This window comes from Quercus lobata, chromosome 11 (genome assembly GCF_001633185.2).
Source record: "Quercus lobata isolate SW786 chromosome 11, ValleyOak3.0 Primary Assembly, whole genome shotgun sequence".
Taxonomy (NCBI): domain Eukaryota; kingdom Viridiplantae; phylum Streptophyta; class Magnoliopsida; order Fagales; family Fagaceae; genus Quercus; species Quercus lobata.
The window spans coordinates 3,197,571-3,328,323 of record NC_044914.1 but is presented as its reverse complement, the minus strand read 5'-3'; the positions used below and the strand labels follow the sequence as shown (position 1 = coordinate 3,328,323).

Here is a 130,753-nt window from a genome sequence, read left to right as displayed (position 1 = left end):
TTTAGGAGGAGACCAAGAGATCTTGGGAGGAAACCAAGAGATATTGGGAGGACACCAAGCCATCTAGAGTACAAGCAGCATCAAAGAAGATTCAGAAGTACTGAAGCTCTGCTGGAATCAAGCCCTAAAGCCTCCAGCAACTTTAAGAACTTCGACTTCGAATACAAAGAACATTCGAAGCAAAATCATCCAAATCATCTTCCTAGATTTTAAAGGTTACTGGAATCAAGCTCAAAAGCCTCTAGAAACTCCTAAAAACCACAAATTGGTGAAGCTCTACGGATTCAAGCCTCCAAAACCCCGAAGAACTTCCACTACAAACCCTCAAATACGAAGAACATTCGAAGAGGAATCATCCAAATCATCTTCTTAAATCCCAAAGTTCACTGGAATCAAGCTCAAAAGCCTCCAGAAACCTCAAGAAATCACAAATCAGTAAAGCTCAACAAATTCAAACCTCTAAAGCCCCGAAGAACTTCCACCACAAACCTTCAAAGACGAAGAACACATGAAGAACACAAAGAACGTGAAGAACAAAGGATTTCCAACAAGCTCATAGCTAAAGATTCATTGTAATTCTGTTCCAAAGATCTTCAATCCATTCTTTAGCCAAATTGAAGTACATTGGGTGTTCGAATCAAAATCACATTACTACAAATCCAATCAACAAGTCTTTTAAGGAGATCAAATCAGAGGATAACTCTTTTGTAATTATAGAGAATTGTACCACACAATCATCAATACAAATTCGCATTTGTGAAACTATTTTACTTGTTTGACTCATTTCAAACAGAGAAATTTAGTCGTCCACAATTGCCTCTAGAAATCCGTATGGCGTGCTTAAACAGATAAGGCTTTACAAATTGTTTAGGTACATCACTAAACACAAACTTGCCCAACCAATAGTGAACAGAGTATGAGTGCAAGTTTGTGTTTAGTGAAGTACTATGAATGCATCCCAATGAATGTATCATTATTTGCAACAATCTGTGAAGTACTACATGATTAGTGATTCACATAATGTCAGAAGATACGGTTCCTAAAAAATCAGATGATTCTGACTTAAACATTGATTTCATTAAAATAAATATTTAAATTTAAAAAAAAAAAAAAAAAAAAAAAAAAAAAACCCTCAGACAAAGTTTTGAAAATTGAATGTCTTTATGATTAAGTTCAAGATCATAATTCGGTCCAAGACCAAGATAGTCATTCTTGCTGAAATGCAAATTTATAACAATGTCAAAGATGCAAGTAATTAAGCTGACAACTTGAAATTCAACACCTTAAAAGAGGGAGATCAATGCCAGGTAATGCAGATCAAGCAAAACAAAATAGTGGCCAATACTAATTATGCCAATACCATCTTGTTCACTCTACCTTCCATTTAAAATCTCATGTGTTGGGTCACACCTATTAAAAGAGAGTTTGGGCCCACATATGAGAGAGAGTGCTAAAAGTATATGGTTAAATGATTAAATTTATCATATCCGCTTTTAAAACCATCAGTAATTTAGCAATAATCCCAAGTTAGGCCTTTCAGAAATTTTTGGTTTTAAAAAACTCAACTAAACCTGTACATGCCCTATTTGAAATTTACAGCTTCTCAAAACATTCTAAATTTGCGCATTCTGATTTAGTTATGACAAATATCAAAGTAAATGTACAAAGTTACCTCCAAGATGTCTTCCCCTACTCCTAGACCAACATCAGAATTAGAAAGAGACCTTTAAGATGTTCTTCTCCCTTTCCCTGTTTGGCTCCATCAAGTCAAGGCCTGCTCAAACAAAGTGAAAACCTTCTGATTAAGCTCAATGATGAACTTCAGAGGTGATGGCCACACAAGAGGCCCTGCAAATTAAGGGTTAAACCTGTACATTTTCCGTGCTTGTGCTTCAAAGCATCTATATATGTTATTCTTCTGCATATACATGTCAATGTAGTTGTCAATTCTTCAATTCGAAATCAAGTTGAGAGAAAATGTAACAAGTTCAAATTTTCCAAAACAAGCCCAACATGGAAATATACTCTAAAAATGAAGAATCATGGGGCATACCAAGTTCTCCCAAGGAAATTGAATGGCTCTGTTGGGACAAAAGTAACATTAGTTTGTGTAAATTCAACAGAATAAGCTACTAAAAATTGGATATATTTATCAATTTAAGGATTTTTTGTACACGTCATCTTTTCAAATTTTAATTATTGTGCTGATAGGAATTGTTTTCAAATTTAGAAGAAGATTACGCCATACCCAGATGCCTAATTTGCTCATGATATTATCATTCAACTGAAACTGGGAATATATGCATGTTATTCAGCTTTCAGCAAATATGATTGTAAATCTATTTTAAGTGTTGGTTTTAAATTAAGAAGAAACTTATATCATACTTAGATGCATGTCTTTGAAGCCAATCTGCTTTCTTTTTTATCTTTTTTTTCATGAATCAAACCAAACACACATGCACGCACACAAAAAAGGGGGTAGGGATGGAGTAAAAAAAACCAGTGAAGTTGTTGTGTTTGATTTTGGCCTGTGCGCATTCCGCAAAGAGATGTGAAGAACAGAGAAGAGGGATGATAGATGAAAAATGTAATTTCATGTATTTGGTTACAAGTCTTTGCTATGCATGTAGATTTGCTGGGATTATTTTTGTTGAGTTAGCAAATGTCAACTCATAATGTGTACATTGTGCGCTAATCACCATCCGTGTCAGTTATAGCTTAATACCAATCACACATATATGAAGGAACAAAGCTTCTTTAGTTTTGTAACAACAAGTTTGATGAAGAAGAAAAAGATGATGATGAGGATGAAACTGTTTAGTTAAATAGTTTGGCTCTTGGGAAATAAGGGTAATTAGGTGAATATAAAGGTGGTGAAGTGGAGAGGATGTCGCGGGAAAAGCAGTTGGAAAGGACATATATGGCTCCAAAGCCCCTTAACTACCTCTTAAATATAGAATACCTTAAAACCCTCCTAACTAGATTTAGTTTTGTCACCTTTTAATTGAAATTTTCAATATCAAACAGGGAGAGGAAGAAGAAAAGGAAAAGGAAGAGGAAAGGCTTTCGAACGAATAAACTTTTGTGATATCATTTTCATCTCTCTATTTCTCTCTTTGCCTCGGCACAAAATCTAAGGCAGAGGTCTCTCTCTGCACCTCTGCCTTAGTGATCATTTTTAACAATGGCATTTCAGGATTTTGATCACATATCTGAACGCAGAAAAGCTGAGAAGCAACGTAAGCTGAAGAAGAAGATTATCATTGGGGCAATATTTTTTCTTGTCATTGCTCTTCTAGTTGCTGCCGCAGCATTTGTGGTGGTTACTCATAAATCTTGGTTTGGTATTGGTGGCTCCAAACCATCTGATCAACCTCAACAATCACAAAAGCAGGTTTCGCGTACTGTTAAGATCATAAAGATGATGTGTAACTCCACAGATTACAGGGACAGGTGTGAAAATACCCTTAACAAGGCAGTGAAGGCCAATCCTGATTTGTCTCAACCAAAAGACCTTCTCAAGAGTGCTGTCTCGGCCGTGGGGGATGAGGTTATCAAGGCCATGAAAACATCCACAGCATTCAAATTTAACGACCCAAAAGAGAAAGCAGCATTTGAAGATTGTAAGACATTGATGCAGGATGCCAAGGAAGAATTAGATGATTCAGTTTCCAAAATCAGCAAAAATGACTTGGGAAAGTTGATCTCTAGCACCCCTGATTTGAACAATTGGCTAAGTGCGGTTATGTCTTACCAACAAACATGCATTGATGGTTTTCCTGAAGGAAAATTGAAGAGTGACATGGAAAAGACTCTTAAGGCTGTCAAGGAACTCACCAGCAATTCCCTCGCCATTATCTCAGAGGTGGCTTCGTTCCTGTCCACGTTTAAAACACTAGGATTTAGCCGGCACCTTCAGGCGGAAAATGAATCTAATTTCTTGGAAAAAGACGGACTTCCTACCTGGATGCCATATGAGGACCGGAGGATGTTGAAGGCAAATATTGATAAACCAACACCCAATGTGATTGTGGCCAAAGATGGTAGCGGAGACCATAAAACAATTTCTGAGGCACTGGCAGCCATGCCAGAAAAACACAAAGGACGGTACGTGTGCCCCATTTGACGGTTAAGATTTTAATGATACGAAATTGAATATACCTTTAGATTTGTAATATTTAATCTAAATCTTGAAATTGATCCATTTTAAATGTAGAGAATCCTAATATGTCAATGCTAATATTTATCTTTGATCTTTACCAAGTCATGGTTTTTTTCCTACAAACTTATAGTGCCCATTAACATAAATATTTCTCTTTAATTCATCATTTGTTTATTTTTCCTTTTCTTTGCTCTAATGAAAATGCAGATATGTCATCTACGTTAAGCAAGGAGAATATGAGGAGACAGTGACTGTGACAAAGAAAATGGTGAATGTCACTATGTATGGTGATGGATCACAAAAGAGCATCATCACCGGCAGCAAAAATTTTGTAGATGGAGTTAGGACTTTCCAAACTGCAACTTTTGGTATGACAGTATCCAAGTTAATTAGCAACCAGCTTCCCTCACACACTCTGTTTAGGCAGAGATATATTGCAATTGCACTTGATTTATATGATACATATATGTATTTAGAAGCCATCTAATGGATTTCAATGAGGTCAGTCATACACATTTGGCTGCTCAATAACATAAAATTGTGAAGAAAAGAGAATTTTGGAAACTAATTAATGACTGATTGTGTAAAGAGGTTCAGCAGAAATGAAATGACACAAAATTGGTTTTAAATATCTATTGCAGCGGCTCTAGGAGAAGGATTTATAGCCAAAGCCATGGGATTCAGAAATACTGCTGGTCCAGAAAAGCATCAAGCAGTGGCTGCTAGAGTCCAAGCAGATCGTGCAATTTTCCTTAACTGCCGCTTTGAGGGGTACCAAGACACCTTGTATGCACAAACCCATCGGCAATTCTACCGAAGCTGTGTTATTGCTGGCACCGTCGACTTCATTTTCGGTGATGCAGCTGCTGTGCTCCAAAACTGCATGATTGTAGTGAGGAAACCATTAGATAACCAACAAAACATCGTGACAGCACAGGGAAGGGTTGACAAGCGTGAAACCACAGGAATAGTACTGCAGAACTGTCGAATTGTGCCAGACAAGAAACTTATACCTGCAAAGTCACAAATCAGAAGTTACCTCGGAAGGCCATGGAAGGAATACTCAAGAACCATTATCATGGAATCATCAATTGAGGACATTATTCACCCTGATGGATGGTTACCATGGGAAGGAGAGTTTGCACTCAAGACTCTGTCTTATGCAGAGTATAACAACAAAGGACCTGGTGCTAAGGTTAATGCAAGGGTCAAATGGCCTGGCCACAAGATCATTAGGAGGGAAGAGGCCACCAAGTATACCGCAGGGCCTTTCTTACAAGGGAATTGGATCACTGCCGCAGGCGTTCCTGTTCATTTTGGCTTATTTAGTTAAGGCTAGCTTCCACCAAAACCATCCTTGGGTGGTTGATTTATATTTTTTTAACTTTGTATGTGAAACCAAAGGCGGGAAATATAAATATAGATATATATAAATATATATATATATATTTTTTTTTCATGCTAAGTACGTAATGTTCTTGTACTAATATAATATATACTTAATCTTACAAAGGAAATATATTAACATACATACATTTATTAATTTCTTTAACTCGATTCTCCCTTGTTTGAAAGTAGAATTGCGTATAATCATAAGAACCAAAAGTAATAATGCTGTCAAGAGCATTGTAATTCAACCGGTTAGTACTGTAGTGTTTCCGCGAGAGACATAAGAGGTCCTCTACTATCGAATTATCAACAACAAAAAAATTATAATGTGATCAACACTTAGAATTAGAATCGATACTTTGACTCAAGTTTTCAGATTTTCACTTAGAATGCTCAAGACAAGAAATGTACCACATGTGTAGGATAATTCCAACATATATAATTATGTTTTTTTTTAATGAAATAATTATGTTTTTTTTATATAATTCATTGATTCTCATAAAAAATAAATTGATTAATCAAAATTTAAAATTCTTAAAAATTTAGTACTATATAACCTTAAAGTGGTTGAAAAATCAAGTCTACAAATCCTAATTATCCCAAATTTATCAAAAACAAATCAAGCCAAAATCAAGAAAATCTAAAACCTAAGTCAATAATAGTGCCAAAATTTACTTTTCAGCTATTTCTTTGATTTTTTTTTTTTTTAATAAGAATGCTTATCAAATCAACATGCATAAGAGATATTTATGAGTTGAGATAGCTCTTGAAACATACTTTGAATAATTTCAATAGATAATTAATTGATTATCTTGAAAAATAAGATGATGAATTGAAATTGAGGTAGGTAACCAATTAGATATAAGTAACCAATCACACCTAGAAAAATCAATGGTTGGTGGCGACTCTAAAAAATAGAAAAAAAAAATGAATGTATTCAAAAAATCACTAAAGCACATACATCATTTAAGTATCCACAACTCACACACATTAATTTCACAACGTGACTCACCTAGAAAGCTTTTAGAAACCCAAGTGTTTTGGGAAGGGTCAGCCATTGAAAACCGGCATTGACACCCCCAAATGGTTTTTTCCCTTAAATAGTTTTCCTAAGGTTTTCCACTTTTGAACATTTGTTTTGAAGTAAAATATTTTCAAACGTAAAATATTTTTAGGCGTTTGGTAAGACAAATAAAATTTCTCAAGCAAACCATCAAAATCGATGGCTCAACATTGAAGCCACTGGTGCTAGGAGTTTGATGACCAAACTGTTAGAACTAGCAATAAGAGCAATGGCTCCAACGACCGAAACTACCAACAATCACAATTGAAGTGGTATCTCTAGTGACCAAATCGCCAACATCGATAAACAAAACAACATCTTTAGTTACCAGACCTCCAACACTGTTGCAGTGTAATGTCTCTAGCCACTGAACCTTTAGCACTGGTCACTAGAGCAGAGTTTTCAAACACCAAACCACTAGCACCAATTGTCAAAGCAAAGTCTTTGAACACTAGATTGCTAGCACTAGTAGCAGAGCAAAAGTCACTAGACACCAGACCAATGACACAGGTCATCGAAGCGGAGTCTTTGGACACTAGAACGCTATCACTTGTCATAGAAGCAATGTCTCCAGCCATTGTCCCCAGACACCAAAGCAACATCTTTGGCCACCAAACCGATGACCTAGTGACCAGATGGGGGAGGAGAAATCACTTTGTGTTATTGGAAAACTTTACAACTTTTTATAAAGTATTTTACAGTTAATGAAAAATATTTTGCAAGTTTGACTATATTTTACTTGCAAATGAACACTTGAAAATGAAAAAACATTTTTCAGAAAATATTTTACATTCAAAACAAGCCAAGCGTTCGTCACCATATCAACGTCTCTATTGTCATTGATTTTGTGCCGAGTGGTAACACCATATTTGATATGCCATATATGTTCTAACTATTATTTGTATAATCGATAAATTGGCTTAACCGGTTTAATTAATAATATTAACATCAACTGCATAATATACAACCGGATTCTAAGTAATCCAACACAAAAAGTCCCCGATTTTTATTTATTGACAACTTGCCCAAACATCTATTATAAGTATCCGTTCTGTTAATCAAGGTATGCATAACTGAGCTCTTTACCTTACAAAATAAAATTAGGCTGTCTGCGTAGATGAGGTGTGTGATATTATGTCCACACCTTGCTACTAGCACATCCTTGAGATTCTCTATGTCCACCTCTCTTCTGAACAGACTCAAAAGAACCCTTTTTTTTTTTTTTTTTTTGATGAGTGAAAGAACTTAGATACAAAAGGATGAATAGATATAAAGATGGGGAATCTCCTTGACATAATCCCCTTATGGAAAACTTTGTCCAACTTTACTACCATTTATCAATAATGTGAAAGAATCTGCCTTGAAACACTAGTCGACGCATCTAATAAAGCAATCGACAAACCCAAAAGCTTTCAAGGCTGTAATGAAAATTCGATTAATTCAAACTTGTCATTTGCATGTCGATCTTTATTCCCATCATTCCTTTTTTAAGCTACCTTTCTTTAAAACCGTGCAAAAAAAAAAAAAGGTATCATTTGAAATGCCTTTACTTGGATTCATGTCAGCCACATAGTGATACTCATATAATCCATTATATCTGTGCTCTAACAAGCGCATGCCTCAGATAAGTTGCAATAGAAAGGGCCCATTTCCACGTTAGAAATACATAATTAATCAACCAACTAAAAGCATCTAAGAGGTTCATCAAACAACAGGAACAAAGTATCTGAATTAATTAGATGGGACGCTAAGCTCAACTATAGAAATGTACCTAGTTTCCTCTTTTGTCTATTATGATGTACCGCACCCTCTTTTGTTTATGCTTGTGATGGCTTTGAAGAACCATTATTCTTGGTTGAGTTCTTATATTCAACTACGTACTCTTTAACTCTATTGATTATAAATTTGAAGATGGAAGGATTTGAACTCTCGCTACGACATACAAGGCCTTAATATTTCCATTAAAAAATGCATTAGATGCTACTTGAGCTACAAAACTCGACTGGGTTACAAATTTCAAGTGCTTCTCACAGAGAAAGTGTTAAAAATATACTGCATAGAACATGCAACATCAATTAATGCTCAAACAAGTTATAATAAAAAAATAAAAAATAAAAAAACTAATATTAAAAGGAAATTGGGTGGTAATTAACTAATTATATGCTAACATATATGTTACTAGAGATTAATAGTGTTGGATAGGATATTATGAGTATGACGGAAAATGATATGTTGAATTTTTATTGCCTCCCATTCGATTGTGCCATGTTAATTAATATTTGGAATATACGCGGGCTTCAATGTTGCATCTTTACAAAGTTGCATGAATCCTGAAATTTCACAAGAGGCGACCGACACTGTCGATTCACAACTAACACTTTTGTTTGCATTCTCCGTAACACCTTTTCCTATTGAACTTTCATCATCCAATTAAATAGATCAAAGTACTTCTGTCACTTCAGACCTTTTTTAGTCTCCCTATTCTGTCAAGTTTTTTTTTTTTTTTTTTTTAGGATCTGTCAAGTTTATTATTAGTGACAAAAGTGACCCATTTCACTTTTTTTTTTTAATTGGCTTACCATTATGAAAGATTATTAATGATTTGAGATTAAATTAATCTTTATAACTTAATCTTTTTAATTTAATTGGGTTGGGCTTAGAAGTCAGTTGTAATCTTTACCTAGTAAATTGGGTAGATTTCTTTGACTAAGATTATAAAGAAACCTTTGGATTATATTTTCGTTAAAAAAATCATTAGATGCTACTTGAGCTACAAAAATCGATTGGGTTACAAATTTCACGTGCTTCTCACAAAGAAATTGTTAAAAATATACTGCGTGGAACATGCAACATCAATTAATGCTCAAACAAGTTATAATAAAAAAATAAAAAAACTAATATTAAAAGGAAATGGGGTGGTAATTATATGCTAATATATATGTCACTAGAGACTAATAGTGTTGGATAGGATATTATGAGTATGACGGAAAATGATATGTTGAATTTTTATTGCCTCCCATTCGATTGTGCCATGTTAATTAATATTTGGAATATGCGTGGGCTTCAATGTTGCATCTTTACAAAGTTGCATGAATCCCGAAATTTCATAGGAGGCGACCGACACTGTCGATTCACAACTAACACTTTTGTTTGCATTCTCCGTAACACCTTTTCCTATTGAACTTTCATCATCCAATTAAATAGATCAAAGTACTTCTGTCACTTCAGACCTTTTTTAGGGTCCATTTAGATACAGCTGAAAACTGAAAACTGAAACTGAAAACTGAAAAATATTGTAGCGAAATAATTTTTAAATGTGTAAATAATACCGTGGGACCCATTTGTAATAAAAAAGTTGCTGAAAAATGAAATTTGTGGGTCCATAAACAGTACACGATGTGCACTGATTGATAAAAAAATTTGAAAAATCAAAGTTTGCGGCTACTGTTCATTAAACAGTGCATGAACAGTAGCCGCAACACTCAAAAAGCTCAAAAACGCGTGAAAAAAAAAAAAAAAAAAAAAAAAAAAAAAAAAAAAACGCAGACGCAGAAGTTTTCATCCCAATCCAAACGCAACCTTAGTCTCCCTCTTCTGTCAAGTTTTTTTTTTTTTTTTTTTTTTTTTTTTTTTTAGGATCTGTCAAGTTTATTATTAGTGACAAAAGTGACCCATTTCACTTTTTTTTTATTGGCTTACCATTATGAAAGATTATTACTGATTTGAGATTAAATTAATCTTTATAACTTAATCTTTTTAATTTAATTGGGTTGGGCTTAGAAGTCAGTTGAAATCTTTACCTAGTAAATTGGGTAGATTTCTTTGACTAAGATTATAAAGAAACCTTTGGATTATATTGATTAAATTAAGTTTCAATCACGCCTTAAACAAGGGTTTCATGAGAGATATGAAGTGAATTCAAAACTTATAACTAGTATCTTGAATACCATCCACAAATAATTTCATTATCTCTACAATGTGGGGCATAAGAGGACTATTCACACTCAAAAGAATAGTAAGATGCTTGAAAAATGCTGGAAAACTAAGTTAGAAAAAATAATAATAATAAAAATAAAATTTTGTAATTATCGTTATTCATAATACAGTTTACATTTAAACTATATTTGGTATGACAATTAAATTTTAGTTTGATATTTATATATTTTGTTACATATATTAATTAATATTCTCTAAAGAAATTTTTACTTTCAATCTCTTCTTTTCATCTTGTCTCCAACACTAAAATCCTTATTCCCTTTTTTAAGTAAGCTTATTCAGTGCTAACTTCTTCTTCTTCTTTTTTTGGCCTACTATTTGTTGCTAACTTAACTGTTTAAAAGTGAGAGAAAAAAAAGTTTTTAAGCAAATTAATTAAGCTAGTTCTCTCACAAAAAAAAAAAAAAGAGTCATTGTCCCACATTGCTTAAAAGAGTGTGTTGTGTATAGTATAACTTACTTTACCCTCCCTTAAAAGTTATCATGGCTTTTGAATGAAGTTATGGTGTACCTTTGTGTTAAAACCCTTTTCCCTCTCCCCTATGTGTGTGTGTTTGTTTGTTTCTAAAAAGAATGGTAATTGTTTCACATTGCTTAAGAGAATGTGTTGTGTGTAATATAACTTGTCTCGCCCTCCCTTAAAAGTTACCAAAGTTTTTTAGTGAAGTTGTGGTATGCCTTTATGTTAAAACCCCTTTCCCTCTCCCCTATGTGTGTTTGCTTCTCAAAAAATAAATAAATAAATAAATAAGCTAGTTCCACTTTCTCAAAAAATAATAATAATAAGCTAGTTCTTTTTCAAATAACCCAATTACTTATTAGCTTGATAATTTTGCATGAACAACTTTTCAAATCCTCGAATTTATCAAGTACAATTGTACTTATGTCTCACATTTTCTAAGCTTATTTGAAGTTCCCTTCTTTGTACAAAACATTCCTATTATAGATCTCTGAATATTAGTGGCCTTGGAAAATACTAAGTTTTGAACAAACTGAAAGAACTGGCCGTCTGGATCATTCGCATCTGCTTTGCGTTTTAAATTTGTTAGTACACAACATTTGGTTAGATTCTCCAATCGATGGTTAACAAAAGAATTTATGACCTACATATATACATCACTCTGTTCTCTTTCATTTGGGTAAAACTACACACACGCTGTTACACACCTTTTTAAATTGAAAATCGTGAGTTAAAGACACGATCGTGTCTTTTTGTGTAAATCCTATAAGAATATCTCAACTATATTTTCCTCTTGTAATTTTCTTGTTTGGAATGTTCAGAGCACTGGATAAGATAAAAGCAAGCACCATCAAATGCTTTAAGAAAGATTGATTAATAATAAAGGAGGTAAGGCAATGGCATCGTCGTGTGTGTCCCGGACCTACAAAGTACTCTAAAATGTTCCGTATGAGCAGTATGTACAACATATACGGCCAGCAAAGCAATAGAGATAATCATTGTCATGACTAGTGGATTACAAAACAAGGCCCACTGCCACTGAATGGATTAGGAAATTAAATTTGGATGAGACGTATCACCGAGCACCACCTATGAGAATTAAGCCATCATAACAAGTGCTAATAAGACTGATTTGGAATTATATGTGAGTTCATTACAGTTGGCTGAGACTTGTTGTAACTTAAATTGTTCAATCCTTTGGTATGAGGATGGGACTTCTAGTGTTTTTTCTAGTGTTTTGGGTGTTGGGATTATGTGCATTAGGTCTAGGAGGGGCTTCCATTTCATGGGATGCCATGGATGATAATCAAAATTATGTAAAGGAATGCGGCTTTACTAGATATCCTAGCCTCTGCGTTGAAACCTTGACCAGATTGGGCTCAGCCAATCAACCTGTTGACATTGTGTTGGCTCTTGTTAACAAGACCATCTCTGAGACGAAGCTGACCACTTCAAATTTTGCAAAATTCAGCTCCCAATTTGAAGCCCAAGAATTAGCTGAACGTGCCCATTATGTCACTGGTGGGGGTAATAACCAACAGCTTCACTTGCATGTTGTTGACAGAGACTCCAATTTCCAATTACAATATTACATGTTTGTTTATGTGTTACTCTGTCTCTGTGTTTTTTTTTTTTTTTATATTCTTAATTGATTAAGCCTCAATTTTTGTTTTTGATATGGTAGGCTATTGTGAAGAGCTCATGAACATGTCTCTCAAATGGCTTGAGCAGTCCATGTTAGCCCTAAAAGATTCTCCGGAGAAAAACAAGCATGACATTCAAACATGGCTAAGTGCTGCCTTGACTTTCCAACAAGCTTGTAAAGACTCAGCCGACAGCCTCAGTCTCTCCGAAGAGTACTTGAATATAGTTCAGAACCAGATATCTAAGAAGATGGATTATCTATCTCAATTGGGAAGTAATCCATTAGCTCTTGTCAACAGGATCACCAAAACTGGTACTGGTAAGTCAAAGAAGAGCACAACCTCTCCAAAGTGGGTATTTACTCGAGATAGAAAGCTCGTTGAGGCAAAGGCAAATGTCATAGTTGCCAAAGATGGTTCAGGCAACTATAAAACTGTGTCGGAAGCCATCAAAGCTGCTTCTGGGAAACAGTTTGTGATTTACGTGAAGTCAGGGGTTTATAAGGAGAAGATTCACACTAAGAAAGATGGCATTACCTTGATAGGAGACGGCAAATATTCCACTATTATAATTGGCGACGATTGTGTTGCTAAAGGCTCTTCCCTGGCTGCCTCTGCCACATTCAGTCAGTACTTTTGGCACTCTCTCTTTCACTCTGTCTCTCTCTTGCTAGCTTGTATGTATTGTGTCTTAATTAGGCAACCATACGAAGCTAAGGTAGTAAAAAAAGGCGTTAAAAAAACGAGTTTGGTTTCTTTTCCGTGCATTTGAGTGCTTTTATTTAATGCATTAATTGGAGCATAAGAGGTGATATAAACATGACAAATTAATGTCCAAAATTAATCACATGTTAATCTTATGTTCCTAATCCGATGACCTATTGTAGCAGACGGAAGCCTCACCCAAAAAAACAATTAGGGTGAGTTTGGGAAGTGATGAAAACTGAAATTTATTAAAATTTTTAACTTATTTTTTTACTATTCATGGATCTAATTGCACTATTTGTAGACTCATGAATTGTGTAAAAAGTCAGTTTGTTTTTTGAGTGTGCATTGGCTTGTGTGCAAATGGCTTATGCAAATGGCTTTTTCTACTGTACTCTTAACCTTTTCATTTTTTTTTTCTGCAATACTTAATTTCAGCAAAAAAAAAAAAACAATTAATTAGTTTTTAGCTTTTTTTCCTAAAGTATTTTCAGTAAAAAGTTTTCAATTTTAACTAAATAAACTATAACCAAACGGACCCTAGTCTAAAGACAACATTTCCACAATTATATATGTTCTACGGTTCCTACATGTATAAAAATATGTAAGTATTCACCAATATATATATATTTATATATGTGTGTGTGACTATGGATATGTACACTAATTAATATATGTGTGTTAGTATTCATAAGGATTTAGCATCTATTTAGAAAATTAAGAATAAAATATATTAGACTTATTAGTTTGTAAGAATTATATAATAAAATTTATACTATTTAATATAATATAGTATAAAATTTATACTATATTCTGGCTGCGCAGCAATCACAGGTAACGGATTCATTGCTCGTGACATTGGATTTCATAACACAGCCGGTCCTCAAGGAGAACAAGCCCTGGCTGTGTATGTTGCTTCAGACCATTCAGTCTTCTTCAGGTGTAGCATTGCAGGCTACCAGGACAGTTTATATGCGCTTGCACTCCGTCAATTCTATAGAGAATGTGACATCTATGGCACCATAGACTTCATTTTTGGAAACGCTGTGGCTGTTTTTCAGAGCTGCAATTTAATACTTCGTAGACCACAACGTGGTTATTACAATGTGATCCTAGCAAATGGGAGGAATGACCCTGGTCAAAATACTGGCTTCTCGGTTCAAAAGTGTAAGATCATGGTGAGCTCAGACTTCTCTGCTGTCAAACATTCATACAATTCCTATCTAGGGAGGCCATGGAGGGAGTACTCTAGAGCAGTAATAATGGAATCAACCTTAGATGATGCTATAGCGCCTAGAGGTTGGATTGAATGGCCTGGAGCCGAAAGTTCTACCCTCAAGAATCTGTATTTTGCAGAGTACTCAAATGTAGGGCCTGGAGCTGGACTTTCCAAGAGGGTGCAGTGGCCTGGATATCATGTTATTGGAGCCGATGAAGCAGTCAAATTTACTGTCTCTAAGTTTATCGCTGGGACTTCATGGCTGCCTTTCACCGGCATACCTTTCATCTCCGGTCTGGACTGAGCGAAGAAAAATCTTTAATTTTATTATGAGTGTTTCACTTTATAATCCATAAATAATGTTATGTAATGTCAGTTTTATCTTTTTTTTATTATTATTAAATACATACTAGTATTGTTAATAGAGTATAAAGCAAAACATTAAGAAGGAAAAATAAGATTTTTATTTGCAGTAAGCAAGTAGATCTTAGGATTGCTCACACATAATAATATTTGTTTTAAGATATATATATATATATATATATATATATGTGTGTGTGTGTGTATATAGTTTGTAACTCTAGATCAATTACCCAAGAAAAGAAACAAAAAGGTCATATTGTTCTGCCGTCTTTTTCATCTTGGAATGGTAATGATTATAAATATCTGTTCCTTAATTTGGTTGCTGTTTTATAGTTGACTTCTATGCTTTATCTGGACACTGGAGGCACCTCTTGTACTTGTCATTCTCTATTGTTCAAAAAAGAACATTTCCAAAATAAGTAGTAACATTATTACTTACTAATGATATAGCTGATATATGGAAAAAAAAGTGAGGACTCCTAACTGAAGGCAAAAGACATTAATTACTTTAACATGGTATTTCTTTTTGTGAGTGCTTCATGCGACATGGGAACATTCATCATGAAAATTTATGCTAATAAGAATGACAATGTTGAATATAAACTATTCATCTTTCACAGTTACGAAATTATCAGTTAGGTCAAATGGCATTCTTTTAGTGCCGTCAAGTCAACAAATATGTTCACAATCAAAACAACCTAATAAGCAACAAAATTACCGAATAAGAAAAATTAACATTTTACTTTCTTTTTTCTTTTTCTTTTTTTTGAGAAACAGCATTTTACCTATTTCATTTGGAAAATGAGCCAACAGCTGATTACTGTCACATTTATACCAAACTGAATGAGGTGGTTTGGGCACTGTTTGATGCCTAGTTTGAAGGCTTGTTTTGCATATCATTGTGTTACACTTAGAGCATCCACTCAAAACATCATTGTGTTACACTTAGAGCATCCACATCAGTGGATGCAAACTTATCATCTATTTTGCATTTAAAAAATTACTTTTTTTCTATTCAACACATCCATTTTTATAAAACACTCACATCAGTCCATCTATTATACACAATATTTTATATAAATAATATTTTTATATTCTTTTTTTAATATTATTGTATCTACCATTTCTTTTTCCTATACTTCCTCTACTTTCTTCTTCTTTCTTTTTCCTTATCTCTCTGCCATTTCCTCTTTCTTTTCTTCCTCTTCTTTCTTCTTCTTTCTCTCACGGTCAAAACCCAAAAGCACCAGAGCAAGCACTCCATCAACACCACAACCATCACAAGCACCACAACGCCTCTCCAATCCACCAATCTCTGTCAACCCAGAAGCACCATCACAAGCACTCCATCAACACCGATCTCTGTCAACCCACAAAACCGATCTCCATCAACACCAATCTCCATCAACCCATCACCGATCTCCATCAACACCGATCTCCATCAAAACCGATCCCATCAACACCGATCTCTGTTAACCCATAAAACCAATCTCCATCAACACCAATCTCCATCAACCCATCACCGATCTCCATCAACACCGATCTCCATCAACACCAATCCCCAGCAACACCAATCCACATCTCCGATTCAAATCACCTCTCCAATCCACGATCATCGATCCAACGATTTTGCTCCAGTTGTTGATTTTGTGGTTGATTTTTTATTTTTGTAGTTGATTTTTGATTTTGTGTCTATGGGAGTGTGTGTGTATCAGAGGAAGAAAGAACATGATGAGGGACAAAATGCATTAGTTTTGTAAATGGAGAAGAGAGAAAAAAAAAACCAATCTCCATCAACCCATCACCGATCTCCATCAACACCGATCTCCATCAAAACCGATCTCCATCAACACCGATCCCCATCAACACCAATCCACATCTTCAATCCAAATCACCTCTCCAATCCACGATCACCGATCCAACGATTTTGTTCCAGTTGTTGATTTTGTGGTTGATTTTTTTATTTTTGTAGTTGATTTTTGATTTTGTGTCTATGGGAGTGTGTGTGTGTGTGTATCAGAGGAAGAAAGAACATGATAAGGGACAAAATGCATTAGTTTTGTAAATGGAGAAGAGAGAGAAAAAAAGGAGCGAATAAGAAATTATTAAAATATTAAATGTAAGAGCCACAATAATCGTGTATATTTGCATGGTTAGCTCTTATACATTTATGCATAATTTTACATCCATTGATGTGGGTGTTTTTTGCTCAAAATGTGTAAAATCAATTATTTTTTCTATTTTGCAAGACTTTACACATACTTATGGGATGCTCTTACGTGTCAAAGACTTTGCAAATGACTCGTGCATATAATAGCACTCGGTAGGAAACGCCAAATTGTATTAACATTGTTGGTGGAGAATTCAAATTCCATTGTCGGTGGGCTTGAAATGGTCATAGATAAAGTTCACTCTCCAACAGCTGGAAGTGAGCTTAATTTCTAATGAGTCAAGCCCTAAATAGTTCGTATTGAAGTCGTATATCAATGCGGGGTCCATTAGGGTTACATTTTCTATTCCGCCTTAAATTTAAATAGAGAATTAGATTCTTTTCACTAGCTTAATTTCTACAGAGAATATTAAAGTTTGAACTATATATATATATTAACACCACTATTATTCATCCAAAAAGAAATAAATTTTATAGTATATAGACTTTATCTACTATATAGATAAAGTCTCTTGTGTTAGTGTCTTTGGCTCTCTTAAAATGGTAAGCTTGGGTTGGATCCATCGATTTCTTGTGTGGCGGTGAGCTTGACTATTTTTCTTTGTTAAAAAAAAAAAAAAAAAAAAATACAGACTACAATATAGAAAAGTTGTGATTAATTATAAAACTTTGAGAGAGAGTTATGAGTATAATTTATTTTAAAGTTTTACTAACGTGTGCCCATAAGACATACATTAGTAAATTATTTTAAGAAAATTTTTATGAAAAAATGAAAAAAATACCAACTTTTTTTTTACAGCTTTTTCAATTCACATAAAACGTTTCCAAAAATGAATAATTAATGTGTGCCCTTAAGGCACACATTAACCGACACTCTTTATTTTATAAAAGAATGTGATATCTTTAGGCTCCTGGAATTTTCCTTGAACAAGCACCTCTCATTTGGAGCCATACTTTTTTTTTTCTTTTCTTTTTTTTGCGAGAAAGGGGCAGGTTGCAACCTAAATGGATTAGAACACAATTAAAGTTGATTGAAAATAAGACTAGACTTGATTGGTAATCACCAGAATTGTAGCTTCTAGCAGCTAGTCCTCTTTATTCACATGGCTGTCCCACTTTTAAACTAATTATTGTCCTTTCCGAAGTCTTTATCGACTTAGCATCACTAAAAGTTACAGCCTCACAGGATTTCTTATCGTGGAACACATTTCCGATCAAAGTATCAATCTTTAACTTTGGTTTTGGACCATCTAACATGGAATTCAATTGTTATAATGACGATAGAGAAGATAGTTAGTCGTCGCAGGTAGTAGTCACAAGTCTCATCCCTTCGATGAGCTGATTTTTAATTAGAAGTGGTTATGGAAGGGGATACATAATCATCGTATTATACTCACAACATTGAAAACATATATATATATATATATATATATATATATATATATATAAGAGAGCCTTACTTATGACTAATTAATTATCGTATTACATTCACAGCATAGAAAACGTTCTTACATAAAAGAACCTTACCTATGACGGTTAAATGAGATAATTAATATCATTTTTTTTTCTTTACTAATCACAGTTATACATTGTAGGGCACAAAAGTTATCCACAAACTTTCTCATAAATAGAGAACTATAACTCCATGTTTCTAATTCTATGGGCTCGATTTAACTTATCGGTAAGGTCTTTTTTATCAAATAAAAGATTTGGATTCAAACTCGTTTAAACTAAAAATCTGGCGAAAGATGGATGATATTAAAGCTAAAAAACATCGCATCAAAGTAGTTAGCAAGTCCATATTTTTTGTCAAAACTAGTAGTACGCCAGAAAGGAATAATTAAAATTTTCATATAAAAGAATATAAATATTATTGAAACTATCAAAATGATTAGTAAACTACTTTAAAGTCTAAATTAACTATCATAACACATATTGATATTGAGTCACTTGATGTAGAAATAGTATGTATTGTGCATGTTGTTTTATATTGAAATATACAATTATGAAAGACAATTAATATAATTAAAATAAATAATAAATTTTATTTTAAATTTTCTTGAAATTTTTTGGTAAGAGAATTTAAGTTGGAGTATAATATTAAATTTTTTAAAGCCTAGATAATAGAGTTTTATCTAAATTAAAATATCATAACAAGACAAATAAAATTCTAGTTGGAGTCCATTAAAAACAAATTAGTTGGAGTAGAATTTTGAACTATTAAAACCTATAAAGTTTTAGATAGTTTAAACCATCCTAACAAGTATAAGATATAAACTACTTTTCTCAAAAAAAAAAAAAAAAGAAAAAAAGGGAAAGAAAGATATAAACTACTTTAAAAATTAATGCAAGTGTAACCAATTAATTGTCACATAGAACCACTTGTTACAACTACAATTTTAAGGGATTCATATCCCATGCAATACCTAGGGTATTACACGGGGTGCAATACCTAAATTCTTAGCCATAGATTTAATCTAATGGCTTAAATTTTTGACACCTCACCAAATAACAAAAAGACTATTTTACCCTTAAAAAATTTCACAGCCCGCCCACTATTTCTAGTAAGTCTGAGTAAACTTTCATAAAATCAAATTTTTTCTCTCTCTCTCCCCTGCACAACTGCCGCTCTCTGCCTCTCCTTCAACCCATTTTTTGCCTCTCCTTCAATCCATTGTCACAGTAGCCCCAGCTCATACCCAAACACTAAAACTTAGCATTTGAAACCAAACCCCCAAACACTCACACTCCCTCTTTCTCGTGTGTGAAGCTGTCCTAAGTCCCAACTCTCATAGAGTGAAGGTCTCTATGAAGCAATGAAGTCATTGGCCAAATTGGTGGTTCCAACAGTACTTGGCTATTGTATTGTCAGAAGATCCCCAAAATCCCCTTTGTGATAGTCACTGCGGGTCCATCTTTGATTGGTTGCTTCCGACATCAACCGACTCAAGGAGGTGAGTTCTCTCTTTTGTATACATTGAATCAAAATATATATATATATATATATTTTTTTTTTTTTTTTTTTTGGGGTAAAAGGAGACTTGGGTCAGGGGTCAAGATAGTTGGGCCTATTGAAACCAAGCTCTTGAAATTTTGATTTTTATTTCCAATCACCTTATAAGGCTATTGCACCTCTACACTTCAATAGCCCTGACCTTTTCTTTCACTTCCTCCATAAAAATCTTTAACCTATCAGGTTTTGTCTGATTAATTTTATTTCAATAATGGTATAATACTTAGCCATCACAAGTTCACAACAAAAGAAAACAGAGACATATATGTTCATTCTTGTTTGCATTGGATTCTTCGTGTTGTTTCAAGTTCCTTATACAGAATAATATTAATAAAAAAGAAAGTGTTTTCATAAAATGATAGGAACCTTCTTACAAGAACAAAATGGACAATAAGGAATAAACCAAATAAGATGATTGAATCAATAAATTGGCTTGCTAAAGCTCGTATGGATAAAACCCAGATGTATAAAATCCCTATTTTACTATTACATTGCTTGAATTCTATGCTTTTAGGTCCTCATTGTATTTAAACTGTAGTGTTTTAATCTTTGCCTTTCAAGTTTGCAGTCAGAATTTAGTGACAAAAATTTATTCTCATATGGATAGAAAATTTTGATAATTTTTTTAGAGATAAAATTTTGATAATTGAAAGTTTGTCTTTGTATAGGTATGATACACTTTAACAGTTTCTTAAAAAAATTTAGCTTAAAACTGCCCTTTATCAATTAGGTCATCATCTCTCATGATCATATATTGGTTTGTTGTAATTCTTATATATGATAAGCACAATATTGGTACACAAATTTTCAGCCTTTACTTTTAATGAAAAACATTCATTCTTCTATATTTATAATAGCTGATATTTTGTACATTTGTTTGTTAATTACAAGAGTATTCTTTAATTCATTACATAGTGTGACGAAAGAATTCTCTCAAAACATGGATGCCAATGAAGATTTGAGTCCTAGATTCATGGATGTCAATGAAGATTTGAGTCCTAGAGTTGGTATGGAATTCGATACATTAGAAGATGCATGGGAATTTTGGCTAAAATATGGAAGGCAAATGGGCTTTGATGTTAGAAAACATTACATAAATAAAAGTAAGAAGGATGGAAAGATAACATCAAGGGGATTTGTATGTGCAAAGTAGGGCATTCGAAGTCCAAAAAAAGAAGATATGATTCGCACTCGTAACTGAGATGATACAAGGACTAATTGTCTTGTAAAGCTACACGTTTCATTAGTGCGAGAAACTGAAAAGTATAAAGTGACTGATATTATTGAAGAACATAACCACACTCTTCATCTATCAGAAACAGTTTATATGATGAGATCTCAACAAAAAATCTTAGAAGTTCATACAGGATTGATTAAGTTAGCATGCTCTTTTAGAATCAAGCCAAAAGTAGCACATGAGTTAATGAGTAGAGAGGCTAGTGGGAGAGCTAATCTTGGATTCACTGAGCTTGATCAGCATAATTATATCTTAGAACAAGATGGCAAAAAAAAATTGATATATGGTCAAGTGCATGCTTATTAGGATACTTTTAGGAACAATTAACTGCAAATCCATCCTTTCAATATGCAGTACAATTAGATAATGTTAAGCATATTACAAACATTTTTTGGGCTAGAATGATTATTGATTATGCTAATTTTGGTGATGTGGTGACATTTGACACTACATATGGTACTAATAAAGAGTTAAGACTATTAGGGGTGTTTACTAATTTCAATCACTATAGAGAGTTAACGGTTTTTGGGGCTGCTCTTTTATATGATGAAATGGTGGATTCATTTAAGTGGTTTTTTGAAAGCTTTCTAGTTACACATGCAGGTAAAAGACCTAAAACAATTGTTACATATCAAGATCCTGCAATGGCAAAGGCATTGAATGAGGTAATCCCTAACACTTATCGTGGATTATATACTTGGCACATAATGCAAAATGGGATAAAACATTTGGAGAATTTGATGAAAGATGGTTCTTCTTTTCTTCAAGTTTTTAAAACTTGTATATTTGTGTTTAATGATGAAATTGAGTTTGAAAAAACATGGGAGGACATGATTGACACTTATGCTATTCATGATCGTAGTTGGTTGGATAGTATCTAAAAATTGAAAGGAAAATGGGTAAAGTGTTACATGAAGAATGAATTTACATTGGGAATACAAAGTACCCAACTCAATGAAAGTTTGAATGGAGATTTGAAATATTACTTGAAATCTGATTTGGATGTAGCAGATTTTTTTGCACATTTTCATTGGGTGATTGAGCAAAAATGAGAAAAAGAGTTACAAGCTGAATTTAATACTAGGCAAAAATTTCCCCAGTTGGGCTTGAAAAATTCTCCCTTGTTGAAGCAAGTAATACAAGTGTACACACCTACAATATTTCGAATGCTTCATGATCAGTAAGACTTGGCATCAGCAGCAAGGATAAAAAATCGCAAAGATGACTTGTTAGTGCATACATACACTGTTGAGTTTCCGCATAAGCCTAGTGAGTACATAGTATCTTATGACACTGTAGATAAGACATTGTCATATAGTTGTAGAAAGTTTGAAATAGTTGGGATTTTATGTTGCTATGTTCTAAAAGTTTTTGATTCCCTTAATGAAAAAACAATTCTTGATATGTAGATTTTGAAAAGATGGACAAGAGAGACAAAAAGTGGATGTATCTTGGACAATAGGAGAATAAATGTGGAAGAGGATGTCACCTTGATTGCTACACAGCGGTATAGAAGATTATGTCCCAAGTTGGTTCGGTTAGCTTCTCGAGCAGCAGACAATGAAGTGGCATTTGCTTTAATAGAGAAGATGATAGAGGAATATGAAAAAAAGATTGAAGATATTGCGACAAAAAATGTGGCTAGTCATCAGTTGCCCCATCAAATGCCATTGTGTAGTGGTAATGAAAATCTTGATCCTAACCAACATTTGGAAAATTTGGTCGAAAGGGTTAAAGGTCTTAAGAAAAAAGAAGGTCACAAGGGTGGAAAATAAAAAGAAAAGTTGGGTCGAGAAGCAAAAAATTAAAAAAATTAAAAAATGTAAAACTGAATTAAATGATGAGGTTAGTCAACAGTTTTCCAAAGCAAATATTATTTATTTATTTTTATCCTCTACTAAGCTTCCATTGTTTGTAAAACTTTTATATTATTTTGACTAATAATAATATTTGTCTTTCATATAGGAACTTGGTTTTGCTCCTAGCATGTAATATAATGATTATGGCTCACAAGGAGAACATTATTCACATCAAGTAAGAGTTTTTTTTTTTTTTTTTTTTTTTTTTTTTTTTTTTTTTTTTTTTTTTAATTTCGTAGTGGAATAACTTATAGATAATTCTTGTAATTGGAAGTTGTACTACACTTGCCTTTTCATTTGTGAATTTATTAATAAGGTTTTCATTTTTTTGATATAACAAACTTATCATGTCAGCCTTTCCACATCAATGATGACCTCTAAATTGGGATCAATTCATAGTTATCAAACTAGTTTCACGTCATTCTTAAAGGTAAACTTACTTGTTAACATGTTTTGCACTTACAAGTAATTAGATGATTTCTTAAACTCTCTTATAATCATTATGATTACTTAGGCACCATTAACTCCATTATTGTCTCAAGTATCAAATCATGCGGATGTTGGTCAGGTAAAATGTAAACGTTGTCTTTTCATTTGTGAATTTATTAATAAGGTTTTCATTTTTTTGATATAGCAGACTTATCTTGTCAGCCTTTCTACACCAATGATGACCTTTGAATTGGGATCAATTCATAGTTATCAAATTAGTTTCACGTCATTCTTAAATGTAAACTTACTTGTTAACATATTTTGCACTTACAAGTAATTAGATGATTTCTTAAACTCTCTTATAATCATTATGATTACTTAGATACCATTAACTCCATTATTGTCTCAAGTATCAAATTATGCGAATGTTGGTCAGGTAAAATGTAAACGTTGTCATATTTTGAATAAACTTACCTTTTTACTTGTTTTGCAATCATAATTTATAAGTAATTAGATGATTTTGTAAATTTTCTCTCTTATAATCACTGTGATTACATAGGCACCATTAACTCTATCATTGTCTCAAGTATCAAGTCATGGGGATGTTGGTCAGGTAAAATTAATGTAAACATTGTCATATTTTGAATAAACTTACCTTTTTACTTGTTTTGCAATTATAATTTATATAAGTAATTAGATAATTTTGTAAATTGTCTCTCTTATAATCATTGTGATTACATAAGTACCATTAACTCCATCATTGTCTCAAGTATCAAATGATGCGAATGTCTGTCAGGTAACATGTAAACGATTTCATACATGAAATTTTAAATAAACTTATTTGTTTATAATTTTTATGTTTTATAGTTGTAAGTAGCTAGAATATTTCTTAGAATTTTACTCTTATAATCATTGTGATTACATTGGCAGCATTCATTACTACCACCTTCACTCCATTGTCACCTCAAGTATCAAATCTTGTGAATATTGGTCAAGTAAAAAATAAATGTTTTCTTACATGTTTATCAAATAAATTTATTTGTTTATATATATATATATATATATATATATATATACACAGGAAATGAAGTTAGGTTCAATTATGCACTAACTTCATGTGTTGAAAATACAAATGCTTGCCTGCAAACACAAAACTTTTTTGGTATGTAAAAAAGTAATAAATGGTAAGGTCATTTATAGTGAAATTTTCTCATATTTGTTTAAGTTCAAAATGTAACTTGATTTTGTTGACATTTTTTCAGGCTAATATTGATTTTATAGTATGAAGGACAACATTTTTTGGTAGTTTGTTTGAGAGTATATTGCACATTGGACATGACTAATATTGCATAGTGGACAATATTTTTTGGACAATTTTTTGAACAACGTATCTAACAACTTAGATAACTGATTGCACATGAAGCAAATTTTTTTTGATAATTTTTTGTAACTAAAGAAGCTACTCAAACATGTTAAACATGTTAGATTGTACAAGTGCATGTTTGAGTAACTTCTAGTTAGACATTAATTATATATACAAGTGATTAATATTTTTAAATGCAATGACATGTACTAAACTATTATTAATTTTTTGAATGCAAGTGATTAATATTTTTAATGGTTCATCACATATACATGCTTGCTTCATCGCAACAACAAAAATAATTTGTTTGTCTTTCATGTCATGTTTGGGTGTGATTTATATAATTTATGAGGTTTGGTGCTAGTTCTGTTGTATTTACTAATGTGTATAGGGCTTTAAGTCATGTTTTGATGACAATAGAATTTGCTTACTCACCAATTAAAAGTGAATTGTGAGATAATTGATCAATTGCTTTCCTAAATTTGGGAATGAGTGGCTACATATGTATTATCATAAATGTTTTTCTTCCTCTATTTTTAGGGGATGTTTTGGCATTAACATTGCTGATTTTCTACGTAGACCACTGTTTCCAGAACTCTATATGCCAATTAACTTTGCTGATTTTGGTGTTAACTTTTGGCTACAGAAGGATCGGTCATATAGCAAAAAAATTGAAGCATGACCATTCTCAATTAAAGAGCATCCTTGACCACTAGACTAGAGGAACGACATCCTTGATTCACAGTCACCATAGAATAACATCCAAGTCAGAGTCTCAAATTAAAGCTATTAGAACACAAAAGAAGTCTAAATACTAAAACATTACACAACTTCCAGCCAAATATCATCTACTGTCTGTCATATAGTAAAATTAAAATAATTTAAAAAATTCCTTACCTATTTCTAATGTGTAAATGTGCTTTGCTTCTTGCCATCCACAAAATATGTTCAAAAATTCTAACCAAAAATAAAGAAAAATACATCCATTCATAGACAAAATATATATATTCTTCCAAATCAACTACCAAGGACAACTTCATATTCCAAATACAACAAATTTCTAGAGTCACATAATAAAACTGCTATCTAATAACAAGGAAGACACACAATTTCTAATCCATAAAAGCCCCTAACCATCTTCCAATCCAAAAACACAACAAAACTACTAAAAATCCAACATAATTCCTTTTTTTTTTTTTTTTCTGTTTGATTTTTTTTTCCTTAAATAAAAATTACAATATGCCTAGCAGAACCAAGGAAGCCATTATTTCATTTTGTTGATTTTCACTCAGACCTGTTGGCATACCTCTCAACCTTATCATCTTTGAGTCAGTTGATGTCGAAAGCAACCAATCAAAGATCGACCCAAGGTGACTATCACAAAGGGGATTTTGGGGATTTTCCAACAATACAATGGCCAAGTACCATCGGAACCACCGATCCAGCCAGTGGCTTCGTTGCTTCAGAGAGACCTTCACTCCATGAGAGTTAGGATTTGGGACAGCTTCACACACGAGAAAGACGGAGTGTGAGTGTTTGGGGGTTTGGTTTCAAATGCTAAGTTTCAGTGTTTGGGTATGAGCTGGGGCTACTGTGACAATGGATTGAAGGAGAGGCAGAGAATGGGTTGAAGGAGAGGCAGAGAGCGACAGCTGTGCAAGGGAGAGAGAGAATTTTTTTTGATTATTTGAAAGTTTACTCAGACTTACCAGAAACAGTGGGCAGGCTATGAAATTTTTTAACGGTAAAATAGTCTTTTTGTTATTTGGTGAGGTGTCAATGATTTAAGCCATTAGATTAAATCTATAATTGAGAATTTAGGTATTGCACGAGATATGAATCCAATTTTAAGGACCCAAATTTTGTTGTAATAGAATCGAAAATTAATTGTTTTTAAATCCAAATCATATTCATCCAAATCATCATTAGAGGGATCAATATCCTCTTCTTTGATGATTTTTAAATCCATTGATTTGTTCCTAATAGTCTGAAGTAGGGATAGTTCAAAATTTTGTAAGGAGCCAACAAATGCATCAACTTTGTGTCAAGGTCCTTACTCTCCCCTATGATAATAACCTTAGTACAGAATCTCTTAGGCAAATATCTCATCATTTTCCTAAAAATTTTAGGTTCAAGGAATTTTCTCTGCCTTAAACATAGATGTTTGATATAAAATTCATCAAATGACTCCTCTCTTATCTTAATTTCTTCAAACATAGATGTTTGACATTTAAAATTCTGGAAGTCATAACAGCTTTAATACCTTCATGCGTGTGTGGTCATTGGTATAGCCCAAGCCTCTTTAGTAATTTCAACATTAGATTTCCTCCTAAAATCTTCTTAAGATACAACCATAAATATCATATTCAAAACTTTATTATTATAGTATGCCTTCACAAATAGATCTTTGGTCCATTAATCAGTGGGGTTTTAGGTTTGGTCTAACATTTCTCAATAGATTACCACACTTTTTCTTCAATAGATTCTAGAAATGCTCTTATGAACACCTTTCAATAAGCATAGTTATTGTCGTCGAAGTGAAGTGAGATACTCAAGGATTGACCACGATCCATTGGATCCAAAGTTCACACTCAAGAAACTAATCATGGAATCGACTAAACCTAATACTCTAATGCCAATTGAAAAGACTTGTTTGACCCCTTAAAATTAATAAGGGGTGGATTAATCAAGTTAAGCCAATTAACCATAATGAACCAAATTAAAAGGCCGTTGACTTATCTAAATTAAATTATCTTAAAAATTGATGATAGATAGAATTTTAGTTGGAGTAGAATTTTTATTTCTTGAATTTTAGTAATAGAGTTTTGGCTAAAATACAAATCCTAACAACTAATAAGCTAAAATAATTTAATAATTAATTAGAGTATAGCCAATTTCTAGTAGAGTGAAAATAACCACTTAGTGCAAACATAGTTCTTAAGGAGTCCAAATCTTCTTTATCACTTTTTGTGTACCACTCTATGTTCCACCAATCAGTATTTGCCAACTTTTCATTTTACTTTCCTTATAAAATAACTGAAGTTTAAAATGGAAAGCAATCATACACATAGTAAGTAGTGATTGGTGGAACATAAAGTGATACACAAAAAGTGGTACTGAGGATTTGCATTTGTTCTCAAGACCCAACTTTTATTATATTATTAGTATATGATTTTATTAATGTCACTACAAAATCTCCCGCATCAAACTAGCCATCAAACACTCTAAATTTCAAATTGCATTGCTATAGTAACTCGCTGAGTTTTAGAAAATTATCTTGTAAGAAAATGGTCTCATGCTACCATTTCCTGAAATACCACCATCTATGTTTGGGAGATACCATTGCAATATAAATATTAGTTATTTTATCCACATCTCTCTCTCTCATGTGGTACTTTCCACTTGGGTCCAATTTTTTAAAATTTGTTTGTGATTTGTTGGCTGAGCCGAATTTGCTATTCAAATGGTAGAGCTTTAATGGGGAAGCTTGAGGGGGGTGGGGGGATATTTATATTGGAGAATAATAACAATAATAATAAAAGAGAGTAAAAGATTATTTAAATGGATATGAAGAAGAAACAAAGAGCCTACATGCTACATGTGAGAAATGGGTCAACTAATATTTTTACTTTTTTTTAAGGTGACCTTTTAGCTAGAATTTAACTTAAAATTTAGATAAGTTGATATGAATGCATGTTTTGTTGATCAAAGTTCAACTAATAGCTTATTTCCAACATATTCAAATGCCCTCCCGAACTATTACAAACAAAAGCAGCAGCAATAACAACAACTACAACCAAAAAAAAAAAACAAAACTAGAAGTGAACAAATAAATATTGGGCTTTAGCCCAACAATGTAGTCATGTAGGTTTGGGCAAAAATAACAAGGCCCAAGTAGTCAAAATGGAAAGCTTCCTCAACAAGCTGAATTGAAAATGTGTAATCTCCCTCCAAAAATTCCAATAAATCTCCATACCATTAAGCCCGCTCATTTCCATATCATCGCTTCTTTCCTTTACCATATTATCGTGTTTTTGCTTCTCTCTCTCTGTGTGATTGTGTGAGTGTGAAGTTAAACAGAAGAGAGAAAAGTAATGGAGCAACAAAGAAAGCAGAAGATGGCAGTTGAGGAACAACAACATGAACAAGTCGAAGAGATGCAACAAGGCCCTACCCCAGTCGAACAACTTCAGGTCAGTTTCTCATTCTCTCTCTCTCTCTCTCTCTCTCTCTCTCTTACTCCCAATTTTCCTTTTTGGGATTTCGTTTTCTTAAGAAAAAAGAACAAAAGATTTCTCTTTTTAGCTTCAATCCCTGTAGAATGTTGTTCAAGATTCAAGATCTCATCTGGGTTTTCTCTATTTCATCACTCATTCACGATGTTATTTGATTGGCTCCAAAGTCTAAACCCTAACCCACCTTTCTTTCTTGTCAATTGTCATATGGGTTTTCGATTAAATTTGATATCTTTGATTGCAAATGGAAAACCCCTTTAAAAAAAATTAGTTATTTATTGAGAACCAAACTCTGTGCTAGCTCTACCAATTAGTAAAATTTGTTATGGAATGAATTGTGTCTTGCTTGTAATTAAGTAGCTTAGTTAATTGTGTATTTTGATACATTTGTTTGTGAATCTTCAACTCAAGGCGGCGGGCATTGCTTCCATTGACGTTAAGAAGCTAAAAGATGCGGGTCTCTGCACTGTTGAATCAGTTGCTTTCTCTCCCAGGAAGGAACTCCTTCAAATCAAAGGAATTAGTGACGCTAAAGTCGACAAGATCATCGAAGCAGGCATGTCTTTTGTCATCATTATACTCTCACACCCTTCAATATTGCTTTTGTTGTTTGTTTGTTTTGCAATATTATGCAATTAGCCTTTGCCTTTTATTCATTGCCAGCTTCCAAGCTAGTGCCTTTGGGTTTTACTAGTGCTAGCCAACTCCATGCCCAGAGGCTTGAGATCATTCAGATAACATCCGGGTCAAGAGAGCTTGACAAGGTATTGGAAGGTGAGTACTCCTGCACCAATCACCATGGTCTACAAGCTTTTCTTATTCAATGTTAAGCTGACTACTTGTTTTCGCTAGTTCAAATTCCCTTTACATAAGATCAAATGATCATTCATTTTGTTTTTCATTTTTAAGATAGTTTAATTGCGGGTTCTAAATCCGTGACCTCAACCTCCTCCCAAACTTGTGAGGTGAGGAAGTATGATTTGTGCCAAGAATCATTGGTGTGATGTTTCGTATTTGTAACTTGGCAATTGACATGGCTGGCTTATGACAGGAGGAATCGAAACAGGATCTATTACCGAGATATATGGTGAGTTTCGCTCTGGAAAGACTCAGCTGTGTCACACACTCTGTGTCACTTGCCAGGTATGCTTCTTTTTTTTCTTCTTCTTCTTCTTATTTTACCCCGCATTTTATTACATGTTGCACCTTTACTTTGCAATAGAAAGCAGCTTCATCAAATGCCACATGACATAGATGCATACTTTCTTTTCCGCTTTACAAAGTAAAATTAGAATTTCAGTGCACTTTTACTTATCAAAATAATAATAATAATAATAATAATAATAATAATAATAATAATAATAATAATTCAGTGCACTTGTTAGGATTCTGTGAATGATTGTGCTTGGCTGCTATGCTTAATTGAGCTGTAAGCTTAGCTGCAATAAGCCTAGCTGCTGTGATGCGATGTGCACCTGACCTTGCTGTTACCAGATGATACTATTGTATTGGATAGCTTAAGTAATGCTATTCCATGTTATGTACTGTATAGTGGAGCAGAAGTTATGCACTGTTTGGTAGCATAGAGAATCTGGTTGTAACTTCCTGCTCAATATACATGTGGATAATTGTAAATAGTCATGTGGTTAAATAGGCAGGTAGTTAGGTGGTTAGTTGCTAAGGAGTAGTTAGAGTAACTAACTGATTCTTGTAGTTAGTGCTCGAGTAGTTTAGATAAAAGGAGGATTTGATTTGTAAAGGATTCATAACAGAAATAACATTCATCTTTCTCTCTTACCTCTAGAATTCTCTATATCTTGTAGGCCTGGCTCCCTTTAAGAAGCCATTTCTTAATCACATAAGCAAAGATAAGAACAAGGTTCTTATCAGCGCTTCTATGATATTTCATTACTAATCTGAAAGGTCAGTTCATTGAGTAGGTACAGCATTAATCAATCTCTACTCTTTACATGCTACTGCCCGTCTGCTACATATGATGCCAATTTATTCAATGCATACACTTTGACATTTCAGCTTCCATTAGATCAAGGAGGTGGAGAGGGAAAAGCAATGTACATCGATGCAGAGGGCACATTTAGGCCACAGAGACTCTTACAGATAGCAGAAAGGTGTCATACAGCTACCTTAAATTGAATATGCTTCTCTGCTGTGTGAGTTATTTATAGCCAATGGTTTTGAATGCTGCAGGTTTGGACTGGATGGTCCTGATGTCTTGGATAATGTGGCTTATGCTAGAGCTTATAACACTGATCATCAGTCAAGACTTCTGCTTGAAGCAGCTTCAATGATGGTGGAAACAAGGTGCAGTACTGTTTTTTTTTTCTTTATCATGCTAATGAATCTATTCTTCAATATTGTCACTATCAACCAAAGTCAAGAAAAATAAAATGTAATCTTGTTTGTTGTGTCTTATATTATTTAGAAATAACAAATTCATTCATTGCATAGGAGCTTGTCATGTGTTACAACTTGATTTGGTGAAAGACTTACTCCCCTGCTAACAGTCAATGAATTGACAATGAAATATGTTTTATCCATAATCCCAAAAGCACTGAACAGACTTGACCTAGACACAAACAGATATTTTAATTTGGAAACACAATTTTGTAAGACAGGAGAATTTTATATTTGTCCTAAACTGATGTTTGATTTTATTTTATTTTATTTTTTTTTTGGAACAGAAGATTTTTGAAAACGCCATAGCCTGTTGCACTATATTTGGTGATTTTTGTTCAATTATGGATTGTCAGTAATTGTTAGGTGAAGGGTAATTAATTTGACATTTTCTCACAACATATCAATAAATGAAGAATTTCTAGTTGTGTGCCTGCAGCATATTTGAGTCATCTTGGGTTGCTTTGATATGCTTTGCCAGTGTAGGCAATACTAATTTTCTTCAATGGATTTGTTTCTGTAGGTTTGCTCTTATGATAGTAGACAGTGCTACTGCTCTCTACAGAACAGATTTCTCTGGAAGGGGAGAACTCTCAGCCCGGCAAATGCATCTTGCGAAGTTTCTCCGGAGCCTTCAGAAATTAGCAGATGAGGTAAGGCCTCCTACATTTTGATCTCATATTACCAACAATCTATTGTTTACAAAACCTTCTCGTTGTTAGGCTTTAGGAACCCTTTTTTTATTATTATTATTAAAGTGTTGGTCTTTAGGAACTTAGAATCATTCAACTGAGAATTCAGCGTAGAGATAATTTCTTAATGTTTTCTGTTTTTGATAATGCCAATCAGCATTTGCAGTTTTGCACATTGTTTATCTTTGGCATTTATTATTCAACATTTTCCTTCGCTATTCGGTGTTCGTAGTTTGGTGTCGCTGTTGTTATTACAAACCAAGTAGTCGCACAAGTCGATGGTTCTGCAATCTTTGCTGGCCCTCAAATCAAGCCTATTGGTGGTAACATTATGGCTCATGCTTCCACAACAAGGTTCGTAAAACAAACTTTATTCTTCAGAACCCTCCCCCAAAAGAAATGGCTCCTTGTCTGAGTGTCACTGAATGTATACTCCTATTTTATCCTTTTTACAGGCTAGCTCTGCGTAAGGGAAGAGGAGATGAGCGCATCTGTAAAGTAATAAGCTCTCCTTGTTTAGCTGAAGCTGAAGCACGGTTTCAAATTGCTGTAGAAGGTGTAACTGATGTCAAGGACTGATCCATTTCGGGCCATCATTTTCCAAGACTTTTGCAAATTCTTGTTGATCTTGTGTTGTATCTTCTAACGGATCTGCATGCCAGCAAAGTCTTTGTAATTTTGTTTACAGTTAGGTGCTTCCAAATTTTATTAGATGTTATGAAGCTTTGCGGGTCTTTTTTGTTTAGGGGCTGCTCCTCTCTCTCTCTCTCTCTATCTCTCTCTCTCTCTCTGCTTAAATTTGTGTGATATCATTAAAATAAAAGTAGAAGTATTGCATGGATTTTATAGTTTTTCCAACCTTTCAAGTGACTGTACTACTTTGAGAAACTTTTCTTTGTAAAGTAAATTATGAAGATATTCTAAGCATATGTTTATGTAGATGTGCAATGTGATGCATGAGAGGAGAGATATATAAATCTTCAAAATGCCTAAGACTCTTGTAGCTCAATGGCATTGTCTGATTCTCCTAATGAGAATTGAGTTTTAATACCCCCTCCCTCACCCCCACTTATTGTAAGTAAAAAAGACAAAGTAAAAAATAAATTAGTGTTGATACTCATTTTTGCGACACATTTCGTACAAGCCTAATTCAAACAAGCCCGACTTTCTTGTGAGCTTAATTTATGTATTATATTATATTATATTTTTTTAAGCATGGCCTAAGCCCATGCAAGTTATGGGGAAATTGAGGAAATGTGGTTTGGAGGGTATGAGTTAGTTTCTTTCAAATCTTTTACATGAGCCTAGCCCATGCATGCTACCAAGTGGGCAAGGGACACTGGTAGTACCTCAGGCTCATAGAGGAGGTCTTGTATCCAAAATTTCCACCCCAAAACAGTTTTTATGCTTTGTGTGACTGTGGCCCAAAGTTTCTGTCTGAACCTTTTTTTTCCTTTAAACATAGTTGGCTCCCATTGGCTAACTCCATTTGCTAGCCCTCACTTAGGTGAGCCTCCCAATGGTCTGAAATTTCTAACCAAAGGCAACCAATTAAGAGCAAACCCACTTTATTTCCAAAATCATGCTAAAAGCATACTAAGCTCTTTCCTAAACAAAAGCAACCCAAGCCAAAACACCAAATTAGTATCATGGGGGATAAAAGCCTCCTCCACTACTTAAAAACCAGTCATTAGCAACACCCTAAACTCTATATAAAACTCTCTCTTCAGCTCAAAAAGAGAGGCAGCCACGTTTTACTCACAAAACCTGAAACTTCAGAGCAAAACTCCATTCATCTAGTCAACAATCTCACAATTCTAGAGCTTGGGGGTGGAAATATAGGTACAGGGGAACCTTTCCTCTCTTCCTCACGACCTCCCTCAATTTCCTCTTCTGTGTGACTGTGGGTCGAAGTTTCAGACCTGTTGAACCACGTTTTCTCCATAAAGTTGAAACTTGAGAGCAAAAACCTACGGAGCCAGGAAATATTTTCACAATTCTGAACCTTAGGGGTGGAAATATGGGTACAGGAGAACCTTCCCTCTTTTCCTTATGACCTCCCTCAATTTCCTCTTCTGTGTGACTGTGGGTCGAAGTTTCTGACATGTTATGTTTTTTATGCTTTTTCTGCACTTACATTATTAGCATTTTGATTCTCTCTTGTCAAAACACCATTAGCCTTTATTTCATTATACATTTGGAATTTTGGGCTTGATTCTCCATAAATAAACACTTCTAAAGAACCCAAGGGGAGATTTGGGCTGTTCTCGCATTTTCGGCTTTTGTCGCAAAAATGTCCCCGACAATAAGTAAATAAAATCTGATGATCTTGGGAATTTATCTGGAACACACGATCTGCAAGCATATGATAATCTCCTGTGAGGTCTTCAAGAAGTCCATTAGTTATTTGATGCCTACTCTTTCCATCAATCTGATAATCTTTGAGAATTTAGCTGGAAAAAAAAAATAAAAAAAAATAAAAAATAAAAATAATTCACGTGATCTTGAGAACACAGGGGCTTTAGGTCTTCTACTTAGGTCTTTGTGGCTTGGCTGTTGCTGAATTCCTACCTCATTAATTCCCACGTATTAGCATCAATATACTTATGGGGTTGCAGATGTCTGCCATTGCTTGCAGTTGTCTGTAGTATAGTGTTGGTTTGCATGACTGTCAACGAAAGGTAGTATTATCGGGAAAATTCAAGTTGATGAAACAAACAAACAAAGCTGTGCTTATGCTGCAAATATAAGTATCTTGACATTGTATTAATGCTGCTTTCGATAGAAAAGGGGATGTAATCTAACTTTTTTTTTTTTTTTGATAAGTAAGAAGAGAATATTAATAATAAAAGAAAAGCAAGAGAAACACAGAGTTCACGATAGTGAACAAAAGAAAATAAGAAACAACAAGACAAAACAGCCCCTAAACAACAAGACAAAGCCAACCTATTAAGTTTCATACTAAATGTCTCTCCCTCCCCCCCACCATCAACCCTCCCCTACTCCCTCTCTCTTCCCCTTCCTACCACCGGCTGTACCATAGATTCCTTCCCTCCCTCCCTATCCTTTTCTCTTTACACCTCAACTCCCACCTTTTAGTTTACTTCCATACACCTTTTGTCATCCCTCTATCCCTTCTAGTTTTTGCCCACCGTCACACCTCTTACAACCATCCACATTGCCTAATAAACTTTCTATGCCTACACCTCCACAGTTACCCGTTATTTCCCTACCTAAAACTGATACCATTATCTCCCTACCTAAAAATGATACCAAACTAGCTTCAAACCTTATTACCTCTCCCATGGTATCGGTTCAAGGGGGTAGAAAGTTTCCTTTTCGTATTGATGCAAAGCTTTTCTCTTTTTCCTTCAATGGTGGATGACATGATTCGTATGCTATTCATGAGAGTAGCCGGCATGTCAAGCATACTATCTAGGTAGGACGTAAAGGATTGGAGTGGATCCTTTCTTGTTTTGCTAATATTCGTGATTGGGTTCCGGGGAAAGTTTCCATGTGCAAACGATTCCAGGATAATAATAAGTTGTTGGAATTTTGTGGGAGGTCGAATAAGGCTGGTGTTTTTGTGGTCATAGCTGAATACTTTGGCGGAGCTCGTCAAGGGTGTGTTATGATACCAGCAAGTTCCAACCGTGCAAGTTGGTCTCTGTTTCAGAGAGAGATGAGGGATTTTTTTCACTGGTGCTAAACTAGTTTCTATGGCTGAAGTATCCTCCAAAAATGGTGGTGGTGGAGGTGGTCAGTCTGCTGGTGGTGACCAGAGTGGGAAAATTTTGTCTGTTGTTGGGCATCAGCGTAAGTTTAGGAATTTTGAAAAATTTAGAGCTATTTTAGGGCAGAACAGGATTCCTAGAGGCCATGTAGAGAATGGTTTAGGTTTAAAAGGCAAAATCTCAGTCATTAATGGTAGACCCATGCGGACTTGTACTTTTAAGTTGACCCCTGCTTGTTTGGCTTTAAGAGTGTGCAAAATTGAGGGCGGGAAACGTTCAGTGACTTACCTGGATGCAAAGGATTTCAGTTGGCCCAAGGATGTAAGTGGTGGGCCAGAAATTTTTAAACATTCTGGCGGGCTTGCTCAAGCCCAGACCATGGATACTATTTCTCCACTTAAGGGCACTTTGGTCAAACCCGTGGCCTTAATAGATTCTTTTGAGGGTCAGGCTTCGTGGGCTATAAGGGAGAGCTCCAGAGGAAGCTCGAGGAAGGTCCTTGGGTCGCCGATGCCGCTAGCAGTTCCGGTGAGCACGATGGAGGTTTCCGGATCATCGGTGACAGCAGCGACGCCAGCGAGTGCGACGGTGGGGTGCTTTCTTGGGCTTTCTGGCGCGGTGGTGAACAATCGAAGGATGGGGGTTGTGACCCATACTCCGATAGCTGGTGATGATGAGAAGGGAGGATCGCCGGTAATGGCAACGATGCCGGCAAGTGCAACGGTGGGGTGCTTTCTTGGGCTTTCCGGGCCGGTGATGAACAATCGGAGGATGGGGGTCGTGACCCATACTCTGATAGCTAGTGACGGTAAGGCCGATGCTGCCCATAACTCTTTTTCTACTCTGTCAGGTCTGGGTAGTGGAGAAGATCTCTATTTTGGTGAGAAAGATGACTTTATGGTGGATTCAAGTGAGAAGGGAGGAGATTGGAGTAGTCCTAATGCTAAGCCTGTGTTACCGAGCCAAGTGGGTGGGGTTGAGTTGCTTCAGGATAGGCCTGAGCATCTTCTGAGTCAATGGAAGCATAGTGTGGTTAATCCTAGTGGTTTTTTTCATGGTGAGGATGAGAATGGTTTTTTGGAATTCTCACCTCTTTCTAAATGGGATCCCAATGGATAGAAGGAGTTGGAGGTGATCCAGGAAGGTGATGAGGGAGAGTTTCGGGGGTCAGCGAAGGAAAATTCGAAATGGGTTTGTAGTCTGATGAAATTTTTTTGTAGAATTGTGGGTTTTCCTATTGTGAAGCATGAAGATCAATGCCTGGCTCTATTTTGTCTTCTCGAACAAGACTATGTTAATGTTGTCTGTGTTGGGTCTTCTAATGGTAATGTGAACTCTAAGCAGAAAGGGCTTAGGGAACTCAAAGGTTTGTTTTCCTCTATTAATTATGATGGGGTAGCATCTAGAGGGAGGAATAGAGACCTCTTAGTAGGTATAGGGGCGATTACTAGTTTTAAATGAGTTTACGACTGCTATCTTGGAATGTTAGGGGATTAAATAATCCTCAAAAGTGAGAGGTATGTAAAAATCTTCTCAAGGAGTGGAAGTGTGATATAGTTTGCTTTCAAGAAACTAAGTTGTCTTCTTTAAACTTTTTTGTTGTTCGGAGCCTTTGGGGTAGTCATTTCCTAGATTGGGTTGTTCTAGATGCAGTCAATACTGCAGGGGGGTGTTACTGGTTTGGGACAAGAGAGTTTTTGAAAAAGTTGATTGTGTTGTTGGGCGGTATTCTGTTAATGTTTTATTTAAAGGGGTTGTAGATGATTTTGTATGGGCTTGTTCAGGAGTGTATGGGCCTAATAAGGATTCTCAGCAGGGTGCTCTATAGGAAGAACTCTCAAGGATGCACTCCAGGTGGAATACAACATGGTGTGTTTTTGGGGATTTCAATATCATTTGATATCCGACTGAGAGATTTGGTTGTGAGGCCTTTAGTCCGGCTATGTTTTCTTTTTCAGACTTCATTGAGGCTAATTACCTTGTGGACTTATCCCTTGAAGGGGCTTCGTTTACTTGGTTTAGAGATTCGAGGTCAGATTGTACGTCAAGAATTGATAGAACCTTGGCATCGGTGGCTTGGGTGGATCACTTTGGAAAAGTGTCTCAAAGGGTTCTCCCTCGTGTAGTTTCTGATCATTGCCTTCTGTTGGTGGTGGTGGGTAGTGTTAATAAAGGCCGGAGTGCCTTTAAGTTCGAGAATATGTGGTTGAAAGAAGAGGGTTTTGTAGAGAGGGTTCGGCAATGGTGGAATGGGTATTGCTTTTCGAGTTCTCCTAGCTTTATTCTGGGTCGTAAACTAAAAGCTCTTAAAGAGGACTTGAAAAGTGGAATAAGGAGGAATTTGGGGATTTGGCCTTTAGGAAGAAATGTCTTTTATCGGAATTGTTGGGTTTGGATGCTAGGGAGGACCTGTCAGGCCTTTCTCATGAGAATCAAACTTGTCGTACTCAGATTAAAGGAGAGATTGCGCATCTTGCCTCTTTGGAGGAGATTTCTTGGAGACAAAGGTCCCAGTTTTTATTTGTGAATGAGGGAGACAATAATAATCGCTTTTTTCATCAGGTTGCAAACTCCCATAGAAGAACTAATTATCTTCGGGGTATAGAGGTGGATGGTGTCCTCTATGAAGATGAGGAAGAGGTGCGGTCTAAGGTGGTCCATTTTTATCAGAGTTTGTACACTGAGTCAGATACTTGGCGCTCTTCTATGGATGGATTAGAGTTTACTAGCATTGAAGAGGACGAGCGGCTTGAATTAGAGAGGGAATTTTCTAAGGAGGAAGTGGTAAAAGTTCTTCAAGAGATGGAGGGTGATAAAGCCCCAGGTCTTGATGGTTTCATTGTGGCTTTTTTTCAAAAATGCTGGAGTGTTGTGGAAATAGATGTCATTGCTTTTTTTGATCATTTTCATAGGAGCTCAGAGTTTGAACGGTCTCTAAATGCTTCTTTTCTATCTCTGATTCCAAAAAAAAAAAACAATGCATTGAATATTAAAGATTTTAGGCCTATTAGCTTAGTAGGCAGTGTGTATAAGCTTTTGTCCAAGGTTTTAGCTAACAGATTGAGGCGGGTGTTGGATAATCTTATTTCGGAGTCACAAAATTCTTTTGTTGGTGGCAGACAAATTTTGGATTCAGTGCTTATTGCCAACGAATTTTTAGACAGTAGACTTAAGTGTCATACCCCGGGGGTGGTGTGTAAGTTAGATATTAAGAAAGCTTATGACCATGTGAATTGGGGCACTTTGTTTTATCTGTTGGAGAGGATGGGATTTGGGGATAGATGGAGGAGATGGTTAAAGACTTGTGTCTCTATCGTTCACTTCTCAGTTTTGGTTAATGGATCTCCTGCTGGTTTCTTTCGTAGCTCTAGAGGTCTCAGACAAGGCGATCCTTTGTCTCCCCTCCTATTTCTTTTGATCATGGAGGTCTTAAGCCATATCATGAAGAAAACTAAGGAAGGTGGTTTCATTCAGGGTTTTGATGGGGAAGAAGTCAAAACTAGCTAATAAGAATTTTTTTTTTTTTTTTTTTTTTTTTAAAAGGGGATTACACTTTTCCACCCTAATCTTTCATCCCAATTACAATTACAAGGTGATTGGAAGACCCTATCAAAAAAAAAGGTGACTGGAAAACATGATGATTTAGCTCCTATTGTACTAGTTGATGTTTCTTGATTCGGTTTAATATAGTGTGTGTTTGGGTTGGCGTTGCGTTGCGTTTTCTGCGTTTTCACACTTTTTTTTTTTTTATAACATTTCACGCGTTTTGCAGAAAAGAGAGACAAACGGCACTGTAGCGGTACTGTAGCAGTACTGTTTATGGGACCCACAACCACTTTATTCATTAAAAAAATATTAAAAATGGGTCCTACGGTACTATTTACACATTTAAAAATTATTTTGCTACAGTGTTTTCAGTTTTCAGTTTTCAGTTTTCAGTTTCAGCAACAATAAGTTCAATCCAAACACACCCATAGTTTTTGTCATGATAAATAATAATAATAATTACAATGTCCTCCAAACTTTTGAAATGCATGATTGAACCCCTAATTTGAGAGTTTTGCTACAATGTCCCCCCGTGGTCTAATTTGGGGTTTAAAGTGGCGAAAGAGTTAGTCATTGTAAACATGTGACTCACATGAAACAAAATGACTAAATTGTCATGCAAGGTAAATTATAATATTTTATTTAAAAAAAAAAAAACATTTGCATGCCACAACCCCCCCCCCCCTTTTCAAATTAGCAATTAGCAAATGAATTCAATCTGGCCTCAAAAGTTGATAAATCATGAAATAAAAATTAAATTAAAAAGTGTCCTAGATCAAAATTCAATAGCAAAGCACAATCCAAAACCCTACACACACACACACACACAAAAAGAGGAAAAAAAAATCCATTGTGTTTTCATATCCCATCTTATCAAGCCTAGACTTGAACCACCATCTAACGGGCAGAACCACCACAGGTCAACCTCGTTGCCAACAAAGCCACCCAAAAACCACAACCTCGAACTATCAACTCTATTCTGAGAGCCATCAAACAAACCATTTGATCCACAACTCGAAACATTACACAACCAAGGTCCCATACAGCCCAATCCACCAAAACTAAAATCCCAAATAACCCACAAAGCCATTAGCCACTCCAACCCCCGTTGTCAACCCAATCCATTAGCCTCAAACACCACAACAGAGGCCCAAAAACCCCTTCCCTGTACCCATAAATGAGAGAAAGATGGAGAGAGAATTGAAATAAGGGGTCAATTGTGCATTTTATTCTTACATTAATGAGGTTAGTGAGTCTTAACTCTATAGCCTGTTTATAGCACTAGTCAAGAAGTTGGAAATCATTCTTGGCAATAACGCAGTGTTAGCAAGTCCAAACTAAGAAAATAACAAAATTGTAAATAGAATATGAATGTGAAAGGAGAGAGCATCATTTCACTCTACTCTGGGACTACCTAAGTATTTTCTAGGAAGTGATATGATGATGTAAGGCTTCTTATATTTATTCAACAGTCAAATATTAGATTCCATCATTACTTTCAATAATTTCTTTGTGATCTCATAACAAATCAAGTAATCAACAAACAGGCTATGGATCCATTTCTGTTTTCATCTAAGGCAGCACACCCTTTCCTAAAGGGGTTCCAATAGCTATATAAAGGCAGTACACAAAGGGCAGTTTCAATCATAATTCATAAACATACATGTGCCTGAGCTTAATCAATTGATCCAGAAAATGGGAAGTGGAAAAACTTCATATAAGATGAAAAAAAAAGTATAACATCAAAAATTCATATCATGATGTACATGATGAAGGCCAATGTCCCTCTGCTAAAAATATAAACATAAATAAGACACCAAGATACTGTACAATTACTCCAAAGAGGGGTTATCTGGAGCTATACAACCATTGAAAATTTCACGGCATTAAAAGAGCCTTCTCCCTCTTCATATATAACAAAATTTAAGGATGCATTTATCTACAGCTTACAATGAGGCAGCCATACCAGTAATACAAAATAAGAAAGAATGAGGAAGGTGAAAATAGAAAAGAGAGAACAATTGTATCGACTTACATATACAGAGAGAGAGAGAGAGAGAGAGAGAGAAATCACATTATCAATCAAAGTTCCCACCTTGCAAGTTTTCATCAAAAAGGTCAGATTGAGACCCACTGGGAACAAGGATTGAAGAGGACCACTGATCTGGGACCATAACAAAATAAGCAGTCATGGCTTTCCTGAAACGCTTCTTGTACTGCTGAGGTGAGATCACAGTCGGAGACGTGTTCTTAGATCCGCCAAGGATGCCCGAAGTCTTCACCCAAGTTTCAAGATGCTTGTCCCATGTATATTGCCTCATAAAATCAATGATCCCTAGAACTAGCTCATGCTTTTCCTCATCCACACCAACCAACAATGAGTAGTCCATTACATCAATCGACTGTGGCAACATATAATGATATATTAGAAAACACACAAACATAGACACAGAGTGAGAGAAGCATGCATTCCACTGAAGCATATCAAAAGTTCTATTAAGAGACTAAGCTATCTACCAGACTGAGCACACCCAAGGTTTCAAGGCAGGTCTCAGCTATAGAATAAACATTAAAGGCAGATAATCTAAGGAAGAAATCAGAGGTGCCCATCCTGTGACTAGGCAGTAGCAGCAGTATAATAACCTTGAAGGATCTCTAAGAAAATAAAAACCAGTCAAATGATTGTTAACCCATCCTAACATCAAAATTACTGAAATAGCAAGGTCCAGTATTTACATACTTTAGGTCATCTTAGGGCTTAAAACAAAACCACTATGGGGAATCGTTTATTGTGTGTATGCCCATAATATCATGAAAGTCAAATCCAACTTACAGCAAGAAAGGAAGTATCATTCCAAACAGCTCTCTCTAGTAATCGTTTTGCCTTGTTTCCCAGAAAAATTGGAGAGGTTGGCATTGCTTCAATCAAATTCTGATCCAGCAGAACTTTATTGCTCCCACTTGTGTCCGGATTATACCGTGAACGTGAAGATCCTTTAAGGTCATAAAGTCGGGTGACATTACGCCTATATAGAAGATTCTCCATTACCAAAACATCTAACTTTGATTCTTTCCCTCCTTTGAGATGCTTTAACGAAATCTTCAAGACATTGCCAACAAAAGAAAAACCAAATAGCAAATTAATCAACAAAGTTGTATGAAAAGAATAAGCATGTGATAAATTAATCTATGAAATAACATTCTATGGATGGATAACAGCTTTAGATAATATTTTAAAAGTGGACAATTTTAGGAGGAGAAGAAAAATTGTTTTGGATTGGTTTTTGCAGTGTAAGAATAGCAGTGAGACAATAGATCATCATCCATTACATTATGCCATGGAGATGAAGTGTTTGTAGCAGGTTCTATCTTTTATTTGTCGTGCATTTGGCAATGCCTAGGACATGCTAGAAAGGGAGATTCAGTCATCATGACAGTAGTAAGATTTAGAATTCTGTATCACTTTACCTCATGTTAACACTCTAGAGAGAATAATAATCACACTTTCAATGGAGTAGGATCCTCTCCATTTGTTTGAAATGAAGAGGGTCCGTTTTATTATGAAGATCTAGATTTTCACAAATCTAAAGATGCATATTATTATCTTAGTTTAAATAATGTGGCACTGCATATGCTTTTAGATTCATTAAAAATAAATAAATGAAAATTTTCTTCACCGTGAAATGTCTCTCTGAAAGTGTAACTCAGATAGTTGGATTGATTTTTATTTAGTTGTACAGAATAATATTAGTTATGCAAAACAACTATTCAGGTGTGGTGGTTATGCAGTTATGAGTTTGTTGTACAGGTAGTTAAACATTCTGTTCTGATTCAATTTGGCACCTGATAGACTAGTAAAGTCCTCTATAAATACAAGGGTTGTGCTCAGATTGTATGTACATTTTTTAAACTCTAAATAAACTTGTTCTTATACATTTCTCAATTCAGTGTTTCTTCTTCTATTTGATCCTTCATCACTCTCTCCATCTCAAGGCAAATAGAGAGGGATCCTAATACACTTTCAATAGTGTTGAGCAGTTAGCTTCTATGTTCTAGTGATCACTATTTTTTTTTTTTTTTTTGAGAATAAATGATCACTATTGATTGGAGCTATCCTCCATTGTCATTCATTTTTTGAATTTTAAATAGTAACTTAAGTAAGATACTATGTACTCCTCCTATGTACTGTTTTAACCTTTTTTGGGCTCTATAAGTTACTTTTTCCACTATTTTAATAAGTTTAAAAAAATATATATTTAAAAAAAGGGTATCGGGTTTGATTCAAAGGGTTGTAAACGAGCCTAAAACTAAAAACTCAAGCTTGGCTTGCTTATAAGCAAACAAACATGAATGAGCCTTTTATCAAAGCCAAATTCGAGCTATTCAACAGCTTGGTTCATTTACAACCCTCCATTTGAAACTCTAACATAGTAAAGATGATATTGTAATTTTTTTTAATAAAAAAATTGCAAGGATTTAGGCAATAAAGTTCTAATTCAGCCTTAAATCAACAGGTCAGATATCCATCCAATATTTTAACAATGTGAATTTTTTTTTTTTTTTTTTTTGGTTGCTTGAATAACAGTATAGTATGCATGGTACCTAAGAAGCACCAACATGAACATTGCAATACATCAATTATTGAAAATTGAAGATAAGATATGGCAAGAACACTTTACCCTTAATCAACAGGTCAGATATCCATCCAATATTTTAATAAAGTGATTTTTTTTTTAATCTTTTTTCTTGAATAACAATATAGTATGCATGGTGCACCAACATGAAGGTGGCAATAAATCAATTATTGAAAATTTAAGATATGATATGGCAAGAACAATTTAATTAATTAATATATAAATATATACTTTTTAAGTACACACTAATCATTATGCTAATTTGTAGTATAAAAGATAAAAAGCAAATGCTAAAAATTATAAAAATATGTTTAAATAATCTAATTAAGCTACTAGTTTCATGGAGAGAAAGTGAGCAAAAGAAAATAAAGAGTTAAATAAATATCCCACAGTATCTGAGAGTATCCATATTGTAAACATGTCTGGTACAGATATGGCTACTAGTTTGAAGAATCCATGGTTCCTAGCATGGTACACATGGACTTGAAATTAAATCACAAAATACATGGTTTTATAGGTCTAGAGTGTGCTTATAGCTAAATTGTGATATAGCTATATTACTTGCTTGACTATCTATATTTCTTAAGAAGAATATTCAAGGTTAAGGTAGAAAGAAATTCATCACTTAGTGTTGGCATTGAAAGATTTGGGTAATCTATGTCATTTATCAGATCATTCTGAATCCTGATTGCCTTTAAAAATAGTTTTAAGCTTTTTCATTATGGCCAAATTTAGACACCATACCTGATAAATGCCCAAGATCTTTGCCAGACAAGTTGGGCTTCTTGTACTGATTGATTCAGACAAATACTTAAAGTAAGCCGGTGCAAACTTGATGAATGACTCCAGCTCTGTCTTCGTGACCTGTTTGATGATAAATCGATCATCCAAGGTTTTTGCAAAGAAAACATTGCTTTTGCCACCCTGGGCCCCCCATTTCTTACAACGACTAATAGATCGTACAAAATCTAACTCGGAAGGGCAACAAGTCCTCCTCAAAGCCTCAAATCGCTTTGCATAGTAGCAAGTTACTGTGTACTTCACCTTCCCAGGAGGGCCATCATCTGTAAAAGAAACTCTAACATGCAAATCCTTGGTGTACAAGAGTGGGTCCACAGCCTGGGAACTCCGGGACCCAGAAGCAGATAAGTTGCTCTCATCAGTGGAGGCAAGACTTCTGTAGGAATCAAGAATTGCTTCATCAAAAGAGTTCAGTGAGAGTAGATTCACTGAATCAAAAAGAGGCAACGAGACTGAAGAATCTAAAACATTCTTTGCTCTGTCTGGCTCAGAAATCTGGCAAAGATAATCCGAGGAGACAAGTGCATATGCTACAACACTAGTGGGTTCATCATCATATACATGCACAACAATGTCATTAACACCAGCAGGCAAAAGCAGTCTGGCACCATTTTGTCGAACCAACTCCCGAAATGATGAAACATAAACAGGATTGTACTCACCAAAACCAAGCTTCTGAGCATTCAATGAAATATTTTTGCTAAATGAACCATAGAAGTTCAGAAAATGCATCCCCACCCAGCTTGTGGAGCCTTCCATTTTGTCAGCTGGCTTAGGAGGCAACATAGAACTAAGAGTGGAAGCCACCTCAACCCCAGCTTGGTCAACAGCAAAACTTTCCACCAGCGATTTTGCTGCAACAGAATTTACCACAGTCAAATCAGGAAGAGAACGGCCATTATCTTTTAGTGTTACACTAACTGGATGACTTTCACCAGTCCATGCCGCATCAAGGGTATCAGATAAATTTTCCAAAATAGGATACTCTCCTTCTGAGTGGGCCCTTCGAACATTTCCTCCACTTTTCAGAGGGTCAGAATCATCACTGATATTCTTACTAGAAGAACGGTCAACACCCTTCCTATGATTCATATCCAAATCCATATCACTTACTTTATGAAGTTCACTGGGATTTTTAAAATGTCCAGCATTTCCTCCTTGGTTAAGGTTTACATAAGGCTTTGTCTCCAAAAGAGAGTCACAACTACTATAGCCTTTACCTGCCTTCATGGTCGCATTCTTCTCGACAAGCTTCTCCACAGAACTAACTGATTTCTCCACAAGTTTCGGAATGGAACTGCTCAAACCTTCGTGGAGATTGTTGTTACTTAATCTGGCTTCATGTATCAGACGTTGGTCCCAGACATAAGAATGGAAAAGTATCTGCCTCCGCAATTTATTGATCTCAAGAATATCATAAGTCAGTTGACCAAATTTTACCTTCTTGCAGATCACTTTTTCTACTGCTTCCTAAACAATGTCATAAATTACTCAGAAATAAGATGGTGTACCCAACTGACCTCCTTTTCCACAAAAGAAAATTAAAAGTAATGCCAAGTGATTTTATGCAGCAAGGACAACAGAAGTATGATTTAACTTTTAAGCAATAAAAGTATAGATAATGGACTATATATTGCATGATAAAATGCATAACTTTATCTACAAGATCAATCAGTGAGTGAATGGCCTGATTTTATGCATAGGCCAAGGTATATATACAGCATATAGAACAAAGAAACCTCTCTATAAACAAATATGTTTTGAAATGGTTAGAATAATGGGTAAATGATTAAAGTTACCATTTCTTAACAACCTATGAATAATGGTTTAAATGATTAAATTCACCACTTCCTTTTAACTTAAGTTTTTGAGACAATTCGTAATTTATCATAGCATCAGAGAATGTGGCCTTGAGTTTGAATCGTGACTCCACTCTACCTCCCATTTAAAAATCTCACATGTTGAGCCTCACTTATTAAAGGAAAGGATGGATCCACACGTGAGGGCAAGTGTTAAAACATAGAATAATGGTTAAATAATTAAACTCAACCTTTCTAACAATTTAAGCTTTTGGGACAAATGATAATTTATCAAGAATAAAATAAATTAAACCTTGGGGAGCATGAACTGCAACAAGATACCTGATACAGGCTAAAAGAAGAAGCAAGCTTATACATATTCAAAATATTCCAAAACATAATTTTATTTAAAGATATGGGCCAAATAAGCACCTTTCAATGGCTAAATAGTTAATAATTAGTCTCATTTTGTTAGTTAGATAGGTTAGATAGTTGCTGTTTTAACTTTAATTAAGTTTCTTTAACTTTGGCTAAAGTAGGCATAATGTAATCCAGGAATTTCCAGATTTACTAGAATTGACTGTGCCAGAGGCCCATTAGTCTTTTTTTAAGTATTGAAGTCTCTTTTTATAGATATTTTGTTTTAGTAGTTTCCTACTTGGTTTAGAAGTTCTTTTTATTACTTTTTTTTTTTTTTATTACAAAATCCTAGTCGCTGTAGGAAAATGGTTCATACCCAATGCATAAGGCTCCAGATTCTGGTGGGGGTCTGACAGTAGTGGTTGGTAGGGAACCTTACCCCAATTTTGGAGAGGCTAATTCCCAGACTCCAACCCGCAACAAATCACTTGAGCAGAGAATTTTCCATATAAAGGCTTTTTATTGAAGCTATCAAAATTTAGATATTGAACTTGGTGAAATTCCAGAAGCTTTGTTAAAACTGAAGGTTTGATTACCTTCTTCCTACACATTATTGATTAGGAAACCTAAGTGAGATTGCCTAAGCTGTTTCATTTCTTTCTTTATTTTTTCTTCTTCCTTCAAATCACTGTTTCAATACCAAACAGCCATCAATACCAAACATCCCTAAATCCTCATAAATCAAACCCATCCAAGAAGCCTTCATTACCTCAAATTCTTGTTTCTCCTTATGTAGCAACCCTTCCAGTTCTGCAATATGATGCCTTGAGTCAGGTGCTTTCACACCAGGATCTTGTAAATCTGCACTTGATATATTCTCTGAAATCTTACGCAGAGCCTTGTACACTTCAGTAAATAGGCCTTCAGCCATTTTACACAGCTATGACACAAGACAAATAATCTCGTAAGCATTAAAAAAATCCAAATCACTTGCTGCATTTGAAACAGGAATTGTAATCACTGCACCTCATTTACTTCTGTTTTTATCCACTCCTGATTATCATAGAAAAATTCAAGTTTTTGTGGTGGAAGATAAACAGAATGGACATCAATTGAAGCATAGCGGAAGCAAGCAACCATTCTCCCAAAACTGCACATGTAAAAGCAAAAAAATTTCAGATTTTTTTTGGATAAGTAAAAAACTTCATTGAAATAAGATGAAAAAAATACAATAAACCAAATCACACAGCCACTGTGCTATGGAACCAGTCATTTTAACCTGAGATTCCCCTGAACAAGTCTACCAGAGCGACAACAGAATCATGCAACCAAGCACCATGCAACGTATAATGAAAACAATGCCATGTCAAACCCCAGAACTTACATATAGGAAAAAAGGCCAACATCAACAACAGAAGTGCACACACTCTTCCAATCAAACATCAATTGAGCAGTTAATGTCTTGGTTCAAACAAAACAGCTGACACAATATTCAAGCATATCGATTTACTTGATTTCAGTTCACTACTTCAGTCATAGTAGATATTGGAGCACAGATGCAAGTCAACATGTGTGCTTCTCAAAATTGTAAATTTCAGTAATTAATAAATTTTCTACCCATGTCCAATTTGCATAAAAACAGGTATCACTATATGCATAGTACAGTCAATGATTCATTTCTTGATAAGTGAGAAATAAGCAGAACAAAAGGACTCAAATTAATTGGTGCATATTAAACATTTCTGTCTCACATATTCCACTTCATATTTACCACAATAATGTAATTTTAGTGGAAAAAGCATACCCATAGAACCGGAGACAATCTCTGTGTAGAGAATGTCCACAGCTTGCAACCCTACTTGCAGCTGCATGATTTGAGAAGCTCAGTTCCAAAAATTTACCGAAAGATAATCCCCATGCAGCATCAGACATTACAACTCTCTCAGTGGCTGGAGGGAAGCCATTGGTCCGGGGACATTTAAGGCACCTGTGCCACATCCAGATTTTACCCTCTCGTTCCCCTGGTAAGAGAAACTCTGGAAGTTTCTTAACAGATATTGTAAGGCTCCCTTGCTGATGGGTATAGCAATAAACATGTGCTTCTGATGGCATGTCGCACGAACGACAGCGGTAACTCTGATAAAGAAGAGTGAACCAAATTTCAACTTGCAGTCTTTGGATTTTCAAGAGAGGAAACATGTTTTATGTCAAAAGAATCAGAATAATTAACAGACTAAATAATACCTGACCAAACAAATGATCTCGTAAAAACCGCCCCAAAGGCTTATCAAAGCTTCCATAATATTTGATTCGAAGGAGATGGGCTCGTTCGCACACAGTTCCTTTCCACACACAACGTGATGATAAGGACACCAAAATGCTTTGATGGTCAGAAGGTGAGGGTGGAAACTCTTCCTTTGAAGCTCCCATCCCCTCATTCTGATTATTAGTATCTCCTTTTAAGGATCCCAAATCTTGAGAACCTAGGTTATTTGCAGCCAAAGCATTGCCATGAGTATGACTAGTGGCAACACCTTGTTGTAATGCCCCTGAGGCACCAATAGAATCAGAAACCAGATTATCACCTATAATAGCTTTCCTTGTGTCAACTGTTTGACCCTGATAAGACTCCTTAGGACCTGTTCTATTCTTCTCCTCCAAGGCATAATTTAAGGATAGCTCACTGTAGAAAGAAGCTGAGCTACCTTGCTCTGAAGAAGAAAGGGAAGTCAAGGAAGAAGAAGATTCTACAGAGCAAAAGGCAGGTTCAGCATCAATAGGACAGGAGAAAAGAACTTTAGACAACCCAGTTGGACTAGCCCCTTCCACTTTGCAAATAGGGTCACTATTGGTAGATGGGGCTCCACCTGAATATGATTTCTGTAGTTTAATGGAAGGTTTAGGATCCAGAGGGTTTACAGTGCCCGGAACAGTAAAACCAGGAATTGTGGAAATGGACCTCTCAATACTTGATAGTTTATCAGGTAATGCAACAGTTATTGGAGACTTCAGAGGGAGTTCTGGAAGTGAAGCACCTTCATCAGCCAGAAAAGATGTCTCCAAAGCTAGGTGATAAGCTGCAAAAACTCCATACTGGACCACATGTTTCACCTTCTTCAACTCATCCTCATTGGGACCCTTGAGCAAAATCTAAAAAATAATAATAATAAAAATTAAAAAAAATAAATAAATAAAAAGCAAAGAAAAAGATCTACCAAAATCTTTTCACGACAATTTCTCTAGAATCAGCAGAAACAAAAATTAGGATAAGATGGGGTAACTAAGGTACTCCACTGGCTGATTGCAATGTCCCATTGGTCCAAGCTAGGAACAAATCATACTAACAACCCTGTTCTATATGCCCTCACTAACCAACTTGCAACTCCAGTACACTAGTTTTCTAAGTTCACTGATATGTTATGTTGGATGAAACTAGAAAACTGTCAGTCCAGACACCATGCACATGGCCTCAAAAACAAGACACCATTAAGCCAATGACGCAGACTTGTAAACCAAATTGAAACAGAATAAACTTAATAATATATTTTGTGTGTGAACATGTTTTTTGTATTCAAGGACTTACAGTACAACCGAAAGGCTTTGGACAACCCTCAAAAAACATCAGTGTCTTTGTCAATTTCTTCCCACCACGACCAGCACTGCCATCCGCTTCAAGGAATTTCTCCACATGAAATGAGCCACAATACCCCAGTTTTGGCGTAACAAAGTGATCAATTGAAGGGACTATTTTTGCACCAGTGCAGCGTGCGATACGCTCTAAAAGCGGCCTCTTAATATTCAGAACAAGTGATATGTCTTTTGCAAGAAGGTACTCTTGAGCATATCTAGAAACTGACTTCTCAACCAAAAGGATATTAGGGTGATGAGCATCAATCTTCGCAACTGCCATCTTCAAATGGTCCATTTCCTGAAAGAATACAAAGAACACCAAAACAAGAAACATCCCACTTTTCTTAGTGAATGACAGAAAGTGAGTAATTAGAGTATCTTGTGAACTTGATCCCTCTTTAAAAATTCATGCACCCAAGGCTATGATGAGGAAAGGTAAATATTTAAACCTGCTGCAACAAAGTATCAAAACTCGACAAGTGGTTGGTAACACGCTGATACTCCAAAGCTCCTCCAAGTATTAGTAGACGCGGTTTTTCTATTTTTGTTTTCATTCGCCGATGAGCTACGTTTTTCTTACACACAATTCCTTTGACCACCACACTAGGTAAAAAGAAGAAAAGAATTAAAGATCATCCATAAAGATAACATTGGTAGGTAGCAACAAGAAGATAAATTTCATGAATCTCCCAATCATAGTTGCTGTTCGTAACTTCCTACTCACCTTTAGATATAATTCAGGGCCATGCCTTATATAGAAGACATTCTATCTTATTCTTACTACCAATGATATGAAAAAAAAATTGCATCTTCTCCAGTGTACTTCCCCAGATAATAAGAAAAGAAAATGTGAACAACCAAGACTTGATCGTTCCACTAGAAGCATGAGGCAAATCACATGTTATGGAAGACAAACAATATTAAAGGGGACAGATTATCCTATCAAGCATTTGACGCATCTATTCTGCATACAGTTCCCCAAGTCAAAACTGAGAATTTGAAACATCCATTAAACACAAGTTAGCTTCCATCTTGGCCATATAAATGGTTCAGCATCAGGGTATGACTAAAATCTATATAATATTCTAAAAAAAAAAAATAGAATCACTTATAAGTTCCCGAATATTTCAAAACATAAAGACAAGACAGTCAGTTGCAACAAGCTCAAGATTATTATTTGGACATGGCCTCCCAAAAGAAGCAAGCCAAAAGAATGTTAAGTTGGTTGCATTGATAAAAGTAGAATTATAAATCCTTGGTCTAATAATTACCTCCCACTGTGACACCCAGAAGCTATGCATTTAACCTTCACATATCCACCAGGATCCATTCCTTCACCCTTGCTTGTATCAGGCTTAAGAAGTGTGGCAGCTTCCCAGGACAAAGATGTAATTATCTCCAACCAACTCTCCTTGTCATGCTCATCACCCACAGGTAGGTTTTCAACCTGCAAAAGCTGAGATACCAAAGCTCTAAAATGCCCTTCCACCACATTTTTCATGGCTTTCCTGTGCTCCTCACATGACTTGTCCCTACTACGAGACTCCCCACTACCAAAGCTATTTGAAGATTGTAAATATCCCCACTCTCCTGCAGTACTATGATCATCACCATCATCATCAAATAGAACAGGCTCTCTTTCATCCTCTTTATCCTCTGGCTCTGGAGGGAGCCAGAGTAGCCCATTATTCTCAAAATCCACAGGTTCAGCATCCAGACTCTCCATGTCATATGCAGAAGCTTCACAGCCATCACAGTTATCATGTTCATGTGCTTCTTCCCTGAGTTTGTTAATTCCATTCTCACCCTTCATGTCAAAATTCTCAGGTAACAGTAAGGAACTCAAATTTTTCAAGTCGTTGCTATCGCTATTGGGATGCGCATTATGAGGACCATAGACATGGTCAATCTCATCTATGTTAACTGCATCATAATAGTCAGAATCCCGAGAGATATGTCTTCTTTCGGAATCTAAATGACAAACACCATAGTCATCATCCTCATCATCACTCCTAGTGAAGAAGGATAAGCAAAAATTAACATAACATTTTAAGAACAGAAAAACATCAAGGAAGCATTATAAATGACATTTAATGATCATGGTTATATACAATTACCATAGGAGCATAATCACAAGTGCAACATCAGAAGAAGGTGGCTTGATGCTGATGTGGATAATAAAATGTTCAAGGAAAAAGAAGATTAAATACCAAAAGATTCAATATTTGTGGTATAGTTTTGATGTGAGACTTTCTTGGCACCTTTCGTAAGTTACTTTAGTTACTATTGAGTCTATGTATTATGTTTACAAGGTTAAAAAGCTGTTAGTTCAGTTTTAATTAAGTTAACTAGAATAAGGGCAATTTGGTAATATCCAAATTTTGTGTTTAGAATCCTTTTCCTATTTGGTTTAGAAATTCTGAAATATTTTTTCATTGTTATTAATAATTCTAATCTTTCTAGGAATAGGTTATTTAGGAGTCTAAGTCCTTCTAAGAAAGAATTTGGCAATAGCCTATATAAAGGCTTTATTATAGTCAATAACATTGATAGTGAGATTGATTTTATAAGTTAAGTTCCAGCAGCTTCTTTTAAGCTTTGAGGATGAGATTGCCTTCTCCTACCTAGGTGTGATTACCTAGTGTTTTATCTTTATTTCATGTTCTTTTCATTGGTTCAATACCAAACAGGCGTCAACACATTCAAGATCTCATCAAGAATCTAATTTAGTGTTGAGTTCCTAAAGATCCAATATCAGAATTGGTATCAGAGCCCATTCAGAGTTAAGAGTACTAACTCATGCAAAGTAAGGCAAGAGAAGAGATACCCGTTGAAGCAATAGCCAAATCGGTTAGGAGATGGAGGCACTATGGCAGAGGCAAAGCTGGCACCTGTGCTCCTCTCGGATGTAAGACTGTGTTGCTCAACCATAATTGAGTCCATACGAGCAGACTGAGGAGGGCTATGAGCAGAAGAAGTATATGGCACGCGTTGGTAAGGTCCAGCGGAGTAAGGAGTGGAAACAACAGTGCTGCAGCTACTTTGATAAGTGCAACTGGACTTGCTGCTGGCCATGCTAGTTGCAGACGGTGATCGACTGATAGCAGGGCTGGGTGGTGCATCGGATTGGATGCCATTATCATTATCAACTCGTGCTACTGTTGTCCCCTGCACAGACCATTGCTTGAAGCAATAATTACACACCCTGATCCTCTCCCAATCTTCCCAAGCGCTATACCTAGGGCGGTCAGATGGGGCAGGAACTGAATTTGTTGTACACTTAGCACAGAAAACCCTACCACAAAGTCGACAATGATGCCTGCGGTTAAAAATGGTGAACTGGGAGTCACACTCATAACATACCCTACAGCTGTGATCAGGCATCCAGAAGTCCCTCGACCTCGACACATTGCCATCATTGCCTGACTGTGACTGGGACGCATTGCCTTCACTGCTTGGCTGTGCCTGGGACCCTGCACAGACCATTGCTTGAAGCAATAATTACACACCCTGATCCTCTCCCAATCTTCCCAAGCGCTATACCTAGGGCGGTCAGATGGGGCAGGAACTGAATTTGTTGTACACTTAGCACAGAAAACCCTACCACAAAGTCGACAATGATGCCTGCGGTTAAAAATGGTGAACTGGGAGTCACACTCATAACATACCCTACAGCTGTGATCAGGCATCCAGAAGTCCCTCGACCTCGACACATTGCCATCATTGCCTGACTGTGACTGGGACGCATTGCCTTCACTGCTTGGCTGTGCCTGGGACTGGCGAATGCCAGGGATCCAGGACCTGACAAAGTTTACTAACTCAAACAATTTGTTAATGCTGCTGCTGCTGCTGCTGTTGTTGTCGGGGGTGTCCATGGACAAAGGTGGATCACACCCAACTCAACCCCAATCATTGTGAAACACTCCTACCACCATATTGATGAGACCACAACCGTCCAGTCCTATTCATGGTGAAAAAATCACATCAACTTTCACAATCAAATCCAATACAAAACAAAAACAATAAAATTCAAGAAATTGAAAAATACCCAACAACCAAAGAAAACTCATAACTGAATACATAATGAACCAAACAAGTTTCAATAAACTATTTTTAAAAAATTTTAAAAAAACAAAAAAACACAAATAGTTGCATTTCAATGTTGGAATTGGAGTAATAGTCCTAAATTTAATTGTTCCTTAACATAACATAAGATTATAAGATAGAATAGAACAGAAATGATTAAACAGTACTAAATACTAAAAACTAGCAAAAAAAGATTACCTGGGACAGTTTTTGCTGTGGTTGGCCATAAGAACTAAGACTCAATCCGACACACAACTCTCTGAAATTGAAAAGCCGTACCGAACAGCTCAACGTGGCAGAGGCAGTGGCAGTGGCAGTTGCAGTTGCAGTTTCGGTTTCAGTTTCGGTTCCCAGAAATTCTCAAAAGAATGTCTGTTATTGTCAATATTGTCTCGATACAATTTAACAATAACATAGATGAAACCAAAAACCCTTGTCAATAAGGCACTGGAATTCTGGATTCCACACGATAAAAATCACTGTCATAATCAAAAATATATTCCCCACACACCCAATACGATGTTGCTGTTTTTTTTTTTTTTAATGCTAACCGCACAAGTTTTTTTCACTTTTTTTTTTGTTTTTTTTTTTTTAAAAAGATAAGATATATATTATTATGACATTAATTACAGATGTTGTAGCATGCTTGCAGAAATCCCAACCTTCTTTTCTTTCTTATTTACTTTCTCTCTCTTTAGTTCTCACCGTCAAGTGTCAACTACTTTCTTTTCTTTTCTCTCTTTTTTTTTTTTTAATTTATAATATTATTTTAAGTTTGACACTCTTTTTTTGTTTTTTGCTAAAATTTAAGGTAAAGATGACAGCTATTAGCTAAGATTTCTAAAAAAAAAATATCTAAAGTTCTAATCTACTCCGAAATCACTTAACGCGGTTTGAAAATATCATATTAACGCAATTGTTCATAAATTATTTTAGAACATTTTTAATATTTTGATAAAATAGTTTTTAAACCAATACATCAGTTAACTTTTATCTTAATTTATTATTTAAAATACCTTTTATTCCCAAAAGGACAAAATTAACGTTTTTGGATTTTCTTTTTATGAAATTTTTTGGAAAGTTCTTTTATTGTATATCATAATATGGGTGGTTTTCTAATTTGAGAGATGTTTTTGTTTAGTGGTCAGTTTTACTAAACACGTTAAAATAAGAAAACGTGTTTAAAACTGATCACGTATCCGCATTTTAATGTGTTTAGTAGAACTGGCCACCTGACATAAACTCAACCATTCTAATTCCAACCCTTTCTTTTTTGTGTACCAGGTGTTTGGTATAAGTTTGGTATTCTACTAAACTCCTCTTTTTCTGTCTTGGTCGCGTAGAGAAACGCTCTACACTCAACGTGTAATAATGAACTTTTGTTTTGTTTAATTAGGAGTTTACTAGAATACTTTAGAAGCTACGATAAATTTTATCAAAAAATATATACAAGCTACGACAAAATTCATATGATAGATTCTTCTCTAAAATGTATTAGGTAGATTTGATTTGGATTGTTTCTTTTCTATTATATTCCAGTTTCCTACTCACTTGACTTGAGACCTTGACCAACATCATCATTCATGGTATAATGAGTTTTGAAGTTTTTTTAAAATAAAAAATAAAAAATTATTTGACCACGATATAAATATATTTTATGGGAATTTTATTTTATATTAAATCATATATATTTAGTTAGCTTATTTGCTTAAATGAAACAAAATATAAATTTAAACAAATAAGCTCACTTTGAACCAAAAAATCTACTTATTGAGTTTGGGAACATTTTATTTATATAGTTTTTATCAAAAAAATATAGTTTTTAGTAACTTCTATGCTAAAGGTATAAAAAAAAAAAAAATTTAAAAAAAAGCTAAAATTTCAATTATTAAGAGCATTCCCATCAAAGCTTCTAAAAAATTTAGCATTTACCATCTCAAAAACCAACTTTATAACATATAACACATCACTTTACAATATCTCTTACATCAAAACTTCTATTTTTTTAACACTTCATTTAAATATTCTTTCTTTATTCTTTTTTATTCTTTTTTTTTTCTCACTCTCCCTCTGTCTCTCTCTCCCACTATCTCTCCATTTTTCTCAACCCGGTCTAAAAGCTTCTCCCTCTCTCTAATATTCTGCTCTCAAAACCTCCATGGCCTAAGCTTTTCAAGCTCATCACCTCTAACCACGGTCACAGCCACAACCACCACCACCAACCACAACCTCAACCCCCAACCACCAAAATAAATAAAAAAAATAAATAAACCACAACACAAACTGCAGCCAAAACCTACCACAAAACTGCCACAAAACCATAGCCAAAACCCACCTCAACCTCTCCGATGACCACCACCCCAACAACCCAACTACCACAAACCCACAACCAACGGCCTCAACCCCTCGACACAACCAACCTCAACCCACGGCGCAAACCCACAGCCTCAACCAACTTCAACCCACAGCACAAACCCACAGCCTCAACCAACCTCAACCCACAATCTCAACCAACGCTAACCACCATCGAACCCATAACTCACTTGCAGTCATCGAGACCCATCAAACCCACAAGATGGAGAATTTGAGAAAGAGAGATGAGGAAGAACGAGAATGAGAGAGTGAGAGTGAGAGTCTAAAAAGGGAGAAAGAAAAATATTTAAAAAATGATAATACCTTGCTACAGTGTGCTCTCAAAAATGAGAACGCACTGTAGCCAGATGGCAAATTTATTAGGATATAGCATGTTTGATGGAGCAGCATTTTGTGGTTTTAGATGCTAAAAATAGCATTTTAGCACTTAAAACATCTTTGATGAGAATGCTCTTATTTGCAAAAAGCTAAAATCAAATAAGCAAAAGCCAAACACACTTGTCACCTTTTATTTCACTTGTGCAAAGGTGGATATTCATATTATCATCACGTGTAAAATTTTTATTCCTTTCTAAAATGAGAACATCACCCAATTTTAATACATTTACTAAAAAAATTTATTTCGTTGTGAACACTCCTTTATACGCACCCCTTACCACCCAATTTCTATATGAAACTCCGTACTTCATCTTTTATGTTTTATGTCAAGAGGGGTTCTTTTCTTTCCTTGGATGGTACCTTAAACACGTGTTGCTATGAGTTTGCTCGGCATTAGTTTCAACTTTTAGTTTTTATTTTTTATGTCCGGATTTTTAAAATTTAACTTTTTCATGCTTTTTTTTTCACTTTATAATTTTTTTTCAAAATACAAGTATACTTTAGTACACTTTCAGTAAAAAAATTCAGTAAAAAACTAAATACACTGTTGTCAAACAAACACTAAGAGTGAACACACTCAATAGTTTGGGCCTTTGGTAAACACATAAATTAAGCCTAAGACTCAACAGAATGGATTGTAACTTATGCTTCATTTGTTTTGGAATAAAATATTTTACAAGTAAAAAAAATTACATATAAAATATTTTTAGTAAAATATTTTCAGATATTTTGTATGACAAGCAAAATTATTCAAGCTAACCATCAAAATTAGTAGCTCAACTACCGAAGCCACTAGTGTCAAAGGTCCGGTGACTAGACTGTCAAGACTCAAGACTGATGTCCAAAACAATGGCTCTGGCATATCTTGATGACCGAACTATCAGCACCAATGGCCAAAACGGTGTCTCTGGCCAGCAAAATAGTGGCCTCGGTTGTCGGACCCCTAACAACGGTTATTGGAATGATGTCTCTAGTGACCAAATCATCAACATCGGTCGTCGTTGGTCAACATCAGTCATCGTCGAACCCTACCAATTGTCACCAAAGCCGCTCGACGACTCCAGCCACCAGACTGCTGACACCAGTCACCAAAGTGGCGACTTTGGCCACCAAACAACTAGCACCAGTTGTTGGAGTGGGGCTCTGGCCACCAAATCGGTGACTTAGCCACTAGATATTTTACCAAAATATTTTACCAAATTTCTAAAGGTAAAACTTTTTATAATTTTCTATAAAGGATTTTCTGGTCAATAGAAAATATTTTACAAGTTTGACCACATTTTACTTGTAAACAAATACCTAAAAATGGGAAAACATTTTCCAAAAAAAAATATTTTATTTCAAAACAAACAGTGAATAACAACAAATATCAAAATAATCTACATGGGTTAATCAATATAAAGGTAAAGATTAGGCATCTCCATGTTTCTCCATTGGTTGTTAGCGGTTTAGACCCCATATCTTGCATAATTGAGAACTATCAATAAAGATGTTCAAATCTACGAGGTTTAGGATTTGATCAAGGACAATCTTATTCACATAATGAAGTACAACATTTTTATGGAGAAGCTACGAGTAAATGAGATTTAAAGGGAGGAAGGATAAGTTGAGCGATGCATGTTGTGGGTTTCTTTTTTGAGCGATGGCTGTTTTCCAACTCAAAGATTCCTGGGTTTTATGGAAGATGGGATGTTGATAATTTTTGGAGGGACTGTCAAACTTCAAAGCCTAGTTCTATCAGTCCATTAATTAAATGATCTTGTGTTGTTCTAGTGGGTTAGTCAAGCTTCCTTTTATACCTAAGATGAGACCAAAAGCCCTTGGTTGATGAGCTCTTGATTGGTCGGTATATCCTTGTTTCTGCCATGGGATTATAAATTCTCTAGGAAGGGCAAGGGTAATGAAGTTTTCTGTTTCACTTGCTGGGATGTGTGCAGGCTTTATTATTGCAGTTGGTTAATAGAAAAGAGGAAGGGCTTTATTGTTTTGGCCATGAAATGGGAGATTCTCCTCTTGGTAGAATGGAAGACAGGATGCGGCAAAAAATTTCAAACAAGCTGACTTTGATGGGGACATTATAAAAATAAATAAAAAATAAAATAAAATAAAAAAGTTGGCTAGGAGCTATAAACAATGACGGGGGCAAAACAATGCGGTGATTGGTTCAATGGGAAGAAAATGGTCTAAACATTTGTTGTGAATACCACATTAATTACCACGTTGCTTAAAAAAGTATATTGTATGTAGTATAACTTATCACATCTTCTTTTAAAAGTTATTATGGTTTTTGAGTGAAATTTATGGTGTAACTTTATGTTAGAACTCATTTATCTCTCATTTGTGTGTAGGGGTGTGCATGGGTTGAGTTAAGAGGATTTTTTGACCCAACCTACCATGGTGGGTAAAAAAAAATTCAACTCAACCCAACCCACATGAGTCGAGTTGAACCTATGGGTTGGACAAATTTATTATTATTATTATTATTATTATTATTATTATTATTATTATTATTATTATTAAATTAAGTAGAAAAAAATATAAATATAAATATATTAAAAAAATCCAAAAATTAGTATTAACGTGACTCCTTAAAAGCAAACAACATTAATGACTAAACAACAATAGTAATTTACTAGGGTTTGTGTGAACTAATTGGCTTTTATATAGGATAGGAAGAGCTAATTATTTTTAAAAATTTATTAATTATATAATATATTTTAAATATATATATTAAAGATATGGGTGGGTTTGGTTGGGTTTGGCGGATTTGGAATTTTATAACCCAAACCCAACTCGTCCCGCTATCAAAAAAAATTTTGTAACCCAACCTAACCCACCAAGCCTTAAAAACCGACCCAACCCGGCGGGTTGGATTGGGTTGAGTTGGTTTTGGCGGGTTGGTGGGTTGGCTATACACCCCTATTTGTGTGTGTTTGTTTCTCAAAACAAATTTTAAAAAATAAAAATAAAAAAATAATTGTCTCACGTTATTTAAAAAAGTGTGTTGTGTAATATAACTTATCTTATCTTCCCTTATTAAAAGTTAACATGAGTTTTAAGTGAAGTTTGTGGTGTGCCATGCTGATTCCTAATAGCTTAAGGTGTTGATTCTTAAATTTCTTTTTTAGTGGTAATTCCAGATAACCCTTAAGTGCTGATTTTTCAAGGTTCTTTTAAATTTTTGCTCTTTTAGTTTTCTTTGATATTGTCTTGCATCAACGATTCAACATGCATCTCGTGGCAAGCTTACCTGTACCCTTTTGGTGCGTAAGCATTTCCCTGCAAACTCATCACCTGAAAGGAGTGGCAAATTACTACATACTCAGATTTTCCTCCCCTTCCTTAAAAACCTTACCTCCTTGAATTCGAGTTGCGTCGGGTTGGGTGCCTTAGCAGCCTTGGGTTGCTGATTGGACCCTTTGAAAAGATGTGGGATGTGTTTATTAAGTTTATTGACCTATTGTTGCTTCAAACCTTGTGACTGTTGAAACCTTTCTGCAGAAGTCATTGCTTTGTTTCATGTATTGGGGTTTTCCTCCTAGTTATTGCTCGGCTTTGGGCCTTTGTTTTCTTCTCATGGGTCTTCTTTGATTTCGGGTTTGCTAATTTGACATGGCCCCAAAAAAAAAGGGGTCGGGACAATGTGAGATTGCTCATTCATTAATCCATTAAATTAAATTCTGTATGATTTAGATTCAATTTAATATAAAAATAATATTTGAATATCTTATTTCTATGATTTACGTGCATAAGTAAACTTTGTTTTTATTCTTTCAAACACTGTTTTGTTGATTGGTATAGTGACTTTTACTCTCTTTTTTTATTAAGTTTTTTCAAGGTTTAATTTGGCATAAATTTTGTGGTTTTGGAGTGTAACTGGTAAGTAAATTGTTTTGTGCTTTGGTTATCATGATTTATCATTAGGTTTAATTTAGCATTAGTACATTGTTTCTTTTTATTTTTGGGTGCTTTGGTTATCATGAGTTCTAAAAATAAAAATAAAAATAAAAAGGTAACGCTTGCTTGATATTATATTTGTAATCCTAAAGATATTTTAGTCTTTAGAAATAACAAATCATTATGGGCTACTCATGGTGACAAAAATTTTAAGTATTTTCATAGCTGAGCCACTCAACGTAAATTGTAAGAATTGCATTGCAAACATTCGCAGTACTTATGGCTAGTGGTGTTCCAATTCAAAAGTGTCTGAAAACCTTGTTGCTTATTTTCAAGGACTGATTACTACGAATAATCCACGCTAGCCTGGTGAAACCCTTAATACAATTCAAACTATGATTAGTGAGGATATGAATAGGCAATTATCTGCTGGCTTCATGGAATGGGAAGTTCAAGCTACAATTAAGTAAATGGCCCCTCTTAGAGCTCCAGGTTCGAATGGTATGCCCCCTCTTCTATCATAATTATTAGCAACTTGTAGATGATGATGTTACTCAACCTATTCTTAGTTTTAATTCTGCTTCTATCCCTCGTCATCTTAACCATGCTTATATCACTCTCATCCTGAAAGTCAAATGCTCGGAACTTGTCTTTGAATTCTGGCCTATAAGCCTATGTAATGTCCTATATAAAATATTTTTGAAGGCTTTGGTTAATTGACTTAAAAGGTACTGCCTCTGACTATTATAGAGCACAAGAGTGTTTTTACCAAGAGTAGTCTCATCTTAGATAACATTTTAGTTGCTTTTGAGACCCTCCACAATTTGCAAAAATACTACTCGAGTAAAGATGGTTTTATGGTCATTAAACTCAACGTGAGTAAGCCTAATCACAGGGTGGAATAGTCTTTATTGGAGGCCGTTATGAGGAAGATGAGGTTTGATAAAAAATGGATTAAACTCTTGATATTTTGTGGTTACATTAATAATATATTAGAGTGTAGTACAAATCCTGTGTTACAATGAATCATAACATGTGTATATATAGTAGACTAAACCCTAGACTAATAGACTTCTAATACAAGTAGGAGACTTGGCTTGCACACAAAGTAGAATTAGACTTGGGCCTATGCTAATGGGCTAATATATCTCTAACATCTCATAACTGCCTCCAGGGACCAGGGGCATTTATCAAGGAGATCTTTTATTTCCCTTCCTGTTCTTGTTATGTACTGAAGGCCTTCATGGTCTCATCTCTTAAGCTGCTTGATTGGGTGAAATTCGAGCGTTTTCTTTGTGCAAAAATAGTTCTAGACTAACTCACCTACTTTTTGCAGACGGTACCCTTTTATTTTGCAATGCCACTCTACAAGAATGTCAGAAAGTCTTGGACGTTTTGGAGACCTATAGTAAATGTTCGAGTCAAAAAATAAACAGGAGCAAGACGATAATTTTCTTCAGCAAGTCCACCTTCGAAGAAAGGATATTTGAGTTTACCATCTCTGTTGGAATAGAGGCAGAGTTGGTAAGGAGCATTCGTAATTCTGTGGAGGATAAAATGGTTTGGCCATTTGTCTCTTCGGGTGTCTATTCAATTAAGTCAGGGTATGATTTCTTTTCTAAAGAAAGAGCCATGGGAACTCAGGTGTCAACAGATCCAAATCAGTTTCTAGGTGTATGGAAACAAATTTGGGATGAAATGTTTCGGATAAGGTGAAGAGTATAATTTGGAGAGCTTGCAAAAATGCCATGCCTATCAAAACGAATTAAGTTTGCAAAAAAGTTTTAGCGAAAGATGTTTGTGAACATTGTGAGCAATTTCTTGAGGACGTGATTCATGCCTTATGGTTATGCCCTTGTATTTCGGCAGTATGGGACTCAAGACTCCATGCGGAACTTTTGTCGAATCAAGAAATTTTCCAAATTTGTAGAGCTAGTGCAATATGTGATTGAGGAAAGGAAAGACCTTGAGGATTTTACAATGTATATTTCGACTCTTTGGTACTGTAGAAATTTGCTTTTCATAGTGAGCACAAATCCTTTCCTATTATTCAAGTGATCCCAAATAAGACGTGGCAAAACGGGCGGGTCGGGTCGTGGTCGGGTCGGGTCAATCGGGTTTGCGGGTCGCGGGTTGAGTCGGGTCGAGTTGACCCGTATTTTTCAAAATTTTTTGTTTTTTTCGTTTTTGGAAATAGATGCAATCTGTCAATTGTTTATGAGTTCCTTAATTGTAATTAGATTCTCACTAGTGATATTGTTACCAATTACCACTAAACACTTGAATTGATATCCAAATTTGGTGCAACTCTTGTTCCAGCTTTCTAGAAACTAATTTTGGTATAATCTTCAATCTATTTAAAGTAGGAAGAGAAAATGAAGGTGGCAAGTACAAAATGACAAACTATAATGGAGTACATAACATATTAAGTAAAAAAGAATAAGTAAATATTTTATAAAAATTACACCTCAATCTCAATCTACTCAACGTTGGTAGACGTGGCAAAACGGGCAGGTCAAGTTTGGGTTCGGGTCGGGTCAATTGGGTCGCAGGTCAAAACGGGTCATTTTTAAACGGGTCAATCGGGTTACGGGTCAAACGGGTTGCAGGTCAAACGGGTCGGGTCAAACGGGTCTGACCCGTTTTGCCATGTCTAATCCCAATGGCCCAACTAGCTCTTTCTGATTTTATTGATGCCATCCCAATCAAATTGTCTCTGCCCACTTCTGCAAATCCAGATTGGGTTTGTTGGTCTCCTCCATCATGTCCTTCAGCCAAGTCAATTTTGATGGTGCAGTGTTTAAGGAGACGAGAAGCAGGTACTGTGGTGGTAGTTGAAATTAACCAAGAGTTAGTCTTAGCTTCCAAGGCTGAAATGTTAACTCTACCCCATTTGGTTGCTGATGTAGAAGCAATGGCTGCAGTGAGGGCTATAGCTTTTGCTCGTGAACTTGGCTCTCTTCCATCATCATTAAGGAAGACTTTGAAGTGATCATTAAAGCCCTAAGAAGTGAAGAAGAGTCATTTGTCTCCTTTGGTCACCCTATAGCAAATGTCTTTTCTTAGTTTTTCCCACATTCGTAGACAAGCTGCAACTCACAATTTCTTAGTTTTTTCCACATTCATAAATAAGGTAATTTTTTAATTTACTACCTTACTAAACATGCGAGACATGTTAACAATTTATCTATATAGACAAAGGATATTCCTCCACACTCCAATAATGTACTTTTAGCTGATTATGGCTAAGTTTCTTTAATGATAATTCTTAGCATTCATCTCAAAAAAATAAAAAGTTCAAAAATTTTGCTTCCCAGTATGGCACCAAAATTATTATCATTATTCATTAACCAAACTAACGTAGCAACTTTTAAACACAAAATAGAAAAATAATTAAATATTTTATTTATTATATTATTGATATGACACCAAATTCTAACTACAAATTTGGGATTGATCGCTAACATCCATTAGCTGGAGGTTCCACCTTCTATATATTAGTACTATTTTAGGTTATTAGCATTATTTTAATTCATAAATACTGTCATTGCAATCAATTACAACCAAAATTTGCTTGGAGAAAAAAAAGGCTTGGAACGAGTTTGCTCAAGATTAAAAGCAATTTTTTAGGAGTAAAACCTGGGAAGTGAAATTCAAGCAATTTTTTTTTTTTGTTTTGAGTTAAAATTAAATGTCTCTACAATATATGTAGCTTAAATTACATTTATATACTTGTTTATTTTTTTGTTTAGAGTAATGCTTCAGGGTATTTTAGATATTATAAGGAGATTGTAATTAACTTTCTAAATCCTCTTAATATATAGAGATGAAAATTCGCAAAACTAGGAGGCAAATAAATGACTATCACTGTGATTGTTGTAAAGTTCTTCCACCAATCAAAGTGGCGAAAAACAAAAAAGTTTATTGTTTCATCATTAATAAATAGAATTATGTTCACTCTTCGTCTGTGGCTGAACCTTCTGAGCTTGAATCTTGTTTATGGACAGTGCCATTGGCAGCAGGGCCTTTCTTTTTAACATCTTGTTCAGCTGCCTCATCTTCACTGTATTCACTCTCATAATCATCATATTCCTCTTCATTCTCCTCTTCATCTTCAACTCCATCCTCCGTAATGGGTCCCTCTTCTGCAATAACGCCACCTCGGGAGCCAGCCCTGGTCCGTTTCAAAATTTTCACTTTCAAGTTTGTCTTTCTGTCGCAGCCTATCCAAGAGTCACACAAAATATAACTAGTCAAGTTGTAATTCCCCTCTGCAGGGGCTTGCAACTTGCCCATCACCAGTCTAGACCCACCCTTCACCTTCTCAATTGTTTCTCTAACAGCCACACTGGTCTCCTTTACAGTTGCTCCCGATCCCTCCATTGTCTCCTCAACTGACTTCGAAGCGGCAGTTATTGCTGCAGCTTCATCCATGAAACTAACCTTCTGGGAAAACCACACATTATTTGAAACAGGGTCTGCAAGGAAAAACCAGTAGTTTTCTTCCTTGTGAAATGGGTAATAAGGGGCATGAGGAAGGGCACCTATCAGGCCGTTGGCACGTTTGAGTGTTACCCAAGCGTGGACTGTGACAATGTCACCCTCTTGTATACCCTCTTCACCTTCAGTCTCACATGTAATCTCAACTGTTATAGAAGGCATCATTTCCAGCACCATTTCAACATCTTGTACTTCAGCAGGTGAGAATCCAGCTACCTGAGTAAGCAGCTCAGAGCGCTCTTCCAAGCTCATTTCCTGAAGGTCCTGAAACGTTCTCACCTTCTGCAAACAACAAATAAAAAAAGCTTAAAAGAATATGAGAAGGTAAAGAAGGAAAACGGAAATTTCATCAGATATGCAATACATACTGCAATTATGGGTTTAAAAGACCTATACGAGTTTGGTAAAACTTAGGTACAGTGTTTTAGGTGATGTATCTTAGATTCTCCAATTTGATTCAGTCATGTGGTTGCTTGCATGGTTAAATTTAATCCGTCATTAGAAATGATAATACTGTTTTTGTTGCATTTATCTATGCAACCATGTGGTTGAATTAAATTGCTGAACCTAAGATACAACACCCAAGGAATTGCACTTTAAGTTTTGCTCTATGGCTATGAGTTTTAGTTCAACATGAAGGGCAAATGCTAACCGAGTGCTTCCTAACCAAGTACTATGAGGAAATATACAAGTGCACAGAAAAAATCACAAGTGAGATATGCATCTGGAAATAAATATATATGACAAATGGGGAAATAGTAGTTATAGCAGATAAGAAGTTTAACAGCAACCATTTAGATAAATATTGTGGTTCTACCATCAAAAACTAGGTAAGAGGCAATTTATTGCATACTGCTTGACACAAACCAGTGTGTAGAATTTTATTTACTTACCTTGCGGGCTATCTTTTTTATAACAGCCTCACTGAAATGCGGCAGCTGCAAAAAGGGTGCAATGCCTTCAGCAGATCCTCCAATTGACTTCCTTGCACTAAGAGGGACAGCCTGCATCAAAATAAAATACATCAAAAGGAATCCCTTATGAACTAGGAAAGGAACAATGGAAATGAACATGGATAAATTCTGAAAGTGAAAATGACAAAAGGAAGCCACTCTGTAAAGTAAAAAACTTGACAACTAAATATAAGCTCTTGGCAACAAAAATGGATGTACAAATTTTGAAATTGAGTAAAGACAATCAATGTTTAACAAAAAATACAAACATCAACACAGCAAAGGGATCTACCAACCAACAACAACCAAGCCTTACAAGAAAAATGAATGGAAATTATTTAACGAGGTATATAGGCGAAAAAATCAGACTAGGGGGGTGGAGGTTGAGGGGGTTTTCTATGAGGACGAGTCTGAAGTTACAAATCAGGTAGTGGATTTTTATAAGAAATTATATCAGGAGCTGGAATCTTGGAGGCCTACTATTGATGGTTTAGACTTTGCATGCTTAGACAAAGCTGAGAGGTACTCTTTGGAGAGGGAGTTTGAGAAGGAGGAGGTTCTAGAGGCTCTTAAGGAGGCAGAAGGTGATAAGGCACCTGGGCCAGATGATTTTACCATGGCATTCTTCCAAAAATGTTGGGAGTGTTCTAGAATAAAATGTTATGGCCTTTTTTGCGGATTTTCATAGTCTGTGTTTTTGAGAAGTCTCTCAATGCCACTTTTCTATGTTTGATTCCCAAGAAGGTCAATGCAACCAATATTAAAGACTTTCATCCCATGAGACTTGTGGGTATGCTTTATAAACTTTTGGCTAAGGCGTTGGCACATAGACTTTGCGGGGTTTTGGATAAGTTGATATCTACTTCTCAGAATTCTTTTGTTGGAGGGAGACAAATCCTAGATACGGTTTTAATTGCCAATGAATGCTTGGATAGTAGATTGAAGAGTGGAATCCCTGGTGTTATTGTTAAGCTAGACACTGAGAAGGCATATGACCATGTGAACTAGAATGCCTATTTTATCTTATGGAGAGGATGTGTTTTGGAGTGAAGTGGGGGAGATGGATTAGGGCTTGTATTTCTACAGTTAGATTCTCAGTTCTTGCGAATGGGTCTCCTGCAGGTTTTTTTTGTAGTTCTCGTGGTATCTGCCAAGGGGATCCCTTGTCTCCATTGTTATTTCTCTTGGTTATGGAGGTGTTGAGTAGGTTGTTGAAGAAAACAGAAGATGGTGGTTTTCTTTGTGGTTTTCAGGCAGGGTCTCACAGACAAGGAGGTTTAAAAATTTCTCATCTTCTTTTTGCTGATGACACTATTTTGTTTTGTGATGCTTCCAGAGAACAGTTATTATACATACGGATGGTATTGATCTTTTTTGAAGCTATTACAAGCTTGAGAGTCAATGTTGGTAAGAGTGAGATTGTCGGTGGGTGAGGTTAGGAATTTGAATGTCTTGGCCCGTGCTTTATGCTGCAAGGTGGGAAGCTTGCCCATGACTTATTTGGGCATGCTACTTGAGGCCCATTATAAGGACTCATCGATATGGAACCATATTACAAAAAAGATGGAGAGGTGGCTCTCTAGCTGGAAACGCCTTTATTTGTCGAAAGATGGCAAATTTACTTTATTAAACAGTACTCTCTCTAGTCTTCCCACCTATTTTTTATCCCTGTTTACTATTCCCCAAGCGGTGACAGCTAGACTAGAAAGGATTCTTGGGAAGCCTCCAAGGATGTTTTTAAATATCCTTTGGTTGCTTGGGAGAAGGTTTGTTTGTCTGTGGAAGATGGTGGTTTGGGGATCCGGAAGGTTGGTTTTTTTTACCAAGCTTTGCTTTGTAAGTGGTTATGGCTATTTGGGAAGGAAAGTATAGGTTATGGCGTCAAGTTATTGCAACCACATATGGTGAGGCTAGAGGAGGCTAGTGCACCAGAATTGTAAGAGGTACTCATGGGTGTGGGATGTGGAAGAGCATTAGAGAAGGACCAGAGAAGTTCTTTGGACATATAGTGTATAATGTGGGGGAGGGTCATCGTATTAGTTTCTGTCATGATCCTTGTTGTGTGATTACTCCTTTAAAGGAGCGTTTTCCTGATCTGTTTACTCGTTCTTTGTCTAAAGAAGCTTGGATTTCTGATCTCATTATATCTGCTTCAGAAGGGGGAAGTAGGTGCTGGAATATTCAATTCTGTCAAGCTCCTGAGGATTGGGAGCAGGAAAATGTTTGTTCTTTCTTTGAGTTTATGTATTCCTCTATGCCAAGGGGTGAGGGGGATGATACTTCGACTTGGAAGTTGACTAAGACGGGGTGTTTGATATGCGCTCTTACTATAAGTTGTCTGGTCCTCTCACTGAGGTTTTTCCTTGGGAGTGAATTCGGTGTGCAAAGGTGCCTAAATGGGTGTCTTTCTTTTTATGGACAATAGCTAGGGATAGGATACTCACTATTGATAATCTAGTTAAGAGAGGTCAATCCTTGGTTAATAGTTGTTATTTATGTTGTTGTAATGTCTGTAGATCATCTTCTACTCCACTGCAATTTTTCTCATGCATTATGGAGTGCAATTTTCGAGGTATTTGGGATTCATTGGGTAATGTGGAAGACAGTTAGTGCTCTCCTCTTTGCTCGGAGAAACTGGTTTGGAAAGCATTTGTCAACCATATGGAATATGGTCCCAGCTTGTTTAATGTAGCTGGTTTGGAAGGAACGTAATACACACATCTTTGAAGACAATGAGAGACCCTTAGATCTCTTAAAAACTCTTCTTCTCGGTGCTTTGTTTCAGTGGGCGCATGTTTGGGGTTTTACGAATTGTATTTCCATTTCTGAATTCTTACACTCTATTAGATTAAGTTTTTGAACTTCTTGTATTTTTTCTTGATCAGAATGTTCACCATCATGAACATGATGTTCAGCATTTTTGAATAAAAGTTTTATTATCTATCAAAAAAAAAATATAGGAAGACGTTTGAAGATCAGGAACTTCTATAGAGAGATGCAAATCTCAGTTTGTTCGAGCATTATTTTATTGTCTGGCATTTTATGCAAGCAGACCTCCAGTATTATATGAGTTCATTGATCCATTGCATTAGTATATCTTAAGGAAGTTGGGGTATAGATCCAGTATAATCCATTGGTTCCTCATGTATATTCTGTTTTGCTTTAATGATATCATTTATTACCTATCAAAAAACCATTTATGAACCTGACTGTAAAAGAACTTAAGTACACCCAGACACAGTATTAATCCTGGACTACAAACATGTGAAAATCCAGCATATTCAGGTTTGACACAAACAGAAGTACTGACAAATTTTCACCAGGTTTGCTACTAGGAAATACAAAAATAATATTTGCAACATTATTAATTGAAAATCAAAAGCAATACTGGAGTTATTAGGGTTAATATTAAGAAAAAGGATGGTGATATTAGGATGGGAAAAAAACAAAACATGTTCAGAGAAAAAGGGGGGGGGGGGGGGGGGGAGATACATGCCAACAAGATTTAGACAAAACAGAGTGCTTTTTGCATTATTTAAAACATTATTATATATTCTATACATAATAAAAACAAGCTAAGAAAGTCATCTACTCTTGAGTATTAAAAAAAAAAAATCAGAAACCTTTGTAATGAGTCATAGAGATAAAAGATAGTGTTCGCAAAGCCAATCTCACCTGAATGATACACTGAGAAAGCTCAACTACCCCAATTGCAGGCCTCAGCCATCCATGCCCCTGAGCATTGCGTGGTATAACTGCCATCTGCATGGGTAATAAGGAATTATAACAGTACAGAAGTATTTACTCCACCCCCCCCCCCCCCCCCTTTTTCTCCTCTCTCCTTTTTCCCAAACAAACAAACACACATTCCACATAGTATAAACATCACATTATGATGTGAGCATTGGTGAATAAGTGAAGTGACTGAGTGTCAAAGTAACACATCCCTACAATACTATCCCATCCATTTACCCTGGAAATCCTGTAGTTTATCTACTAATCTAACACTCTTTATGTAGCTACATTCAGCAGAATAACCTGCTTGAGAGCTAACTCAATATTTGTATCTAAAACTCCTACAAGACAGTAAACAGGGGAAGCTGCAGAGTGCAGCCTCTAACTGAAAAGGTTTCTCGAACAGTCAACTTCATGTATGCTTCTATGATACTTTGGTCTCTACTGGCTTCGTTTGGAAGTTCATAAAGGAATGGAATGGAATGGAATGTAATGAATAAATTATAAAGGAAAGGAATGGAATGGAATTAAATAAGTAATGGAAAGAACTAAACAATCCTGTTTGGATGTTTTAAAAGGTTTTTAAAGAAAGGAATGGAATATAAGTAATCTTGTCTAGGAGTACTATGTGCCCGTTTGGTTTGGACGTTTTCCTGCGTTCAGAGTTTGCGTTTTGGGCATGGGACCCACGCTACAGTAAATGTGTCCTCCTTCTTTTTTTTTTTCACGCGTTTTAGAGTGATGCGGTTATTGTTCATGCACTGTTGCATGGACAGTAACCGCAAATGTTGACTTTCCACTGTAAACAGTGATCCGTGCACTGTTTACGAACCCACAAATTCCACTTTTCAGCAACTTTTTTTATTAAAAATAGGTCCCACAGCACTATTCACACATTTAAAAAATATTTTGCTACAGTGTTTTCAGTTTCAGTTTTCAGTTTTAGCAAAAATAAGCTCAATCCAAACAGACTCTATAAGTAATAGAAAGAAATAATTTTACAACATTACTATTAGATCCCTCTAATAAAAAAAAGGTAACTAGAAGTCATCTGTTATATTAGTGTAAAGACAATATTGATCAAGTTACAAAAATTAAGAAGTAAAAAAAATAATGAGATGCCATTAGGTAAAGTGAGGCAGATAATAAGATAGAAGAGTTATAGGAAAATTTTAAAGTATAAATGGTCATTATAGACACTTCGGTTTAATCTTCATTTAACTCCATCCATTCCCTCCAATTCTTCCCAATTTGGGGAGAAATGGAAAATTGAGCTTTTTAGGAAAAAGTAAGGAACAGGTGTTCCTTCCTAACTATTTCATTTCCTCCTACTTAAAGATCCAAACAAGGGAATAATATTTTCATTCCCTCCTAATTAAACTCCCAAACAAGGGAATGGAAGTAATATTCTTAAAAAAATTATTTCCATTCTAGTCTTTCCACTTATTTTCCTCCTTTCAAACATAGTGTAAAGGTTATATAACCAACCCCTACTTATCAAAATAATTAAAAAAAAGAAGTTATAGAACCAACCCCAAACACCCCTCCTGTAATTGACAAAGTTTACAAAACTATTAACTTCCCATATCCTTCTGTGGTGCTTCCATCACCCTATTATCTAAAAAGAAAAAAAAAAAAAAAAAAAGAAGGTTTCAGAATCAACCACCTCAAACCCCCCCCCCCAACCCCCCAAACCAAGGAAAAAAAAAAAGAATAAACTAAAACAGATGGCATTCTCTCTCTCTCTCTCTCTCTCTCTCTCTCTCTCTATATATATATATATACACACATATATAATAAAAAATAAAAATAAAAAATGGCAATCTATATGTATTGAAACAAGTACAACTCAAACTTAAAAAATGTGCCATCTTGAATTCTGTATTAGGAAGTCCTACTAAAGTAAAACAATGAGAGCTAATGTACAATAATATTTCCAACAAACGACCTCATGAATCTGCTTAGTGTGCACCCAACAACTGCAATCTGAATAATCCCACTACAAAATTCCATAACACATTTGGAGCTCAACAGAACTATATTTTTGGGGGGGAAAACTAGAAATCTTCATATTCAATGAAGAATATAAAAATAAATTAACAGAATAGCATTTGCCCTCCTTTCTACTTATGACAACCAATTCTAACACAGCATGACAGCAATATTTTTCCACCAGCTTCAGTCATTGAGAGAAAACAGTACAGGCTTACAGAAGGAGACATCACAGTGTTGAAAGCAATCAGCAGTGATTCTAAAAGGGACAAAGTTTGACTCCAGACATGTTTGGAGCCTTGGGCTCCAACCACCGATAGGAAGATGACATTTGTCCTTGTCATGTGCAATGCACATGACTTGCTTAACTCAACCAATTAAGTGAGTCAGGTACATTGCACATGACAGGACACATGTCATCTTATTATTGGTGGTTAGAGCCAAACTTTTTCCTTCTAAAAGTATGCTTGAAGAATGTAAAACAGGATGTAGAATCACCTTCATTAATTCTTCCAAAAGGCGGGGTGCAAGTTCCAGCACCCGTCTGAAATCACCTTGCAAGGTTGATTCTTGCAAGGCTGCTGATTCACGAGTTAATTGAGCCTGAATCAACAATTCTGTCTGAATAGAAAAGAAAGTTAAAACAAGAATATCAATTTAGCTAAAATAACAAAACCAAAAACAAAAATTATTTGCTTAATACAGCCAACGCTTGGTGCAGAACTTACCTTAACTAGTGCTGGATGCTGCTTCCAAAACTTTGTTTGCTCTTGCTTAATGTTTTTAAGGTCAAGATTCAACTCACTTCTAACCAACATGAAAAGCTTTTGAAGGGGCTCAGTATCAGTCCTACGAACCGGAATTTCCATGTACTCAGCAGCCTTCACAAAGACATCCATGACTTTGCTGTGTAATTAAGCTTTGACATTAGAATGACAAAAAACTAATTGCACGTTAAAATTCAACATATTCAGATATGTATGAATACGAGGAAACACAAATGCAACTCTCGATCAAAGTGCACAGTCAAAGATGGGCATCACCAATGCATCCAACTAAACAGTATAGTGTCAAATATTGGATTGTGTGGATCATCAACTTGCTTCTAAGAATTAAGTGTATCAGTAATATGTACAATGTAATGCCAATCAGATTCTTATTTCAGTTTAGTTTGGAGGAGAGGTGCGATCTCCCAAATATTAAAAATACGTGCGTTTGTGTGTTTTATATGTAAGCCACCCAGTTCTCACGTACTATTACTCTCATGAGTCAATGTGTAAATTGAGATAAAAAAAAATTGTGATATTTGTTACTGAATAATGTACAGGAAAATCTATAGATATGCTGACAGCATGCATACTGGTAATGAATGTAAATTGTGAACAAAATAGAAGAAAAAAAAAGATCAAATATTTAAATATTACCTTTATCATTTTTTTTTTTTGACAAATAATGGAATTGTATTAATCAAAAATTCAGGTACACCAGGTGTGTACATGGATAACAGTACATCACACTCTTAAATTACAATGATCAAGCATTTCTAAAAAAAAATATTACCTTTATGAGTAAATAAAAATTTTATTGAAGCAAAGACTATTACATATACACAGAAATCAACATAAAGGATTCTAAATAAATTACAAAAGATTATGTACAGGAAGAAAGACTCTAAAAAATCAGCAATGGAATTACTAGCAGTACCCACAGTCAGAACCAATCAAACAATGATATTTACACATGTACCTTGGGGCCAAAGAAGGTTTCATATAGAAATAATAAGCTGAGAGCGTTTGATGCATCACATAATTTCCTGTATATTTTGATGACCTCGAGAGATATACAACAGCTACCACCAAAGGCAAGAGAATACAAACACCAACTATCCAAAGGAGAAGTATTCCACCGGATGCCCCATCAATGTCTAGCAAGAATTGAGGAAGAGCTATACCCATTTGAAACCCCTGCTTCAACAAATTATCACATGTACTTTTAAAACTTGACCGCTTATTGATAATTTAGTACTAGTAGACAAACAGCAAAGAGAAATTGCAACTCGTTTCACAATACATTACCTGTCGGCCATCTGGATGGCCATATTTCTCAAAATTCTCACGTGATATTGGATCTGTCAGAGCCTGATAAGCCTTTGAAATAAACTCCACAAAATACTTGTGGGCCTCTGGAAGAATAAAAATCTATTAGCATGCATGGGTTGTTTGCATTCAGCAACATCTTTCTCACTAATAAAAAGATCTGCAAATAAATCACATTAACCTAAGTACTAAAACACCATCAACCTGGATCTGGGTTTTTATCAGGATGGTATTGAACAGATAGCCTTCTATATGCTTTCTTTATATCCACATCTGAAGCTCCGGGTTCTAATCCAAGAATACTAAATGGCTCAAAAACTTGAATCTGAGAATCAATTCAAAAAAAAAAAAAAAGGAATGTGAGATGCAACATTCAAGCATTGAAAACATACAGTTATGAGTTCCTAAACAAAATCCTGATTCACTAAAAAGAGGTAACATGTAAACAAATAAATCAATTCAGATATTCAACTAATGTTCAAATTTTGATCAAAATATTTACCTCACGGCTCATATTTTTAATGTAATAAACCAGGACAATCATGACAACCCAAAGTAGTATTAGAGTCAAGTTACTATACGTTGAGAAGTTGGAAATCTGCAAGAAAGCCAGTATAGACACCATAGTTAGATAAAATAATGGGACTTTGTGTGAAATATGCAATTGAGGAGAACTTCATGGAACAAGGAAGGAACTCACTCGCTTAAATATTGATTTGCGGTACTTCCCTGAACGAGTGCATTCAGAGCACTTGCAGTGTATGCTCTTTGTTTTTGTTGAGGCAGCCCGGCATAACTTGAGAATTGTATAAGGCACCAATGGAATGGCCATTATTGTCAAAATGAAAATTGGGAACAATGAACTATTCTCCTCCGAAGCAGCCATTGAGACCACCTATCCACAACAACTTGTATATAGTTGTTAATGCCTGCACAGAAAAGACTGGTTATAACCAGTCAAACATTGATAGTCACGGAGTGTCTTTGATCATTTTCAAAGTAATAACTGTTTTTCAAACTCTTACATATAATAATAAAACTGAATCAAATCTAAATCCTAATATCCACAAACCCATTTGTTTCGGTGAAAAATGTAATCTATATTTTATAGTGTTTGGTGGCCAACGTATAACAAGCCCAATTCAGAGGAAAATGTTACCGTGTATGTCACTGTTGTCACATTCTCAACAAAGCACCACAAATAAACTCCACACCACAAATGTTTTAGCACATTTTCAAGGGCATAACCAAACGTAAGAAAACTAGTCGGTTTTTCAGAAAATGCTTAATCTCATCCGGAAAAAACTTTCCCTCTCGAAAACCAACCTAGATTGCCATGAGCTTTGAAGCTAAAGTGGCATGGCATGTTCTCTTTTATTAGGACAACTACGGTTCAAAATTCAAATCCCCCTATCCCCATTGTTGTAACCATCGAATTATAAAAAGAAAACCAACCCAGATTAGCATTTCAATATTATTGTGATGCTTTTTTTTTTTCCAAGAGAGATACTAATGCCCATAACGTGGAGTGAAATTTCGGTGTAAATTTTATTTTTCTCTAAGAATAAATTATTTTAAAAAAATCAATAAATCAATAAACGAGCTCAACAAATAAAACATCACAAAACAAACAGTGAAATTAAATTGGCAGAAAAAAAAAAAAAAAAAAAAAAAAAAAAAAAAAAAAAAGAAGCAACCCACACAAGAAATCGATCACACACACACACACACATATATATATACATCGTAATTCTCATATCAATTACAAAATTCTCTCGGGAAAAAAAAAAAAAAAAAAAAAAAAACCTAATAAATCAGCAAATAAGACAATTATCAAAATCAGCAAATTATCACCACGAAATCAAATCTGAATTGACATACACACGGAATTAGTGAATCCAGATCCACATAAAAACAGAGAGAGAGATCTAAATTCTAAATTCAAAGCGAAGGGCAAAAATGAAGAAGAAGAAGAATTATGGGGTTTACCTCCTGAAGCTGCGAATGGGTAGTAGATTAGCTTTAAAAAAAAAAAAAGCTGAAAGAGTAAACTAGAGCTTGCTTGCACTGTGTCTGTGTGTTTCTTTCATCAACTTTGACACGATAAACTATTGGAATACGCCACGTATCACTGTCAAATGCCCTAAATCTAACCGCCTCTGTTTGTTTCCCGAGAAAATTAAAAATTCATTCATATAAATAAAACGGAAGGAAAGGAATGAGAGGTAACGTCGCGTTCAGATTCAGTTTTCGCCGTGGTGGACTCGTTAATGGAGATTGAAGGGAGAGAAGCCCATTTTTAGGATTCAGGGGTATTGGGTTGAGAGTTTGTGGGCTAAAAGACTCTGAAATTTGGTAGGACACAACGGTCAACAGCTTCCTTGGGCTAAAATACTTTTTTTGGTGGGCTAGAGTTATTCTATTGCTAATTTGCTAGTGCACAATTTTTGAGAATCATAGCATTTTTTTTCTTTTTCTTTTTCTTCTTTTTGTTTTGGTTTAAACCCCAAAACTAGGTTTTTTTTTTTTTTTTCAAAATAATAATAATAATAATAATAATAAACTCATTTTTATCTTTTTATCTCATAATTAGTAAATAAATTAAGGAAACTATGGAATACTAATCAGTCAACTAGACCTTCGAGTAAAAATAAAAAATAAAAAGAGACTTAGTATGCGTTTGGATTGCATTCACGTCCCTGTGTTTGCGTTTTTTTTTTTTTTTTTTTGGGAGAAGCGCATTTCTGAGTAACCAGTATGTCTCGTGCACTGTTCACGAGACCCACAAACCTCTTTTTCCAACAAAACTTTCATTAAAAATAGATCCTAATACACTATTCACACATTTAAAAATTATTTTGCTATAGTGTTTTTAGTTTTCAACAAAATAAACGGTATCCAAACGGACCCTTAATAAAAGACTTTTTGTCAGCTCATTAAGCTATTATATTCATGTACAATTATAGTCATTAAAGCATCACATTGAATTAGTTAAAAATATTGTGTTGGGTCCAAATATGTTTAATAAATGTAAAAATAATAATAATTATTAAAAATAAAATTTAAAAAAAAAAAAAAAAAACACCAACATTAGATTCACAACCTATTAGCTAAGAGGGAGGGAATGAAAAGGTGAGGGAATATAAGAGGAAGTCTGGTTTGAGGATTTATACTCAGTTTTCATTTTCAGTGAAAACGAGCAGAGTGACATTCTAGTTAATTTCTTGAAAATGACTAGGCCCCACCAATTGTTAAGTCCACTCAACTATTCTTTCTAGTGCAACTGCTCTTTCTAGTGCAAAGGACTTCATTAAAGTTTATCGAAAAGCCAAAAACAATTTTGCTCTTATTTTTTCACAATTTCTCCCCATCATTTGGTCTCTCATTAGCTAACTCTAACCTCTCCTTGCCTCGATCTCTAGCCTCTTTTGTTCCAGGCAAGCAAGGTCAGTCCATCTCTCTCTCTCTCTCTCTCTCTCTCTCTCTCTCTCTCTCTCTCATTTTCATGTTTGTCTATTTTTGGTTAATGGGTTTCTTAATGGGTTGTTTGGGTGATCTATTTTTGGGTTTTGTCTTTGTGGTTGATTTCATCTGCTCAGTCTGCCTCTATCTTTCCTTTGTTCTTCATATTTACCTATATAACTTATTTGTGTTCAATCCGCCTTTCTCTTTTTTGGGTTTTTATCTTTGGGGTAAAATGCTTTTTTATTTTTTCAATGGCTAAGGATTTAGGTTTTCCAAATGTTTTTGTTTTGTTGTTGAAGTTGTTGTTACTATTGAGAATGTTATATAAAAATAAAAATAAAAAAGAGACAAAAATGCAAGTTTAGCAGTGGAAGTTTCGGAGTAGTTGTAGATAGGCTTAAAAGGAATGCATTCTTAAAAGGGAGTATCTTAGGAAGAATACAAATTGTACCAAAAATTTTAGATGGGCTTCGTGCAAAATTCTAAAACATTGGCCATCATGTTAACGTAAATATAACTTACTATAAAGAGCACACTCGTAAGATTTTCAACTTCATTTTCATTTCCAATCGTAGTCTCCTACCTAAGATCCATAATGAAAGCTCGAATTTGCGTGAAAACATAAAAGCTTGTTTAGACCCCTAAAGTAAAATTACAGCTAGATTGCTTATACTCTAACTTAGACTAAGTATGGAATAAGAGTAAATGAGCGTAAACAACCAATAGCACTATCCTAAGCCATATGCATCCATTTTCTACAATGTAAAGTAAAGCTTAAGAGTAAGGAAGAGAGTTACAAACACAAGATAATATCGAGACGTGTTATCGAAGAGGAAACCAAAGAACTCAGCGAAAAACCTCTCCGCTGCCCTCTAAGCAACAATCTATCAACTAGAGAATAAAGTTGGAGTACATGAATAATAAAAGACCCTCCAAGCCTAGTCTACCCAATATACTTGAGCCCTCCAAGCTCCTGCTACCAACTGGCTTCTCGGAACCTTGTCTTCTCTAGCTTTCTCGAATCTTGCAATTCAACCAATTGCATTCGCCAATGAATGGCTCCTTCCAATGCTTCCCAGCAACACCAAAATTTCACTTGACACTCAAATTGGGTGTGGTAAGCATTTGGGCTATCAACCTCTCAAGGATTTAGATATGGAGAGGTAGAAGTAGGGGAAAACCACAAGAAAATGTGTAGATGATTATGGGTATAACAATCTCTAATTCTCAAGTGTATTTTCTAAGGTTTTCTCTTTGAAAAGCATTCATTACAATTTGTGGGTAATGAGGGTATATATAGTATGGGTAAAGACTTGGTAAAACAAACATGACAAATTTGTTAAACAAAATGTTTCGCGGGTATTTCGCAGGAAGACCTTACTTGGGAGACACTCGCAAAAACTCCAGGCTGGCATGACTCTTTGTCTTCTAGTCATGTGCTCTACACATGGCTATTTCATGGGATAACTTCTCGCGAGTTTCTTGTGAAATCAACTTGTTCTTCATTTTAAGCTTAAGTCTTCACACTCTCTCACACTCATCCCTTACAATTAAAACCACATAAATACAGGGAAAAATGATTGAATAAAATTACAATCAAATTTGGCATGGAATTAAAGCCAACACAAAATAGTTGTAAATCACAACTTTACAATCTCCCCCTTTGGCTATTTCATGACAAAACCCCTAAACATACTCTAGATTTAAACGTGAGTTTGAGAACATAGGCAAAACTCACTCACACCTAATTCTAGAAACTGTGAAGCACTTGCACCATATACACCTGTATCTTGAAACACTTGCACATAAAAGAAACTTTCATTAAGCTCATGACAAGTAGAACACAAGGTACGTATAAGAGCAAGTAAAATGCGATTAACATATTAAGCAAGATATAAGCTATGAAACGTAACTTAATCAAACATGAACAATCATTAAGGAATGACTACAATGAACATTTATCTAGTAAATGATCACCCGGACACGCAATGCAATTAAGAGCAATGCTAAAATCAATTGCATTTCCAACAAGCATGATGCATTAAAGAAACTAAAACTAAAAGCGATAAAAAACAATAAGCATAAAAAAATGGCTATAAAAACCAAGATACATAAACCGACTAAAGAAAAACTGAGTTTTAAACTAAAGTACTTGAAAGCTTTAAAAGAAAGCAATGTAAATATCCATGAGTTATAAAAACTTAAAAAGTAAACTAATAAACTATAAACTAGACTAGCCAAACAATGGGTAGACCATCCAAAAGTGTGTGTGACTGTAGGTCAGCTTCCTCCTTTTGAGCCCACAAAAACTCTCCCTTTCAATATGCACACCTCCTTTCACCTTTCTCATGAGGCTCTCCCCCTTACTATATGCTATATCCAAAAATATATGTACTGAGATGCTCTCCCCCTTTTTGACACGAATAGCTAAAGGTTCTCCTCTAGCTTGTATTGAATCTCATCCAACTGTGTCTCAACGGTTGTCAGATGCATCTAAACTTGGTTGTTGGTAGAGTATATGACATTAGCAAGACCAAAGATACGCTCATGTAAACCTTCAATCAAGGTAGTGAACCTGTTGGAATGAGAACTAGATGGTCCCGACTAAAAACTAGTAGACTGTGACTCAAGAGTGTGAGGAAATGCAGTCTCGAGATGCCCAAGGGTAGTGGGAGCAGCTAAGCGATGACCAAAAGGAATGGCATGTGGGAAAGATTCACTTTTTGGTGTTTTGGAGGGACTTTGCTTTTCCCATTTAGCAGAAGAGTGACTTTTGCTCATTTGGAGAGATACCAAGGATATTGGGCATTGACAGAGTAAGGTAGTTCCATCTTTTGGTGGACGAACACCTTTAAGTACCATGATTTTCATGATAAGACTGCAGAATGGAAGACACATCCGTGCCGCTGATCGTCTTGCTGTTTTCCCTATAGTCTAGAAAATGTGAGCACAAATGTCAATTTAAGCTCCTATGATGAGATGACACAAAACTATGTTCTTCCAAGATTGATGAATCCAGTGTTGGTTAGTGGATACAGGTTGAAAAACATGATCAATGTGAGAGTCTTCAATTCTGGTCCAAACTTCGTAGTTCCAATGGACGTGCATTTGGCTGAGACCTCATGATCAGCTCCTAGAATTTCAAGAATATCTGTCACTAGAGCAAGTCTATCATCATATGGAGAGATGTCCACATTTGCCAGATGATTGATGTGAAGGATCTTTGCAAGATAGTCCAGAGTAATGATAAAATCCTTTCCTCAAACCCAACACTTCAGTTTAGCTCCGGTGAACCTAGCATTTGAGTAGAACTCCTTAACCAATTCATCCACGGGATCTTCAAAGTTTTTGAACAGGTTTGCCCAATCTTTATCAGCAAAAATCTTAGGGATAAAAGTGGATCCCAGGGTGTCAAACCGCACAATCTTTTCCACCACAGTAGGTGTATTCGCAAAGATGCTGGAGAAAGTCTGAGAATCCAAGAGAGTCTTAAATCTCTCGATGTTGAAGTCATCGAACGAATGTCGGGTCCTCTTTGACACAGGGGATGACGTGAGGTCAATCACATGTTCTTTACCGCGAGAGGAATGACGATACATCTGTAAAAAGAACAGTCACACAACAAAGAAACAAGGACAAAAACAGAAACAAGGAAACCAACCTAATTAGTTCCAAGTTAGTCCATAAACAACAAAAGTCCTAAAAAGAACATAAAAACATAAAACCTAATGTCACTGTATCATGTTTTAAGTGCTAAACATGTAACAATACTTATTTAGCATGAGTGAAGTGCAAAACATGTCAAGTGATCAAGTGTGTGCATGTGGTGTGCATATGTGATGCATGATCAAGGCATGATAGAGCATGCATAGGGAAAAGTGTGTAAAACACACAACCAAAGTTTAAAACATGTTAAGAACGTAAAAACATGGTAATCCCCAAAGTTTGGTACTCATCAAAGTCCAAAACAAGAATAAAATGCCATTTGGACATTTTATCAAATACATAGTGTGCATACACACCACTAACATGTAAAACAATGCATGAATATGATGAAATCTTACCTAAATACATGTTAAAATGTCACTTGGGGCCAATACAAACACAAACAAATAAAATGGGACATAGCCCAGTCAAGAAAAAAAAATAAAAAATAAAAATTGCAAGAAATTAAGTTTTCCCAATCCTTTCAAAAATAAACCCAACCCTAGAAATCCTAGAATCTAAGGCTTAATCTAAGGAATCGAAAGTAAAAAGACAATGAAACATACCTTAGAAGGGTCTTAGAAGTGATTGATCTTGAGTTTTGGGTGAGTTATTGAGAGAAAATGTGTTTTAGGTTGAGAGAGGCTCGAAGGAAGCAAGAACAATATTTTTGAAAAATTGTCACTATTTGTCTTTAAAAACTGCAAAAACGTGCTTTTTGTAAGTAAGCGTCTCACAAAGTTACTTGCAAAAATGCCACTGAAGCATTCATCAATTTTCGTGAGTAGCTATTTCTTACAAAACAGTCGCAAAACTCTCTGTCTGAATTTCAGTGTTTTTTGATTTTTTGCCATCCTCATTTTTGCGGGAAGAGTTAACTCGCAACTTACTTGCGAAAATGCCCCTAAAAGAGTTTTTTGATAAAAACAAGAAATAGACAATTTGTACAAAAATTCTAAACACACAAAAGCATAAAAAACACTTTCAAAAACATATAAAATACATCTTTTTTGGATTTGATCAATAAGCAATTGAGTATACACATCACATTTGAACACATACAATCACACAAATGGAATAAGCATTCATTGAATATTAGACTTGTGTGTTGTGTGTGTGGATTAAGTATGAAATAGTCTATAGTCTAATATGAAACTTCAATGATTAATTCAATCAAGTCATACCTAACTAGTACGAAGTTTAGTGACCTATCTCATTTATGGAAATGAACATATATGACCCCTCACCAATGTGATTACAATCGATTGAAAGCTTTTCATTTGGCTTCCATTTTTCATACTTTTGATAAAAAAAAAAAAAAAAAAAAAAAAAAAAAAAAAAAAAAATCAAATTTTTGAGAAGCGATGTTATAAACATTTTGAAAGAACTTTGACAATTGAGCATTTGGCTTTGGCATCATACATTTTAATATAAGTCGCTTTTCCTTTTTCTTAGTCAAATACCAGCATGTGCAACGACTTTTTCAGCTCAAAATCTCTTTTCGAGATTAACATTTGTAGAGCTCTTTGAAAAAAAAAAAAAAAGTGAGAAGATATATAGGCACAAGTCTACTCATGTATCAAGATCAAGCAAGACTATTGATCAATCATTCATGATAAGCTTAAAAATCTATTTACAACAATCAAAATGTAGATTTCTAGATGTCGCCCACACTTAGAAAATGTGCATACATAACAAGCTAAGCTCGTAAATGCACTACGCCATTAATACGGTGGTACTAGGCCAAACTCATATGTGATATACACAACACAAGTGATTGAACTTTTTGAGATTTTTTACTTTTTATGGGTTTTTTGAATTTTTTTCAACACACTCAAAGACAAAACAAGCAAAGTAAGATCAACAAAAACAACAAGCAAAAACATGAAAAAGAAACACACACATGAGACCTATATGCAATAATGCACCAATAAACAACAGTAGATCACACAAAATATGAGTCAAGGGATGATACTGACACCAATGGTCTTACGAAGAGATTCAAACCATGGATCGTCAAGGGGTTTAGTAAAGATGTCTTCCTTCTGATTGTCTATGTTGATAAAGTTCAGCCACACAATTTTCTCCTCCACCAAGTCTCGAATGAAATGATATCGAATTTCGATATGTTTAGACTTTGAATGTTAAACCGAGTTTTTGGATAGATTGATGGCACTAGTGTTGTCACAAAAGACACACATGTTGTCTTGAGAGATTCCATAATCGCGAAGGAGTTTTTTCATCCACAATAATTGAGCATAACAACTCCTCACTGCAATGTATTCTACTTCAGCCATTGATAGAGACACTGAATTTTGTTTCTTGCTCATCCAAGACACCAAATTATTTTCGAGATAGAAACAACTCCTGAGATGCTTTTCCTATCATCAACACACCCAACCCAATCAGCATCTGAGTATCCAGCTAGGCAGTCATTTGAATCTCTTGAGTACCAAATCCCATAATTGGATGTACCATTGACATAACGAATGATTCTTTTGACCGTTGTTAGATGGGACTCTTTGGGAGCTGCTTGAAAACGTGCACAAACCCTAACACTAAAGGCTATGTTCGGCCTTCTCGCAGTGAGGTAAAGGTGACTACCAATCATGCTCCTATAGAGTGTTAGATCTACTTCCACACCGGCTAGATCAGAGCTCAGTTTTACCGAGGAACTCATTGGAGTGGATGCATGCTTCTTGGAGTCTAAACAGAATCTCGTTACAAGATTTTTGACATACTTCTCTTAAGATATGAATATCTCATCTTTTCGTTGTTTCACTTAAAGGCCTAAGAAGTAGTTTAGCTCCCCTAATATGCTTATCTCAAATTCCTTCTTCATTTCTTCCTAAAATTCTTGAGTAAGGTGATCAATTGTTGATCCAAATACAATGTCATCCGCATATACTTGAGCACCAAGGAAAGATTTCTCATCTCGTTTGACAAAGAGTGTTCGATTAGCTTGACCTCTCTTGAAACCATGATCTAAAAGATATGAGGTGAGATGATCATGCCATGCTCTAGGTGTTTGCTTTAGCCCATATAGTGCTTTCTTCAATCTTAACACATGGTCCGAAGAATGAGGATCTTGGAACCCCTTTGGTTGCTCAACAAATACTTCTTCGTTCAAAAGTCCATTCAAAATGGCATTCTTCACATCCATTTGGTATAGCTTGAAATTCATAATACACGCTATGGAGAGAAGAATTTGGATTGACTCTAGTCTTGTTACCATAGCAAATGACTTATCAAAGTCTACGCCTTCAACTTGAGCATATCCTTGAGCCACCAATCTAGACTTTTTTCGAACAACTTCACAATTTTCATCGGTCTTGTTCTTAAAGATCCACTTGGTGTCGATTACATGTGTGTCCTTGGGCCTTGGTACCAACTCCCATACATCATTTCTAACAAATTGATATAACTCTTGGTGCATGGATTCTATCCAATTTTCATCTTTCAAAACTTCTTCCACTTTCTTGGGTTTGAATTGAGCAAGGTAGCAATGATATGTCACATGATTCACACTATAGCTAGGTCCTTTTCTCAAACGGAGTCCATCATCCAAATCACCAATTATGTTTCTTTTGGGATGATTGAGAGTTACTCTTGATGAAGGTTTCTTGGAAGTGGAAGGTTCCTCATCACAAGAGATTGGGAATTGAACTTCTGGAGGTGTAAGTGGACTTAAAGATCCTTGAGTTGATCTAGTCTCCCTACTTGATGTAATAGGAGTAGACTCCTTTTTTGGTGATTGTCTCTCACTATCATCCCTTTGAGACATGTTATCATCACTCTCATTTTTCTTAAGGCTTGGAACTTCGCCTTCCTCACCAACATCATTTTCCGGAATGGTGTCATCGATGACTACTACATTTATCGATTCCATCACCTTCTTTGTTTGCTTGTTGTACACCCTATATGCCTGGCTATTTACGGAGTATCCTAGAAAGATCCCTTCATCACTCTTGGCATCAAATTTCCCAAGATTTTCCCTATCATTGAGAATATTGCATTTACTTCCAAATACTCGAAAATATTTCACCTTAGGCTTTTTTTCCTTTCAAATCTTGTATGACGTTTTCTTTGTTCCTACTCGAAAGAAAATCCTATTCCCAATGTGGCATGATGTGTTCACTACTTCAGCCCAAAACTTCTGTGGGATGTCTTTGTTATGAAGCATCACTCTTGCCATCTCTTGGATCACCCGATTCTTCCTTTCAACAACCCCATTTTGTCGTGGAGTTGTTGGGGTTGAGAATTCCTTCTTAATACCATGCTCATTGCAAAATGCTTCAAATTTGGCATTCTCAAAGTCCTTCCTACGATCACTCCTGATTTTAACTATGGGAACTCCCTTTTCATTTTGGAGTTTTTTGCATAACATTTCCATCTTGTCGCATGCCTTCGACTTTTCTCTAAGGAATTCCACCCAAGAGTACCTTGAGAAATCATCAACCACAACCATGATGTATCTTTTCCCACCCATGCTTTCCATTTTTGTTGGACCCATTAAATCCACATGAAGCAGTTCCAAAGGGCGAGATGTAGCAACTACATTTACTTTGGGATGGGTTGATTTAGTTTGTTTTCCCAATTGACATGGACCACAAACATTTTTCTTGATCTTTCCAAATTTCGGCAAACCAATCATAGCTTCAAGTTTTGAAACTTTTGCCACTTGCTTGTAATTTGCATGCCCAAAACGTTGGTGCCATAATTCCAACAGATTTACTCATGCACTCCGGCATGATACATTGGCTTGGGAACCACACCATAGCAATTGTCAGTGGTCCTAAGTCCTTTCAAGACTTGCACACCTTCTTCACTGAGAATTAGACACCCTTTCTTTGAAAATTGAACTAGAAAGTCTTCATCACATATTTGGGTGATATTCAGCAAGTTTGCTTTCAACCTTTTGATATACAACACATCGGTCAACAAAGGAAGTCCCGGAATATCAATAGTTCCCTTTCCTTGGACTTGTGAGTGGCTACCATCTCCAAACGTCACATAACCGTCCATTTTCTCTTTAAGACTTTTGAAGAGTAATTTATCTCCAGTCATGTGCCTTGAACACCCACTGTCAAGATACCACAAACATGAATTAAACACTTTCAATGCGGTATGTACAAAAAAACAAGCATGAGACAAACATTCTTGACCAAAAAAGCTAGACTCGTCTTCCTTTACATCATGCATGGATGAGTGAAGCTTTCCTTTCAAACCATCAATTTTATCACTCAAACGTCTATTCCTTCTCTTATATTTTGTAATTAAGGAATTAGACTCACAAAAGCTATTATGAAGCTCATGATTCCTATGCTCTAACCATTTCAGCATGTGTACAAAAATTCTAGTATGTTTCTTAGACTTGGATAACTCTAGAAGCTCATTGCTAGAATGATGAGAATGCAAATTGTCATATTTTTCTCCCTTAATGTTTGGTCTTTTATATTTATTTGGTGCCTAAATGTACTCATTATCCTTATAGTTTGATTTAGGATGCAAATGGAGGCGTTAAGTACAAAACGTAGCTAATTGGGCGATTCTAGACAGCTTTGACATCGCTTTGTAATCTGGGCATAACTCTCTCATCCAAGCTCTGATTGAGATGATTCAAGATGCTATGGTACGCCAAGACAAAGCTCTACAACTTTTCTGTTTTGAGTTTTGAGAGATATGGGTTGCATCAAGGTCGAAATAGGGCTTGAAGTTGCTGCACCTGCACTGCTAACGTTCTGGAATATTCTTTTGCCTGCAATTCTAATACGCAGATCTGATAGGGTTTATTTTCAGAAGCTTCCAAATCTGATGTATGAAATTTCCAGTTAAAAAACACCACTTTCCTAGTTATATTAGGATTTTGTTTTATTTTTAATATTTTTCCTTAATTAGTTAGATTTGGATATTATTATTGAGAATATTTTTAGGAGATTTTGTAGATTTGGGAAAAGGGGAATTAACGTGTAAAAGGGGGAGGAGAAATCAGAATTGGACATAGATACCTCTCTCTCCCCTTTTCTCTGATTTTCTCCTTTGAGTTTTCATCATGGCCCTACTTGGCTAAACTTTTATACTTGGTCGAAGGAAACTAAAGCCTCAGAATCAGTAAAACTATGAGATCTAATTTGTTTTTATTGTTCAATTTATGCTTTGAATATCAAATTTTCTTCCATGCCTATTTTCATGATTGTCTCGTTTAATTATTAGGAGGCCTGCTAGTTTATTATTTGTTGCAATCTACTACTAGGTTAGATATCAAATCCGTAATTGTTTGATCTCTCTAACTTGTGAAGCAACCAAGATTTAATGATTTGCTGCGTCATAAATTATTAGATCTTAGGAAGAATGCTCAACTAAATTAAATGCAACCGCTTGTGTTTGTGTTGTTTAGTTTCATTGATCTCTCTAATTCTTAAGGCTGCTACTAGATTAAACCTTTAGCGCTTGTCTTGGGTTGTTTAGTAGTTAGGGTTTATTAGATTGCTTGTTTTCTAATTAACTATGACTAAGGAGAGATAGGAAAATTGTTCCGATGGTGAATATTCAAAGTGTGAATTGATATATACTTGCATCGATGATCAGTTGTAAAATTTCGATGGTGGATGTTGACTTAGACCAAGGTTTGTTCTCTTGATTAATTTCGATACTATAATTTGAATTGTTTCTTAGTTGTTTTTTTCTTAAAATTGTTTTCATTATACTTAAACCCCCCCCCCCCTCCTTGTTTACGTAGCATAAAATTAGGCTAGATACTCTCCGTAGGAACGATCCTTACTCGCACTACTACATATATTTTTAGGAGTATAGGTTTTATTTTTGGTTGCCTGCGACAGCACACCATAGAACAATCTCCAAAGATGCTCACAGAGTCATTATCACAAACACATGAACTACACTTCATGTTGGCCTTTGCCATAACTATATCCATAACAAGACAAGGGGTCTAGGATCACACTAGGATAATGAAATCCGATGAGTGTACTCGCTCTGATACCAATTGAAAGCTCAAATTTGTGTGAAAACACAAGAGCTTGTTTAGACCCCCAAATTAAAATTACAGCTAGATTGCTTTTACTTTAACTTAGACTAAGTGCGGAATAAGAATAAATGAGCGCAAACAACCGATAACACTACCCTAAGTCATATTCATCCATTTTCTACAATGTAAAGTAAAGCTTAAGAGTAGGGAAGAGAGATGCAAACACAAGATAACACCGAGACGTGTTATTGAAGAGGAAACCGAAGAACTCGACGAAAAGCCTCTTTGCTGCCCTCCAAGCGATAATCGATCTACTAGAGAATAAAGTTGGAGTACACTAATAACAAAAGACCCTCCAAGCCTAGTCTACCTAATGTACTTGAGCCCTCCAACCTCCTGCTACTAACTGGCTTCTCGGAATCTTGCATTCTCTAGCTTTCCCAGATCTCGCAATTCAGCTCGATTGCATCTGCTAATGAATGACTCCTTCCAATGCTTCCTAGCAACACCAAAACCTCACTTAACACTCAGATTGGGTGTGGTAAGTATTTGGGCTATCAACCTCTCAAGGATTTAGATATGAAGAGGTAGGAGTAGAGGAAAATCACAAGGAAATGAGTAAATGATTGTGGGTATAGCAATCTCTAACTCTCAAGTGTATTTTCTAGGGTTTTCTCTTTGAAAAACACTTCTTACAATATGTAAGAAATGAGGGTCTATATAGTGTGGGTAAAGACTTGGTAAAACAAACATGACAAACTAACCAAACAGAATGTTTCGTGAGTATTTCGCGAGAAGACCTTACCCGCAAGATACTCGTGAAAACTCCAAGCTGGCATGCCTTCCAATCATGTGCTCAAACTCCAGGCTATTTCGGGAGATAACTTCTCGCGAGCTTCTCACGAAATCCACTTGTCCTTCATTTTAAACTTGAGTCTTCATACTTTTTCACATTCATCCCTTACAATTAAAACCACATAAATAGAGGGAAAAATGATTGAATAAAATTATAATCAAATTTGGCATGGAATTAAAGCTAACACAAAATAGTTGTAAATCACAACTTTACACATAATATCAAGCAAGTATGGTCAAAGTAGTAGACATGTTACACCCTAATCGAATCATTCTAATGGGTTGTTTGGCTGTATATTTCATAATTTTTTCAATGGGTCTTGATGTCTGTTTTGTTTGAGTTAATGGGTTCAGTTTCAGTGGGACTTTATGGGTGCTCTCAAATGATTTAGGAGTATAAACTAATGGTTTTAGCTTTGGTGTTGAGAAAAAATTAAGGGTTTTGGTCTGTAATTTTTATTATAGGTTGTATCTAGATATTTGTTTTCTTTAATGTAAAAAGATAGTTTCTACTTCGTCTAAGTTAAGATAACATGCTTGTTTCGTATATTTATAATCTTATGTTGTAGTGGATTTTAGAAAGGAGAAGAAAGTCTAGCTCTCCTCATTAAGGCATGAGTAACTACATTGCCCTACCTCCTAATATGAGAGAAGGAATAGTTCACAAGCGAATCAAAGTGAGTCATACCAACATTCAGAGTAAAAGCCTTGTAAACAATCTTAGAGTCTCCTTCAAATATAGAGTGAGCAATACCAATTTCTATCACAAATTGTATTTGTATTGCATCACTCTAGTTTAGTTGTAATCCACATTAAACAACTATACTTTTATATTGGAATAAACAATTGATTTAATGTAAAAAAATTATGCCGATTTCTAACATGTGAAAAATTAATTTCACGCCGGTTAGCCCAATCGTATTGGATCAAACAATTATTAATTTTTTAACTATAGTTTCCATGATATTAGTAAAATAATTTTTTAATTTACATTAATTAATATATATTTATATATATATTTAATAATTTACATTATTAATATATTTTATTAACTTACATTAATTGTTTGTATTTTTTATTTAGTAGCTACGGAAAAGTGATTTCAACCTTGAAAAGTGCCACTTATTAAACTAACAATTCGTGCATACATACCTGCCATTTCTTGTTCAAAGAAGGAGATTTGTTGATTGGGTGAATTCAAGTACTGAATTTACATAAGGGTCCACATTTGGCTGAATTCAACCTTCACTCTGCTGTTTATGGTGATCATTTTAAAAGTGATATTGATAGATGGACCAGCTTTGCATTTCAAAAGAGAGTTTAAAGGCTTCATTTGATTTTCACATGTAACTGGGCTTTAAATAATAGGTTATACACTCTTACGCCTCCAATGCTTCGTAATTATTACAGACTTGATTCGTTAACTGAACTTCGTCTCTACTCTATTGAGGTCACTGGAGAAGCTCTCGAATACATTTTATCTGCTTGCCCACTTCTTGAATCCTTATATGTATATATGTTACATGTGATGAATTTCAAAATTTCTGGCCCATCACTCAAGCTAAAGCACTTAGAGATATTCTATTGCGTCTTGGAAAATCTAGATATTTATACAGAAAATCTTGTGTCATTTTAATACATGGGAGCCATGCAAAGCATTTCATTTAACTACGCACCCCTGCTTGTTAAGGCATCTTTTGCTAGGCCTCATGCATGCTATATCATCAAGAGTATTTTCTAGCCTCTAGGCTATATCTTTCAGCTACAGACACTTGTATTGCACATAGGTACCGAGGTTAGTATGTAAATCCAATTTTTTGCTCCCCCCACCCCCTCTCTTTATCTTTTGAAAGAAAGACAATAGAAACAAAAGAAGAAAGCTTATCAATTTTTTGTTGTGATTTAACATGGTTTCCCAAATTTTGCAAGTTAAGGAATCTCAAGCAATTGGAATTTGTATTGAATTGCCATTTGTTCTGCCTCCTCCTTTGCCCATCCCTACTACGCACAACTCCTTTATTAAATAAATTTACAATTAAGGTGAATATTCTTACTTCAAAGCTATTGTTGTGGATTATAGGATGTTGTTTATTTTTGGGTGAATTTTATTTTACCACCCACCCTAAAGTATTATTGATTTTGCAATATTACTCTAAAATATTGATGTGTGCAATTCACACCCCATTTTAAGAAATTGTAGCAATGCCCTTCAATGTGAAAAATGCATAAATTACCCTCAACACAAATAATGAGATGGCAGTTTAGTATACTTGGCATGTCAACTAAAAATAAGAAATTTTTTATTTTCTTAGTTTTCTAATTAAATCTATTGTATTTTTTCTTATTTTTTAATATAAATGTCTGATATGGCATATGCCACATGTACTAAACTGCCATGTCACCAAATGGGGTACTTGATACATTTCTTTGAAACTGGGTGTTAATTGAAAAAATTGATTACAAAAGGGGTGTTAGTTTTGGAAGGTAAAGTCTATGTTTCCTTCATTACTATGCATTTTACATATTTTTTTTATGCTTATTATAAAGCTTTCCTTTCCCACCAATTATTTATAGGTTGGTAGTTGGTCAAGTGTACTATTCTTTTTCATAGTTTGAGATTTTTTATTTTAAAAAAAAAAAAATCTAATATCTTCATTTACATTGTGAATGTCACTAAATGACACAACTACATCTTGCTTTAACTTCTAACATTATGTTTTGCTTTTTCCGACCTAAAGTCCTCATATTAAACGTAGCATGGATTGATTAGCTTTATATATCATGAAGTTTGTGTTATTCTTTAATGTTTTTATCTTCATTATAGTTCACTGTTTTTTTTCTTATCTTATTATTGGATGAACTAAAGGAAAACTTCTTTTGATTAGTGTGAGGCTACATCATAGGGTTACAATCTAAACTTGAGAAGAGTGATCAGATAAAAAGTAACGAGTATTGGGTACTATTTAGTACAGTCATCTAAACATACAAGGACCTTAAAAACAAATATTTGATACTGTTCAAGGTGTGCTTAACATTATTGAATGTCATATTCCAATCTTGGAGGGCCACTAAACTTCCTCTTTAAGCTAGAAGCAACTGAATATTGTAATAATAGTTTAACAAAACGGCAGCGTTTCCTCTCAGCTGCTTGTGACGTGCTACACTTAAGGGTCTTTTATAGATCGACGCCGTTGCACTGGTTTGCTTTCTTTCATTAAGCAAAACGACTTCGTAGGAACTCTTTCTTTCTTCTGCTGAACTCCATGTCCTTTACTTTTTCTTTTTAACCCTTTAATCCTTTTTCTTTTTCATCTGTTTTCTTATTCTTTAGTTCTTTATTTTTTTTTCCCCTTCATTTTCATATATTTTTATGTTTTCCTCCTTTTTTCTTAATCATGACCGAATCTCTCTTCCATCTTTTACTTTTCTTTATCATTTTTCCATTTTTCTTTATGACAACCATATGTTTGTATTAATTTTATTTAGAGTCGCAATTTCAAATTATTTAATTCATAGATATCTCCAAGTCTTAAACCTAAATTAAAATTTTATATCCTTTATATTATAAATTGTATGGAAGTTGCTAAAATTTTGTAATTAAGTGACATAAAAATTTTCATTTCAAATAAAAAAAGGAATAAGTTTGAGTCTCTTATCATCTTTTTTTTTTTAATTATTAAATTATCAAAAAGCATGGTATGATTGTTGATTTTGTCTAGAGAAATGTTCCAACCACTATTTTCACATCACTTTCACGACAAGTCTTAAATGACATATTATTATTGGTTGTTATAGGTGGACAAAAAAGTAATTTAAGTTGTGTATTCAAATTAAAGCCAATAACTTACCATCTATGATTTGTTATGAAAATATTGTAGTAAGTAGATATATTACCTTAGCTTCGCCTTACATGTAAAATGTTTTTTATGCTTGTTGAAAGGATGCTTGGTGGCTTCACCTTGGGAGACTGTTGGTCGGTCGTGGGATGGGACTCCTTTCCTATCTTGGTGGATACAGTTGTGAAATCAATTCATGGAATTAAATCATGAGAGAATATGACAAGTCAATCCATATGTGTACAGAACTTTTACAATTCCATGTACAAATTAATAAAATTATTATCACTCACCATAGGCGCTAACCATAACAATAATGCTAAAAACAAGTATATGGTAAAATCATGTGTCCAAAAATCAAGCAATTAAAATAATGAGAGCAATGAATTTACCAACTTATAGTTCACTGGTATGAAAATCCTAATATATGGCCACCTTGAGTGCATTGGTCTGCTCACGTCTGCCATTGGTTTGCAATCCGTTTGTACCATTTCCACCGTGCTCTTACACTTCGCAATTCACTTTCTCTCACATTTCAATTAAAAAAAAGTTTTAAAAAATGAGTGGTATTGGTCCTTCTATTAGCCTTCTTCACTAACTCACAATCCCCAAACAACCCAAATCCCTTGAAGTAGAAGCTCCATACCAACCTCCATAGCAATTCCAAATATCAAGCCACAACCGTGGAAGACTTTATCGCAAAATCCAAATCCCATTGCTAAACGCCACAACTCCTGACAAAAGCTACATCAACCCCGTGATGATACTTTACTAGCAACATAAAATATCCATATCTATATTAAAGAATGGATCGACTTCAAAAAGCCCTGATATTATATAAAAGATCCAAAACTATATGAAAGAAATCATTTTTTCCAATTTCAAAATTTGATTTTGAACTTGGTTGTCCTTATTGCAATGGAGGTTGGCATTGAGGTTTTGGTGAAAGGGATTTGGGTTATTTGGGTATTGGGATAAGTCTAATCTGTTAAAATTTTTTTTGATAGCTCAGATTGTGAGATGATGGTCATGTGTAATTTTTTAATAATAAAAAAATATGTCACATTATTGTTTTTTAGACACGTAAGCAAGAAATCTAACAAAAGGACCAACAACAACCATTTTTTTAAACTTAAGAGACTAATAGCACTCTCTTGAAACTTGAGGGACTAATTACCCTTATAGAGTAAACTTTGAAGATTAACAATATAATTTTACCAAAATAATATTATCAAGTTTGGTTTGTTAGATGCATTCCTATCAAATTCATGAGAATATAACATTTATGTTTCTAGTTAAATCAAAACTTAGCGTTAAGATTCTTATAATTCAATTGACATCTGCTAGTGTTTTCAACAAAAATGTTTAGAGTTCAATGCATATTAAAAACATAAAGAACATGTAATATAACAGTAGGTATTTTTAAAATTTTAATTTTATTAAGTGACATAATATTGCTTAGAATTACACTAGGTGTTAATAAACTAGAATAAAATGGACTGCCTGACATTTTACACTTATTAGAGGTACAAAATATTAATGGCAACTTTTGACATTATTAAGTCACACTAAAGATAACATTCAAGTTTGGAATCATCAATTTTTTTAAATGATTGAGTAGAATATATGCAAAGATAAAGAAGTGAAAGTTACACAAGATATAGCATTCAAGTTTGGAATATTCAATTTTTTAAAGTGATTGAGTATAATCAAAGCAAAGATAAAGAAATTCATTTCTTTAAGGTATTTTTGTCTTTATGTTTTTTCTTATTTTCTTGTATGAAGAGATGGTAAGAATTCTTATAGACCATAATTTCTCTTCCATTTTTCAATCTTCTTTACTTCTCTTTTACGTGAATCTAATGTCTGTGTTTCTCTTTTTTTGACCTCAATGTTTATGCTTTTCAAGAACAAAGAAAATGGAAAGAGGAAACACACACAAAAAGGAAAACAATCTGCTACACTTTTAAAGCAAAAGTGTTAAATGTACTAGAACCCAAGTTACATATTTATTAGAGTTTCTAATCTACTTATTTAAAAGAAATCAATTATACATTAATTAATATAAAAGATTAAAAAAAAAATCATGAATAAAGCTAGGGACACAATATATTTATAACAGGTGGTAAACTATTAATAATTTGTAAAAAAATGATGTCTTTGATGGTCCAGAATAGAACCACTAATAGATCGTCATCTATGTTTTAATATAGTTACACATGTAATTAATAAAATATAATACAATATATCATGCTTCTTTTGGGTGTTGAATATATGACATAATTAGGATTGATCTATCATCATCAAATTACTATCTTATCACCAAAATGTGTGCATCTCAACTGGCACATCTTGATGTTTTCAAAGAATATATCAAAGTAACAAAAAGATAGAGTTTCATGCATGCATGTATAACCTAGATAGAGATGCATAAAGATATATAATAAATTAATGAGAAATAAATTGATTGTATGGACATGTTTAGAAAAAAAGAAAGAGGAAATGTTAGTATGAAGTCTAGATATGATAAAGAAAAGATAATAATAAGAATAATAATAATAAAATGATAAGAGAAAATGAGAAAGATAAGTATAAACATCTAAACAAGTAAGCATCAAATTCCTTGCCCAATTTCTTCTCATGTTCTTTCTCTTGCGTTGGAGAATGTTTTTATGTGCCAAAGGCAAAATAAGCCTATATATAGAAGAAGTTATGGATGACCTCCACATGAACATATATTTGACAAAATTGATATTGAGACTAACTTGGAAGCTTTCCTAAGTGTGTTTTGAAGTCAATATTGGATTACTCTTATAGTAAGTAATGATGGTTGTTTTTGCAAATTTATTTATATGCATGCATGTTTTTCTATTACTTTTCATAAATAACATGTTGCTTTGATTGCTTAAATTTTGTTGTATAAATGTTAAATAAAGTAAAATTTTTGGCATATTTAGTACTTGAATTAACATTATATTTTTTTGAGATATATATTATTGCTAAATGGGTTTCGTTCATGCTACATTTGACTTTGCTTTCATAAAAATTACATCAATTAGTTACTTTTTTTAATTACTATTTTCTTGATTTCACATTTTTATTATATATCTATTATAGGTTAATCACATGCAAGAATTCACAACAATCAGTTGTGATCTACTGTTAAATCTATATGGTTATTTGTTTAATATATTTAATAATTCAAAAAACTATAAGATCTCTTTATAAATTAATGAGTTTCTAATGCCTAATTGCTTCGATATTCAAAAAGAATGATAGATCATAATAATATTTAGTAAACTTGATAGTTCGGAAAGAAATTTATTCCAACTGTGAGTTAAGCATAAATTTTTTGAATATTCCTAAAGTAACAATCCCTCCTCTCATATAAATGTAGATCCTCACCATGAATTTAATTAAAGTGATCTACTATTATGTGGGAGGAAGAAACATTAATCTTAGTGTAAAAAATTTGACATGAGGTCTCTAATAAAATCTCATTCCTTTTGTAATTAATGTAAATAATAACTTATACATAGTGCCTATTAAATATTCATTTTATCTTTTATCAATAATCTTAGTTGAAAATTCATAATTTTTTTTAATACTCATTTTAAAGAACTTTTATCTATCTCAATATTTAAAACTTTTAAACATTGTCTTCCACACTTTACATTGGTTCAGAACTATTAGATAGGGACCCAAATCAAATCCTTTTTTTTGGTAAAGGGTTACTTTAACCCATTATGTCTATCAAATATTCATGTTATACTTTTATTTATTTTTTTAATGGAAATATTCATGTTATACACTTATACTAATACCTTTAGTTTTCTATCTTTTAATTATTTTTTTAAAAAAAACCTCTGGATTGTAAGTAAGTATTTTATTTTATTTGTTTGTATCTTCTATTTTCTATTTTTATATTTTAAAAAAAAACTGTTGCACTTGTCCCAAACAAATAATTTTCGGTATAAAGCAATAAGCTGGAGCCAAAATTTGTAACCCAAATGTGTATAGAGAGAGAGAGAAATAATGTGTGAGTGTGATGTGCAATATTGTCTTCGACATTTTACATTAAAAAAAAAAAACCAGTAAACATTACTCTAGCTTTATTTAATATTTATTAACAGAATTTTATTTGTAATTAATTTTTTTATAAACTTTATTTTTAATTAATCACTTCTTCCAAATCCAACAACTTTACTTTTTTAATAGTATTTTGATTTGTTTGCTTAAAATTTGTCATATAAATATAAAATGTAGTAAACTTTTGGACTTATTTAGTTGTTAATTTGTACTTGAATTAACAATATATTTTTGTGAGATATATTATTGAATCACAATCTTATTAAATATCTATCATAGATTTATCATATGTAAAATTTCACAACATTTAGTTGTCAATGCCTTCTACTATTAAATGTAAGTTTTTTCTTTTAGTCACAAGAAATGGGAGATCAATTAAAGACATAGTTGAAACTTTTGTAGAAGCATAATGTTTTTCTCTTTTTTTATTAGCTTTCTTGTTTTATTATTATTATTATTATTATACATGAAGAGTGGAGACCTTTAAATTAAGAGGTTCTTACATTCCTATATTTTACACGGGGACCCTAATAAAATATAACTCATTTTGTAATGTAAATAATAACTTATACACCGTGCCCATCAAATATTCAAATTTTCTTCTATTAATAGCCTTAGTTGAAAATTCATAATATTTTCAAATACTCATTTAAAAAACTCTTATCTATCTCAATATATATAACTTTTCAACTGTCTTCCACATTTTACCCCGGAAAAAAAAAAAAAAACCAATAAACATTACTTTAAGGAAACTAAATCAGTAGTTCCATTTAGTTTATCAAAAAAAAGAAAAAAAAAAAAATCAATAGTTCTATGTAATATTTATTAAGTAAGCCCAACCCACCTTCTCTCACCCTACTAATTCTAAATGAAACAAATCCAAACTCATCAGCATCCAGCTCCGAATGTACCCAAATGGCTCCTATATTCCCTAAAATCCCATAATCCCCACCTCTAATCTCACAAGCTGACGTTAAAAATTGGATTTCCAAATCAAATTTGAGCAAGCCCAGCCAACGAGAGCATTAGCATCTAAGCTTAGTATAGAAGTGCGAGATTGTCTATTTGGTATTGGTCTCTACTCTTTATACAAAACTTTCCTAATTGTTCCGTGTGACTTGATGATAATAAGTGAGAAAACAAATGCTACTAGGCTTCAATCAAATATCTCATGTCCATCTCTCTCTTTCTCAGTTTGTTTTGCACTGTCATTATTTTCTAACCAAATTTGATGTTGTCCGGAAGATGGAGCTTCAACATTGGGGGCATTGGCAGCATCCGTTGGTCTTTAATGAAGATGAGAGAAGTGGAGATGATTGTTATGGGTGTTTGGAACCAGTATTTGGTCCTAGCTACAGCTGTAACGAATGCAGAGATTACCTCCATCATAAATCATGTGTTGAACTACCTATTGGGTTGCACCATCCATCACACCCAAATCATCCTCTTATTCTCTTCGACATTTCTACATTTCTTAATGAGAACAGAGAAGAATATGACAAATTTAGCAAATGCAATGTCTGCGGAGAAAAGAGTTATGAATACAGTTATTGTTGTTACCGTTGCAACTTCAACATTCACTTCAAATGTTCTTGTTTATCACTCACCATCCAAACTGAAGTCCATGACCATCAATTGACCCGCATTTGGAAGCTGTTGAAGTTCACTTGCGACTTCTGTGGCAAAAAAGGCAATCTGCCCTACCTTTGTGCCCAATGCGATTTCGGTATACATTCACGTTGTGCTGCTTGCCCACGCAGACTGAAAGTTTATCGTCACAACCATCCTCTCCACCTCACCCCTTCTCTTGAAGTCCATCAATCCGACTCTCCAATTTGTCGACTCTGTGTTCGAAAAGTGGATACACACTGGCTTTACTATTGCTCAAGATGCAATTTTGCTGCCCACCTTTATTGTGCTATGCTCTCCTGGAATTGGGAGCACATAAATTTGCAGGAACTTAAAGGGGAGCAGTCCACCGAGTCAAAATCTGAAGATACAGAGCTCCATCAATCCTTTGACTCAGAAATTTGCAAAGTCATAAAAACCACTTTGGGGGAGGACGAAACTGAAATAGCCACAGAAATCAAACACTTCAGTCACAAGCATGATTTGAAGCTTACTTATGAGATTCCGAATAACACAAAATGCAACGGGTGCGTACAATCCATTCTCTCTCCATTTTATGGTTGTACTCTGTGCAGCTTCTTTCTTCATAAATCTTGTTCTAAATTACCCAAAATAAAACGACACCCACTTGATCCACACCCTCTCACCCTCAATTATCAGCAAGATTCTTTTTCCTGTGTAGCTTGTGCCCAGACTTGCAATGGCTTAAAATACTACTGTAAAAAATGCAAACGTGATTATAGTGTTCTATGTATTTTATTACCAGACGCCCTTACTCATGCTTGTCATGAGCATCGTCTTTACCTCTCCAAAACAAACTTTAAACAAAAGTGTAGTAGTTGTAATTCTGAAAGGTATAATGTATTTCGCTGTTCCACTTGTGAATTTGTTCTAGATTTTAAATGTGCTACTCTACCACAAACCACATGGTACAACCAACATGAACATCCATTCACTCTCCGTTATACTCCTGAAGATGACTCCGGTGAATATTATTGTGAAATTTGTGAGGAAGAACGAGATCCCAAACAATGGTTCTACTACTGTGCAGAGTGCAGCTTTCCCGCTCATCGTGACTGTATTCTTGGGAAAAAACCAAATGTCAAGCACCACATGTAATGGCCACCAGTTTGGAGGTGCTACACAGTAATTTGACTTTCACCCATACACAATGTACTTTCATTGAAGAAATAAAGACCAATGACAATGTTAAAAGTGATCTATCAATGTGCCCAATATAATTTCAACATTCACAATAATTGTTTCTAGAAAGACCACTGTTGTTTTAATTTTTATGTATATTTTTCATTTAGGTTGAGCCTTTAATTCTTTATTTTTTAATGTATTGTATTATTATGGTTGTCTATTGGTGTAGTTTTGGGGAACTTTGTTTTTAGGATGAAGCTTATTAGGCTGTTTATTGGTTTGTGGCTAATTTGTGTGTAATTTGAGTTGGTTGGGGGTTGAGACATTGGTCGGTTGCTGATGATGTGACCATTTTGGGTCTATGGGTGGTGTTTGGACCATATCCTACCTATTTAACAAAAGATCTTAGTAACCTCAAGACTCAAGTTGCATCGATTACATGATATACAAGCAGGTGAAACTCAAAATTTTAAAAATTCAATTTTTTTTGTGTGAATTTGCATATTATTTGTTATAACCATAGTTATTAGGTATATCTAAGTAGCAAATTCTCTTAAGATATATGAAATTTCTTTGTAGTAATAGTTAATAAAAATGTGAAGTTGGACTTTTCTTCTAGCGTCTACTATTTTACTTAACTAATACCTAAATGCTAAAAATATCAACTTTACTGCATTCTAAGTACAAAAAAATCATCTTAAATGTGGGGGAAAGTTGTGGTCATCAAAATAGCCCCTGAAATAAGAAAATAATTTTCAAAGTTACTTGTGAATTGGACAGCTGTTTATGGTAATATGATGTACTATTTCATTCATTCATTGTCTCTATATGATTTTTATTCTGCTGAAGTATATTTAAATGGGCACAAAAAGGCCATTCCAAAAGGGATGTTTTGGAGGCGTTCTCTTAATATCAATGATATTCTCCACCTTGAAGCTTAAAACTTGCTCGCTGTTCTTGTTCACCTACCAGATCATCATGGGAGAAAACCTCCTGGGGGGGTTAGGGGAGGTGAATGTTTATAGCTAAATCCAAAACCTATGCAATTTATATATTTTATTTCAGATTTACAATTATAATTTTGGATCCCATGTGAGTGGAATGATTGAGAAACGAAATAAACTTTGACATGCTTGGAAAACCTGCAATCTAACAATAATTTGTTTTCATGGTAGACTAGAAAAGATGTTGCCACAATATGTTCAAGGTGAGGGTTTGGGATGGCTCCTATAAGGTGACCATGTTACCTTTGGATTTTATTATTATATTATTACTTTTTGCCCATAATGATACTGTTTCCTCTAGTTTCTTGTTGGAGTATGAGAGACGATAGATTCATATTGATAAAAACAGAAAATTCTTGTAACAGCCAAGTAGACAACCGTAAGAACAGAAAATTCCTTTAACAACCAAGCAGACAAGCATAAGAATAGAAAATTCCTGTCACGACCAAGCAGACAACCAAAACGAGACAAGTAATTGTCTATAGGTGCTTGAAACATTTTTTAGTGAAAAGTATTAGTGTGATAATTCATTGAGCGATATGTATATGGTCTAGAATTGTTATATTGAAAATAGGTGGCACATAAGAATGAAGCTTATGAGTTTATGCAGCTCATTCATGACAGTTCTGTATTTGAGAGAAAAAGAGGAATCCCAAGAACAAGTGTAAGGCAGCTTGGTAACGAAAATGGACCAATGCACTGGGTGAACTTCTGAAGTTATGTTTAGAGATTAGATGTGAACATGGTTGGGCTTACTAGTCAAGAATTTTATGTTTAATTGGTGACAAAAGAATACAAAGAGTGTTAACTAAGTTTGGCTTGGAAGAAGAAAATATAGAAATGAAATACAAAGGATTTGTTAAATACAGCTAAGGTTTTGTCTTTCAAAACTCTAAAAAATTTCCATTTCTTAGATCCTATAAGTGGATATCAGCTTTAGTACAGGTTTCCATTTCTGATTTACTTGAGATGCTTGATCTTTGTAATTATCGTTAATAGTTGTTAGTATATCTCTTGTGTACTTCCGATGTACATGGGTTGCACACCATGCTTTTTGATGAATTATTTTAGAGGATTTGAAAAGGAAAAATCACATGACATTCACTGCCTCTAGTGTTTTTTGCTTTTATGATTCTGTTTTCGTTCTATTTTAACCTATCCATAGGGTCTCCTGCCAGTTGAAGGGAGCCATACATTTATCGAACATATCAAAGAAAAATAAATCTGTTTCTAAAGTACTTGACCTTTTTACTATTAAAAGGATGGTGTTTTGGTACGTGGTAATGAGGTATTTGAGAATGGGAAGTGATGATGATAGTGACAGTACTGGAACTAATGATGTTAACAGTGAAGTCTAGAAAATCTTGGGGAAAGTTAAAATTTCTGCCAAGTTTCACTTTTATCTGGAAAATATTGAATGATGCTATGCCAGTTAAGGCAGTCTAATTAGATAGAAAGCTTAGTTGTGATGCTGATTGTAACCTTTGTCACAGAGAAACTGAAATAATGGACATCCTATTTGTGTTCTACACCTTTTCCAGAGCTATCTGGTTTGGGTCAGATTTATCCATAAAGACAGCAGAGCTTCAGCCTAATTCACTAAAATGCACTTTTAAAATGGCTTGTCCAACAGATTTGATATAGAAACCTTTGACTTCATTTCCCAAACTCTACTTACCACTCTCTGGGCCATAAAGCTTCATAGAAATCAAGTGCTAATGCCTATAATGTTCTCCTAATGTCTAAGGCTTTTGTTTGCATGTATCAACAAGCTTATGCAGACAATCAATAGAAACAAGTTAACAAAAGAAACTCAGACTTCATAACAGACGGTAGGCCCATCAAGGATTGACAAATTATTTTAATCCTAGATGGAATTTGGAAGAGAGATACCAAATGGAGTGGCATGCTTTTGTTGCAAAGTCTAGAAAAGGAAGAAGACACTTTGTTGGATGTTTTAACATCACATGCTTCAATAGTAAGGTGGCCAGATATAATGCAGCATGCAAAGCAAATTTTCAAAACTCAAATATAGCATTAGATTTACAAATAATGACTCTTGATATCAGATCCATTACTAGATGATTTGGATAATTGCTCTCAAAAAAGATTAAGGGTTTAAGCTAAGAATTAAATTTCTATAATTTCTCCATGTATTTATACTACTCCTTTCTCTACTAGCAAATTTAAGGTAAAGTGTTCTTAGAATCTGTGTTAAAACCATGCTGCATCTCATGTTCTCTAAACTTATTTTTGAGTTGGGTATGTTAATTATTACTACATTTAGCTTGGTAATTAGAAAGATATTATGATTTCCTGTCCCGAACCCTATATATTGGGTCTTTCAGGTGTGGTACATCTTCTCTGTTTGATACTCTCAGTTAGCCACTATATAATGTACTTTTTTAGAGGTATTTGCTTCTTTAGTTCTATTCTTATTGTTAAAATTGTTTTGTATCTTTTCTTGGTATGTAATTTAATTAATTTCAAAATGGGAATGGAGCTTTATAACATTCTTGTTTTTCTACCGTTCTCTTTATCAGTTGTTCAATATGTTTCACTTAGTCTTAGTAATGCATTTACGAGTGTGTTTAATTTTCTCAGGACGATTGACTTAATGCCTTGTATTCTGCACCATTTATCTGTATTACGACAAAATATGCAGCAAATGAATCAAGGCCACTGAAAACTAATGATTATTTCCTGTAAGCATTACTGTTTTTCCTTCTACCTTTAGTTGACTAAGCAAAATTTATTGAAATTTACTGCCATTAATTATCAAGGCTCGTGCTTGTCCAATGCTTGCTAGAAGGTATGCAAACAGGGCAAATGCTTATTGGACTGGCTTTTTCATTAATCGCCCAACTAGCCTTGAAGCAATATGTTCAAACTCTGCCTTGGTGGTTAAGTTGAATTAGAATAGATAGGGAATAGCTATTTCCTCCATTCCTCTGCATTCTCTCTCTGTGTCTCTCTTGCCGAGGACCCAATTTCTGTTTTCTGTTTCTGTTGCTGACATGTATCATGTTATTATTGTTGTTGTTTTAATACCTCTTCTAGCTCATACATAGTAAATCCAATGTGTTAGATAAAGGTCTATCACACTTATAATATATGATTCTTAGAGATAAAGAGGAAGAAGGTCTCACCTTTATTTACGCTAGAGGATTTATTCTCTGTTTTTTTTTTTTTAATTTCTGATTATTTCAATTTTTATTTGAATTTGTGCTCAAGTTTGGTTTTTGACTGTTTGCCTATTTTTGCAGACTGTAATAATTTGAAGCTAAATTGAAATGAAAATTCCAACACCATGGAAGGGATCTCAAGTAAGAGAAGGAAAATAGGACAGCCTGATTCAAAATTTCCTCTACTCAAGGTGACACTTTCACACTTTGTTTCTATGCATTTAATCTAAATACTATTGAAACTCCAAAATATCCTTTAAGGTTGCACAATTTTTTTATTTTATTTTTTTTTTTATTTTATGTGCTTGTTGCTAACATATGTAAAATAGTCTTTTCTTTGAAATTTTTTAGTGTCACAAGACTCAAAATTACCTGGAGGATTGGATTGGTATTGATAAATTGCCAGATGAAATACTTGTTTCCATTTTGTCTCTCTTACCTACAGAAGAAGTAATAACAACTAGTGTCCTCGCCTGCAGATGGCATTACTTGTTTAGAGCTAGATGATGTGAGCATAGGGAATCTTTTAAATGCTCAACCTCCCACTCCCACTCTCTTTGATTTGTCTCAATTCGTACCTACATACCACCATTTCTTGTTCAAAAGAAGAGATTTGTTGATTGGGTAAATCAAGTACTGAATTTTCATAAGGATACACATTTAGATGAATTTCACCTTCACTTTTCTATGTATGGTGATCATTTTAAAAGTGATATTAATAGTTGGATCAGCTTTGCATTTCAAAAGGGAGTTAAAAGGCTTCATTTGATTTTCACTTGTAATTGGGCTTTAAATAACTGGTCATACACTCTTACGCCTCCAATGCTTCGTAATTATAGACGTGGTTCGTTAAGTGAACTTCGTCTGTGCTCTGTTGAGGTGACTGGAGAAGCTCTCGAATACATTTTATCTGCTTGCCCACTTCTTGAATCCTTATATATATCAATGTCACATGTGATGAATTGCAAAATTTCCAGCCCATCACCCAAGCTAAAGCACTTGGAGATATTCGCTTGTGTCTTGGAAAGTCTTGATATTTATGCAGAAAATCTTGTGTCATTTAAATATCTAGGAGCAGTGGAAAAGGTTTCATTCAAGTACACACCCCAGCCTTTTGCAAGGCCACATGCCTGCTATATCATCAAGAGTCTTTTCTAGCCTCCCTATATCTTTTAGCTAGAGACACTTGTATTGGACATAGGTACCGAAGTTAGTATGTAAATCAATTCTTTTGCTCCCCCCCACCCCTCTCTTTATTTTTTGAAAGAAGAACATAGAAACAAAAGAAGAAAGCTTATCAATTTTTGTTGTGATTTAAATTTTTTAGAAGTTAACATGGTTTCCCGAATTGCCCAAGTTAAGGAATCTCAAATAATTGGAATTTGTACTGAATTTCCCACTTGTTCTACCTCCTCTTTTACACATCCCTACTATGCGCAGCTCCTTCATTAAATAGATTTACAATTAAGGTGAATATTCTTTCTTCAAAGCTATAGTTGTGGATTGGATGTTGTTTCTTTTTGGGTAAATTTTACTTTGCCACCCACCCTAAAGTATTACTAATTTTGCAATGTTACCCTAAAATATTGATGTGTGCAATTCACACCCCATTTTAAGAAATTGTAGCAATGTATCCCTAAATGTGAAAAATGCATAAATTACCCATAACAAAAATAATGAGATGGCAGTGTAGTACACTTGGCATTGCAACTAAAAATAAGAAATTGTTTATTTTCTTAGTCTTGTAATTAAATCTATTGTATTTTTTTCTTATTTTTTAACATAAATGCCTGATATGGCATATGCCACATGTACTAAACTGCCATGTCACCAAATGTATTAGGCATAGGTTTTGTGTATTTTTTTCCCTGATTTATTGGGTGTGTGATATAGTTCTTTGAAATTGGGTGTTAATAGAAAAATTGATTATCTGAGAGGGTCGCAAAAGGGGTGTTAGTTTTGGTACGTAAAGTGTATGTTTCCTTCATTACTATTTTACATATTTGTTTTATGCTAATTATAAAGCTTTCCTTTCCCACCAGTTATTTTGAGGTTGGTAGTTGGTCAAGTGTACTATTCTTTTTCATAGTCTGAGTTTTTTTTTAATCTATTATCTTCATTTACATTTTGAATGTCACTAAACAACACAGCTACATCTTGTTAACTTCTAACATTATGTTTTGTTTTTTCGGACCTGATGTGCTCATATTAAACATAGCATGGATTGATTAGCTTTATTTATCATGAAGTTTGTGTTACTCATTAATGTTTTTATCTTCATTATAGTTCAATGTTTTGAATCCAAGTCAACTACTGCTGCACAATAATGTAATAAATAGTTTACTTTCTTTTCTAGACAAGTCTATAAGAGACTTCTCTCCTATCATAAGATTATCATTATTTGAATTTTCCATGTTGTTTACTGAAGGAAAATTCAGTTCAAATGGAATGTATCACCTTGAGTAATGTAAGATTAACGTTTGAAGCATCCAATGGTTTAGAATTATGAAACTAGATTAAAATACCCTAATTCTTGAATTAGTTGTGCCTCTCTAACCCATAAGCCAACCTGAACATGTTGTATCATTATTTTGAATCCAAACTGACATGATAATTCTCTGAAACATGATCGCAAATTATTGGGTTGGGTTGCAGTGAAGGATTGTTGAGGTCCTTTGGTTTTGCATATATTTCTTGCACCAAAGAATCCACAAACATGCAACTATTCTGCAGATTTGCATTGAGAGGCATCAAACCCTACTGAGTGTGTCTTGTTTTGTCTTCCAATACCTGGGGTAGACATTTTCCTTACACCTGGATAGGTTTGTACAGATTGTACTTGAAGAGTATATGGATTGATTACTGAAAATCTTGAGTGTGTTTAAGATTGAGACGTGGCCTATAAAAAAATGATGGAGACATGTTGGCATTATTGTTCTTTTATCTCCATTTCTCTTATCTCTTTTTTTCCTCTACTTATCGAGGTATTTTTCACAGATAGTGTTAATAGAACTCTATAAATTTCTGTCCCTTCATCCTTACAAGCCAAAGTCAAATCCTTTCTCATCTTCGAAAACCCTTAAACTTTACATACTTATTCTATCAAATAGGCATAAAAAACTGACCAAACTAAAGCCAATTTTGTGTTGTAAAACTTTCTTCTACAAATGTAAACCCTATATTCACAAATCGTTATAAACCTGAACCCACCACAAGCATATGTAGGCAAATTCTCCAATTTCTCGTGTCACTGTTAAAGAAGTTAATTAGATTACTTGCATCTAGCTTTCCTAAATTCTGGATTGTGGTTTGTAGAATGTAGAAGAGAGTGGAAACATGGTATGCCACTTGCACTTGCACAGAATGTGGTTCACTGGGTCTAGACCTTTTTGCAGCTAATATAAATTGTTAATTAGAAGGTAAAAACCCTTAAGGAATAACTTATAATAAACAAGAAGTGTGTAGTTTAAAGTTTGACTATTGAATCTGTGAATAGTTGTTGAATTACAATTTCCATGCTCTTTTTGGATTTGTTTATTCCGTGCTTTAGATGCCCCTCTTTGAATCTTGATCACACCCTATTTTGTTGGGCTACATTCAATGGGTTATTGAGGTCTTTTCTTTAAAGGAAAAAAGGACCTTTCTTTTCTTTTTTATTATGATATGGAGGGTGAGGTTTTGGGTTCAAGACTTGTCAGTTTCAACCTATCATTGCATGAGAGTTAGTAAAGCAATATATTTTTATATTAAAATGACATGTTTTGCTCTTATAAAAGTAGCAATGAATTTGTTTTAATTCTTTTAATGAGTAAGAATTAATTTCAGTAGAAGAAGCGCATAAGGGATGCAACCCTTGTACACAAGGCATATACAAGAGGAGAACCTTGAAACAAAGAAATCTAAAAGTCAAAAAGATCTAAAATCAACAAGAAATATATATATATATATATATATATATATATATATATATATATATTTATATATTTAAGTAAAATCGGCAAGAAATATGTATATGAAAAGTGAACCATGGTCATCATCCACAGAAATAGTGTCCCTAGAAATAAAGGTTTCAGCTTATCTATTGGTATCTCTCTCCCTTGAAAATAAGGCACATCCTTTTCCTACAAATGCATTTCATCTAACTTAGAGGAACTGCCTTCCATACTTCATTGTCATCTTGTTTACTGAACTGTTACTTCCAACATGCTTGGTAACACTGCCACCGTCTTTGGGACCATCCAATTTAACCCAAAAGAAATGATTTTATGATTTGAATAGTTTAGGCTAGTGTGTAATTGTGTTCCTAATTTGAATAGATTTTCCCCCCTCTTATTATAGAAAAGATGATACCCTAATCTAGTTTATTTCTTATTTGCAATTTGCATTTATCTTTTTGCACCACATATTCCACAAGGAAGCTATTATCCTGGGGATCTACCTCAAGGGGCATCAAACCCTACTGGAGGTTGACAATTTTATTTAGTCTTACAATACTTGGGGTAGAACTTTTCTTCCCACTTAGGTAGTTTTTCCCTGAACTGGTGTTGTATTCTCATCTAGTATGAGATGAATTGACTTGTGGACAAGGTAGGCCTATTAACTTTCTGTTAGGCTTGTGCTATGATGTATACAGTATATATGCAATAACATCTGGATTGATAATTTGGATTTGGGTCATATTATTGTTGCACATTGACTTGTGAACTCTTGGATTAGCTAGCCCCTCTCTAACCTGTAGTTCTTAGAAACCCATCCAGGACCTGTCTTGTATTTTTGAATGTTAGTCGAATAAGACCATATGAACTATTCTCTCTCTTTCTCTCTCTCGCTCTCTAAAAAAAGTTGTGGGATGGGGATAATCTCTATCTACACTTGGTTTCAACCTCTCAATGAAATTGTTATATTCTTATGTCTAAATTTTATGAAGTTGTCATTGCTAACACCTTTTGTCCATATCAAGATATGACTCACACGTTAGTTTCCCCTTATTAAAGGGCCACATTTGCTCTGGTAGATGTAACAATTAACTTGTGAATTGAAAACATTTAGGTTAGTGTGTAATTAATGCAAAGGCACAATAAAACTTTAATTTTGCATGGGAATTGTGTTTACTTGTTTGTAAACTTGTAAGATAAATTGATTTCTTGTTTTTTCTTTTATTTTTTTATGGGAAAAGATGAAACCTTGCTCCTTTGGGGGGATTTTTTTTTTGCACTACATAATCCAAAAACAAGCTACTATGTTGGGGATATTAAGGACTTCAGAACCTGCTGAGTGCTGATGATTGGGGATTTTTTTTCCCACTTTGACGGTTTTACTCTGAATTAGTTGGTTGTGTATGTTTATGTAGAATAACGGCCAGGGTATATGACTTGTGAAGAAAACAGGTCTATGATCTCTTTATTTTGTTTGTCTTTGCTTGTATATGTGCAATAACATCTAGGTTGATATTGATAATTTGGATTTGGATAAAGTATTATCTATCTAACATTATGTTAAGGTTGAACATATTCATGGCAGTATGAGTTTTGCTTCTACCTACTTGCTGAAGTTGCTTTTGTTGTACTAAAGAGGGTTCCATTAGGAAAGAATAGTGGAAAGCTTTTTTTAGGTTTAAATACTAGTTAAAGCAGTTAATTTCTTGACTTACATCCATCTTGCCTAGAATTTGGATTATTGTGGGAATGTGATACTTGCAAAGAATGTGGTATGATGGGATTAGGCCTTTGCAGCTCATTTAAATGGCTCATTTAGTTGGTAAAACCCCTAAAAAAAGTTTCAATTTGAAATCCTTACAAATTTATTATGATACTTAGATTTTTTAACCCATGCATATTGGTTGGATTACATTTAAGAAGTGCTATAGCGATTTAACTTATTTTTCATGGGACAACTAGATGGCATATTGCCTAGTTTTAGATTCAAATTTTGGGTGATGATACCATTGCTTTTTATACTTTGTTTTTTTAGTTTTGATTGTTTATATTCTCTCTTGGACTTCTTGTCTTTGAACAACCATGTGATGTTAACCTTTTCCTTGTGTAGTTCAAAGACTTAGGCAAGTCTACGAAAGAGAAAGTGGAGGTAAAAAAGTCTAAACGTCAACATGAATGCCTTGAGGTGGTTGAATTAGTTGGCTTTGTTGGGTGTGGAATTGATCTGCAAATTGCGGCTTACATACTGAGTCATAATGTGTCACTTGAAAAGATAATTATCGATCCCCGCCATCCATATAGATGGACACCTAAGAATTCTGACAAGCGAGTCTAGAAGTCATGCCAGGCAGCACCTTGAAACAAGATTACCTCTCAGAACACAATTAGTGGTACTATAAATTATTAACTTCTGATGATAAGGTGGGGGTGGAGCTTTTAAAATATGCTTGGGTTTTTGACATCTTCAAACAGTGAGGAGAGAATGAGATAACCTCATATTGATTTTGAATTTGAGATGGATCCTGATATGTATCATGTGTATTATGAAGTTAAAAGTTTCAATGGTTATTTACATTATTTGGTTTTTATTTCTTTGTTTGAATTTGATCCTCCTCCACCCCCCCCCCCCCACCCCCTTTTTTTATACAATTGCTCAAAGAACAATCTGGGTGTTAAAGATATCATTTGTCCTATTGGAGATTGAAACTTCTCTTCTTTAGGCTCTCCTTTAATTTAATTACCCCAAATCTTGTTGAGCATTATTCTAGTTCGTCTTTCTGTTCAAGGGTTTTAAATTTTGAAGTCTTCTCTCTCTAGCTTTTGTTCCTTTTCTAATTTCTATCCTTCAAATTTGTATTGGCTCCTTTTGAGTCAAATTTATTTTCACCAGTGGTTGTATCCATTCCTTCAACCTGGGTTTGAGGAAGATTGGCTTCACACAACTTCTTAGGAACTTGCTTTTTTTTGGTGATAATTAATTATTGATGAGAAGATCTTGTGTATTCGATATATAGCGTTATAAATGATCCAAGCCAATTCAAGTATCAAAAGTATTATTGTTAAATTTAAAAAGAAGAAAACATTATTAGTTCATGAATTTTTTTATTAGTTTATAAAATAGAGTCAAATTTATTAGTTAGGCCTCAGGGGCCATTTAAGACTTAATGAAACAACTTGTAAAGAGAATTTACAAACCCTAAAGTCTAGCTTTGAATTAGATGTCTAATTCTAATAATTGGGCTTTAAGGCCAAATTTGTGTAAGTGGAGAGATTCTGGTAGTGCACCATTCTAAAGGCTGTTAGTAGAACCATAATTGGATTGATAAATTGACACCTTTTGCATCAATAGTGAATCTTTTTGCAGGCTACATTGCACTAATTTTTATGGTTACTAAATGGGTTTATTAGGGATTTTGTTGTTAGAACAAGGAGGACTACCCTTGTTTTTTTTGGATCTGGCAAGGAGGACTACCTTGATGCTGGACCAAAGGGGTTAAGTTTTTCAATACCGTCGACTGGTATTATTTTACAAAGAACAATGTTAACTCTGGACTTTCTCTTATTAAAAGGGTTTGCCCAAAACTTAAATAAAGGACTAGAAATGGTAATATACTAAAAATAAATAAATATTTTTTTTAAAGGTGGACCTGTCCCTCTAGTTGTTGGTTAGCTTAGAAACTTGGAAGACTCTGTTAAGTCCTAAAGCTAAACTCGTTCACGGATTCAGCAAAAAAAAAAAAAAAAAAAGGTTCAAGTCCTTGTGTTGCATGGATTTAGTTGTGAATTAACAGAATTTAGAATTTTATTGAGAAATAATGAGTTAGATTGAATGCAGGCTATATGCATGGTATTCAGGCAAGGTATCCACTTAGCACAATTTTTATGTCCTTTAAAGCTATTTCGGGTTTAAAAATGAATTTGGGAAAATTGGAATTGGTACCTGTTGGACGGGAGTCGGACATAGAGGCTTGGCGTTTGTATTATTATTTATCGGGGTGTAAAACATCTAGGTTACCAATGAATTAGATTGAATATAAGTGGTACATATGGTAATAAGATAACAAGATATACGACTGGCTTTCTTTTCTATTCTTACTTCTAAATTATTCTCTCCGTTAGGTTGTGGCATGTGATAATCTCTACACTTTGGTTTGAACTTTGAACCATAAATGAAATAGTTGTATTCTTACTTCTAAATTTTCTGTATTTGCCATGGCTAATACCTTTGTGTGAGTTGTGTCCCTATCAAAGCATGAGAGTCGTTAGTTTCCACTTACTTAAATGCCACATTTTGTTCAACTAGATGTAGATATAATTTTGTGAGTTAAAAAAATTTAGGCCAGTGTGTATTCATGCAAAGGCGCAATGAAACTGTTTTCTTGCTTGAGAATTATTTTTCCTTACTTGTTTGGGGATCCCCATTGAAATCTTCAGAATTGCTAAATTTTGACAACTTCATTTTGTCTAACAGTGCCTAGGGACTTAAGCCTTCTCACTTTGGTACTCCTAGAATGTAGTGATGTTGTGTTCTTTCTTCTCATATTTATGGTGGAGTTCAGAAATTAATTAAATTCATTGTAAGGTCCACCATGAATGTGAGAAAAAATGGCACAATTTCGTCGAACTATAACCTAATAATTTTCTCCCATTTTGATTCTTTCTTTAATCAAGGGGTTATTTATTTTTATACAAATAATGAGATATATGACTTGTGAAGAAGATAAAACTATGAACAAATTTTTTTTTTTTTTTTTTTTTAATGTTTTGTGTTAGCATGTAATGAATGCATGCAATAACATCTAGGTTGATAATTTGGATATGGAACAAGTACCATTGTTGCAATTTGATATTAACATATTTGGTTTCTTTCCCTTGATATATATATATATATATATATATATATATATATTATTCAATAGTTAAGAGGTGAAGAATTTGACTAGATGTCTCTATTAGAAAGACTAAGAAGTGTCAACTAATTAAGTTACAAGTCATGTTAGCTTTTGTGCTTCAAAACATAGGAGCTTTGTAGGGAGTTATATTTGAGAAGACATGATGAATGGTACTTATGCTCGTTTTTCCCTTTTTCTTCTTTTTGTGTGTGTGTGTGCGTGTCCCTTATCTATTTTACTTCTTTTTGGAAAACTTAAATATCAGATTGGGGGAGAGGAAAAAAAACAAAACAAAAAATGAAAGGGAATTACTTTCATTATAATGATGCTCTTTTGTAAAATTATAAGACCATGATTATTTATGTATTTAGAAATGCTAAAAAAAAGAAAGGCAAAAGGAAAAAAGAAAAAAGAATTTATAGTCTATAAAAAATCTTACAATATCTTCATATTCTTTTCTAATAACCAAGTAAATAAGAAACAACATCAAGAAAAAGATATTTTGAAGAAGTAATCTTTTGTTTTTCTCTTCTTTTATTTTTTAATGTAGATTCTACTGAATCAAATTTAAAAAATTGAGTATATTTTGTTTGTTTGTTTAAAGAAGTATATTGTATTTTCTGCTGTAAGGGGATTTTCATTATTCTAATGCCAAGCAAAGTATAAAGATTTTCAATGTTCTTTTTGAAACTAGAAACACAAAAGAATCAGTTTAATTGCTTGATGATAACGATGGGTCTCAAAACGCGGTCGTTTTATGTCGTTAGTTTATTACCTAACTGGAATCAAAACGACACAGTTTTGCTTGTTGTACCTAGTGCTGTTTACCAGTTTGTAACAATTCTAGTGTTTTTCTGTTCTTTACTTGTGTTGTGTCAACTGAATTTTCATGTTGAGGTTCTGTTAATGAAATGAATCTTCTTGCTTTTGCACATCCAATGGGCCTTCCTTTGATATCTTGTTTTAGTCAAATTAAAATGAAAGGGTGATAGATTGTATGGTGTTGCTAATATCTACAGGACAGAATGGTAATTTGATACTTCTGTGAAGATGGTTCTGGTGGAATTTGGCATTCTCTACAATGCATTAACATCTTTCATTAGATGCTCATTGTGTTATTGCACTTTTGATATTATATAGCCTCTGGGTGTTTCAGTTAAGTAAAAGAGCTAACCTGGTATGTGATATTGTACTTTTAATACAAATAATTTGTACCACTTTTTGTGTTCTATTTAATGCTTTACTAATTATGATTGTGAATGTCTTTTTTTGTAAAGCATTAAATAGAACACAAAAAGTGGTACAAATTATTTGTGTTCTATGGACCTCTTTCTCTGAAATTTTGAAGTTTGTTCAGACAAGGCCACACTCCGTTGCTCTTTTTGTAGCTACAGCATGGTCCGTTTGGTATCATAGAAACAAGCTCAGGTTGGGTGAAGCTTCCATTCCGTTGGGACAGATCAGGAGATTTGCTCGAGATTACATCCGTGATTTTAAAACTCTGACCAGTAAGCCTTCTGCACCAGTTCGCATTGCTCCTCGAGGATGGCGTCCACCTGCAAATGATGTTTGGAAGATAAACTTTGATGCCGCAAATTTTGGTGAGTCCGACGAAGCTGGAATTGGTGTGATTATTCGAGATTGCAGGGGCGAAGTTAAGGCTGCTCTTTCTGAAAAGATAAAAAAGCCTCCTACCGTGGATATTCTGGAACTGATGGCTGCAAAGAGAGCGATGACTTTTTCCCTTGAAACAGGAACTTATAGAGCTATGCTTGAAGGAGATTCTGCCTCAGTGATTACAGCAATTCAACTTGGTGGCTGGGAATTCGCACAGGGGGGTCACCTCATCCACGACATCTCTGCATTAAAAAACTCTTTTCAGAGTATTTTTTTCTCTCATGTTGTATGGCAAGGTAATGTAGTTGCACATACCTTAGCCCAGAGAGCTAGACATTCTTTTCCTTTATCTGTCTGGGTGGAGCATGTTCCACAGGACATTATTTCTTTCTTTTTGCACGACCTTGGTTTTTCTTAATATAAAGCATTAGCATGGTTTTCTTTCTCAAAAAAAAAAAAAAAAAAACTTCAATTTTTTTTATAAGAAAAGTGAAAAGATTACCTAATAGGTTGTAATTAGTGGAATGTAAACTATAATAATTCTAATCTATATATTACTAAAACCTAAAGCATGACATTTATTGCTGCTGAGCTCCTATTGCGCCATCTCATCTCCACGTCATTTGCCACATAATTATTATTTATTATTTATTCCTATTTTTTTATTAAAAAAAAATATAAATAGATTATTGACTTTACATATTCATCTTTGTCGATTTTAACATCTATATATATTTCTTTTTTATTTCCAATTTTCCTATAATTTTTTTTACATTCACTTATTTTTTAAATATTTACATTTTCTTCAATCTTTCTTCTTCCCTTACCTTTTCATCTCCCCATTACCCTCTACTTTAATATTGCTATTCATCTTTTCCTTCATTTTCCTTTATTTGTCTCTTCTTATCCCTTCCCTCTCTTTTTTATTCTTTGCATAGTTTTCTCTCACAAAAAAGTTCTCTCTCTCTCTCTCTTCCTCTCTCTCTCAATGTTTTGGTAGATTTTTATTTTTTATTGCATCTCCACTTTAGGTTGATAAATTTTTGTGTTTTTAAGAACTCTAATTTAGGTTGATACGATTTAGTTTTGTGTTTTAAGTTATTATTATCATTATTTTGCTCTTTGATTGTTAAATTTTATTCGATTATATTATAAAAAATTAAAGATAGTAGATAAAAATAAAATAGTATTCCTTTACATAGCATAATTTGGATAATTTAGTGTTTATTGTTATATCTTTTAATTTTTCTTATTTTTTTCTTCTCTTTTATTTCACTCAATATTGAAATTCAATCACATCCTCCTTATCATTAAATTATTTATATTTTATCTCTCTTTTTGTTTTAAAAGATAAAAAATGTAATATTTTACTTAAATTCGAATAATAATAAAAATTGTGCTCATCAAATTGTACTCATTTTTTTTAACATTTACACTTTCTCCAACTTTTCTCCTTCTCTTTACCTTTTCATCTCCCCAAAAATTCTACCTTGATATCACTCTTCCTCTTTCCTTTTAACTTCCTTTATTTTGTTTCTTTTTATTATCATCCTCTTAATATAAATTTGTCATTCACTCTTCCATTCTTTACATAATTTTCTCTTACAAAAAAGTGGTTATTTCCCACTCTTTCTCCCTCAATTTTTTGGTGGATTTTTATTTTTATTTTTCTTGCATCTCTATTTTAGCTTGATAAAGTTTTGTATTTTTTAGAACTCTATTTTGGTTGATGGGATTTAGTTTTGTGTTTTAAGTTTTTTTATTTTTTTTATGACTTTGATTGTTAAATATTATCATATTGCATTATAAATAATTAAAAATAGTATATAAGAATGTACTATTATTATATTACATAAAATTATTTGGATAAGTTAGTGTTCATTGTTATGTATTTTATTTTTATTTTTTTCTCATATCATTTTATTTAACATTTAAATTCAGCCACATTGCCCATATATATCATTAAATTATTTATATTTCCACTCCTTTTTTATTTTAAAAATTTTAAAATATAATATTTTGCCTAAATTAAATAAATAAAATTGTCCACATTAAGTGGAGTAATGCTAGGGAAACACTCATTCTCACACCCAATGCATCAAAGGAAGAATGAAATACAAAACAAATCAAGTTAGAAACACTAAATTATAAAATTAAAAAAAAAAAAAAAAAACTAATAATGCATATTTAATGTCATAGAATCATCATCAAATTTTGGAAAACGATAGGTTGCCAATGGAGAGAGAGAGAGAGAGAGATGGTATAGAAAAAAACCAATACAGAGTAATAAATAGTAGATAAAGAAAAAAAATCAAACGTCAATCAATAACCGTTGATTGGAAAACAAAAAGGTTGTAAGGAGAAGTAAAAATAAAATAGAGATTACCGTGTAGAGAATATTAAAAACTTTACAGTGTAGTAACATAAACTGTTAAATTCACTTAAGAAATTAAATCAACAATCAACAATTAAATACAATCATTGTACTAAATTTAAATTTAAAACTAATCAAACTCTAACTATGGAAACCATATTAATCATAACTTAAAAAGAGATGTTCTTTGATAGTAGTAGAAATTACATAAGAAATAAAGTTAGAAAATTTAAAAATCCATTTTTTGACATTTCATTTAACTTTATTTATAATATATATATATATATATATATATATAATTTTCATACACTATTACTTTCGAAAATCTAATGAACAATGCTACCTCTCATTTATTGTTTTTGTTATGCAAATCATCAATTAGTAAATATATGATGATGGTAAGAAGCGTTACAAATGAGATCACTAAAAAATATATATAAAATTAATTAGCCACTATCATTATGGAGTAGTAGTCTATAATTTAACGCATCTAAAAAAGTGGAATATATAGAGTTTTTTTAAAGGTATGTGTAAAGATTCACTATATATGTGTGTGTGTGTGTGTGTATAAAGGTAAAAAAAAAAAGGTATATTTAAGGTTTTTATTAACTTAAAAACTAATGAAAAACCAATGGTTAATAACTAAAATTATAGTATTAATAAAATATTTAATGAGACCTATTAGGTTCTAAAGACTTAGGATTTTATGTATTTAGAACAATAATATGTATTGTTGGTAAACAATGATCAAAACAATATGTTTAGTTGTGTTTAAACTTGCTCAAAGTTGGTTCATGTATGTAAAGTTGGAATAAGCTGATGCAGATTTATGCTTCTCGGCTTGGTTCGATCGATCGAAGCTTAGGCTTGATCAATCGAAAATCGGGTCAGATGCGTTTTCTGCAGAATTCCAACTCAGCCCTAGTTTTGTTTTAAAACATTTAGGGTTTTCTAAAAGAAAAACCCTAGCCACGTTTTAGAATTGCTCATATTACTGTTTGTGTAAATCTCTTGTGAGATCTGTGAGGAGCTTTTCTTTACACAAGCTTAGGATTATCAAGAAGGAGATTTCTTCAAGAGCTTAATGATCATTCAATTGCTGCCATAAGAACTTAAAGAAACATAAGCGAGTATGCTTGTACTTGCTGGAGAATCCAAGAAAGAAGGAGTCCGTGGTTTCAGAGCTTGCACATGGTCGTGTCAGTAAGTTTCTACTGGTGGGTAGTAATAGGATGTTAGTGGTCTAAGTCCTGTTGAACAACTTCGATTATTTCATAGTGGATTCAGGTTTACCTTGAGGATAGCTAGGTTAAATCCTCCCTAAGTTTTTACCGGTTTGGTTTCTTGGGTAATCATATATTTGTCTTATTTATCTTTCCGCTACTTTGCATGATATGATTGTTTTGATTGTGATAACCTAGATTTGTTAATTTGGACTAAGTAACAACTTGGCTAATTACCTAGGTTAATCCAATTGTATTTTTAAGGAGTCTAAAAACTATCAAGACCATCCTAAAAAAATTATCACGAGCAACGCGCGGGTTTGTGACTAGTATTTATAATAATAAGGATAATGATAATTATTATTTATTTATTTATTTTTATTGACATTCATTTTTTATTAAGGTTGACTCTTGACTTGTAGTTACCCATGGCTGGACTTAGTGGATTGTGGATAATCCTATGTTTTTGGAGCTATCGGGAGTAATATATATATATATATATATATATACAGAGAGAGAGAGAGAGAGAGAGAGAGAGAGAGAGAGAGAGAGAGAGAGAGAGAGAGAGAGATTTATTGACTTCATAAGCCACATAAATTCTAAAAACTCAACAATTTTACACCTCACTATTATCTTTATTCATTTATTTAAAAAAAAAATTAATAACAAGATACAAAAAGTCTCTAATAACCCAAAAACTCTTTTCTTCATCTAAACTAAACTATATCAGTACTAGTCTCGTTACACACACTTTACGCTTATGATGATTTTTTTTTTTTTTTTTTTTTTTTTTTTTTGTCTAGTGTCATAATTTTCATTTTTTTTTTAATAAGTTTGTTTTGAAAACATGAATTAGTAGAAGAGTGTCCTATTTTATAGACATTTTAAGTGAAGTTAGAGATATATTTTTACCGGGTTGTCCTTAAGTTTTTTCCTGTTAAACCTAAGGTCTAAGGGTATTTCTAAACTACATAAACGGCTAGTTCAAAGAGGGGAATTTTCTTATAGATAATATAGATATATTTTCCTAATTTACATTAATTATTATTTTTTATTTGATAGTTGGTGAGTGCCAATTAAACTACAAGTTACTTAGACAATTAAAATTTTAATAATATAAAAGGTAATTACACTCCCCTCTTTTGAGTTTTGAGAAAATGACACTCTACCACAAACTTGTATGAAAAAAACACCGCCCCTCCCCCTAACATCCAATTGACCAAACTTTGTTAAATTAATACTGTATCAAATTTTGTTGCTGTTGTTGTTGTAGTAGAAAATTAGAAAAATTAATAAATAAATAAAAATTTATTAACCCGCCCTTTGCTAAGGGTATGCTTCCAAAATTATCTTATTTCATAATTAAAATTTATTATTATAAATTTTTAATTAAAGTGTGTGGGGCCCAACAATTTGTGGCCCTGGCCCATTTTTACATTAGGGCCCAAGGCCCGAGCCGAAGAAGGGTATAGCAGAGGATGTGTAATAAAAGTCCAAATAGTCTTGAGACATAGTCGAGGATGATTCTATCCTCGGAATATCCGAGGTCCCCCTGAAAGAAAGGGCAAAAACGGTATAGGAACAGTTTGGGAAAAAATCTAAAATATCTATGTCAATAGAGAAGGAGACGCTGGATAGTATAACGACTAAAGACAAAGGGAAAGCTGCCATTACTGCTATTCAATACTCTGCACCTGACAGAGCCATACTCTTCAACTTTTACAACCACCCCTAACCACTCTAGGTATGGGTTGACAGGACAAGTCTTAAGTCCTAGGAAATTGAGCTTACACGTGGACGTTGGTAGAGGATAAATGCCCATATAAAAGGACAAGAGAGGCAGTGTCAGAAAGGGGGGGGGGGGGCGACAATCCATCCTCCCAGCCATGGTGTCCTAGAAACAAGGAGAATAAGAAGAGCATAGAGCTCCCTAGACTCCTTGGACGAGATTCACTGACCAAAGCTAACCCGAACTACTGTCCAGTGACCAAGGCCTAGCCTTTCAAACCCATGCTCTACAAATGATATTGTTTGGGCCCTCTTTACGTACGAGCCCAATATTATCTTGGGGTCGTTACGAATCGAGTCCCTACAAAGTGTATATTAAAATATCAATTGCGTATTTTGCTTCTTCTTTTTTATAGATTATGAAAAGATTTTTCGTTGCAAGTGTTTTTTGGTACTTGATAAATTTCGTATTTTATTCTAAATTTATCAATTATATTTTTTCTAACAATGATTAAATATTTTTTAAAGAGATTCTTATAAAAATTTAGATCATTCCATTATTAATATAAACAAAAGGGGAGTCTTTCTTGAAAAAAAAAAAAAAAAAAAAAAAAAAAAAAAAAAAAAAAAAAAAAAAAGGGTATTGTTCTTTTCTCTTCTAACTTATTCATTTCGCGCACCCGCATAAGTCTGAAAAGGCTCAGACCGACAAGACCTCATCTAAAAGTCTTAACACTATTTAAATGTCTAGAAGTCTAAACAATGTACTCTCTCTCTTTCTCCTCATTGAGCCCAGGTATTCTCTCTCTTTCGCCGAGGACCCAATTTCGGTTTTCTATTTCTGTTGCCGACCTTCATCATCTGTATGTATAATGCTGTTGTTTTGATACATCTTCTAGCTCATGCATAATAAATCCAATGTATTAGATTAAAAAGGTTTGTCACTCTTATAATATCTGATTCTCAGAGATAAAAGAGGAAAATGGTTTTTTTTTTTTTTTTAAATTTAAATTGTTTCAATTTTTATTTGAATTTGTGCTCAAAATTTTGGTTTTTGCCTGTTTGCCTTGTAGAGTGTAATAATTTGAAGTTAAAGTGAAAAGAAAATTCCAAGGCGGGGTTCTCAAGTAAGAGAAGGAAAATAAGGCAGCCTAATTCAAAGTTTCCTCTGCTTAAGGTGACACCTTCACATTTTGTTTCTAATTTCTATGCATTTAATCTATAATACTATTGCTACTTCAAAATATTATCTTCAAAGATTGCACAATTTTTATTTTTATGTGCTTGTTGCTATCATGTGTCAAATTGTCTTTTCATCAATTTTTTTTAGTGTCACAAGACTCAAAATGACCTGGAGGATTGGATTGGTATTGGTAAATTGCCAGATGAAATACTTGTTTCCATTTTGTCTCTCTTACCTATGAAACAAGCAATTAGAACTAGTGTCCTCGCCCGTAGATGGCGGTATTTGTGGACTTTCATTACTCATTTAGAGTTTGATGATCTTAGTGTAAAAAATCTGTTGTTTTCTCGACCTCGATCGCCCTTTCCCACTCCTTTTGATATGCGTACACCCTTATAACCTACATTCCCCCCATTTCTTGTTAAAAGGAGGAGATTTGTTGACTGGGTCAATCAAGTATTGAATTTACATAAGGGTTCACATGTAGATGAATTCAGCCCTGAGTTTTCCGTGAATGGTGATTATTTTAAAAGTGATATTGATAGCTGGATAAACTTCGCTTTTCAAAAGAGAGTTGAAAGGCTTCATTTGATATTCGCATGTATGTGGGCTTCCACAAACAGATCATACACTTTTACGCCTCTAATGCTTCATAATTACAGACTCAATTCATTAGTACAACTTCGTCTGTGCTCTGTGGAGGTGACTGGAGAAGTTCTCGAATGCTTTTTGTCTGCTTGCCCAGTTCTTGAATTCTTATCTATATCAGAGTTGCATGTGATGAATTTAAAAATTTCTGGACCATCACTCAAGCTAAAGCAATTAGAGATAACTTGCTGCACGTTGACAAGTCTTGATATTTATGTTGTGAATCTTGTGTCATTTAAATATGTGGGAAAACATGAATGCATTTCTTTGAAGCACACACCCCGCTTGTTAATGTACATTTCGGTGGGACTTATGCCAGCTATATTATCAAGAGCTTTTTCCAGTTTCAAAGCTATCTGTCTCAGCTAGAGACATTGGTGTTGGACTAAAGGTTTCAGGTTAGTATGTAAAAATCCACTTTTCTATTCCAAAGTACAAACAAAATAAGATGCTTATCCATTTTGTTGTGATTGAATTTTTCAGAAGTTAACCTGCTTTCCCAAACTACCCAAATTAAGGAATCTTAAGCAATTGGAATTGGGACTAAATCTCCGTGTGTTCTGCCTCCTCCTTTGCACATCCCTACTATGTGCATCTCCTTCATTAAATAGATTTAAAATTAAGGTGTTCTTACCTCTGAGTGCTTTGATTGTGGATTTTATGAATTGTTTATTTTTGGGTAAATTTCACTTTTACCACCCTAGATTATTATTGATTTTGCAATCTTCCCCTAAGATAATGATTTGTGCATTTCACACCCCAATTTAAAGAAAAAAAAAAGATTAGCAATTCACCCCTAAAGGAAAAATATGCCTAAATTACCCTTAACTCAAATAGTGGGATGGCAGTTTAGTACACTTGGCATGTCAACTAAAAATAAGAAATTTTATTTTCTTAGATTTCTAATTAAATCTATTACAATTTTTTTTTCTTTTTTTAACGCAAATGTTTGATGTGCCATATGATGCCATGTCACCAATTGTGTCAAGCATAGCTTTTGTATTTTTTTTTCCCTTGATTTTATGGGGTATGTTGATACAATTCTTTGAAATTGGGTGTTAATTGAATATTTGATTATCTAGGGGAGATTACAAAAGATGTGTGAGGAAGTATGGCTCTTTTAGGGGCAGTTGTTGGGGGGGGGGGGGGGGGTGACCTTTGGACATTTATATTCGGAGGGGCTGGGAAGAGTCTTCAAGTTTTATTGCTTTTGAAGTGGGAGATGGTACTAGATTTAGTTTTTAGAGTGATTTATGGTGTGTTGAATACAAGAGAAGAACCCTAAACAATATTAACGTCTATGAGTTAAAAGATCTAGAACTGCATTTATCTTTTGCTCCACATAATCCCAAGCAAGCTATTATCTTGGGGATCTCCCTTAAGGGGCATCAAACCCTACTAAGTGCCCGTTTGTTTCAGCGTTTGAAGCCTAAAACGCGCGTTTTCAAAAAAGCCAGCCCAAAAGTAGTGTTTGGTAAGTATAAAATGCAACTTTTTGGAAAAAGTTGCGTTTTATATTTGTGAAGAAACGCGCGTTTGAGTTTATGGAGCTCTGGAGGTCCATAAACAAAAAGCTCATGCGCGTTTTGATTTTGATCCGTTGGGCTCTTCCAAAAATTACCAAATTATCCTTGATAAATCATTAGTTCTCATCTCATCTCTCTGCTCTCCCAACAAATTTCCAAATCCAAACACAAAAAAATCAATAACAAATTCCCAAATCATCTAAGGAAAAAAAAATCAATCCCTTGCAAATTAAGATTCCTCAAAATGCAAAACAAAAAAACATCAGAATATAGCAAAATGATAGAATTACAGGACAAAATCGAAGCCGAATGCGTCAACAACACCGAGCTCTGGGTTCGATCAAATCGACGAACCCCTCCCAATCAAACCCGGACGACTCTGACTTCGACTTCGACTCTGACCCCATTTTCGATCTCCAAGCCCTTCCCTCTCATCCACTCGCCGTCTCCAAACTCCACCGCCTCATCTTCGTCGCGCACTCCGATGGATTCTATGTCGCCAGAACCTGAGTGGGATGCTATCAATTCCGCCAAGAACCAACAGACGAAGTGCTAAGAGAAAAGGAAAAAAAAAAAAAAAAAAAAAAAAAAAAAAAAAAAAGAAGGAGAATGTTCTGGTGTTTGGAGGAATGGCAGGGAAGGAATAAAAAAAAGGAGGTAAAAAAGAAAACAAAACGGGTACGTGTGTGGAGGAGAAATTTAGTGGGAAAAAAAAAGGAAAAAAAAAGAAAAGAAGAAAGAAATGCCGTGTGGAGGATAAAAAAAGAGTGGAAAAAAAAGGAAAAAAAGAATAATGAAATATTATCACAATTTTTTCACAATAAATTTTAAGGGGTCGGTTATTATTAGCTAATATTGGTGAGAAAAAAATAATTTTTTTTAGAAAGAGAAAAAAATAATTTTAATAGTATGTTAAAATTAAAATTAGTATCAATTTTTATCACAATATTTTCACAATAAATCTGAAGTGGTAGGTTATTATTAGCTAATATTGGTAAGAAAAAAATAATTTTTTTAGAAAGAGAAAAACATAATTTTAATAGCACGTTAAAATTAAAATCAGTATCAATTTTTATCACAATATTTTCACAATAAATCTTAAGTGGTAGGTTATTATTTGTTAATATTGGTGAGAAAAAAATAATTTTTTTAGAAAGAGAAAAATTGATTTAAGTATGATGAAGTAGTTGATTTTTAAGTATGAACCAAACTCACATAAAAAAAAATAAAAAAAAATAAAAAAAAAATAAAAAAGAAATAAACTCCCTTATAAATACATTGTCCTTTTTGGTAATTTATCCCTCAAACTGCCACTTTTATAAGTGCTAGCCAAACACTCAAATTTTTCATTATGCACTTTTTAACAGTTTTTACCAAACACTCAACTTTTTAAAACTCCACTTTTAACAAAACTCCACTTTTTCATTACGCACTTTTACAAAAAGCTGAACCAAACTCACCCTAATTGCTGATAATTTTTTTTATTGTCTTACACTACCTAGGGTAGACCATTTCTTCCCATTTTTATAGTTTTTTTTACCGAATTAGCTGTTTTTGTATTGTTGTATGTTATGATTTCAATATGACTTCTGAACAAGGTAGGCTTATGAACTTTCTGTTAGTTTTGTGTTATCATATATAATCCAATATAGTATACATGTAATAACTATCTAGATTGATAGTTGGATGTGGGACATATTATTGTGCACTCTGAGTCTCTGACTCGTGAACTATTGGATTTGCTGCCCCTCTCTAACCAAGAAACAAACCATACAATATGTTCAAGTAATTTAATTTGAATCCAAACTGACCCTTAGTTCTTAGAAACCCAAGCAGAACCCATAAGGTGTCATAGACCGTTTCCAACATTCTACTGAAATGGTATGCCGCTGATTTCATCAGGTATTACGGGTTGTTCATGCCTATGGGAAACATGTTATTAAGATAGATGAGAATGCACAAGGTCTCCCTAGACATTTTCATGTGAACAAGTATTATCCATGGTTTGAGGTATGATTGTTTATTATTATTTATGTCATTAAGATGATCAATATATATATTATTATCTAAAATTACGTTATATTATGTTTTAGAAATGTGTAGGAGCTAATGATGGCACACATGTTAGTGTCAAGCCTCTTCCAAGCAAACTAAGTGCATTTAGGAGTAGAAAGAGTGTCATAACAATCAATGTGATATGTGTTTGTGACCATGACATGCAGTTCACATATGTCCATGCTAGATGGAAGGGCAATGCAAATGACTCGAGGGTGCTTAGTGAGGCTATCAGTAACCCGAAACACGGATTTCCATGGACACCAACAAGTTTATGAATTATATATATTATTATCTTGTAATGTGATGGTGATGTATTCACTTGTTTGTATTCAACATTTTTTGTACATGGAACTAACTTGTAATGTGACTTGAACTCACATTTACAACCATGTAAATAAATTTATAATGTAACTTAAACATGTTATTGGCAGTGACAGAGCCAGGAATATTTTTTAGGAGGGGAGGGGGGGCAATTTAAAGAGTAAGTACAATAAAGTTCTCAAGTTAAAAAAATTATTTCATAAATTAACTTTAACTCAACAAACTTGTGACCTATATTTTTCATTATACTAAAATCATTTATAATTTATTCTAAGATAAATTTTTAGTAATATATATAGTTAAAAAATTACTCAAAATCTTATTTTCCATCTTGTACACTAGGATGATCCCATATCGGTCATCAATACACAACACTAGTATGAACAATCAAGCATAAAATAGTGAGATAAATAAACAATTAAGCAAATATATATATATATATATATATAAATAACTTGGATAGGGGAAAATCTTAATATAATTGAGTCTTCTTTGGCTCAAAATATATTGTTTTTATCTTCTTCTTAATAAAAGTTACTTATCAAAAAAAATATATTATCATACAATACATGACATTATTATATATTTTTATATATATTATATAACATTCACTTTCAATAACACATTCACTCATGACTCAACAAAACAGTAATATTATTAATATATTATATAAAGTTATAAACAAAAATTTAAAGAAATTACAGCCACAAGATTTTTTTTTATTATTTTTTTTTTTATTGAGATTGTCAGACCCCCAAATGAAACTCAGCCAAGTTAAAATTGCTGAAGTACAACATACAGGGTTCATGAAAAAAAGAAGAAGAAAAAAGTACAACATACAGTTGTATAGCTCATTGTATAACAAAAATAGTAAACCGACTACACTTGTTTAGTCTTTAGTAGTATATTACTTGGTGTTCACAAGTTAAACACCGAGTGAGAGAAGAGAGAGTTTGAGAGAGAGATACCAGTGGTACTGTGACAGAGCTTGGAGTTGATGGACGACCTCAGATTCACAGCGAGGTGACTGGCAGCGCGATGGGTTAGGTGCACAACACACACACACTAACTTAGATTTGTTTTTGTTTTGTTTTTTTTTTGAAAAAAATTGATCTTTAGTGATTTGGAATGTATTAAAAAAGAGAATTTTGGATTTTTTTTTCTTTTGGTTCTAGAAGGTCATGATGGGCTACAAAATGGGCTATCCTGATGGTAATTTTTTTTGGGGTCTTTTTTGTATCAATTCAATTTTTTAGAATTGGGCCTTGTGGCCCAAATGATATCCGGTTTATCATAAAATTGCTAGCTCGGGGTTCAATCTCTCGCAATAACCAATTACCTAGCCAAAAAAAAAAAAAAAAAATTCAATTTTTTGAAATTGAATTTTTTTTTTTTGCACTAATTATTATTTTTGTGATTTTTAGGACTACTTGAAAATTTTGAGGGACCACTTAAGAATGCTTAAGGTCCAAATTTTAGATTTTGAGGGACCAAATTCCGAAATTTGAGAGGGGGCCAGTCAGTTATATTTTGTATAAATTCTAATTGCAGCATCCATGCTAATGGAAAATTGGAAAACCTAGGGGGGGCCATGGCCACCACCCCCCCCCCCCCCTAGCGCCGCCTCTGGTTATTGGTATTGAGCATGATGTTGCTAAACTAATTATCCACTTAATATTTACTATGATAATGGAATATGTTTATTTAGTATTATTTCTACAAATCTCTTGAGCTGTATTACTATTTGTATATCAACGAAACATTAACATGATGTAATAAACCATGTGTTATAGATCTAGAGATTTACATCTGATGTAATAAACCATGTGTTATAGAGAGATAGAGATTTACACCTGATGTAAAAACTATGTGTTATTAATTTTACATATCTCCATTTTCATCAAAACTCATTTATATCAATCACCAAAATAACATCAAAATACATATATACCAATAAGATAATAGCAAAACACATATCCATGTTCATACAAATACATATATATACTATATCACCAATATAAATAATAAGCCCGTTCGGCCAACGTAGGCAGTCATATCCATGTTCATACAAATACATATATACCATCATCATCATAAATAAAAAGCCCACTCGGCTAATGTAGGCAATGATCTTACTAAGTTAGTGTTTACACATTAGTTTTAGCATAATTCTACAATCATCGTGGTAGGTTCAATGTCTTCGGTCCAACTTTGCCAAATGAGCCAACAAAGAAAAATAGCACAAGAAGACCCATGACATAACTAGTGCAACTTTCCACTTTATCTATTTCTCTCGAGCCATTCTTTCTCATCTGATTCACAACCCACAACTCATTCGATAGCCTATTCAGCTGTTGGATGATCCTTCTAGTAAGTGCACTGCCACGCACATAAGTTTTTGGATCCATCCACTCAAAGAAGCCAAAAATCGTACCAAACTGAGAAAATGATAATAGCAAAATTTTAGCTTAAAGCTAAAATAATATAGAAAATAATCTTACTATGAAAATCTATTAGTACTAGTACCTTATATTGGTTACAACCCCAAAATCTCCTCCCAAAATTATGTATGGTCCAAGATGTTCTCATTACAGAAGTTTCATAGCTGCAGATATGCCCAATTGAACTCGAGTAAAAACTACTTGAGGAAGACATTGTAAGGATGTTTTAGGCCTCCTTCAAATATTGTTCCTACATATTAAAATGGCTAAGAACCAACAATAAATTACTCAATGCTTATATATATATATATATATATATATATATATATATATGTTTATCTCACAAAAGTTGTTGAAGTGGGCCATGTGTGTGGCTTGAATTGCCACAAGCCCAAAGTCAGTCATAAGTAAACAGAATTCAACTAGGAATATAATTCTTAGTACAGCCAACCTATAATATATATATATATATATATATATATATATATATATATATATATATTAGGTTTGTGTTGAACGGCAATACAGGAGAGAATTAGAGTAATTCCAAAAACCCTAGCAGCAGCTGCATAAGAAGAAGAATAGTGTTTTCTTGTCTTGTGGGTGAGAGAGAGTTAGGGTGTATTGGGATTTGGGTTTCTTGAGAGTGTTCTTATGCACTATTGTATCTCCCTATTTTTTATAGTGAAATTTATCTGTTGTCTCCGTGGAGGTAGGCAGTTTGCCGAACCACGTAAATTCTTGTGTTTTTTGTGTATGCTTGTTATTTAATTTTCGCTTATTTAATGTTATTGATTTGAGTGCTGGGGTGCTATCTGCACAACAAGTGGTATCAGAGCGAGGTTAGGATTCAATCCTTTGAATATAGTAAAGATGTCAAGCACAAAGTATGATGTAGAGAAGTTTTGTGGTAAGGGAAATTTTTCTCTTTAGCAAAGGCGGATGAAGGATCTCCTAATTCAACAAGGAGTTCACAAGGCCTTACTTGGGAAGGAAAAGAAACCGGAAACAATAAAGAATGTAGAATGGGTAGAGATGGACGAGAAAGCAGCTAGTGTTATTTGTCTCAACCTAGGTGATGAGGCCATTCACAACATCCTAGAAGTAAAGACCGCAAAGGAGGTTTGGGAAAAACTAGAAGGTCTTTATATGAGAAAGAATCTGACGAACAAGTTGTACGTGAAGAAGCAACTGTATAGTTTGCATATGAAGGAGGGTTCAGATATGTTGGAGCATCTCAACACGTTTAACATGTTGAACACCCAACTGTCAAGTTTTGGGGTGAATTATGAGGACGAAGATAAAGCGTTACTCTTATTAGCATCGCTTCTTACTTCTTTTGATCATCTAGTGACTACGTTGATGTACGGGAAAGAGACTATAGTACTTGAGGAGGTGACTAGTGTTCTCTTGTCACACATAAAGATGAAGCAAGATAATAATGGTTCTCAGGCTGATGGACTTACTGTAAAGTCTAAATCAAGTAATAGAGGCAGAAGCAGGTCAAGAGGACAGAACTCCAACAGGAATAGATCACAGTCTAAATCACGTGCAAATAAAGATGTAGAGTGCTTTTATTGTCACAAGAAAGGGCACTACAAGAATCAGTGTAAAGAGTTGAAAGAGCATTTAGAGAAGAAGAAGAATGGAAAAAAGCCCCTAGAATCAGCTAGTGTTGCTGAAGAAACATCAGATGACAGTGAAGTTGGTGCAAATTTACTTTCAATCTCATCAGGTAACAATGTTTTATTGGAATCTTGGGTTTTAGATTTAGCATGTTCATATCATATGACTCCAAAGAAAGATTGGTTTGACACTTATAAGCCTTACAACGGTGGTATGGTCCAAATGGGTAATGATGCTACATGCCCTGTTATTGGGATTGGTACCGTGAAGATCAAGATGTTTGATGGAGTTGTGAGAGTTCTTAGTAATGTCAGAAATGTTCCAGATCTTAGAAAGAATTTTATTTCTTTAGAAG

At 34.3% G+C, this 130,753-nt stretch overlaps 6 protein-coding genes across 8 annotated transcripts; 4 read left to right on the top strand and 2 right to left on the bottom strand.

Moving 5' to 3' along the window:
- Positions 1 to 3,045: 3,045 nt before the first annotated feature.
- Positions 3,046 to 5,565, top strand: LOC115969366 (putative pectinesterase/pectinesterase inhibitor 45). Its single transcript, XM_031088998.1, has 3 exons — positions 3,046 to 4,107; positions 4,370 to 4,530; positions 4,804 to 5,565. The coding sequence occupies exons 1-3, from the start codon at positions 3,185 to 3,187 to the stop codon at positions 5,493 to 5,495; spliced, it is 1,776 nt and encodes a 591-aa protein (XP_030944858.1). The 5' UTR covers positions 3,046 to 3,184; the 3' UTR covers positions 5,496 to 5,565.
- A 6,713-nt stretch (positions 5,566 to 12,278) lies between these two features.
- LOC115968510 (pectinesterase) lies at positions 12,279 to 14,941 on the top strand. Its single transcript, XM_031087918.1, has 3 exons — positions 12,279 to 12,597; positions 12,755 to 13,339; positions 14,244 to 14,941. The coding sequence occupies exons 1-3, from the start codon at positions 12,279 to 12,281 to the stop codon at positions 14,939 to 14,941; spliced, it is 1,602 nt and encodes a 533-aa protein (XP_030943778.1).
- A 14,092-nt stretch (positions 14,942 to 29,033) lies between these two features.
- Positions 29,034 to 33,352, top strand: LOC115967643 (DNA repair protein RAD51 homolog). Its single transcript, XM_031086783.1, has 9 exons — positions 29,034 to 29,264; positions 29,718 to 29,862; positions 29,970 to 30,080; positions 30,358 to 30,449; positions 31,341 to 31,435; positions 31,515 to 31,628; positions 32,245 to 32,374; positions 32,646 to 32,767; positions 32,869 to 33,352. The coding sequence occupies exons 1-9, from the start codon at positions 29,166 to 29,168 to the stop codon at positions 32,990 to 32,992; spliced, it is 1,032 nt and encodes a 343-aa protein (XP_030942643.1). The 5' UTR covers positions 29,034 to 29,165; the 3' UTR covers positions 32,993 to 33,352.
- Positions 33,353 to 41,411: 8,059 nt separating this feature from the next.
- Positions 41,412 to 55,533, bottom strand: LOC115968331 (1-phosphatidylinositol-3-phosphate 5-kinase FAB1B). Of its 2 annotated transcripts, none has more exons than XM_031087705.1 (13): positions 55,202 to 55,533; positions 54,401 to 54,878; positions 53,745 to 54,095; positions 52,189 to 52,929; positions 51,367 to 51,520; positions 50,871 to 51,215; positions 49,532 to 50,437; positions 49,092 to 49,423; positions 48,314 to 48,437; positions 48,057 to 48,227; positions 45,072 to 46,598; positions 42,527 to 42,793; positions 41,412 to 42,095 (listed from the first exon to the last, which is right to left on the bottom strand). In XM_031087705.1, exons 2-13 carry the CDS (start codon positions 54,790 to 54,792, stop codon positions 41,772 to 41,774), a joined length of 5,634 nt encoding a protein of 1,877 aa, XP_030943565.1. In that variant the 5' UTR covers positions 54,793 to 54,878; positions 55,202 to 55,533; the 3' UTR covers positions 41,412 to 41,771. The 2 variants fall into 2 exon arrangements, with proteins under 2 accessions (XP_030943565.1, XP_030943566.1); XM_031087706.1 differs by having other exon boundaries at positions 53,745 to 54,382; positions 54,688 to 54,878.
- A 9,907-nt stretch (positions 55,534 to 65,440) lies between these two features.
- Positions 65,441 to 77,315, bottom strand: LOC115967985 (dnaJ protein ERDJ2A-like). Of its 2 annotated transcripts, none has more exons than XM_031087177.1 (11): positions 76,917 to 77,315; positions 75,628 to 75,870; positions 75,430 to 75,525; positions 75,132 to 75,252; positions 74,907 to 75,013; positions 74,578 to 74,795; positions 73,560 to 73,737; positions 73,330 to 73,452; positions 70,780 to 70,866; positions 67,045 to 67,155; positions 65,441 to 66,433 (listed from the first exon to the last, which is right to left on the bottom strand). In XM_031087177.1, the coding sequence occupies exons 2-11, from the start codon at positions 75,811 to 75,813 to the stop codon at positions 65,606 to 65,608; spliced, it is 2,055 nt and encodes a 684-aa protein (XP_030943037.1). In that variant the 5' UTR covers positions 75,814 to 75,870; positions 76,917 to 77,315; the 3' UTR covers positions 65,441 to 65,605. The 2 variants fall into 2 exon arrangements, with proteins under 2 accessions (XP_030943037.1, XP_030943038.1); XM_031087178.1 differs by having other exon boundaries at positions 65,485 to 66,433; positions 75,628 to 75,856; positions 76,917 to 77,259.
- A 19,219-nt stretch (positions 77,316 to 96,534) lies between these two features.
- Positions 96,535 to 100,941, top strand: LOC115969316. Its single transcript, XM_031088941.1, has 2 exons — positions 96,535 to 96,589; positions 99,108 to 100,941. The coding sequence occupies exon 2, from the start codon at positions 99,108 to 99,110 to the stop codon at positions 100,608 to 100,610; it is 1,503 nt and encodes a 500-aa protein (XP_030944801.1). The 5' UTR covers positions 96,535 to 96,589; the 3' UTR covers positions 100,611 to 100,941.
- The last annotated feature ends 29,812 nt before the right edge of the window (positions 100,942 to 130,753 follow it).

Coding starts and splice junctions, on each gene's coding strand:
- LOC115967643 (XM_031086783.1), top strand. CDS start 29,166: ATGGAGCAACAAAGAAAGCAGAAGATGGCAGTTGAGGAACAACAACAT. Junction 29,863..29,969: donor CGACAAGATCATCGAAGCAG/GCATGTCTTTTG, acceptor ATTCATTGCCAG/CTTCCAAGCTAGTGCCTTTG. Junction 31,629..32,244: donor TCAATGATGGTGGAAACAAG/GTGCAGTACTGT, acceptor TTGTTTCTGTAG/GTTTGCTCTTATGATAGTAG.
- LOC115969366 (XM_031088998.1), top strand. CDS start 3,185: ATGGCATTTCAGGATTTTGATCACATATCTGAACGCAGAAAAGCTGAG. Junction 4,108..4,369: donor CCAGAAAAACACAAAGGACG/GTACGTGTGCCC, acceptor ATGAAAATGCAG/ATATGTCATCTACGTTAAGC. Junction 4,531..4,803: donor TTTCCAAACTGCAACTTTTG/GTATGACAGTAT, acceptor TATCTATTGCAG/CGGCTCTAGGAGAAGGATTT.
- LOC115969316 (XM_031088941.1), top strand. CDS start 99,108: ATGGAGCTTCAACATTGGGGGCATTGGCAGCATCCGTTGGTCTTTAAT.
- LOC115967985 (XM_031087177.1), bottom strand. CDS start 75,813: ATGGCTGCTTCGGAGGAGAATAGTTCATTGTTCCCAATTTTCATTTTG. Junction 74,796..74,906: donor GCCATCCAGATGGCCGACAG/GTAATGTATTGT, acceptor TTGTTGAAGCAG/GGGTTTCAAATGGGTATAGC. Junction 73,453..73,559: donor AGCATCCAGCACTAGTTAAG/GTAAGTTCTGCA, acceptor TTTTCTATTCAG/ACAGAATTGTTGATTCAGGC.
- LOC115968331 (XM_031087705.1), bottom strand. CDS start 54,792: ATGGACACCCCCGACAACAACAGCAGCAGCAGCAGCAGCATTAACAAA. Junction 50,438..50,870: donor CAAAGCCTTTCGGTTGTACT/GTAAGTCCTTGA, acceptor ATTATTTTTTAG/ATTTTGCTCAAGGGTCCCAA. Junction 48,438..49,091: donor GATTGTCTCCGGTTCTATGG/GTATGCTTTTTC, acceptor TTACATGTGCAG/TTTTGGGAGAATGGTTGCTT.
- LOC115968510 (XM_031087918.1), top strand. CDS start 12,279: ATGGGACTTCTAGTGTTTTTTCTAGTGTTTTGGGTGTTGGGATTATGT. Junction 12,598..12,754: donor CCATTATGTCACTGGTGGGG/GTAATAACCAAC, acceptor TTGATATGGTAG/GCTATTGTGAAGAGCTCATG. Junction 13,340..14,243: donor GGCTGCCTCTGCCACATTCA/GTCAGTACTTTT, acceptor CTGGCTGCGCAG/CAATCACAGGTAACGGATTC.